Here is a 141,719-nt window from a genome sequence, read left to right on the forward strand (position 1 = left end):
CAATAGCTTTTTCCAAGGATCCCAAATATCATAGCAAAGGCAAGCATATAGAAATTAAGTATAATTTTGTAAGGGATATTGTTGACAAGAAAAAAAGTGATTCTTGAGTACATCCCTACATGAAATATGCTTGCTGATCCTTTTACTAAGTCATTGTCTAAAGAGTCATTTCATAGGCATGTGAAGTCTTTAGGACTTCGAAGAATGTAATAATTGTAAAGACATTTTGATAAATGAAAAATGTCATAATTTATTCAGTGTATATGTCTTGGTTACATTCGAATAAAAGTCTCGATAAGCATGTTGGCAGATTGAGATTGGTCCACTCACATGGACAATCATCTTTATTTGTAAAGTACAAATAGAGGTAAGATTGTTGTTTATGGGACAGCTTATGTAGCTGTGAATAGAGACATACTCATAAGTTAAGGTTGCCTTGATATTTATGTTAAAATGAGATCATTTGTGTAATGATTGGAGTAAATGCACCCACCATTTATTGAATCTGCTTGAGGCCATATTAGAATTCATATGTTGAATTCAGGATTAGACATTGGGAATGTCTAGATCGAAATCTATACGATGTTAAATTTTGAGAAAAATATGCGCTCTTTTTGGTAAAGAGAATAACATCATAGCATGTGATTCATACCACATGTGCTATGGCGACAAGAAGGGTAGTAGGAGAATGGATCTCTGCTTCTCTACTATGTGAGAGCCTTGAGATTATAAGTTAATCTCGATTTTACCCTAAGTGACTATTTAGCTGTCTACTTGAAATTTTGATCAGTGTCTGCTACTTTAGCATGTTTCCTATTGGCTATGGATGATTCGCTCTATGGAGCATAACTAGGAAAGCAACTGATTAAAATGAATAGATTATAGCTAAAAAGGAATATTAAGATTGATGTATATCTGTGACATTTATTCACTGGTACCGGTTACATTTTTAGTTCAATACATAAAATGTAATTGTGAATAATTTGTTTGAATGGAGATGTTGAACATGCTCTTGACATATGGTCAATATGAGGGATTAGAGATGTTCATAATGATGTAAATAATTTAATCTGGGGTAAAGGCAAGCCATTTATGTCTTTGATTCGTTCTATGGGCATTTATGTCTCTGATTTGTTCTATGGAGCAGCTAAATAAGGTGTAACAATCTTTTTAGCAATTGAATGCTCACTGTGCTTGCTGTCGCACAAACCATTTTCCCTAATGTATGGAATGGATGTTCTTATTTGGTCTTTGTGATTAAATTTTGTTCTGATCTTCGTGACTTGATCCTCATAAAGTCTTCGTGACTTATTTGGTCTTTGTGACTAAATTTTGCTCTGGTCTTCGTGACTTGATCCTCATAAAGTCTTCGTGACTTATTTGTCTTTTGTGACTAAATTTTGCTCTGGTCTTCGTGACTTGATCATCATAAAATCTACGTGACTTATTTAGTCTTTGTGACTAATTTCGCTCTGGTCTTCGTGACATGATCACCTTGTAGTCTATGTGACTGACATGGTCTATGTGACCATATGGATTGACTTAAACGAGTGGGAGATGTTAAATGTTGCATCAGTTGCAACATCGAGAAGATGAAGGGGTGCCCATTCACCTTCATCTTCCTCCATTGAAAGCTATCATCAAAGCATCGGTTGGTAATCGATGTCTTGCTTGCTATATATGATGGCGTCCAAGGCAATCTGATAAGAGTAGATCAGAGGAGCACAGCGGAGGTGATCAGAGAGCTTTGCGAGGTGATCAGCGAGCAGAGGAGAACACCCAGTGGTTGGGATTTGGCTCTTAAACTTTGGAGCACTTTCCAATTGCCCCGTGATTGTGCTTCCGACAGCGGCTACCCCCTTCGACCGCCGACGTCTTCAGTTGCGACTTCGGGAGATCACTGTGAGTGATTATAATTACCGCATTGTTTTATTTTTGTTTAGTTTCGATTTTCATGCTGTCAGAAATAACCCACACTCCCTCGGTGTCCTGATGTTCCATGTTGAGCGTCGGTTGTCTTGCGTATCTTCCTGATCCGGAATGGGAGTCGGCTCAAACCCATCTCTTACTGGTCAGGGCCTGATAGCCCGACCAAGCGTTGCAATGATCCTCCGTTTGGCCCTTTGACACTCGAATGTTAACCACCTTGATTTTGACATCCACCCTAGTAGTTGACCTCATGTCAAATAGACCTCACTCCATCGTCACATCAATAATATTAATTAAATTATATTACCTTACAAATTTAATTACATTATACATTTGATTACATTGTGTCCACCTAAACCTAGCCTTATGACATATTATAATAAGAGAGTTGAGTCCTTATCTACCTTAATATAATTTTATTTTGACACATTAGGACTTATCGTACCTGAGATTATTTTTCTTTATCTACTGTTAGTGTTAAGTTAACATTCACTCATTAATCATCCAAGCACTCGTTGTCATGATTTAATCCCTAATTACAACATATTTATAAAAAAAATTCTTTAAATAAATTATATAACTATAAAATATTAGACTTTTAGATTATTCATCACGAACACTTCTTAATTTATCCTGACAACTATTCAAAATTTTTATGAGGCCTGACCTGTCATCTAAGTTCATATTCTTTGATTCATCATTTTTTTCCTATTACTCGTCAAGCAATTTATTTTATTTTTTAAATTATTTTTGTTTTTTAAATTATAAATTAAGTAGTAGTTTTAATTAAAATTGTCATATTAGCTTGTATGCTTGATCAATTAAGCGATCAATTTGATTTTTTTTTTCTAAATGCCAGTTAAATTGCACCAATAATTTGACAATATTTATGGCAAGGAAATTAAAATAAACTTTCTCCAAATTTCCAAAAATTTATGATTTATTAGGATTGAGATAACTATTCGGTTAAAATTGAATCAATTAACCGAACGAAATAGAATTAATTTTTTTTAACTAATCGAACTGATAATTTTTTTAAAAAAAAATTAAACAGATGAAATTAATAAAATATCAATTAGTTCATAAAAATCTAATTAATAAAATTAACAAAAAATTTTATTTATGGTCTAAAATTTTAATTTGGTTTAATAAAATTTGATCTTGATCTTCAAATGAGGTTTAGTCTAAAATTTTAATTTATTTGGTGTATTCAATTTAATCAAATAAAAAAATTAAAAACGAAATCCCAACTAAATTATTTTTTAAAAAAATTAAAATTATGAATAAAGCGAACTTACTTTTAAAATTCTACAGATGGGTCCCATTTAATTTAAATTTTACTCAATCAGGCAGGCATGCACGTCCATGTGATGATGTATATCCTGTGTCAGATAAGTTTCGACAACTTTAAATGATTGTCTGCAACAATTTTATTTTGTAGTTAATTTTTCAATTTAATATTTTTCGAATCCTAATTGCACTAGGGATATATTTTTTTCTTCGATGTTATCCTTTTGCAACCTATCATATTCGACCTCATGTATCTCGCAAACCAATCAAAAATAATTTTTATTCGCAATCAAATCTAATAAAAATCGACCAAGGAACTACGGCCAATCATATACGAAGATTGCCCATGTGACCAAAAAAAAAAAAACAAACAAACAAACAAAAGAGAAATGATTTGTCCGAAAGTATGGAGTTAGAAAGTTGAAAGGCGGTGATTTCACTGATTGAATAAAGACTTCGCTCCATTTTATAAAATAAACGATGTCAATGTTGGATTAGAGAAAGAGTTTTTGGTGTTGTCTTTCGACGCTCAAGTCAGTCATCGGAATGTGAAGAAAAGCGGCGCAACAGTAGCAATAGTAGAACTCAAGAATAACACGTACATCCGTCGGTGATGGACCCTCCTTTATATAGAGCCCTGGTGAGCGACGTGCGCGACTCTCAAGACATGAGCACGCTCTTCCATGTATCCCATGAAAGGACCTTGTCAGGAAAGTACCTCTGACACCATACCTTAACAAGGCATGCATATCCTTGACGCGACAGTATAAGCTTCTGTCATACGATCTGCCTGCCAACCATGTCTCATGTTAGCTGCGCTATCTTCCAAAAGGATCTCAAGAGATACTACAGTGGTCCCGTTGTTTGGCGAAGCGGGGTAGCTACGACAGGGACTACACTCCATCCATGACCAGCTCTCGCTGCTTGGCTGAGCGGGGTAGCCACTCGGCTGAGACTCCTCCACTCTGTCGGCCTCCGTGGTTCTTCTATGCGATGACCGTGTAGTAACATACATTCCCCTGTTCAAACCAGCTATGTGGTCTCCCTCGGCGTCCTGTTGTTCAGTGTTGAGTGTCGATTATCTTGCGTATCTTCCCGATCCAAAATGGGGGTTGGCTCGGACCCATCTCCTGCCAGTCGGGGCCTGATAGCCCGACCGACCGTTGCAATGATCCTCTATTTGTCCCTTTAACACTTGGGCGTTGACCACCTTGATTTTGACCTCCACCCTGGCAGTTGGCCCTGTGCCAAGTAGGCTTCCTTCCATCACTGCATCATAAGCATCCCCCTCAAGTTTAGTCGAAGGATGCTGCAAGTCCAATTGACTAAACCAGTAGTCTTCGGTGGCTCCCATGCCTTGGTTGTTAGGCTTCGCATCTCCCGACTAGTCATGTAGATGTCATTCGCCACAAGCCTCTCAAAGCCAACTGTGTCGTGGCCATTCGGCCATATGATAACCGCATATCCATGTCGCCCAGATTATGGGCGGCAATACTTGGCGAAAGATCTTTTCCTTGTGTTCCTCGGCCGAACGTCCGGACGTCATTCAAATTTCTCGAAGACCGTGCAAATCTCTGCTCATTAGGCTGAGCACGTGGTCATACCTTTTAATTAAACCTCATTAATGTCGTCCAGTGAATGATCGTCACGTGTCCCACTTTCTGCCACCGCACGTTTGACATAACAGGTGGATATCCGCTGGTGATGTGACAGACGCATTTTCAAATTCAACTGTCGGATCTCCTCCTAGTTTTTCACAACCCTGGATTGGACGACCTAGGTTGATCAGCCACGAGGTTTATAAACACGTGTGTGTCTCCGTCTTCTTCACTTCGCGTGCCCTCATCTTCGAGCTTCCCGACGACGCTGCGCTACTGCTTCTTCTCCGACGATCCTTTCTGTAAGCCTCTTCACCTTTTCGCTCGAATATTTTCATTGTTCTTCGTCATTTCCCTCGTTTTCGATCGCAAGCTCCTCATAACACCCTGCCTCCGTCCCTAGACTCTAGTACACTTCCATAGAGTCCAAGTTCGACAGGGGTGACGCTGAGAGCTTGCAATCCGCTTACGAGCTTCCCCTTGATTACTAAATCGTTCTTCCTTCTGCTTCCAACCGGCCGCATGAACCACCTCTGGGTTCTCTATGTTTCTTTAAGGACCAATTCACCGTCGGTCTGCGGTTCCTAGTCCACCCCTTTTTTCCGTCGTTTGTAAATATTTCCGCATTTCTCTCTATCAATTAGTGTCGAACTCCTTTTGGCTACTGTACAGAGTCGTCGTCCTGTTCCGCATGCACGGCATTCCTCTGACCCGTCGGTTCTTCCATTATTTCTATTATCCCAAATTGTCTGAGCCGGGGACTTTTCTCTTTCAAGCCCGAGTGGGCTTAGTTTTCTTTGATAAAATATCGTCCTCCAATAAGCATTGAAGAGATTACTTCTGTTGGAACTCCAAAGTTATTTTTGGTGTGATCAACCATGTTAGGTTAGGTTCTGTTATTTTATGATCCCTATGTCTAAGTGTGCAGGAGTTTAGAGCACAGGAAGTCGAACGAAAGACGCGGCTAGCGAGAAGGACGGCACGAGAGAGAGTCAATAAGCTCGGTGCGTTCGAGGGACGAGACGCTGCGGAAGAGTACGCTGGTGGATAAGAAGAACGTGCACGACGTTCAAGGGACGAGAAGCCGGAACGGAAGCCTGCTAGAGGAGAAGGCCAGAAAATGGGTTCGGATGAGCCCTATTCCGATGGTCGAAATCACCCAGGAGATTGCAACAGCAAAGGAGCGAAGTGGAGCTGTAAGTGTTGATAGAGGCGCCTTCAAAGGCTATTGAAGGCGCCTCCGCGCCTTCTACAAAGGCGATTTCCAAGGCTTTGGAAGGCGCCTTCGGCCAATCAACATGACCGTTGCCAAGGGATAAAGCTTTATCCCTTGGCGCCTCATTGGAGGCGCCCTCCAAACCCTTGGGAGGCGCCTTCAAGCTTCGGATGAAATTTTTCGGGGGCTATAAAAAGACCCCTGGACCTAGAAAATTCGCAACAACTTCAATATTCAGTTTCCTAATCTTTTCTAAGCTATTAACGAGTATAAAAGGCTTCTCCGCCTTCAGTAAAGAAGATTCTTAGTGAGCGTTCATTTGCCTTGGATTAACAACCATCTAAATTGTAACCAAGTAAACTCAGGTGTCTTTTAGGGTGCGTTTGGTTGGATGTTATCCTTGATAACCTTGGTTATCTATCTAAGGTTATCAACAAAAATCCTATTTGGTTTAAGTAATCGATGATTCTCGAATAATGTTCCATGTCCAATACGTCAGTAAAAGGAACATGCAACCTGAAATCAGAAATCTCGGAAAACTGAGGTTTTTCTTGATTCCGGGGTTAACGAAATTTTTTTATCCAAAATACTCTTGAATAAGAGAAAAATGTGATAAAAAAAAAAAGAAAAATATAAAGGAAAAAATATATAATATAAAAAATAAAATTAAACATTTTTAAAAATAAAAAAATGTAAAAAACATTAAAAAAATAGAAAAAAAAAAGGTAAAAAATTAAAAAATAATTTAAAAAATGGGGAAAAAATAAAAACAGAAAATAGAAAAACGTAAAAAAATAATAAAAAATTTATATATATATATATATATAATAGAAAAAAATATAGAAAAAAATGTAAAAAATAAAAAAATAGAAAAACATTAAAAAAAATAAAAATAGAAAAAACATTAAAAAAAATTTAAAATGCAAAAAAATTAAAAAAAACTTTTAAAAAATGAAAAGAAATAAAAAAATAAATAAAAAATGAAAAAAAATAAAAAATAAAAAATAAAAACACACATAAAAATAAAGAAAAACATGAAAAAGAAATAAAATGTAGAGTTTAAAAGATATATATAGTTGGTTTTGTAACTAAAGATAATATAGTAAAATATTAAATTAGGTTATTCATTAAAATCATGAAACAAACAAGTTTTTATTGCATTACTTAGTTTGAACCAAACAACATTTGGTTATGTTTTATTCCCCATAACCTTAGTTATGTAATTACTTGGTATTCAGCTTCGTTATTGATGGTCCGATAATCCAGCCGAACGAAAATTTGCATCTGATCCTCCCATGGTGAAATTAATTATATGTTGATCCCGCTACCTTGCCGAGTAGACGAGTTGTCGACATATATTTTCCAAGTTGCATTTGGCTCGGTATTTTAGACCTCTGTGACGAAATCAGCCAAGGCTTGGCCTTTAATCGTCGTTTGAGGCTTGTACTAGATGTCGAACTCACTGAGCTCAATCGTCCACTTGATCAATCATCCGGATGCCTCCAGATTTAGGAGGACTCTTCCCAAAGCACTGTAGGTCATCACGACGATCGGGTGAGCCAGGAAGTACGGGCGAAGTCTCATAGTGGCTAGCACCAACGCATAAGCTAACTTTTCAAGACAGGTGTAGCGAGATTCTGCATCTTTCAATATATGGCTCAAAAAATACACAAGCTGCTATTCGTGGATGTTCTGCCTAACTAATGTCGAGCCAACCACATACTCAGTGGACAACAAATAGATCCAGAGTGGCTCACTAGTGCTCAGCTTAGCTAACACAGGCAAGGAGTTAAGATACTCCTTGAGCTCTTCCAACGCCCGGTCGCACTCCGCGTCTCATTGAAACCTTGTAGCTTAGGCGGCACCTTGAAGAACGGGTGACTTCAGTCGGATGACTTGGAGATGAACCTGGACAACGCGGTGATCAGTCCGGTCAGTCGTTGGGCCTCCTTCAAGTTGCGAGGCGGATGCATGTCCTGTAGCGCCTTCACCTTACTCAGATTCGCCTCAATACCCCGTTCGGCGACGATGTATTCGAGGAAGCGTCCACTCTTCGCGCTGAACGGATATTTACTTGGGTTCAGCTTTATCCGGTATGTCCTTAAGGTTCGGCATGTTTCTTCGATATCTGTACATAGATCAGCAGCTCGGAGTGACTTTATTAATATGTTGTCGACATATACCTCCATGTTGCGATCAATCTGTCGCCGAAACACCTTGTTCATGAACCTCTAGTAGGTGGTGTCAACGTTCTTTAGTCTGAACGGCATGACGTTGTAGCAGAATGTTCCATCGATCATGATGGAGCTGACCTTTTCTTGATCCTCTCGAGTGAGTGGCACTTGATGTAGCCCTGATATGCATCAAGCATGCAGATTAGTTCGCAGCCCGTCGTAGAGTCCACCATCTAGTCTATCCAGGGCAGTGGATATAAATCCTTTAGACACACCTTATTCAAGTCGCGGAAGTTGATGTAGACCCCCCCCTTTGTTGTCTGGCTTGGAGATCAACACGACGTTAGCAAGCAAGCTCCGGAATTGAACTTCCATATGTGGTCGGCCTCTAGCAGTTTCTCTATCTCTGCCTGGATGATCAAGTTTTGCTTCGTGCTGAAGTCCCTTTTCTTTTGCTTCACTGGCCGAGCGTCCGATCGGACGTGGAGCTCGTGCTGAGCCACATTCGGCGAGATGTCGGGAAGCGCATGTGTCGACCAAACAAACACATCATAATTTTGTCTAAGGCAGGCGGCCAACTCTACCTTCTTTGTGCTTTCCAGATCGGCAGCTATGAAGGTGGTCGCCTCCGACCGGCTAGGATGTATCTGAACCTCCTCCTTCTCTTCATAAACCAGCGTAGGAGGCTTCTCCATGATAGTGTTCACCTCCAAGCACAAATTTTTCTAAGTGACCCTTACTTCTGATTTGACCATCTTGACGTAGCATCGTCGAGCAGCCAACTGGTCTCCTTTGAACTCGCCCACCTTGTCGTCCATCGAAAATTTGATCTTCTGGCACTAGGTAGATGTCACTGCTCGGAACTCATTAAGGGTCGATCGGCCCAATATAACATTGTAGGTCGACGATACGTCGACCATAATGAAGGTGGCGGTCCTTGTCCTCTTCAGCGGCTCCTCCCCAAGCGAGACGGCCAGGCAAACTTTGCTGATCGGCAACACTTCATTGCTTGTGAATTCGTAGAGCGGAGTTGTCATGGACAACATCTCACTCCGATCGATTTGTAACTGATTGAACGTCTTCTTGAATATAATGTTCACCGAACTCCCTATATCAATAAAAGTTGGATGAATAATATAATTGGAGATTACCGCTAGGATGATTAATGCATCGTCACGAGGGATCTTCACTCCCTCTACATCTCTGGGGCCAAAACCGATCTAGGGTCCTTCGGCCCTCTCTCTGCTATAGCCTATGATGTAAATCTCAAGTCACCGAGCGTGCGACTTCCTCGCTCGATTGGAATCACCGTCGATGGGCCCACCGGCGATCATTCCTATCTCCCCCCCCCCCCCCCCCCCGGCGATATTGCTTCTGTTCTCCTCTTCTCGAGCTGAATGCTTGTTCCCTCGACAGAGGCTCGGGCAGGGCTTGGATTGTTCCTTTGCTGAGACTAATGATGGCGTGGTCAGTTATTGTCCTTTCTTCTTCCCTTCGGGCAGTTGATCGTCGCCCGTGTCACCGATCATGAGATGGTGATCGTTGACGATATCCTTGCGGGGTCAGCCTGTTAGCTATCAGGTCGTAATAGTCCCGGGTGTTGTACATCGCTGACTGGTGGAAGGAGCAGAACATTGGCATCCACATCTTGTCTTTTGCAGCCTTTGGGCGAGCGGCTGCCACATGCATCTTGGGTTAGTGGTGTGGTGGGTCTCCTCCCGACCTAGGCCTCTTAGGAGGTTGATGATTGCTCGGCTGACGTTATTCAGGGGCTTCTGCGGGCTCGGCGAGTGTCTCCTTCTTCCTTGCCGCATGGGCTTCTTCCACGTTGATGTATTCGTTGGTCTTCTTTTGTAGGTGGTTAAAGTCCCTTGGCGACTTTCGAATAAGCGATCAGAAGAACTCTCCTTCGGTGAGCCCTTGGGTGAAGGTGTTCACTAACATGTCTGAAGAGACTGCCGGGATGTCCATCGCCAATTGATTGAATCACTGAATGCAGGCCCTCAGTACCTCTCTAGGCCCTTGCTTGAGCGAGAACAAGTTCACGCTCGTCTTCGGGTGGTGGTGGCGGCTGCTGGCGAAGTGGTGAAGGAATACCACTTGGAAGTCCTTGAAGCTGTGGATTGATCCCTCCGGCAATCTCTTGAACCAGCGTTGTGTCGATCCGGAGAGAGTGGTGATGAAGACCCCATATTTAACTCCATCGGTGTACTGATGAAGTGTGGCCGCATTGTCGAATTTGACCAAGTGGTCGTCCGGGTTGGAGGTTCCGTTATACTCCCCAATCGCCAGTGGAGTGTAGTGTTTTGGCAAAGGGTTGTTCAGAGTCCCCTCCGAAAACTGCTGATTGACTCGCTCAGGCGAATCATCCTCTTTGGGTGTCTTCCCTTTGCTCACATCCCGGACGGGCGCGTCATCTGAGGAAAACCCCCGGTTCTTGTCCGCTCGGCTCCGTTCCTCCGATGGGGTCCTGAACAGCGCTCGGTGGAAGGGGATAGGTGCATTGGGTGCATCCCCATACGTACCGACCAGTTTCTTGCTATTACCCCGAGCGGATACTCGGTCCGCTCTGTCACCTTGCTTAGTCGGGTGACCTACGGCTAAGGCCGCAGGCTCCTGCGCTTAGCGTTCGGCCATTGCCTAATGGTGCTTGGCCAGCGCCTGTAGTTGTTGTTGCTCCACTATCTTCGCCGCTCGAGCTTGTATCAGAATGTCGAGCTCCTCTTTCGTCAGCGTCACCATTGTGAATCGTCCAGCGTCTTCCATCTTCTCGTTCGGATGCAGGTTGCGCTCCCATAGATAGCACCAAAATGATCAGATCCGAAGGCGTGAAGCTAGAAAGCTGGGAGGTGGCGGCTTCGCTGACTGAACGTGGACTTCACTCCGCTTTGTACAACAAACGGCGTCAGTGCCGGGCCAGAAAAAGGGCACCTGGTGTTGGCCCTCCGATGTTCATATCAGTCACCAGAATGTGGAGAAAAGCGGCGCAATAGTAGCAATAGTAGAACTCAAGAATAATGCATACCTCCGCCGGTGATGGACCCCCTTTTATATAGAACCCTAGTAGGCGGTATGTGCGCCTCTCGATGCATGGGCATGCTCTCCCATGTGTCTCACAAAAGGGCTTTATCGAGAAAGTAGCTCTAACACCATACCTTAATAGGGCATGCATATCCCTAACGTGACAGTAGAAGCTTCTACCATACGATTCGCCTGTCGACCATGCCTCATGTCAATGGCTCTATATCCCAAAAGGATGTCGAGAGATACTACAATGGTTCGTTGTTTGGCCGAGCAGGGTAGTCGCTCGACCTGGACTCCGCTCCGTCCATGACCAGGTCCCGCTGCTTGGCCGAGCGGGATAGTCGCTAGGTAGGGACTCTTCCGCTCTATCAGCTGCCGTGGTTCTTCTATGTGGTAACCTTGTAGTAACATATCTTCTCCCGTTCAGATCAGCTATGCGGTCTCCCTCGACGTCATGCTGCTCCATGTTAAGCGTCAGCTGTCTTACGTATCTTCCCGATCCAGCATAGGGTCGGCTCGGACTCATCTCCTGTCGGTTGGGGCTTGACAGTCCAACTAACTATTGTAATGATCCTCTATTTAAGCCTTTGACACCCAAATATTGATCATCTTACTTTTGACCTTCACCTTAATAATTGACCTTGTATCAAATAGATCTTTCTTCACCGTCGCATCGTGGTACTTAAGCTATAGTGAGCATGTTTTCAAGCATCTAATACGGCTATTTTATTTAATTTTTTAATAACTAATTAACGGTTCTGGTCGCGAAATTAAATTGAGTAGTATTTCCACAAATTTTATCCTCGAGTGAAATAGTGGCACATCCTCAAGGGCTTATCTGTAAATTTATCATTCGGTAGTTAACAAATCGGTAGACTTACCGCCGCATCCGCTCGCCGATCAAGGGCTTATATTAATTTCGAGCCTCCCTTCTCTCACTCTCCCTAAATTCATTAATTTTCGTAGATATCAAATGGGCTCCGAGAACGAAAAGGGCGGTAACGTCACCGCCGCCGGCGACGAGCCCTTCCGCATCTTCATCGGCTACGACCCCCGCGAGGACGTCGCGTACCAGGTCTGCCGCCGCTCCCTCCACCGACGTTCCTCCATCCCCCTCCACATCATCCCCATCAGCCAGACGGATCTCCGCGCCGCAGGCCTCTACTGGCGCGCCCGCAGCCCCACCGAGAGCACCGAGTTCTCCTTCACTCGCTTCCTCACCCCGTTCCTGGCCGGCTTCCGCGGCTGGGCGCTTTTCGTCGACTGCGACTTCCTCTTCCTCGCCGACGCCGCCGCCCTCTTCGCCCTCCGCGACCCCCGCTTCGCGGTCATGTGCGTCCACCACGAATACGCCCCTGCCGAACCAACCAAGATGGACGGCGCCATCCAGACGGCGTACCCGCGCAAGAACTGGTCCTCCCTCGTCCTCTACAACTGTGGCCACCCCAAGAATGTCGCCGCCCTCGCCCCGGAGGCCGTCAGCACCCAGACGGGCGCCTTCCTCCACCGCTTCGCGTGGCTCGACGACGCCGAGATCGGCGAGGTCCCCTTCGTCTGGAACTTCCTCGTCGGCCACAACAAGGTCGACCCCGCAGACCCCGCTCGCACCGCGCCCAAGGCCATCCACTACACCTCCGGCGGGCCGTGGTTCGAGGGCTGCGGAGACTGCGAGTTTGCCGACCTCTGGACCAACGAACTGGAGGAGCTCAACGCCGAAAAGAAGGCGGAGGAGGAAAAGAAAGACGGGAAGGTGCAAGGTACGGTTGCCAATGCTTAGATCTGCCGCATCCCTAGCGGTGATCATGGAAGATGGAAGCGATAGTGACGATCTTCATAGAATATCCTTCGTATTTTTAGATGCTTTAATTTAAATTATGTTTCTCGTATATTTGAATTCACTTCAATTCCTCTCTGCTGTCTGAATATCTAGATTAATAAAAAAAACTAGATAATTCATATTGTAACAGGATGGATGAGATGTTTCTATCTTTAGCAATTCAGATGTTTTGCAACATTTTTTTCTTAGTAAATTTATATTAAATGATATTTATTTCATTTGGAATTGATTGAGGAAGTAGCTGAGATAGTGATGGGATAAAAGCAAGCATGGTGTTGATTTTTGACGATGACAGAAAAATATAAAACAAATGACAAAGTTTGTTAAAGTTTATGTTAATGATTATAATATACCCCTAAAAAATTTATGAATATATTTATATGTTAACTTATTTAAACTTTAATTATAATTTTGTTTCTTAATTTTATATTTAAATATAATAAATAATAATAATATATAAATTTCATTTGACGATCCACCAAACAACATAACTAATTTTACATATTACTTGCTGGTGCAACGGCAGGATATCTAGATGGTTACTCAAGTATCCGTGGTTCGAATTCCAATTATGATGAATTTGTAGGAATTTTAATTTTCTTCCAAATGGAGTACGTAACTAGACGATGTTGGGCTCCTGGACTGTCCGCTGCGAGTGCTTCCTGATTTATTCTGGTGGTCGGGTCGGTCACAATCATTTAATTTTACATATTACTAAAAAGACGTACCCTATTTTAGAATTTACTAAATCATGTATCCCATTTTTTCCCATAATACATTTTTTCTCTTTTTTTTTTAACCTGAATATCTCCGCCCTTCTCTTTCATCTACATTTTATCCATCATTGGAGCACCGATAGCGGTTGTCCATCGTCGTCCCATCACCTCGGCCCAGCAACATAAAAAAACACGATAAGTCGACGACAATTTGAGATCAAGGTTAAGGTTTGGACCGATTCGTGGTGGCCAACTCCGTTAATTTTAAAAGGGGCATCGGGGGTGATATTTCCTCACATTCCATCTCAACTCCATTCACTCTCTTTTCATGATCCACACACCATCGCGTTGTATTTTTTTTATTTTTTTTCTCATTTAGTCACTTTTTTGAATTTCTTGTTATTGCTGGAGGTAAAGTTCGACGAGTCAAAGAAGCCAACAACGAGGGGAAAATGAGCGCTTTCGGAGGATGAGACTAACTTCATCGATTCTTCGCTCAGAGGTAACTCTCGTCGCAGGAGGGTCGTTGTGTAAGATATATCTTACTATTTTATTAAAAATCTCCCCCCTTTACTAACTAACTTTGGTGAAGCCTAAAATGCATTTACGTAAATGTTCTTTTTTCTATTTACACTAAAAATAATTCCAAGGTTTATTAGTAATTCCACAAGCGAAACAATTAGTAATCTAGAGTTCAAGACTCAGCTACAGCATATTATTATGAATTTTTCTCATCATTAATTTTCTATGATTGTTTTATATAAAAAAAATATAGTTCTCTTTAGTCCCATATTTTAGAATTGATAATATTATGATCAAAGAAGCTTCTATAAATATTTTAAACCGACGATGTTAAAAAATATACTTTTCTTAGTTTTTTTTACTAAGATAAGTATAATATTAAATTAAAATAATTTTTTACATATCAAAGACTCAAATAATTTATATATTATTATATTACACACGCAACACATGTGCACGCTTACACTAGTATATATAATATCTAGAAAAAAAGTATGGATTAAAACTATTAAGATTTGATCTAATTGAATTTATTTAGAAAAATAATAATGAATATACATGATTTTATAGGATTTTTTGAGAATTTATTATAATTTTTTGTAATTTAAAATTTTTAGAGATTTTAATGGGATAAATCGATTAGTATTTTAGAAAGTCTATTTGAATTATCTCCATTTAAATTAGGAGTTGATTGAGCATATAAGCATAAAGTTTATTTATCAAAACCTAAGTTTTGATTAAACCATCTCATCTTCCTCCCTCACGTGCATTGTGCTTGCTCGTACGTCGCAGCCACCACACCGCGTCAACGAAGGCCAAGGACAACCATCATCAACATCTGTCTGTGCCATTGTCCCTTCCTCACGAGTCACGGCTTATTCCACCTCTTCACCACCCATCGCAGTGTTGTGCTGTTGACCACAGCGGCCACTGCCCGATTGTACCTCCCCATTGTCGACAGTTGTTCCTCTCGTTTCCCCCGAAATAGATGACTATGGTCGCCGACATTGGCCTGGTGAAGCAGGACACAACCACGCACGCAACTCCTTGTGTTGCCGCGAGCAACTACGAATGTTGTCACCGATGGTGATGAACTATTGTTCATCATGAGAGACCCTGATGCTATGTTTGTTGTCATTGTGCCGCTAACTAAATGTTGGATCAAGTGGACAGGCTAGAGAAGATGAATAGCCTCCAAATAGAATTTCGAACTCTCTCACTTTCTACTTTGCAAGGACACACAATTAGTTAACAAAAATAAATAACATAAGAAAATAGAGTAAGGAGACAATATTTTTATTTGTTACAACTTAGGTGATTTTAATATAAGATAAAAGAAATGCACTAGTAGAAACTCCTTCAACAAAGTCGAAGGCGGAAAAACCCGATACAGCAATTAAACACTACAATGAATTATAGAAGATTAAGAACAGGCGTACTTTCACAACGGACTTCAAGGCTCTATTTATAACTTAATGGTCAAAGTGACCATTTTGCTGACATCGCAATTCGAGGTGTCTCAGGTGGTCTAGGACACCTTTAACTGGATAAGTTTTATCCACGCAACATTAGTTTTCTGATCTAGATGTTTAGAGGCATCTCGAATCAGTCGGAGGCGCCTTGGTTGTGCTGATGTGGATTCTTGCTTCTTATCTGTGTCACAATGTTCTGCTTCATTAGAGGCACCTCCAATTGAACTGTGACGCCTCAGCTATTGTTCAGCCAAGGCGCCTCCAGTCAACTAAGGTGCCTTAAGTCTTTTCCATGGAAGCTGCTTTACTGGGCATCCGAGGTACCTCAGGTCTTCATGTTAACTACCTAATTAACCATTTTCAGTCTCCACTCACTTGGGTGATGCTCTGGTCGTTCGAAGTTGAGCTCACCCGAACCCAACTCCGACCTTCTCCTCGAGTGGGCTTCCTCCTGGCTTCTCATCCCTCGGATGCTCCGCATGCGTCCTTCTCGCGCCACTAGTATACTCTTCCATAGTTCCTCATTGCTTAGATGCACTGAACTCATCGACTCCCTTACCATTGGCAAAAGGTAACTGCGCTCTCCCTCAGCGCCCCCGCCAACCTTCTCAGTGCCAACATGAAGGAGGTAAATCACAGGTGGTTACTAGTCATTGGAATAGTAACTAGTGTATGGGGGAGGCATTTTCCTCAGTTATGCCGAGATTTGAACATCATACCTCAAGTTGGCAGCACCTCATGTGCTAGACACTAGACCGTCTCGAGGGGACCGTCGACTCCCTTACCGTGTCATTCTCCTCGATTGCTACGTCTTCCGTTCTACTTCTTATGTTCCTAAGTCTCTACACACTCAGACACAATGCATCAAATACACATGGCCTAACTTAACTCGGTTGATTACATCAAAACTAACCCGGAGTACTTACAGTAAAAAGCATCGCCTGCCTTCCCTGTTTTCCTCCCCATTGTCACCACCACTGCCACCACCACTATCCTCTCTTTGTTCTTTTATGCGAAGCCTATTTTGTCGGCCGACTATTGTTCATAATGGATAAGTAACAGTAATTTAGATTATCAGGTTAAGCATCATCTGAATTGATTAGGATTACTAGTTTATTATTGATTTGATAACTAGGTTTGGCTTGATTGATAAGTTATTATGTAATCAAACTTGGAAGAAATAAGTTTAATTGATTAAGTCAATAATATGTAAAATTTACTACATGTTAAGAAATTAAGATGATTAGTAAATAAAAGGGGGAAATAATTTAAGCATAACCCACTTAGATCCTCTTGGTTACTAAGATTATTTTAGTACTTAGATTGGCATCATATCTTATGCTTGTAAATGCGAGCTAGAGGTGGACCCTTTTATTTGAAGATGGTTGGGATGATCTATAATAGAGGTGGGTAGTTCCTTCTTGACCTCTATAGTTTCATTGATCTTAGTGCATGATTATTTATTATTATATATTGATTAGACGGTAGTTATTTACTTATCTTGACTTTACTCTAGATTGGTTCTTGAGTTTGATATTTTTCTGCTTATCCTTATATTTAGTCTATTTGATATCTATACAGTCTTATTGTGCTTCAAGCTTGATTATTTATATACATAGGATATCATTAGACCATAGTGTAGCTAGCAGAGTTTACTTTTCGATGTAATTGTACTGTTTACTTGTCATTATTGGTTTGTATGTTTGTATATCTTGACTACCCATGAGATCGTTCGTCGTAGCGTATTTGCCCGCAGTTCGTAGCTAGATAGCCACGTATATACTCTGTCTGCCTATAAGACTATCCGTGGTAGAATATTCTCCCGTAGACAGTGATCACTTATATATCTTGACTGCCCACGGGACCATACATGGTAGCGTGTTCACCCGTTGTCCATAGCTATATAGCTACATATATACTCTATGTGTCCACAGGACCATCTGTGATAAAGTATTTTCTCACAGACAGTGACCACTTATATATCTTGACTGCCCATAGAACCATTGTGGTAGGATATTTGCCCGCAGTCTGTACGTAGCTAGATAACTATGTATATACTTTGTCTGCCTATGGGATCATCAGTGCTAGAGTGTTTTCCTATAAACAATGGTCACTTATACATCCTATCTGCTCACGGGACTATCCATGGTAGAATATTCTGTCGTAGATAGTGATAGCTAACATACCTTAACTGACGTTCTGGCGACAGTCAAAGTTTATCATATACTTATTATGTGTCTATTTTATGCAGATGATTTTTGGATGTATCGTATATATTCTCGATTTACTAGCTAGGTGGTTGAGTAGGTTATTGAAGGGTTATGTTGTTTATAGTTTGGTTTGTCGATGATTATATTAACTCTCTTACTTTTATAGTAAGTATTTACCTGAGACTATTTCCTTTGATTTCCTTATAGTAGTATTATGCACTATCTATCTTAAACTCATTTAGTATTTTGTACTCATTATCTTTTACTTTTTCTTTTATTTCTAGGTTAGTAGGTAGAGGATGTGTCATGTTGATCAGAGGTCTTGATTGTCAATCTCACTTGAGTTTGGATTTCTGTTCGAGTTGTTTGGGTTTTTTTTCCACTGCTTGTATTTACAATTTTCTTTCCGTATCAAATGTTTGAGTGTTGGTTTTAGCTTGTTTAGTTAGTATGCTCTCATGTTCATGTATACATATATGCATCAACATTTTTTTAAAAAAAACTTAGTGTTTTTTATATTGCATTGGTGTTTGTGTTGGCTTTAATTGGTTTTGTATCAACTATTTCTTATATTATCACTAGGGGATATAGTCCGATTTAGCCGACAAGTATACCCTCAGAGGGTGATAATTTATTGGTATCAAAGCATAGTTCGAGTTCGAGTACTGGGTTTTTATGTTTTGGGGATTTCCATCTCATTTGATTTATGATTTTCTGAGTTTGGGATGCTAGACAAGCCAAAGGAAATCTCTGAGATATAGGAAAGTGGCATGTCTTTAGTTGATTCTATACTTCTGTTAGCTATTCATTTATTTGGTTTTAGCAGTTTGACACTTAGTGAGTCTGCCCCTATTTATGATCATGGTTAAGGATAACCATGGAAATGACTAGTTGACACTTTGAGACCCAAACATGATATAGAGAATGCAGATTCTTCTATGACACCAACTGATACCAAGTTGGAAAGAAGGGGTTGGACTTGTCAACAATCTATTAGAGATTAAAGAGCATAGTCTTAGGAAACACGAACAATAATAACCACCCTCGCCACTACCATTGGATAATGGACAAGACACGTATGTCAATACTATTCAAACAATAAAGGATTAATGCATCCTATTCGATGGAGATTTTGATCATGGATCGTTTGTACCTGATTAGATAATTTCGAAAGTACATTCGAATATATGATCCACAGTGAGCCAGCTAGAAGGGGTATTTGAATAGACATTAACCCCAATCTATCGCTTCCTTTGTATTCGTTAGCACAGTGGAATACAAACAATACAAATACAAATACAAAAGCTAAACTACAAAGACAAGAAGAAGAAAGCAAACCAATACATGTCAATTTACATGGTTCAGAGATAACTTGCTTCTACTCTACGGCTATCTGTAAGGTGGACGATCCCTATCTATCGGTGGATTAGTCCCCAAAAAACTTCTAGCTAGCTCAAGTCTTCTTGTGGGTGAAAAAGCCTCGCCATAACACCAATCAAGAACACTTGGAACATAAAGAGCACTTGGAGACTTGGAGACTTCTAATTCATGTTAACCACCACTAATTTCGTCAACCAAGGTCAGCCACCACAAGCTCCATTATATAAAGCTTGGGAAAATTAGTAAGTTGATTTTACCGTTACTAGTTGACTGATGCTTGCACCAGTTGACTGGTGCTGGCCAACGGTCCTCTATAGAACCTGTGATTCTACCAATGACTCTTTAACAATCAACTTGTGTCATCACCAATTGATTGATTTCTTCAGCCGTCAGATATAGAAACATTTTGTGTCCTGCCCTAGTCAACTGATCTCATCACCAATCGACTAGTAAAACCCTAAAGTTAGAATTTCCCTTTCTGAGTACATTTCTCTCGCACTTGGACTCTCATGACTCAGTTGACTCTTCCTCGTAGCCTTGACCTCTTGCCTTAAAGCCTTCTTCCTTTGGATGGTTCTCATCCCTCAGATACATTCAAGCCCGCGGCTTATCCCAATACCATCCTTCGCGTATGCCTCGAAGTACGCTTCCCTTGGCTTGTCCTTGTTGCCTTATCCACAGTCCCTTAGATCCAAAGTCATCAAGCTAAGTCATATGTGTATCCTGCAAACTTGCACAACTCAAATGCACATATCAAATACAAAGGTAAATTTAACTTAAACTTTTTGCCCAAATATCAAAATTCATGGTCACACCGAACCATCTTGAGACAAGATTGCTTCCAACAATATAGAGAAGGTGGAGTTGGCTACTTAATGTTAGAGTGTATACTAAAAGTCTAGCTTTTGTATAAACATTTATTTAGAAATAAAGAATCATAATGGTCAAATATCTACATTTATTTATTAAATGTAATTTTGTTCAATTAATTTATATAGTATACAACATGGTGTGTGGTGTCACACACAGAAGATCATGTTGTCAGTTCTTTATAAATTATAAACAGTTGCTCGCGACTAAAATGGAAAGGAACAAACCGTTGAAGTAGTCATAGTGTAATTAAGTATTAGTTTATCTTAACTAATAAATTACACTGATACACTCCAAGTGTATTGAGTAGGACCATTTTGGGTAAGCTCTTTTTGTACTGACTTTATAAAAGAACTAGACCTTAGTTATTATGAAAGTGTGTGCTCTTAATCCTGATATAATAACAAACACATATATTTAGTATTTATTTCTTTGACTTATCAATGGGTGAGATTTAGCTCGATAAATCAATAAGCCGATAAATTGAGAAATGATATTACTTATAGTGTGTGTTGTTGATTATAGAAGAAACTGTGTCCTAGTAATCTAGGTTGAGAATGACCCCAAGAGGAGCTCATAAGGATTGTCATGTTAAACCCTGCAGGTAGACTTAGTCCGACATGACGATAAGGTTAAGTGGTACTACTCTTGGACTAAGATATTAATTGAGTTGTCAGTAACTCATTTAATTAGTGGGCATTCATTATCTTAAACACAGAGAGACTAACACACTCATAATAAGAAGGAGCCCAAAATGTAATTTGGGATTGGTGCGGTAGTTCAATAATAGTTCTTTAGTGGAATGAATTATTATTGATGAAATTAAGTTATGTGTTCGGGGCGAACACGGGATGCTTAATTTCATCAGGAGGTCAAAATCAATCCCTCCTCTCGGTCCCTATCGTAACCTCTTAATTATAGAGTAATATACCCACCTATACCCACCTTCTTACCCATCCTATAGGGGTCGGCCAAGCTAGCTTGGAGTCCAAGCTAGGGCCGGCCAAAGGCATGGTTCATGGGTTCATGAGGTGGTCGGCCCTAGCTTGAACCCAAGCTTAGGTGGTCGGCCCTATTAAAATAAAAAAGTAATTTTATTTTTAAAAAAATTTTCATATGTGGATTCCTTGGTTTTAAAAGAGAGTTTAAAATTTAAATCTTTCCTTTTATAGCTTTCTACAAAAGATTAAGAAAAGATTTGAAATCTTTCCTTATTTGTAGATTGAAAAGTAGATTTTAATTTTGAGAAAATTTTTCCTTTTAACCAATGTTCATGATTTAAAAGAGAGTTTAAAAATTAAATATTTTCTTTTATTAGTTTCTACAAAAGATTAAGAAAAGATTTGATATCTTTCCTTATTTGTAGATTAAAAGGAAATTTTAATTTTTAGAGATAACTTTCCTTTTTGGAAATCATCCACATGTTTAAAAGAAAGATTTTAATTTATAAAATTTCCTTTTTACAAACCACTATGAAGGGAAAAAATATTGGAGAAATTTTTTATAAATTTTCGGAAACAAATTAGGAAGTTTTAATTCTTGTGTGAATTAAATTTTCCTTGATTGGGATTAGAATAGTGGCTGGCCATATGGTTTGAGAAAAGGAAATTGATTTTAAATCAATTAAATTTTGTTTTTCATGGCAAAGGAATTAAGGAAATTTTTATTAAAATTTTCTTATTTTCCAATACCAAGGAATATAAAAGAGGGGGTAGAGGTGCCTTCATAAATAATAACCTCTATTCTATTTTTCTCCTCTCTTTTCCTCCTTGGGTGTAGTCGGCCCCTTCTTTTTATCTCCTCTCCTTATTGTGGCCGAAACATCTTCATTAGTGGAGTTCTCTTGGTGGCCGGATCAAGCAAGGAGAAGAAGGAGAGAAAGGAAGCCTAGTCTCTAGCATCCCTTGGAGCATTGGTGGTGGCCGAACCTCTCCATCAGGAAGGACTCTTGCTGGCCGAAACCTAGAAGGAAGAAGAAGGTGTTTGGTGTTTCTCATCTCGGAAGATCGTTGCCCACACAACGTCCGAGGTTAGAAGAGGAATACGATAGAAGATCAAGGGGTTATTAAAGTTCACAAAGAAAGGTATTACTAGTATTTATTTTCCGCATCATGCTAGTTTATTTCTTTGTAAGAATTCCAAATACAAGAGGCAATTAGATCTAGTTTTCGAATTTGTTTTCGAGTTTATTTTTTTTTACTTTGTCGAATTTGTGATTCGATTGTTCTTTTTTGTTAACCTAGAGTTATTTAAAGAAATTAAATATTAGCTTTCCTTAAAAGGCTTTGTCTAGGCGATGGTCGTTGCTCCCATATCCAAGAAGGCCATGTGCCTCGCTATGCAATCCTGGAAACCAATTTTGAAAATTAATATTTAATGGAATTAATAACATAGGTGGATTTGAATCAATAGTGTTAAGTTCCGCTTGCGATTCAAATCTAAACCATTAAGAACAGATAAGTTAAATTTGGAATCAACGATGTTAAGTTCCGTCTGCAATTCCTAATTTAACTTCTAAAGAGCACAATAGGTTGTTTAGGAAAGGTTCGACACTTGTACAAAATTTTTATAAAGTAGAACTGGTACGATCTTCCTAGGACCAACCAACAATTGGTATCAGAGCTAGGGTTTGCCTCTGCGTGTTTAGAATTCAAATAGGTTATGCACATGTCATACATAATTTAGGCAGGATAATAGTAGGATGTGCTAACTTTTTGGTTGCATGTTCCAACTATTATGGCTTATAGATATTGTGTGTGATTGGACCTTTGGACATGTCAAGGGCATTATTGTGTGTGTGCATGATTGTATGTAACTAATACAGCAGGAGCTGTATTAGCTCTAGGATTTTAGAATTTTATTTTCGATCAAGATTTCATGTACATTCCCTCGTGGAATATAGGATCGACACATGTAAAATTCTATTTTTGTCACGGATCAGATGCTTGCTAGGCGTGGTACTTTTGAAGCACTAGAGGCGCAGCAGAATAAGAAGCAAGATGGATGCGACGTCTCGACCCGATGGCGGTGGCTAAAGATGGCAGCAGCTAGGGTTAGAGCATACTGAAGACAGTAATGGAAAAGGTCATAATAGTTGAAAAATTAATTTCCAAATTTATTGCTTTTATTTACTGTGATGTGTGTGTGTGCATGTGATAAATGCTAGTTTAGGTTAAAATTCCTCACCTTAAATAACTAAGTGGGAGAGGGATTTTTTTAAATAAATCTCATGGTCTCCATTACTGGTTTGTAAGTAATGCAACAAACTTGCATGTTGGCTCTGAGTGCCTCCCTCCACAACGGATGGGTTTATTGCAGATCACTAGATCAAACTTCATTTATGGATGGTTATAGGAAATTATTTAGGAGCGTGTGATCTTCTCCAACTGAGGGGGCATAATCCTATTTAATGGACTAAGTATCATGTAATGGTATACACTTAGACGCATTCAATAGTATCCTCCCCAATGGAGTCACTGCTATTATTTTGCGGAACCAAAGCAATACCAACTATTAATTTGTCATAAAGTTAGGTAAAACCCCCCCTCTTACAAATGTTTGAATTTGTATACGTCCACACTAACGTGACATACAAAATTCACAGTGTTTGAGAAAATTTTATTTGTCATAAAGTTAGGTTGACAATATAAAAAGGGTAATACCTCCTCTTACAAACAATTGAATTTGTATACGTCCACACTAACGTGGCATACAAAATTCATGGTGTTTGAGGAAATTCAAGGTTGACAAGATAATTAATGGGTGAGACCCTCCTCTTACGAATGTTGAATTTGTATACGTCCACACTAACGTGGCATGCATAATTCCCGGTGTTTGAGGTGTTGGTGAATTTAAATAATATTGTTTGAGGAATCAATGTTATTTTAAATTCAAAGTTTTGACCAAATATTTGATCAAAGACAAACCAACTATTAATTTTATTCATCATAAAGTAAGGTTGACGAGATAATAAAATTAATGTATAAAATCTCCTCTTTGATTTTGTATACGTCCACACTATCGTGACATACAAAATTTACGGGGATTTTTAAGGAGTTGGTCTTGACCAAATATTTTTGTGATTCTTAGATTTTCAAATGTTAGTCAATCCCCTAGTTGTTATACTATAGAAAAGACTTAGTAGTCCCAATTATAATGATTGGAAATAGGACTTGGACATTAAGGTAGACTGTCTTCTTAGAACTAAGAACAATATAGGTGTATTTAATTTATTAGTTAAAACATATTTAGTGGTGTTATCTACCAGAACCTGGAGTGTAGATACAGATGTCATTAATCATGTCGGTAATTCATTGCAGGGTTCCAGGAAACCCTACAACTATATGAAAAGAAAAACACCGTCTACATGGGCACTACTACAAAAGTAGCAGCTGTTGCAGTGGGAGATGTTTATCCTCTGATAGGAATATAATATGGATTTTCAGAAATTATCTTTACGTACTAAGTTTAGAATAAACCTAATTATGGTTTCTAAACTATTAAAGAATAGATATTCTGTCCATTTTGATAACAAACTTATTATCAAGAAAAATATGGAAGCTATCTGTTCTGGTACATTGGTTGAGAATTTATAATCCAATAACTCCCACGATGCAATAAATGAAAATTAATAACACATTTTCTAAATAAGAAAAAGTAACCTTCGGAGATGAACCAATCATATTTTTGGCATCTAAGGCTAGGCTATATTAACTTGAGTAGGATTCAAAGGATAATAACCAATGAACTCTTGGGTTCATTGGTAGTGGAAATCTTTCCAACCTGCGAGTCTTACTTGGAAGGAAAAATAACCAAGAAGATTTTAAGTCTAAGGGGTATAGAACCAAAAATATGATGGAATTGGTTCATTCTGATTTGTGTAGACCTTTGACTATCCAGGCAAGAGGTTATTTTGAATATTTCGTCTCTTTTATAGACGACTATTCGAGATAAGGATACATTTGCTTGACGCACCACAAGTCTAAGTGCTTTGATTAGTTCAGAGAGTACTAGGCAGATGTGGAGTAACGTCAAAGTAAAAGTATCAAGACACTACAGTGAAATTGTAGTAACAAATACCTTTTAGGAGAGTTTAGGAGTCACTTATCAAAAGTCGGGATTCAATCCCAACTAACTCCACCTGGTACACCTCAACAGAATGGTGTAGTAGAAAGAAGGTATAAGGCTCTTATGGAATAACTAGATCGATGATGAGTTATTTAGAAAATTACCAAATTCATTTTAAGGATATACACTGGAAACGGAAATGAGCATAGTACCTTCTAAGTCAGAACTCTCTACTCCCACAGAATTGCAGAATAGGTGTAAGCCTAGTCTGAAGAATATTCATATTTGGGTGGTCTAGCACGTGAGAGACACTGATAAGTTGGTCATGAGTTCACTTGTTTGTGAGTTATCCTAGAAAAACAAAAAGAGGTTTATAGTCCTTAAAATCGGAAGGTCATTGTAGGTACCAATGCCCGATTTTAGAAAAGGACTATATTATGAACCACAAGTGTTGGGTTTTTCGGGCCGCGAAAACCGCTTTTCGCATCGCGGAAACCCCGAATCGCCCAAGCCACGGATCTCGTGCAAGGTAAAACCGAGCGAAAATACGAGTACGAGTTTGAAAACTTTAATCTACAGTAGATCTACATAAGGATAAACCATTTATACCTTTGATGCGATGCCCTTCGCGTTCCCGCTCGTCCAAATGATGCCGGATCTCAAGACCGTCAAGCGCCGGTCCTCTAGAAGTATCCACACGGACACACTAGATGGAGATGACCAAAAACCAAGGTGTGCTAGCACCTATGTGGTTCGGCCAAGGGAGGAGAGGGAGAGGGAGAGCTTGAGAGGGAGAAGGAGGAAGAGGCACACAAGTGAATGAAAAATGAATTTCTTCACCCAAAAACAAAGTGGCCGGCCACTTTTCAAAATTCACATTAATTGCATTAATTGCAATTAATATGAAACCATAAAATCACATTAATTGCATTAATTACAATTAATATGAAACCATTAAGAGAGTGGCTTTGTCACTTCCATGAGGTGGCACCCATGATGATGTGGAACATCATTATTGGTCCACCTAATGTCAACTCACCAATGAGGTGGCAAAAGGTCAAGTCAAAATTGACCTTTGGTCTTCCTTCTCAAGTCAAGTCAAACTTGACTCAATCTCTACCATGGTGGATCTAATCCAACCATTTGATTCGAGCCAACTTAATATAATGAATCTAATTCATTAAATTAAATTGATTCAATGAGTCAAAATCTAAATTAGACTCATTTAACACATGAATCAACTTGAGTCGAACTCAAGTTAGCCCAATTAGGATTACTCTTAATCCAATTTGATTCATCAAATGAATCTAATCCTCTTGGTTCATCATATGAACCTAATCTCCACCTAATTGTCCTAAGTGTGTGACCCTATAGGTTCTTGTAACGTTGGCAATGCCCTAAACCCATTTAGGAGCATAAGTAATGAGCGGTATCTAGCAACACATCATTACTACCCAAGTTACAAGAATGTCGAGATCCGACATCACCTTGTGGCTACCAATTGTGACTACTCACAAAATAATGACAAGTGTCCTTCTATCCTAGACATCTAGATTGATCAATGTGAGGCATAGACCGTGTCATCCTCTAATCAATCTAAATCTTGAACTCCAAGTAGACTCACTCGATCAAATGATCTCAACATCTAATGTTGACTCATTTGGGCATAGTCATGCACTTAGTGGTCTCACTCTATCAAGAATACCGATGTCGCTCCCGTCATATGGGAGGGATAGATCCCATCTACATCACTCACATCCCTCTACATAATTCGTTATATACCCAGTAATCGCCTTTATAGTCCACCCAGTTACGGGTGACGTTTGACGAAACTAAAGTACATAACTCCTTATGTAGGGATCCATGGTGACTTCAGGTCTAAGGACTAATAGTCATACTAATAGCCACATGAGAAAGTATATGACACTCATATAACGATCCATGATACTTTCTCATGGCGGGTCATTCAGTATACATTCTCTAATGCATACCCATGTGTCAGCTTGATATCTCTATATCCATGACTTGTGAGATCAAGTCATCGAGCTGACCTACATGCTAGTCTTATTGTATTAACATTGTCCCTGAATGCTAATACTCGACTATGAATGATTTAGAGTAGTGTTCCCTATATCATCTCACTATCGATTCAACTAATCGATTGATATAGGTATGAACCTTCTACTCAAGGACGCTATTATACTTAGTCTATTTGGCACTAATATAAATAAGTATAATAACCAAACAAATGCCTTTATTAATAAACAAGAATATGATATACATGAGTCCATACAATCATCAAATGATTGGCTCTAGGGCTCTAACTAACAATCTCCCACTAGCACTAGTGCCAATCAAGATAGGCTCTAAGGCCTAAAGACCTAGTGTGACCATCATGCTTCCTCGTGCCAAAGCCTTGGTCAAGGGATCTGCGATGTTAGCCTCAGTGCTCTGAAATCTTCACATCTCCTCTATCGATAATCTCGAATGAGATGGAAGCGCGAGATATGTTTGGTCCGCTGGTGAGCGAGGTTCCTTCGTCATATAGCTCCATTGTTGTCACAATAGAGCTCAACTGGTCGCGATGTTAGGAACCACCCCAAGTTCGGATGAACTTGCGGATCCAAATCGCCTCCTTTGCCTCCGATGCGAATATACTCGGCTTCGTTGTAGAATCACCATCGATCCCGCTGAACTCTTCCAACCGACAAGACCACCATTAATGCAAAATACGAACCGCTCGCGATCGGTAATCATCCCGATCGGTCTGAAAGCTGGCATCACCCTTTACAGCTAGCTCATCATTACCTTCATATATCAAGAAATATTCTTTAGTCCTTCGTAAGTACTTAAGAATATTCTTGACCGCTATCCAATGACTTTCACCTGGACTGGTATCTGCCGTCATGCTCAAAGCATACGAGACATCGGGTCGAGTACAAAGCATGGCGTACATGATCGATCCTATGGCCGAGGCATAAGAGATCTGATCCATGCGGTCTCTCTCTCTCTAGAAGAGGGACCTTGAGTCTTCGAAGACTCACGCCATGTGACATCGGTAAATCTCTTCTTGGAGTTCTGCATGCAAACCGAAGAAGTACCTTGTCAATATATGTACTCGACTTAGGCTAAGCAATCTCTTAGATCTATCTCTATAGATCTTTATCCCAAGAATGCGAGATGCCTCACCTAAGTCCTTCATTGAGAAGCAACTCCTAGCCATGTCTTGACAGATCAAGCATAGGGATGTCCTTCCCAATGAGTAGTATGTCATCCACATACAAGATGAGGAAGACAACTATGTCCCCTACAACCTTCTTGTAGACACAAGGCTCATCTTCGTTCTTGATGAAACCAAACTGTTTGATCGCATCATCGAATCAAGATTCAGCTCCGAGAAGCTTGGTTTAGTCCATAAATAGACCTATGCAACTTGCATAGTATCTTGTGGATCTACAAAACCCTCGTGTTGTGTCATGTACACATCTTCGAGTAGGTTTCATTCGAAACGCGGTTTTGACATCCATCCGCCATATCTCATAGTTATGGTAGGTCGCAATAGCAAGCATGATCCGAATGGACTTAAACATCGCCATCGAGAAAAGGTTTCATCATAGTCAATACCATGAATCTGCTTGAAACCTTTAGCTACCAAGCAACCCTTATAGATAAGTCCATCCATGTCAGTCTTTCTCTTAAAGACCCACTTGCACCCAATGGGTTTTACCCCTTCAGGTGGATCAACCAAAGTCCATACTTGGTTGGTGTACATGGATTCTATCTCGGATCTCATGGCTTCTAGCCATTTCTCAGAATCTGGTCTCATCACAGCTTCTTGATAGGTGGTAGGCTCATCCTCTATGAGCACAATGTCATCATGGTCAGACAAGAGAAATGAGTATCTCTCAGGCTGACGACGTACCCTATCAGACCTGCGAAGAGGTATGTCTACTTGAACTGGTTGTTGTTCCTCAACTCCTTGTGGAACAACATCATCCACAACACTTTGTGGTTCCAGTTCAATTTCCATCAAGGCATTAGTGTTATTGTTCACATCTTGAACTTCTTCAAGATCGAACGTGCTCCCACTAGTCTTTCTAGAAACAAAATCCCTTTCTAGAAAAACCCCAGTCTTTGCCACAACTACCTTGTGCTGACTGGGAATGTAGAAGTAATATCCCTTAGTTTCCTTGGGATATCCGATGAAATAGCACTTGTCGGATTTGGGTCCTAACTTGTCTGAGACTTGACGTCTAACGTAAGCCTCACAACCCCAAATCCTCATGAAAGACACCTGGGCATCTCTCCCAGTCCATATCCTATATGGTGTCTTTATCACGGCCTTTGATGGAACTCGGTTGAGTATGAAAGTCGTGTCAGAGCATATCCCCATAGATATGTCGGAAGATCTGTGACTCGTCATAGATCGTACCATATCTAATAAGGTACGATTCTCCTTTCGGATACACCATTCCACCGTGGTGTTCCGGAGGAGTGAGTTGAGATAAAATCCCACACTCGCTAAGTAGTCACGAAACTCATGGCTTAAGTATTCACCACCTCGATCATCAAGTACCTTAATACTCTTGCCAAGTCGGTTCTGGACTTCATTCTTGAATTCTTTGAACTTTCAAAGGATTCAGACTTATGTGTCATTAAGTACACATAACCGTATCTCCTGAAGTCATCAGAATGTGATGAAGTATCTATAACCGCCTAGCAATGACATTGAAAGGGCCACATACATCACTATGTATGAGTCCCAACAAATCAGTCCTCGTCGTGCCCACTAAAGGGAGTCTTAGTCATCTTGCCTCGTAGGCATGACTCGCATATCTCATATGATTCACAATCACATGAGTCCAGCAAACCATCCTTATGGAGCTGGGATAAGCGCTTGTCATATATATGACCTGAGCGACAGTGCCGAGGTAAGTTTGGTTCAAGTCATTCGACTTGATCCTCTTGGTATTTATATTATAGATGGGGCTCTCTAGGTCTAGAATGTAGAGTCCGTTTATCAGAGGTGCACTACAATAGAACATATCGTTTAAAAAGATGGAACAACATTTGTTCTTTATTATAAACGAGTATCCTCTCTTGTCCAAACAAGAAACTGATATTATGTTCTTTGTCAAGGCAGGCACATAACAACAATCGTCTAATTCTAGTACTAGCCCAGAGGGTAGAGATAGATGATAAGTTCCTACAGCAATAGCAGCAACTCGTGCTCCATTGCCTACTCGTAGGTCTATCTCACCCTTCGTCAATGCTCTGCTATTCCTCAGCGCTTGTACATTAGTACAAATGTGCGAAGCACATCCGGTATCTAATACCCACGATGAAGAAATAGAGAGGTTGACTTCTATAACATTTATACCTGAAGTAGAAATCTTATTTCTCTTCTTCTTAAGATCTTCCAGGTATTCTTTGGAGTTCCTCTTCCAGTGCCTTGCTTGTCTTTGATATAGGTGACAAAGATGTTCAACCATATCGTAAGCACTCATAAACTCATGTTGCTTCTGAAGCTCAAAGTCAATGGTTGCGAGCATAAGACAAGACACATCTAATGTGTCATCTTGATGCTTCTTGTAAGCATCTCGGTCTGCTCGCGTGGCAGTGGCCTCCAGAACGTACAGTTTACGTTCTTGGGTGAGAACTATTCTCAGATTCCTGTACCAGTCCAGGAAATTTGCTCCGTTGAGCTTGTCCTTCTTAAGGACAGATCGCAGAGAGAAAATGTTCGTATTTGACGTCATGGTTATCTACAACAAAAATTTGCAGAAATAAATATCATATTCTTTAAAATTCATTTAATTAGGCCTTTAATTAAATGATGCTCCCACTGAATTCTATAATTCTTGTGGGACAAGATCCACATCATACTAACCCTTGAGTTAACTTTGGCTAATACGCCCAAGGCTTAGTATGATCGGTAGGTAACGATTACCAATTACATCTCTATGCAACTCTTGTTTATAGAATCAATATCCGCATTTATATTAAAACTCGAGTTAGCTTTGGCTAATACGCCCGAGAGTTAATATAGATGTGATTTTGACCTATCTTTTCCAACCGTTGGAATAATGCCTATAGTTGACTCGATCCAACCGAGTAACTAGGAATACTCAATCTAATTGAGTTTGTATTCACCCATGCGTTGATAGGCGGGACCAAGATTGTCCCTCCGTACCCTACCAAGATAATATGTATTGCTCTGCTTTGGCAGATTCAACAATACATGTGATCGAGGTAGTGATAGGTATCACGGCACGGTTAGGCATTTAGAGTTGGTTTGATCTAGATCTAATCTAATCGAGAAGGATGCATCTTGTGCACGACTTAGATCTAATCTAATCGCAAGGGTGCATCATGTGCACGACTTAGATCTAATCTAATCGTTAAGGCACTAATTAATTAATTAACTATTAAACATGCATCAGATACATAATAATTAATTAATTAATCTATTTGTGATTTAGTCATGGCCCTACTACGATCTTCTCAAGCCAATGAGAAGATCGAATGGTCAACCTAGGGTCAACAGCTTCTCCAAGCTCCTCCCTTTGACCACCTTGTGTTGCTCGTGCCCGCCTCGGAACTCCGTCTCGTGTAGACCCTCCACCGCTCCAATTTGTACATTACAATTTGAAACTCGAGTTACATTCGAGTCTAAATCTAATTTACAACAAGAATAAAAGACGAGGCACGACGCGCAGGTCGCGAATAATAAAATAAATACAACACGCGAAAACACATCAAGGCACGCAGGCCGTATTATGAATTACAACACAACCAATCATATTGGGCTTTGGGCCATAACTATCACAAATTAATATATATAATTCAAAATTATATATTTTTCACAATTTTCTATAATTTTAAAATTAATTTTTACAATTTTACGAGTAAAATTTCCCGGCGGTCCCGTTTAGCGGTTTCGGGCGCAATCGCGGAACGGATCCCCTTGCGGGGCCCAGGGGCATCGCCCCTACCCGCGATCTAACCATCGCGAGGGTTCCTTTGCGATCCAACAACGCCTAAACCCGCTGTCCCAAAACGATTTGGGTCGAGACATTGCCGTTTCGGAAAAATCTTCCCGGCGGGTTCATTTTTAGCGATTTCGCGGAGCAAATCCCCTTGCGGGGTTAGGGGCAGTACCCCTACCCACGATCTAACCATCGTGAGTTGCTCCTTTGCGATCTAATGGCACCCAAGCCCGCTGTCCCAAATGGATTTGGGGCAAAACGAAGCCGGTTTTGAAAGATCTTTCCGGTAGCCGAAGCCTACAAGTGCCGAGACACTTGTGCTTCGCTTCTACGGAAAAATTACCCATAAAATCATAAAAAACTAATTTTTACAGAAAATCACAGAAGGTTTTATTTTTCATAAAAATAAAAACAAACTCGTACAAGCCTTGCACGTGGCTCTGATACCACTGTTGGGTTTTTCGGGCCGCGAAAACCGCTTTTCGCGTCGCGAAGCCACGGATCTCGTGCAAGGTAAAACCGAACGAAAATACGAGTACGAGTTTGAAAACTTTAATCTACAATATATCTACATAAGGATAAACCATTTATACCTTTGATGCGATGCTCTTCGCGTTCCCGCTCGTCCAAATGATGCCGGATCTCAAGACCGTCAAGCGTCGGTCCTCTAGAAGTATCCACACGGACACACTAGATGGAGATGACCAAAAACCAAGGTGTGCTAGCACCTATGTGGTTCGGCCAAGGGAGGAGAGGGAGAGGGAGAGCTTGAGAGGGAGAAGGAGGAAGAGGCACACAAGTGAATGAAAAATGAATTTCTTCACCCAAAAACAAAGTGGCCGGCCACTTTTCAAAATTCACATTAATTGCATTAATTGCAATTAATATGAAACCATAAAATCACATTAATTGCATTAATTACAATTAATATGAAACCATTAAGAGAGTGGCTTTGTCACTTCCATGAGGTGGCACCCATGATGATGTGGAACATCATTATTGGTCCACCTAATGCCAACTCACCAATGAGGTGGCAAAAGGTCAAGTCAAAATTGACCTTTGGTCTTCCTTCTCAAGTCAAGTCAAACTTGACTCAATCTCTACCATGGTGGATCTAATCCAACCATTTGATTCGAGCCAACTTAATATAATGAATCTAATTCATTAAATTAAATTGATTCAATGAGTCAAAATCTAAATTAGACTCATTTAACACATGAATCAACTTGAGTCGAACTCAAGTTAGCCCAATTAGGATTACTCTTAATCCAATTTGATTCATCAAATGAATCTAATCCTCTTGGTTCATCATATGAACCTAATCTCCACCTAATTGTCCTAAGTGTGTGACCCTATAGGTTCTTGTAAGGTTGGCAATGCCCTAAACCCATTTAGGAGCATAAGTAATGAGCGGTATCTAGCAACACATCATTACTACCCAAGTTACAAGAATGTCGAGATCCGACATCACCTTGTGACTACCAATTGTGACTACTCACAAAATAATGACAAGTGTCCTTCTATCCTAGACATCTAGATTGATCAATATGAGGCATAGACCGTGTCATCCTCTAATCAATCTAAATCTTGAACTCCAAGTAGACTCACTCGATCAAATGAGCTCAACATCTAATGTTGACTCATTTGGGCATGGCCATGCACTTAGTGGTCTCACTCTATCAAGAATACCGATGTCGCTCCCGCCATATGGGAGGGATAGATCCCATCTACATCACTCACATCCCTCTACATAATTCGTTATATACCCAGTAATCGCCTTTATAGTCCACCCAGTTACGGGTGACGTTTGACGAAACTAAAGTACATAACTCCTTATGTAGGGATCCATGGTGACTTCAGGTCTAAGGACTAATAGTCATACTAATAGCCACATGAGAAAGTATATGACACTCATATAACGATCCATGATACTTTCTCATGGCGGGTCATTCAGTATACATTCTCTAATGCATACCCATGTGTCAGCTTGATATCTCTATATCCATGACTTGTGAGATCAAGTCATCGAGCTGACCTACATTCTAGTCTTATTGTATTAACATTGTCCCTGAATGCTAATACTCGACTATGAATGATTTAGTGTAGTGTTCCCTATATCATCTCACTATCGATTCAACTAATTGATTGATATAGGTATGAACCTTCTACTCAAGGACGCTATTATACTTAGTCTATTTGGCACTAATATAAATAAGTATAATAACCAAACAAATACCTTTATTAATAAACAAGAATATGATATACATGAGTCCATACAATCATCAAATGATTGGCTCTAGGGCTCTAACTAACAACAAGCCCATGAGTAAAAAAATTATTCTTAAGGAAATTAAAGGGCACGTTTAACCTAGTACCAACTGTACTAGATGAAATATCACAAGAAACTGCAACACGTATCACAAATGATACACAATTGCAAAAAGTGTCTCATCGTAGTGGGAGGGGTGTTAGGCAACCTAAAAGATTCATGTTTTGGAATAGTCTTTGGACTTGATCCCTGGTAGACATGAACTTGATCCCCGAACATATGACGAAGCACTCCAAGATAAATATGCAACATCTTTGCAAAGAATACAGAATTAGAATATATGTACTCTAATAGAGTCTGGGAACTTATAAAATCACCAAATGGTGTAAAAACCATTGGGTGAAAATAAGTCTACAATAGGAAAAGAGGGTTTGACAGGAAGGTTGTCACGCCCCGGAGGGGTCTCTGTCCGAAGAAATTTCGGCAGCATCTCCCCTGTACGGCGGACAATCTGAAACTTTTCTACAAGCACTATATACCTCAGCCACATGCGGCTGGAATAATAACAATAAAAGAAAACAAACACCACGCAGTTAATATCAAATTCAGCCTCTGGCTGACACAACCACGCAGTTAAAAATAAAGCAGCCCACTCGGCTGTACCAAAACCAAAACACAACAGAAAACGATAGAAACCATATACAAACCAAACACAAAACTGCTAGCCGGCTAGGCTTACACAACCAACAACAAATACAAAATACCACATAACGACATCAATACTCCAAAAACAAAACCGGAGTACAGAGCTAAACAAACTGATACATAAACAAACAAAACATACGTGAAATCGATAAGTCCTCTGATGTGACGTGGGGACCAGCAGACAGGATACTCCAAGCGACACCAAAACCAAACTTGGTACCTGAAAAAGATAGTATCAACGGGGGTGAGTTCAACAACTCAGCGAATACCAATGGACATGAGTAGTAAGATATATCTAACAGCAACAATCATGGAATACAGCTTCCTAATCATATATAGGGAATACGCAAAACTGAAAGGTAACTGAGGAAGCTGTACTCACCAGGAACTCCTATCCAGACAAAAAGGTCGTCAAACCGAAAGTGTCAATAATCCTGTATGCAGGTCAAAAGTATGTATCCAACCAAAATGCAGCAACCAAATGCAGCAAACACAATCATAAGAATATAAATGCATCAATGCATATGATGCTAATGATGCGTCCTGGTCACCCCTGACGCCAGTCAGTCATCTCACACACAAATGGTGAGACCGAGTGGGTAGGGCTGTGACAACCGTGCACTCTGTCGTCACTACTCCTGATGAGTGACCGAGTGGACGGGATGCTGTCGGAGTACTCCTGTCCTGTGACCCCAAATCATAAATGGGGGAGCTCAATGCTCTCAACTCCCGGTACACGATGACGGGGAGGATATCTCTGCCGGCTACCACGCTGAGTCTCCTGACCAACGGAGCCAAACAGAGTCCACCGTCTGCCGGCTACTACGCTGCTACACTACATGCCAGCGGAGCCAAACAGAGCGGAACTGACTGCCGGCTACCACGCTGGGTCATATGACCAACGGAGCCAAACAGCAGAACCGCCACACACCTGCCTGATATGCCACTAAACCATGAGTGGGGGTGTGTGCAGTACATGTAACTGGCGATAGGCTCAACCATAGTGGAGCCGACAATCGCACAGCATACAATCATGATGCATGTCACTATGCATAGCAAAAACTGATCAACATAACCATATCCATACATACAAAATGGGTACTGTAAAAGCGATGGTCACATACCAAGATCTAGAGTACACAGGTCAGATAGAATATCAAAAACCCTATGTCCTGAACATAATAAGTATGGAATATCCTGATCAGCATAGAAAAATCCATATATACATAATATGGGTACCACAGTATCAGTAAGTCAAATCCACGGATCTAGGGTATACAAGTCCTCTAAGGTATAACAACCTAGACCCAAATCATATCCCTCTTCCATAGCATATGTACCAACAATATACACAGATTAAAGAATCAGGGTCTAAACACCCGAATCATATATGATATACAAATAGAGGTACACAAATCTGATATGGCACAAAAACCTAAGTATCAGATAATCTAGATACACAGGCTAGAAACAACAATCCAAATCCTAGTCCTAACCTCAGTAAGCATGGTATGTCACTCTAGAAACTAAGATACTCATGGTAACAAGATAATCATGGCAACAAATCACGAGATATAAGCACGGATACATCACAGGTGACAAACCTAACATGCTATGGATATCAAACAGTGACATACCAAAGACAAACATGTTCATTGCTTGTAGTTATAAAATACTATGCATATCCAAAGACAATATCATAAAAGATAAGTCAAGAGGTACCCGCCTCCGATAAGAGGATCGTATCCGGTCCAATCCGATGTCAAGATGCTCGTCTCAAAACAACATCCTGTAATAAATCGTACGGTTTAGCCAAGTTTATTTGTAAATAAAATAGCTAAATCCAAAATCCTTATTTACCAGAAACCCTAACTATTCCAAATTTCCATTTTATGTGTAACTACAGCAAGGATAAATTCATCCTATAAACAAACACAATTAATCATCAATTAAATCTGATTTATCCCTCTATTAAATTTATTTCTTAGTACTCTAGCACCTCAAATCAACACAACCATTTCCTCCAATCCACACTCATATTTAGAAATTATTTTCCATCACCAAACATAACACATTCATCAATTAACAAACCAACCCCAAGGTACAATTGAAATCACTTCTAAAACTTACCTAATTTGCCCTCTGTTGAATCATAGCCGGAGAAGTTGCTACCAAATGATGCCCGGAGCTAGGTGGATCTGTGGATTCCCAAAGCAATTACCCTAATAAAATCATTACATCCACTGCTAAGCATTAGACTAAATTACTAATGTATAATCTGCTAAACCAACTTCTTACCTCCCAAATCGATACTCTTCTTCTAGCCGGAATCAAGCTTGTTTGGCCGGTACAAGCTGTCTGGAAACTTCTGGCCGACACAAAGGAAGAGAAACCTAGGGCACTCGGCTGGAGTTGCCCAAACCAGGGGTCGGCAGCGGCGCAGAGGGAAGGGAGAGTGGTAGTGACGAAGAGGAGACCGGCTGGTGGCGCTGTTTCGTGTGGCAATGAGGGACAAATCTAGGGCACGGTCTTTCCCCCTTTGGCCATCACCTAAGGCAGAGGTGCGGCGGCGATGGAGAACTAGGGCACAGGGGAGGTAGCCGGCAACACGGCATAGGCGACGGTGGCGAAGCTGTGTAGAGGTGCGGCAACGGTGCTGTCGGCAGTGTTGCACAGAAGCCAATCTAGGACACGGTGAGGTGTGGCCGGCGATCAACGCCGTCGCTCGGCGAAGAGGAAGAGAAGATGAAGAGGAGGGCTCGGCCGCAGAGGGGATTAGGGCAAGGAGAGGCGCGGCGGTTTCGTGGAGAAGAAATGGAGGAAAACGGCGAAAAAAATAAAGAAAGATAATAAGAAAAAGAAAAGGGAAAAGGAAAAGAAAATAAATCTTTTCCTCATTAAAACAGGGTAACCTAAACAGGCTTTTCCAGACCCCGTTTTTATCCCCGTCAACTCGTCCGTACGAGCTCCGAAAAATTCCCGAAAAATCTCCAAAATTTCCAAAAAATTCTCTTATTAATATTCGCCTATTTCCCAGTATTTTACATTCTCCCCCACTAATAAAAATTTGGTCCCCAAATTTCGTTATCTACCATCAGCAAGTACTAACAACAGATATAAAGTACAAATGCTGAACGGTAAATTAAATCACATACCTCAAGTGAAAAGATGGGAATATCGAGCTCGGATAGTATCCTCGAGCTCCCAAGTAGCCTCCCCGTACGAATGATGCGGTCATCCGACTTTAACCAGCCGAATAGTCTTGTTCCGCAACTGACGCTCTTTCCGGTTTAAAATCTATACCGGAACCTCCTCGTAGGTAACACCAGGCTGAAAAGGAACTGAGATATCTGTCAGCACGTGTGTCGAGTCGGATATATACCTCATCAGCATAGACACCTGGAATACGTCGTGATTGCCCGCCAACGCTGGTGGTAGCACTAAACGATAAGCTACCGCTCCAACCCTTTCCAAGATCTGGAAAGGTCCAATGTATCGCAGGGCTAACTTACCTCTAAGGCCAATTTCTTCACCCCTTTCGTGGGTGAAATTCATAGAAATACCTGGTCGCAAATAGAGAACTTTAAAAGTCTCTAACTTCGGTCAGCATATCTCTTCTGGCAGTCTTATGCCTCTAACATCCTCCGTCCGATAGTATGGACCAACTCTGTCTCAAGCTAAGCTCTATGAGGTCCTAATAACTGGGCCTCCCCAACCTCATCCCAGAGGATGGGTGTCCGACAAGGCCTACCTTACAACGCTTCAACGGTGGCATTTGGATAACCGAATGCAAACCGTTGTTGTAGACAAACTCTACCAACGGCAAATGGTCCTCCCAACTGCCACCGAAATCCATAACACGTGACCTCAGGAAATCCTCTAGTGTCTGTATGGTCCGCTCTAACTGTCCATCTGTCTGCGGATGGAAAGCTGTACTAAAATAGAACTGAATGTCCAAGGTCTGCTGCAGACTCTGTCAAAAACGAGACGTGAGTCGGGGTCTCTATCCGAAATAATAGCCAAAAGGACACCATGTAATCTGATGATCTCCCGGCAATACAGATCTGCCAATCGATCTAGGAAAATCAGTCTTCCGGATCGCTAAGAAGTGTGCGGATTTGGTTAATCAATCAACGAGTACCCAAATCGCGTCATGGCCTCGTCGTGTCCTAGGCAAACCCACCACAAAGTCCATGGTAATATGTTCTCATTTACACTCGGGAATAGAAATCTGCTGAAGTAAGTCGGCAGAATCTCAAATGCTCGGCTTTCACTTGCTGATAGCCAAGACATCTAGCTACAAAATCCGCGATGTCATTCTTCATGTCATTCCACCAATAGGAGCGCCTCAAATCTCGGTACATATGGGTACCGCCTGGGTGGATAGCCAATCGGGAGTGATGGGCCTCCTCAAGTAACTCCTCCCTGACCGGTGAACTGGAGGCACTCATAATCGGCCTTGGTAATATATAATATCCACATCAACGCGGGCGAACTCTGTTTGCTGCCCAGAACCTAGCTGGTTGCCAATGAACTGGAAATACTGATCACCAGCCTGGGCCTCTCGGATCCTCGTCCTGATCGACAACTAAGCAGCCATGGTAACAAGAATACCCTGCTCTGTCTGTAGCCACAACTCGGTGGCAAGCCAAAGTCACTCTAGACTTCCGGCTAAGTGCGTCGACAACCACATTAGTTTTTCCTGGGTGATAGCTAATGGTACAATCAAAATCTTTTAGGAACACTATCTATCTTCCTTGTCGGAGATTAGATTCCTTCTAAGTAAACCGATATTTGAGACTCTTATGGTCAGTGAGAATCTCAAATGTAACGTCATATAAACATTGTCGCCAAATCTAGCTCCAGATCATATACAGGGTAGTTCTTCTCATGCTCCTTCAACCACCGAGAAACATAGAAGACTATCGTGTCGTGCTGCATCGGAACAGCGCCAAATCCTGTAGAGATGCGTCGGTATAAAGCACGAATCCGTCCTCTCCAAAAAGAAAAACCAAAAATCGGAGCCGACACTGGTCTCCGCTTCAGCTCCTAGAAGCTGGTCTTGCAATCCTCAGTCCAAGTGAACTTCACGCCTTTCCTGGTCAGGCGTGTAAGTAGCATAACTATACGAAAGAAACCCTCGATGAAAGGTCTGTAATATCCTGCCAGTCCCAAGGACTGCGGATCTCCTGCACTGATTTCGGCTGCTCCCAACGGTAACAACCTCTATCTCCTGTGGAACCACGGTACACTCCTACTGGTGACCGTGTGTCCCAAACATCATCACATAAGACAATCCAAATCAGCACTACTGATAATCGCATATAGATATCCTCGTCGAATCATCTCTAGATCTATGCAAAGGTGGTGCACGTGACTCACCTCGGATCCGAAATAGATCACCACATCATCAACAAAGACAATGGAAATCAATCTAAACATCCTAGGAATACTCATATCATCGAGTCCATGATAACATCTAGGGCACCACAAGCACTAATGGTAAAACCAAGACACATAATGTCTGTATCACAGACATTCCTAACCATAAGATCCTCAACAACAAATCAGGAATCTGATCACCAACGATATATAATCACCAAAGAATAGAACCTCCAGTGTGAGAGCAATGCTCTATCACACGAAATATCACATATGTGGGAGCAACGCTCTACCACAAGAAATCCTCCATATGTGGGAGCAACGCTCCACCACAAATAATCCAAAATATGTATCCACAATAAATATGGAAGCAATGCTCCGCTACAAACAATCCGCAATATGTAGGAGCAACGCTCCACTACAAAACAATCCCTAAATATGTGGGAATCCAGAATATGTGGAAACTACGCTCTACCACAAACGATCCATAACATGTGGGAGCTACGCTCTACCACAACAATGCATAAGAGCCCAAAGCACCTAACTATCTAGCTAGAGATTGCACGAGATCTCTCTACCACATATCACTGTGGGTAGCCTAGGGTATAACCACCTAGTAAGCAAATCAAATCCATAGTCAACTCTATCATCCTCCTAGTGGGTCGGTCACCCACTAATGGGAGAATTAGTTGACAGCGTAAAACAACCAATATCATAATGTAGACATTTAACATTCTACATTTAACATAGGTAGAATCATCATGATGCTACCAACCATACATCTGACACACGTGCACACACAACATATGTATGATCGACATAATCCTCAAATTAGTACACACCAAAAATACTCACATCATAGGTATAATTCACCATGATACCTCCAACAATGTATACCGAACCCGTGTGCACATATCATCGTAGGTAAAATCAACAATACCCTCAAACCACACTCACCTGACATATATAAACATATGCCAAGAGTATAATCAACATATTTTAAATCCAATTTACCACACAAACCCTACGCCACCTTCTAAGTTATCCTACAAGGTACATACAGTCTAAATTTAAGGTACCCACGGAATAGGATAAATCAATCCTCTAAAGACTGACCAAAATCGACAATGGTATACGATCAACTCCGTCTTTTCCACGTCAGTACAAAACTTGTGCTCAAATGTGCTCTAGATATCAATTAAGCACATACAACCCAAAGATTCAGACCTCTAGAAGTAAGGTAGGTTAATCTGCTACTGATCGGATCAACACAACTAATCGATCATCTACTAACTAATCAAGAATAAATAAAGCCTCTACATTAATCCCCTTCAAGCAACTATGATAAATCAAACTTCTACTGACCGATCTCACAAGAGTAGATCAATTATCTACTAATGAAATTAACTAAGATAACATGGTATACTACTGGCTAGGTCAACATAAAGATATAAATACTATCCACTACCCAGCTATTAAAAGCAGAGGCTGGTATGTGCCTCAATCTGCTAACCAACTAGTAATAACATAAGCTAAAAACTACTAGTGTATGATATGATAAATCACCAGAAACTGTAACCCTTAATCTCTATCAAGGTCGATCATCATCAGGGTTTTACCTAATACATAAAATATCTTCTATCTCAACTAGACAGGTACTAGTAAAGAGTGCTAATACATGTCACAAACTATAATAGTCAATGGTGCATATACTAACAAGAATGTAGGATAACAGTATACCAACATACCTCCTATAGCTTGGAGATGTCCTGCTGCTGCCAGGTCCCAAAACCCGAAAAGTCACATCGAGAAGACCAAAACACGAAATCCAAAACACGGGCTATAAAACACGTACCGTACTCTGATACCAAATAAATTGGTATCAGATAAATCTCGAAAATCCAAAACACATAGCAAGTATCGTAAACCTGGCTCTGATACCACTAAATTGTCACGCCCCGGAGGAGTCTCTGTCCGAAGAAATTTCGGCAGCATCTCCCCTGTACGGCGGACAATCTGAAACTTTTCTACAAGCACTATATACCTCAGCCACATGCGGCTGGAATAATAACAATAAAAGAAAACAAACACCACGCAGTTAATATCAAATTCAGCCTCTGGCTGACACAACCACGCAGTTAAAAATAAAGCAGCCCACTCGGCTGTACCAAAACCAAAACACAACGGAAAACGATAGAAACCATATACAAACCAAACACAAAACTGCTAGCCGGCTAGGCTTACACAACCAACAACAAATACAAAATACCACATAACGACATCAATACTCCAAAAACAAAACCGGAGTACAGAGCTAAACAAACTGATACATAAACAAACAAAACATACGTGAAATTGATAAGTCCTCTGATGTGACGTGGGGACCAGCAGACAAGATACTCCAAGCGACACCAAAACCAAACTTGGTACCTGAAAAAGATAGTATCAACGGGGGTGAGTTCAACAACTCAGCGAATACCAATGGGCATGAGTAGTAAGATATATCTAACAGCAACAATCATGGAATACAGCTTCCTAATCATATATAGGGAATACGCAAAACTGAAAGGTAACTGAGGAAGCTGTACTCACCAGGAACTCCTATCCAGACAAAAAGGTCGTCAAACCGAAAGTGTCAATAATCCTGTATGCAGGTCAAAAGTATGTATCCAACCAAAATGCAGCAACCAAATGCAGCAAACACAATCATAAGAATATAAATGCATCAATGCATATGATGCTAATGATGCGTCCTGGTCACCCCTGACGCCAGTCAGTCATCTCACACACAAATGGTGAGACCGAGTGGGTAGGGCTGTGACAACCGTGCACTCGTCACTACTCCCGATGAGTGACCGAGTGGACGGATGTTGTCGAGTACTCCTATCCCGTGACCCCAAATCATAAATGGGGAGCTCAATGCTCTCAACTCCGGTACACGATGACGGGAGGATATCTCTGCCGGCGCTGAGTCTCCCGACCAACGGAGCCAAACAGAGTCCACCGTCTGCCGGCTACTACACTACATGCCAGCGGAGCTAAACAAAGCGGAACCGATGCCGGCTACCACGCTGGGTCATATGACCAACGGAGCCAAACAGCAGAACCGCCACACACCGCCTGATATGCCACTAAACCATGAGTGGGGGTGTGTGCAGTACATAATCTGGCGATAGGCTCAACCATAGTGGAGCCGATAATCGACAAACATACAATCATGATGCATGTCACTATGATAGCAAAACCGATCAACATAACCATATCCATACATACAAAATGGGTAATCTGGAAAAGCGATGGTCACATACCAAGATCTAGAGTACACAGTCGATAGAATATCAAAACCCTATGTCCCGAACATAATAAGTATGGAATATCCCGATCAGCATAGAAAATCCATATATACATAATATGGGTACCACAAGATCGAGAAGTCAAATCCACGGATCTAGGGTATACAAGTCCTCTAAGGTATAACAACCTAGACCCAAATCATATCCCTCTTCCATAGCATATGTACCAACAATATACACAGATCAAAGAATCATGGTCTAAACACCCGAATCATATATGATATACAAATAGAGGTACACAAATCTGATATGGCACAAAAACCTAAGTATCAGATAATCTAGATACACAGGCTAGAAACAACAATCCAAATCCTAGTCCTAACCTCAGTAAGCATGGTATGTCACTCTAGAAACTAAGATACTCATGGTAACAAGATAATCATGGCAACAAATCACGAGATATAAGCACGGATACATCACAGGTGACAAACCTAACATGCTATGGATATCAAACAGTGACATACCAAAGACAAACATGTTCATTGCTTGTAGTTATAAAATACTATGCATATCCAAAGACAATATCATAAAAGATAAGTCAAGAGGTACCCGCCTCCGATAAGAGGATCGTATCCGGTCCAATCCGATGTCAAGATGCTCGTCTCAAAACAACATCCTGTAATAAATCGTACGGTTTAGCCAAGTTTATTTGTAAATAAAATAGCTAAATCCAAAATCCTTATTTACCAGAAACCCTAACTATTCCAAATTTCCATTTTATGTGTAACTACAGCAAGGATAAATTCATCCTATAAACAAACACAATTAATCATCAATTAAATCTGATTTATCCCTCTATTAAATTTATTTCTTAGTACTCTAGCACCTCAAATCAACACAACCATTTCCTCCAATCCACACTCATATTTAGAAATTATTTTCCATCACCAAACATAACACATTCATCAATTAACAAACCAACCCCAAGGTACAATTGAAATCACTTCTAAAACTTACCTAATTTGCCCTCTGTTGAATCATAGCCGGAGAAGTTGCTACCAAATGATGCCCGGAGCTAGGTGGATCTGTGGATTCCCAAAGCAATTACCCTAATAAAATCATTACATCCACTGCTAAGCATTAGACTAAATTACTAATGTATAATCTGCTAAACCAACTTCTTACCTCCCAAATCGATACTCTTCTTCTAGCCGGAATCAAGCTTGTTTGGCCAGTACAAGCTGTCTGGAAACTTCTGGCCGACACAAAGGAAGAGAAACCTAGGGCACTCGGCTGGAGTTGCCCAAACCAGGGGTCGGCAGCGGCGCAGAGGGAAGGGAGAGTGGTAGTGACGAAGAGGAGACCGGCTGGTGGCGCTGTTTCGTGTGGCAGTGAGGGACAAATCTAGGGCACGGTCTTTCCCCCTTTGGCCATCACCTAAGGCAGAGGTGCGGCGGCGATGGAGAACTAGGGCACAGGGGAGGTAGCCGGCAACACGGCATAGGCGACGGTGGCGAAGCTGTGTAGAGGTGCGGCAACGGTGATGTCGGCAGTGTTGCGCAGAAGCCAATCTAGGACACGGTGAGGTGTGGCCGGCGACCAACGCCGTCACTCGGCGAAGAGGAAGAGAAGATGAAGAGGAGGGCTCGGCCGCAGAGGGGATTAGGGCAAGGAGAGGCGCGGCGGTTTCGTGGAGAAGAAATGGAGGAAAACGGCGAAAAAAATAAAGAAAAATAATAAGAAAAAGAAAAGGGAAAAGGAAAAGAAAATAAATCTTTTCCTCATTAAAACAGGGTAATCTAAACAGGCTTTTCCAAACCCCTTTTTTATCCCCGTCAACTCGTCCGTACGAGCTCCGAAAAATTCCCGAAAAATCTCCAAAATTTCCAAAAAATTCTCTTATTAATATTCGCCTATTTCCCAGTATTTTACAAAGGTAGAAACTTTCAAAGCAAGGCTTGTTGAAAAAGAAAATTTTTTACCGGTAGTCATGCTTAAGTCTATTCGGATTCTTTTACTATGGACTATGAGATTTAGCAAGTCGATGTCAAGACAGTTTTCCTTAATGGAAGTCTTGAAGAAAACATCCATATATAGCAACCAGAAGGGTTCATTGCAAAGAACAAAGAGCATCTTGTGTGTAAGCTCAATTAGTCTATGAACTGAAGTAAAGTTTCAAGGTCTTGGAACATCTGGTTTAATAAAATAGTCCAGATCTATGGATTTATTTAATAACCGAATGAGTCTTGTGTATACAAAGAGTGTGATGGAAACGTGGTGGTATTTCTTGTACTATACATAGATAGCATTTTTGGTAGTTGGAAACAATATCAAAGTGTTGTCAGAAGTAAGGGTATGGTTGTCCAAATAATTTGATATAAAGAACTTAGGAAAATGTGCACACATTCTTGGGATCAAAGACATAAGGGATCACAAGAAAAGAATGTTGTGTTTATCCCGAGCTTCATACAATCCTTGCTTGTTTTAGTATGCAGAACTCCAAGAAAGGTTTCTTACCTTTTAGGCATGGAGTAGCTTTATCTAAAGAGATGTCTCCGAAGACATCGAAGGAGATAAAGGACATGAAGGCAGTTCCTTATGCTTCGGTTGTGGGAAGCCTAATGTATGCAATGCTGTGTACGAGACTGGATATCTGTTTTGTCGTGGGCATGATTAGCAGATATCAAAGTAACCTTGGACAAGGACATTGGTATGCAGTAAAGCATATATTGAAGTACCTTAGATGCACTAGAAATTATATGCTAGCTTGCAAGGCAGATAATTTATTCCCCTGTGAGTTGCATGGATTTTGACATCCAATCGGATAGGGACAATAGTAAGTCGACCTCGAGATTTTGTGTTTACTTTAGGAGATGAAGTCATAACTATGGAAGAGTGATAAGCAAAGGTGCTTTTTCGGACTCCACCATAGAAGCTGAGTAAGTGACAGCCTCTGAGGCAGTCATAGAAGCTGTATGACTCAGATACTTCATGATGGACTTAGACATGTTTTCTGGTTTACCCAAAAATTATTACAATTTATTGTAATAATAGTGGTGCAGTAGCAAACTCGAAGAAACCATAAGTCCATAAGGCAAGTAAACACAATAGAGCACAAGTACCACCCAATACGAGAAATCATATAAACGAGGAGAAGTTGTTGCCGCCTAGATTCATCAGGTGATGACCTATAGATCCTTTCACTAAGGTCCTTAAGGAAAGAGCTTTTGATGGGCATATTGAAGGGTTGGGAATCAGATGTATGGTAGCATTTATGGCAGCATAGTCTTTTAGTATAAGTGGGAGATTGTTATAGTGTATACTAAAAGCCTAGCTTTTGTATAAACATTTATTTAGAAATAAAGAATCACAATGGTCAAATATCTACATTTATTTGTTAAATATAATTTTGTTCAATTAATTTATATAGTAGATAACATGGTGTGTGGTGTCACACACAGAAGATCATGTTGTCGGTTCTTTATAAATTATAAACAGTTGCTCGCGACTAAAATGGAAAGGAACAAACCGTTGAAGTAGTCGTAGTGTAATTAAGTATTAGTTTATCTTAACTAATAAATTACACTGATACACTCCAAGTGTATTAAGTAGGACAATTTTAGGTAAGTTCTTTCTGTACTGACTTTATAAAAGAACTAGACCTTAGTTATTATGGAAGTGTGTGCTCTTAATCCTAATATAATAACAAACACATATATTTAGTATTTATTTCTTTGACTTATCAATGGGTGAGATTTAGCTCGATAAATCAATAAGTCCGATAAGTTGGGAAATGATATTACTTATAGTGTGTGTTATTGATTATAGAAGGAAACTGTGTCCTAGTAATCTAGGTTGAGAATGGCCCCAAGAGGAGCTTATAAGGATTGTCATGTTAAACTCTGCAGGTAGACTTAGTCCGACATGACGATTAGGTTAAGTGGTACTACTCTTAGACTAAGATATTAATTAAGTGAGTTGTCAGTAACTCATTTAATTAGTGGACATTCATTATATTAAACACAGGGAGACTAACACACTCATAATAAGAAGGTGCCTAAAATATAATTTGGGATTGGTGCGATAGTTCAATAATAGTTCTTTAATGGAATGAATTATTATTGATGAAATTAAGTTATGTGTTCAGGGCGAACACGGGATGCTTAATTTCATCGGGAGACCAAAATCAATCCCTCCTCTCGGTCCCTATCGTAACCTCTTAATTATAGAGTACTATACCCACCTATACCCACCTTCTTACCCATCCTATAGGGGTCGGCCAAGCTAGCTTGGAGTCCAAGCTAGGGCCGGCCAAAGGCATGATTCATGAGTTCATGAGGTGGCCGGCCCTAGCTTGAACCCAAGCTTAGGTGGCCGGCCCTATTTAAATAAAAAAGTAATTTTATTTTTTTAAAATTTTTCATATGTGGATTTAATGGTTTAAAAGAGAGTTTAAAATTTAAATCTTTCCTTTTATAGCTTTCTACAAAAGATTAAGAAAAGATTTGAAATCTTTCCTTATTTGTAGATTGAAAAGTAGATTTTAATTTTGAGAAAATTTTTCCTTTTAACCAATGTTCATGATTTAAAAGAGAGTTTAAAAATTAAATATTTTCTTTTATTAGTTTCTACAAAAGATTAAGAAAAGATTTGATATCTTTCCTTATTTGTAGATTAAAAGGAAATTTTAATTTTTAGAGATAACTTTCCTTTTTGGAAATCATCCACATGTTTAAAAGAAAGATTTTAATTTATAAAATTTCCTTTTTACAAACCACTATGAAGGGAAAAAATATTGGAGAAATTTTTTATAAATTTTCGGAAACAAATTAGGAAGTTTTAATTCTTGTGTGAATTAAATTTTCCTTGATTGGGATTAGAATAGTGGCTGGCCATATGGTTTGAGAAAAGGAAATTGATTTTAAATCAATTAAATTTTGTTTTTCATGGCAAAGGAATTAAGGAAATTTTTATTAAAATTTTCTTATTTTCCAATACCAAGGAATATAAAAGAGGGGGTAGAGGTGCCTTCATAAATAATAACCTCTATTCTATTTTTCTCCTCTCTTTTCCTCCTTGGGTGTAGTCGGCCCCTTCTTTTTATCTCCTCTCCTTATTGTGGCCGAAACATCTTCATTAGTGGAGTTCTCTTGGTGGCCGGATCAAGCAAGGAGAAGAAGGAGAGAAAGGAAGCCTAGTCTCTAGCATCCCTTGGAGCATTGGTGGTGGCCGAACCTCTCCATCAGGAAGGACTCTTGCTGGCCGAAACCTAGAAGGAAGAAGAAGGTGTTTGGTGTTTCTCATCTCGGAAGATCGTTGCCCACACAACGTCCGAGGTTAGAAGAGGAATACGATAGAAGATCAAGGGGTTATTAAAGTTCACAAAGAAAGGTATTACTAGTATTTATTTTCCGCATCATGCTAGTTTATTTCTTTGTAAGAATTCCAAATACAAGAGGCAATTAGATCTAGTTTTCGAATTTGTTTTCGAGTTTATTTTTTTTTACTTTGTCGAATTTGTGATTCGATTGTTCTTTTTTGTTAACCTAGAGTTATTTAAAGAAATTAAATATTAGCTTTCCTTAAAAGGCTTTGTCTAGGCGATGGTCGTTGCTCCCATATCCAAGAAGGCCATGTGCCTCGCTATGCAATCCTGGAAACCAATTTTGAAAATTAATATTTAATGGAATTAATAACATAGGTGGATTTGAATCAATAGTGTTAAGTTTCGCTTGCGATTCAAATCTAAACCATTAAGAACAGATAAGTTAAATTTGGAATCAACGATGTTAAGTTCTATCTGCGATTCCTAATTTAACTTCTAAAGAACACAATAGGTTGTTTAGGAAAGGTTCGACATTTGTACAAAATTTTTGTACAGTGGAACCGGTACGATCTACCTAGGACCAACCAACACTTAATACTACAAAATCCAACTGTCACATGGTAGAAATTACAAAAGACTATCTTCGAGGAGTAATACGTTAATTGATAGTTATTTTGGAAGGTTGTTTAAAGATAATGTTTCTCTACTTTTGTGTAGTTCTTCGTCAGGAGTTCTTGAACCTTAAGTGGAGCAACCTAGCATAATGGATTTCAAGGCGAAGTTTAGTCAACTCGCCAAATGTGGCCCTCACTTAGTAGCTCAAGACTATGACAGTATATGTTGGTTGCTACTCGGAAAACCTAATGGTTCCACTGTACAAAAATTTTGTACAAAGGTCTGAACCTTTTCCTAGCTATCATGTGTTCTTTTAAATTAAACTTGGATCGCCTGCGGAACTTAACACTTTTGATCCAAAGTTTAATCTATTTGTTCTTTTAGGTTTTGACTTGGATCTCCTGCGGAACTTAACACGTTCGATCCAAATCACCTAAGTCATTAATTCCATTAAATATTAATTTCCATAATTGGTTCCCAGTACTGACGTGGCGAGGCACATGGCCTTCTTGGATATGGGAGCAACCACCACTGACTAGACAAAACCTTTTAAGGAAAGCTAATATTTAATTTCCTAAAATAACTTTAGGTTAACCGAAAGGAACAATCAAATCACAAGGAAAATAAAAACAAAGAACACAACATTGAAAACAAATTCGAAATACTAGAATTGCATGCCTCTTGTATTTGGTATTTATTTCCAAAAATAACTAGTATGATGTGGAAAGGAAAAATACTAGTTATAACTCTTGATCTTCTACCGTATTCCTCTTCTAACCTCGGACGTTATGTGGGCAACGATCTTCCGAGATGAGAAATCACCAATGCACCTTCTTCTCCTCCTTGCAAGATTCGGCCAAGTCAATAGCTCCTCCAAGGATGAAGAGAAAACACCACCAATGCTCCAAGGGATAAAGCTTCCTCTCCTTCTTCTCCAAGCTTGAATCCGGCCACCACTTATTCTCCTAGAGGAAGAGAAGGTTCGTCCACAACAAGGGGAAGAGAGAACTTGAAGGGGTCGGCCACACCAAGGAAGAAGAGAGGGAGAAGAATAATAATAGTTGTGTGTCATGAAGGCACCCCAACCCCTTCTTTTATATTCCTTGGCTTTGGCAAATAAGGAAATTTAATTACAATAAAATTTCCTTAACTTTCCTTGATAACAATTAATTAATAAAAATTAAAAAAAAAATCCTAATCAATTGTATATGGCCGGCCACCTCATGGAGAGCAAATAAGATAATTTTCAATTAACAATTAAAAATTCCTTATTTGTCTTCGGAAATTTTAAAAAATAAAATTTCCCTTTAAAATCCCTTCATGGTTGATAAAAAGAAATTTTTATAATTTTAATTTTTCTACATGTGAATAATTTACAAAGAGAAAAAATAAAATATCTTTCCTATCTACAAATAAGGAAAGAGATCTAATCTCTTTTCTTAATCTTTTGTAAAAGAGATATTTTAATTTAAATTCTCTCTAATAAATTATATCTTCCATATAAGAAAATTTTAAAATTAAAATTCTTTTAAATTTAATGGGGGCCGGCCACCTAAGCTTGGGTTCAAGCTAGGGCCGGCCACCCATGAACCAAGGCTTGGTCGGCCCTAGCTTGAACCACAAGCTAGCTTGGCTGGCCCCTATATCATGGGTACGAAGATGGGTATAGGTGGGTATAGTACTCTATAAATAAGAGGCTACGATAGGGACCGAGAGGAGGAATTGGTTTTGGTCTCCCGATAAAATTAAGCATCCCGTGTTCGCTCCGAACACACAACTTAATTTTATCAATAATAATTCATTCCACTAGAGAACTATTATTGAACTACCGCACCAATCCCAAATTACATTTTTGGGCTCCTTCTTATTATGAGTGTGTTAGTCTCCCTGTGTTTAAGATGTCAAATGCCCACTAATTAAGTGAGTTGCTGACAACTCATTTAATTAATATCTTCATCCAAGAATAGTACCACTCAACCTTATCGTCATGTCGGACTAAGTCCACCTGCAGGGTTTAACATGACAATCTTTATGAGCTCATCTTGGGGGCATTATCAACCTAGATTACTAGGACACAGTTTCCTTCTATAATCAACAACACACACTATAAGTGATATCATTTCCCAACTTATCGGGCTTATTGATTCATCGAACTAAATCTCACCCATTGATAAATTAAAGAAATAAATATCAAATATATGTGCTTGTTATTATATTAGGATTAAGAGCACACACTTCCATAATAACTGAGGTATTTGTTTCTTTATAAAGTCAGTATAAAAGAAACGACTTCTAATGGTCCTACTCAATACACTCTAAGTGTACTAGTGTAATTATATAGTTAAGATAAACTAATTCCTAATTACACTACGACCTTCCAATGGTTTTTTCCTTTCCATTTTGGTCGTGAGCTACTGTTTATAATTTATAAGGTATTGATAACATCATCTTCTGTATGTGGCACCACATACTATGTTATCTACAATATAAATTAATTGAACAACTACAACTAAATGTAGACAATTTGACCAAATGTGATTTTTTATTCAAAATAAATGTTTACAAAAGCTTAGGCTTTCAGTATACACTCTAACAGTATACTCCCATTCACCCAAAGTCTTGAAGCCTACATTCATATTAGAATGTTCGATCCCTCTATTGGTACTTATTGAAGAGACAATAGATCGAATATTTATGGTTAAGATTAGGAGAGTTTTTATATCGTAATCAGGTGGATTAGTTGTAACAATACCATCAAAGAAAGTATTAGCTCCCAATCATGATGTTAAGGGTTATCCCTAGAGTTTGGTAGTCATACCCTAGCCATAAATCTACAAGCATGAGGAATGGTGGAGTTTGACATCAGTTTAGGAGTGGAATGGTTAGCTACTTATCAGTTGACCATCGATTGTCGAGCTTGAGTAAAGGATGCATACATGAAAAGGACAACATTCTATAAACAGTACGAACATTATGAGTTCTTGATAATGTCATTTTGACTTACCAATGCTCCAACCACTTTCATGGATTTGATGAATCTGACATTCTTAGAGTATTTGGATCAATTTATTATCATTCATAAATAACATCTTGATATATCTAAGATTGAAGGAGTATATTCAAGACATTATGGAAGGAGCGATGATATGCGATATTCAACAAATGCACATTTTGGTTATCCTCCGTCTCGAACAAGTGGTTTCTTGCAAAGGCATTTTCGTGTATCCTCAAAAAAAAAAAAGTAGAAGTTATTACCAGCTAGGAAGTTAGAGTACTTACGGATGTCTATGGTTGCTTAGTCACCTTTTGGTCGTAAGCATCAAGAGAGCATAAGTTGGTGATCAACACCTCAAATTTTGAAATAGTGAACGAAATTCAACACTAAAGACAGATTTTCAGAGATAAAGATGAGACTCTTCGATTTTAAGGAAGATGATGTTCTATTGAGACACATGCAAATAAAGAAGACCTACTGTCGAAAGTGCATCGATCATGATCTTGTAGGTCATCCGGGAAGTACTCGTATGTATCAAGATCTAAGATGTTCTTCTAGGTGGAATTAACTTAAAATTTGAGAAATCATAACTTTTGACTGAGATTAAACCACGAGACCCACAATATATCAAATTGAATCTCATTCAAAGATCTTCGATTTGATATATTGTGTATCCCATGGTTTAATCTGATTCAAAAGTTATTATTGGTGTAATTTTCCTAGGTCAAGATTGACCAAGTTGACTAAGCTTGAGTTGGCTCAAGCTTGAGTCTTATGTTTGAGTTTTGATGTTTGACAATGTATGGAGATTGAAGGTGTAATCGTCCGTTTGGGGAGATTGTTTGTGCAATTTTTTTTGGTCAAGGTTTGACCAGGTTGATGTGAAGAAAAGTTAAGCAAATCAAAGGTGATCAGATACTTGACTGGGAAGTCCTAACTGGAGGTTAGGTAAAGGGAAGTCTAACAAGAAGGTTGGCAAAATATGGAAAGTCCTAGTGAGTGAAGTTAGGCAGGAGAAAGTCCTAGTGAGTGAAGTTAGGCAGGAGAAAATCCTAGCGAGTGAAGTCAGGTGAAAGCCCTGGTGAGTGAAGCCAGATAATTGGAGGCCCCGATAAGTGAAGCCGGGCAATGGAAAAATCTTGGTGAGTGAAGCCAGGTGGAAACCCTAGTGAATGAAACTAGGCAGATGGAAAGTCCTGGTGAGTGAAGCCAGGCACGTGAAAATCCAGGTGGGTCAAGGATGACCGGACATCTGGTGTTGGAAAGTCCAAGTAGGTCAAAGGATTAACCGGATACTTGGTACAAGGAGAAAAGTCCAAGTGGGTCAAAGAATTGACCGAACATTTGGTGGAGAAGTCCTAGTAGGCCAAGGTTGATCAGATGCTAGGCAATGAGGAATCCCAACAAGTCACGGTTGATCGAATATTGGGTAAAGAAACCCTAGACTTCAGTTTGGAAGTTAGAGTTTGGTAATCGACTAGGTTAGTCGATTACCATAGCTTAATCGACTAAGGTAATCGATTAAGTTGTGTTCATGAAGTCCACGGAGAGTTTGGTAATCGACTAAGTTAGTCGATTACCGTAGCTTAATCGATTAAGGCAATCGATTAAGCTAGGATTTCGTGAATGCACAGTAGCTTTAGTAAGCAATTAAGCAAAGTTGCTTAATCGCTTACGGGCTACTCTCGCGTGAACAGAAGGCTTCGTAATTGATTGTCTTGATCGATTACCGAAGCTTAATCGATTAGGCTAGTCGATTAAGCTTGAGAAACTAGCTGTTGTGAGCATGATAAAAAAGGCGTTTGTGTGCACTATTTGATAGATTTTTTCTCCTCCTCTTCTCACTTCACTCTCAGGTGATCTTGCCAGTTCTTAAAGCTTCTTGGAGCAAAGTGTTGCTGCACTTCCAAGGTCAAGAGGCTTCCACACAAGAAGAAGAAGCTAGCTAGGGTTTCATTTGTATAAATCTTATAAAATTTTCTTTGTATTTGCTTCTTCTTTTCTTCTTGTTGTATTGAGAGTTTGTACGAGGCTTCTCCACCTTTGGTAGTTACCGAGAATGAGTATTTTCATAGTGGATAAGAGAGTGAGGATCAAATCCTTGGATTAGTCACCTCTCCTTGAGGTGGATACTAAGTAAATCCATATTGTTAGTATTGGGAAGCATTGCGTCAAGCCTATCTGCTGCAAAAGATCATCATCGACGAAGCGAGCAAGCTATTCACCCCCCCCTTCTAGCTCTCAAGAGGTCCCAATAGTTATGACATCTCAAAGTTTATCCAATATACACATTGTAGCAGCTAAGAAATCATAGTTGTTATAACTACAAGTTTAACTTTAAGATATCATAACTTTTGATTCATATTAACCCATGGGACGCACAATATATCAAATCGATGATCTTTGAACAAAGTTATGACCTCTCAAATTTATAAATTGTAGTTGTAGCAGCTATAATTTTATAGCTGCTACGACGTGTTACTGATCTTCCGAAGACCAGCAGTAATGTGTTACTGATCTTCTAATGATCAGCAACAGAGTCTTCTACAAACTAGCAACCATCAACTAATTTCGTCTCAATAGTGGTTGATAGACCTAGAAATGTCTTATTCACTCTAAATAAAGTCTTATGTACTTGGCTCATTCTCCTTATTGCAATCATGTCGTCAAACACCATCACGATATACTATACTGAGAGCAATGATTTTTTTTAACTCAATTCAAGTATGATAATTTTTTTTCAACATGAAGACCAACAATTGTTGCTAACATAAATTTTGGAATACCATAACTTTTGATTGATATTGAATCACGAGATGCACAATATATGAAACCGAAGCTTATTCAGAGATCTTCGATTTGATATATTGTGCATCTCATGGTTCAATATATGTTAAAAGTTATGATCTCTTAAAATTTATCCAGTATACATATTATAGCAGCTACAAAATCATAGTTGATACAACTATAAGTTCAACTTTAAGAGGTCATAACTTTTGATTTAGATTGAACCATGGGATGCACGATATATCAAATTGATGATCCTTCGGTGAGCTTCGATTTGATATATTGTGTGTTTCGTAGTTCAACTCGAATCAAAAGTTATGACCTCATAAATTTATAACTTGTAGTTGTAGTAGCTACGATTTTGTAGTTGCTACAACGTGTTGCTGATCTTCAAAAGACTAACAACAATGCGTTACTGATCTTCTGAAGACCAGTAACACAGTCTTCTATAGACTAGCAACAATCAGCCAATTTTATTCCAAAAGTGGTTGATGGACCTAGAAATGTATGGTTCACTCTAAATAAAGTGATATGTGCTTGGCTCATTCTCCTTATTACACTCATACCGTCAAACACCATCGCGATACACTATATTGAGAGTAATATTTTTTTTTAAAACTCGATTCAAGTATGATAAATTCTTTCAACACAAAGACTAGCAACAATTTGTTAACTTAAATTTTGAGAGATTATAACTTTTGACTGAGATTGAATCACGATACACACAATATATCAAATCGAAGCTTATTCAGAGATCTTCGATTTAAGATATTGTGTGTCAAGTGGTTCAATCTGTGTCAAAAGTTATGATTTTTTAAAATTTAAGATTGGTAATACATTGTTGCTGGTTTCTTAATATCCACAACAAGAATAGTTGCTAGTCTTATGAAGACCAACAACATACTGTTGCTGACTTAAATTTTGAAAGATCATAACTTTTGACTGGGATTTAACCACGGAATGCACAATATATCAAATCAAAGCTTATTCTAGTATCTTCGATTTAATATATTGTGTCCCCGTGTTTTAATCCAAGTCAAAGTTATGATCTTTAAAAGTTTAAGTCAACAACACATTATTGTTGGTTTTCTAAAGATTAGCAACACATTATTTCTAGTTTCTTAAGATCAGCAACATATTATTACTGGTTTCTTAAGTTTAGAACAATGTTGTTACTAACTAAAAATTTAAGATATCATAACTTTTGATTGGGATTGAACTATGAGATGCATAATATACTCAATCGAAGCTCATTTAGAATACTTTGATTTGATATATTATGCATCTCGTGATTTAATCTGAGTCAAAAATTAGTCTCTTAAAGTTTAAGTCAGCAATATATTGTTGCTGGCTTTTTAAGATCAGCAATACGTTGTTGCTAATTTCATAAGATCAACAACATGAAGACGAGCAACAACATTATTGCTGACTTAAATTTTAAGAGACCATAATTTTTTACTGGGATTGAGCTACGAGACGCACAATATATCAAATCGAAGCACGTTCAAAGACCTTCTGTTTGATATATTATGCGTTCTGTGGTTCAATCTGATTTAAAATTTATAGTTTCTCAAAATTTAAGTTAGCAACACGTTATTGCTCACTGGAATTGAAGTTGGAAGCTCACTATAAATGGTATGACAATGATACTCACTATTTGACAGTGAAAATAAATAGGACTCTCCTATGTTTGACAAAATTAAAATTTTTATTTTTAGAATGACTTAAGTTAATCAGTCACTTTTTGGAGCTAATGGACTTAGAGATGTTCAAATGACTCCAAACATACTTAATAAAAAATAATTGTCATACTATAAAAAACATCAATTTACAACTGTCATATCAAAAAATTACAATAAACAACAAATTTATTAAGTTTTAAAATAACAATACATTACAATAATACACAAGAAGAGTATAATAATTTAGATAAAATTACAATTAGCAGTATAAATCAATAACCATTATGTAAACTATAATAATAATAAAATATTATGAATATTTCCTTTCAAGATCCATAACAAACCAACATGCATGTGATTATGTTGGCTAGGAAGAGCAAAGTTCTCTATATATATCATTCAATGAAAAATTTGTTGGTGCAACATTCCTCAGGTCAAGGTTGACCTGGTTGACCAAGCTTGAGTCTTGGTTTGGATTTCGATGTTTGACAATGCAAGGTTGATTGAAGAAGAGTCAAGTAGGTCAAGGATGACCGGATACTTGACTGGGAAGTCCTAACTGGGATGTTAGGCAGGAGGAAAATCCTGGTGAGTGAAGCCAGGTGAAAGACCTAGTGAGTGAAGCTAGGCAATTGGGAAAGTCCTGGTGAGTGAAGCCAGACAAGAGAAATCCAGATGGGTCAAGGTTGACCAGACATCTGGTGAGAGTCCAAGTAGGTCAAAGGGATTGACCGGATACTTGGCACGAGGAAGAAAAGTCCAAGTAGGTCTTAGGGAGTGACCGGATACTTGGCAAGAAGAGAAAAGTCCAAGTGGGTCAAAGGGATTGACCAGACACTTGGTGAGAGAGTCCTAGCTGGTCAAGGGTGACCGGATGCTAGGTCTTATGTACCAACAAGTCATGGTTGACTAGATGTTGGTTTAGGGGGCTTTGGGCTTGATTTTGGGCAAAAACCAAGATCTGGATTGATCCGTGGATTGATCCAGCAGGTTTGGATTGATCCGTGGATCGATCCAGCAGATCTGGATCGATCCACCGATCGATCCGGTGAATCCCCGCGAACAGAACCCCTCTGGATCGATCCAGAGGTCCCAATCGATCAGTGGATCGATTGGGACGCTGCTGCTTCGCGCGATAAGCGCTGGATCGATCCGTGGATCGATCCAGAAGTTTTTCCAGAGCACAGAGGCGCTCTGGATCGATCCGTGGATCGATCCAAAGCCTCCTCGATCGATTGGGAGCATTCCAATCGATCGGGATTCGACCGTTAGCGTCGATTTAAGCCGCAGGCGTTCATTTCCTTCGGCATCTTTCACTGTTTTCATTTCAGATCTTCACCAGCTCCTCCACAGCTCTTCTCAAGCTCGAGATCGCCAGTTCTTGAAGGTTCTTGGAGTTTCTTCCAAGTCAAGAGGCGGATCAAAGCAAGAAGAAGAAACTAGGGTTAGGGTTTTTGCTCTCATTGTAAGCTTGTATTTCATTACCTTTCCCTTTCTTCTTGTATTGAGTCTTGTAGGGCTTCTCCACCCTTGGTAGTTACCATAAAGGAGGGTTTTATTAGTGGAGGGTGAGTGAGTAGGTGTGGATCCTTGGATTAGTCACCTCTTGTGAAGTGGATACCAAGTAAACCAACCGTGTTAGCGTTGTATGTTGTTTCTTTGTATTTCCGCTGCCATCTCTTGAAGAAACAAGCAACGAAGCGCAACCAAACGAGACGAGCAAACGCGACGAGCTATTCCCCCCCCCCCCCCCCCTCTAGCTACTTTTCGGTCCTAACAAAATTAAGTCTCTAATTTTTTTTCCAGTATCCTAGATGATTCCTTGTAGTATGATACCTCAAGTGCTCCTCTTGGTCTGCCTTTGCAGATTCAGTAGCCAAAGATTAGATCTAAAAACATAGAAAGACGATAAGAACATAAAGAAGTTAGAAATAGGTTACTAGAAAAAATCATAATTAATATAAATAAAACTCAAAAAAAAATAGAATGCTAATTCACATATAGAAAATTGATTATTTTCCTTGTTGTGAATATTATAATAAATAAACTTTTTAAAAAATTTATAAATGTAATATAACACAAGTAGAATTTATTACTTTACATGTTAAGTTACTGGTACTTCATTACTCATAAAGAACTAGTGACATGAGCTCATAGTGTAAATTTAGTATACATACGATTAAGTAAGCTTGATCAAATGTATACATAGTCTTATTTTTTCCCTATAAAATAATCTAATCTCCCGTGCATCCTCCATCTCCGTCTCAATGAGTTTCCTTCATTGACGCCTGCCTTGGCATTTCATTAAACAACTATCGGTGAAAAAAATCAAACCACTTTAAAACACACAAAGTTCATATCTTTAATTCAAAATCAAAGACTTACTTTGTCTCCGGGGGCACACCAACACTCCTGCGATCGGAATCACCCTCGGGTGAAGAATCGACAAAGTCAGTCTCATCCTCCAAAAGCGCTCATTTAGGGGTGTTAAAAATAAATCCGACCTGACGACCCAACCCGAGTCAACCCAAAAAAAATCAAGTTCAGGTTAGGCATTTTTGGGTTCAGGTCGGGTTCGGGTTGGAGGGTTTTCGGGTCGAAAATTTTCAGGTTGGGTCGGGTCGGGTTCGAATTGACCCGAGTAGACCCAAATATAGGGTTTGTTTAATTTTTTGGAGTTAAATCGAATTTTATTTTAAAAATTAAGAACTTTTATGTATATTAATATCAATGTTAGTATAATAATGATGGAATATTGGGAAAAAAGTAAAGAATTATAAGAAAAATAGCCAAAAAAAAAGTCATTTTGAATTGGATTTTCGAGTTATCTGAGTCAAGTTCGGGTTGGTCGGGTTCGAGTTTAGAGGTTTTGTTTTGAATTCGGGTTCAAGTTGGGTTAAAAAAAATTCAATCCGACCCAATCCAACCCGACCCGACTCACCCGAATTGACACCCTTACGCTCATTTTCCTCTTCTTGTGACCGACTTCTCCGTCTCATCGATCTTTACCTCTAGCAATAACAAGAAACTCAAAAAAGATATCATATATGAAAAAAAAAAAATTAAAAATCCAATGCAACAATATGGGCATCATGAAAAGAGAGTGAATAGAGTTGGGATGAAATGATGAGGAAAGATCACCTTCGGTGCCCCTTTTAAAATCGACAGAGTTGGCCACTATGAATCGGTCCAAAGTTCAACCTTGATCTCAAACTATCGCCAACTTATCATGTCTCTTTGTGTTGTTGGGAGGAGGTGAAGAGATAATAACGGACAGTTATCATCAATACCCTAACGATGGAGGAAGGGATATGTGATTTGATCAATTCAAAATTGGGTATGTTTTTTTGGATAATATGCAAAACCAAATGCATGATTTGTTAAATAGTCGAATTTCATTTATGAGATCTAAATAAAAAGATTAAACTTTAATAAGTTTTTTAATAAATAATGAAGTCGTCATCTTAGCGATCTCTCTAGGATGATCCTACATTTTTTTGGAATGAGGTAATCATAGAGGGCATTTTCCCTAATACAACGACCCTTTGTATAGAGAAGGTTAGGCACCCAACAAAGCATTTTGCACTTGCTGGAAATTGACCTCAAAACATATTAGAGCAATAATCCATACAGATATCGGCACACCATTGGAGGCCACATTGGCAAACTAGGATTTTCAATTAGGAGAGACTAATTCAATAAATTAAGGGGGTGTTTGGTTTAAGGAAATAAGAGTGGAGAATGGGAATAGTAATTATTGATTGTCATTGTTGATGTTTGGATTATAGGAATGGAAATACAAATAAGGGAATGAATTCTTATAATTGGATAATGACTCATTCCCATGTTTCCCTCCTTCAATAAGTCATTACTCTATTTTCAACAATCAAAATATTCTCTTATTCCAAAAATACCATTGACCCAAAATTAAAATTTCTCCCCTTAATATCAAATATCAAAATATATTTATTTAATTTTTCTTTCATATCACTTTCTCTCTCCTTGTTTTCTCTCATCATATTTTCTCTCTCCTCATTTTATCACCCATTTTATCTCTCCTTAATATGTCTCATCACACTTTCTTTCATCTTTTTTTCTCATTATATTTTCTCTCTCATCACACTTTCTCTCATCTTAATATTTTCCATCACACTCTCTTCCCTCTTTTTTTATCGCACTTTCTCTCTCATCATACTTTCTCTCTTCTCAATCTCTCACATCACACTCTCTTTTCTCTTTCTTCTCATCACACTTTCTCTCTCCTTAATCTCTCCCATCACACTCTCTCTCATTTTTTCTCAACACACTTTCTCTCATCACGCTTTCTCTCTCATCATGCTTTCTCTCTCATCATACTTTCTCTCTCCTCAATCTCTTCCATCACATTCGCTTTCTTATTTTTTCTCATCACCCTTTCTCTCTCATCATATTTTCTCTCTCCTCAATCTCTCCGATCATACTCGCTTTCCTATTTTCTCTCATCATACTTTCTCTCTCATTATACTTTCTCTCGCCTCAATCTCTTTCATCACACTCTCTCTCCTCATTTTTTTCATTACACTTTCTCTCTCTTCATCCTCTCTCATCATATTTTCTCTCTCATCTTCTATCATCATGCTGTCTCCCATCACACTCTCTTTCTCTCTCTTCATTCTTTCCCATCACACTTTCTCTCTCATTATACTTTCTCTCTCATCATATTTTTCTCTCACATCTAATTTTTTTTCTCTTATTTTCCTTTATGGGTAAAAAAGGAAATTTTAATTTATTCCGATAGAAAATATTCAACTAACCGAACATTAATTTTAAGAGTGATATCCATGCTCATACTCATTCCCATCCCACAATACTATGATTCCAATTTTAATTCATATTCCTAGGAAAGAACCAAACGCTCCCTAAAAAAATTAATACAATACAAAATCGAATTATCCAACTCTAAAAACTAGAAAATACTTTAAAAAAATTAAATTGAAATTTTTAAAAATTCTACCAGCTGATTTTTCACAATCTAAAAACCTAAATTTCAAATATAAGAACATAAAACAATTTTAAATTCAAAAATGTAGACCATAGCCTTTTATTTTAGTTGAAATAATGATTCGTCAATCCTTGAAGTTTATTTATGACTTAAAGTCGAAGGATTATTTGTAATCTCACTTTTCTATAACATTTAGACATACTAGATCTCCATTCCGATCTAAATAATCATCCTGACTAGCAATCTAATAAAATAAAATTTATACTTTGCAACTCTCCTTCAATTAATAAAATACGAAAGAAGAAAAGAACAACTTACTCATTTTGTATTGTTGTGGTTGGATAAAAGGGAAAAAGAGATACTTGTATAGGGTTACTTATTGGAAAAAAATAAAAGAATGACCATTGCTTTTGAGAAAAACAAAGAAGAGAAGATAGGGAGGAAGAAGTAAAAGAGGAGAACTTTACCTTCTTCGTTAACAACTTCGACTAGCTTCGGTGAGTTCTACAATAACACAAAAAGAACAAGGCAAGACAAAACATGTTTATTCTTGCAGAGTCAACAAAATCTTAGAAAACATGAGAAGAGAATGAAGATGAGAGGACTTCTCTTGTTGTTAGAAGACGACAGTAGTTGATGCTGTGTTTTTTGCTTGCTGTGGAAGAGAAAAAAGAACTCTTGTACTTGAGAAGAGGAAAAAATTATAGGTTTCTGTCGTTGAAGAAAAGGAGAAGAAAGAAATGAAGAAAAGAGGAAGAAAAATAAAATTGAGAGATGGATAAAGGCATAACAGTGATGTGACACGGCGGGGGCTATGCGTGAGTAGGGAGAAAAGGAGAAAAAAAAAAAGAAGGTTTCTTAAAAACACTTTAATTTATTTTAAATCGATTTGAACTCGTTTAAATATTAAACTTGGTTCAATCATAATTTAATCAAATCAACTTCAAATCAATCTCAGTGAACCAACGTAATTTTTATCTTTACGTCTATCCATTGTATTTAGTTCGAACCTAATCCGATTTTAATTGAATGTCAATCACTCCGTGTTCTACAATTGAATTCATGCATTTATTATTATATATTTTATTTTTAAAATTTATATTTAACCTTCCAAATCATGATATTTTATCATAAAAGTGAGCAACAAGTGAGAACAAACTAATATTTTGGATCTTTTCAGTTCTTTTGTGGGCTTCATGCAGGCTATCTATTCTCCCAATTCCCAGACTACAAAACCCCGCATAATTTCATGCTAGAAATTAAATCCTTGACCTTCAATTCTTCCACCAAATTAATCTGCTCAGCTGAGCCATCTCTTTCTCACCCCATTCCGTTCCATGCCATGTGATCGACGTATGATAGAATAACAGTGAAGTGGACGCGAAGTAACCAAGTTCATCCTTCCCTAACCAAATCTTCCACGACACCATTCCTCTCCGTCACCATTCCTGCTCTGCTCATATAAATCAAACCTCCATTGCTGCCAACTCCACACGTCAATTGCGCCCCCTTAATTTGCAGCGCCATGGGCAGCAACAGTCAGGCCAGTGCCGCCGCCAGAGCGGAGATCGATACCAGCGCCCCATTTAGGTCGGTGAAGGAAGCCATCCTGCTCTTCGGCGAAAAGGTTTTGGCCGGCGAGATCTACGCAAGCCGCCTTAATCAGGTACTTCGCGATTAATTTATTTTGCAGGCGACGCGCATCTGCAGTTGCAAATCAATAACGCGGCCATCCCCCAACAGTTTCGCGCCACGGCGAACAGAGGCGAGCACGAAGGCGCGCGTCTGAGCTGCGTAGTGACGGAATTAGAAGAGGCCAGGCGTAAGTTAGCGAAGGCCAATGAAGAGCGTTCCACGTTGAAGTGTTGCCTCGCCTCGCTTCAAGCGGAGCTGGAGATCACGAGGTTAGAGCTCGCGCAACTCAAGGCGGAAGATGGGCACGAGAGGAGGATCAAGGACATTGGGGAAGTCGAGGTCGAGGCGGAGAGCACCAACAGCCGCGCCGTGGAGTTTCAGAAGAGGAGGCGGGTCGCGTATCCTCCGGCGGTTCGGGAGGAGCAAGCGCTGTTGCAGAGGCAAAGCTCGGTGATGCAGGAGGAGGAGAAGAAGAGCAAGAAGTGGCAGCAGCTGTTTCCTCTCATTGCTGGACTCTTTGCGAAGAAGGAACACCAATGAGACTAAAGAGAGGGATTGTGTCCATGCTCTGCCGCTGCTGCTATTGCTGCTTCTGCTTCAAATATTGATTTATAAATAGGATGTAGATAAGGCAATACTGTTCTCTGTTTTCTGAACAACAAATTGGATTGATCAATCCATTCGTTTGAGTTGAGACTGATAAGTGCATTTCAATCGCAGTTGATCTTTTAAAAGTGAATCTTTATGACTATATATATGCTTTTAGAAGTGAATCAGTTAAAGGATGACAATGAACAAGCACTCAAAATGATACCTTATATCAGCACTGACTCCAAACAGTCTAAATTTTGATTCCTTAAAAAGCATTCCTTTCTCACCACACAGATTACACATCCTTTTTGGGATTGACTGCAACCGAAGTTCCACCCTCCATATCTCCAGAGAATCTTACCATGAATGCTCGGGCATCCTCAGACCTACGAACAATCATTCCTCATAAAAAAAAAAAAAAATCAACAAAACACAACTCCATTCTCCACGCAGCAGTCTAAAAAAGATGTTACGAAAGTTATTTACAGAGATTATGAGATGGTCTGGAAATTGTCCCAGTGTAATGAATTCCCATTATCAATGAGAAATCAACCAATATCTCTAGCGTGCCGAATGGCCAGCAGTAGCAACTCGCTTTCTCAGCTTGGCACGAGTCACACGGATGGCTTCCTCAATTGGCGTTTCTTCAGGAGGAGCATTAGCATCTTCATTTGGTGTTTCCTTGTCACTGGCATTCACCGTTACAACTTCTGATGTTTCCTTCTCACCTTCTGTTGGTTGAAGGGCTGTAGTTTTCACATTAGGCTGACTCAATGAAGTTGATGCTTGGGCAGTAGCCTCTGTTGGAGGAACAGCTACCTTTACTGATTCCTGACGCTGGTTCCTGCTGGGGCTGGAAGATACATCGTTGACTTGCTTAGCTTGGGCTGCTGGTTCATGAGCAGCTGTTGTTGATTTCACTTGACGGGTCTGCGACGATAGTGCCTGTCGTTGTGGTAATTTCTCTGACTGTGACAGCTGCAAAATGGATAGCTAACTTTGGTTATGACTAGATGATTAATCGTTCAGGTGCAATTCAATCATTGCTTAATCCAACAAAACAGGAGGATAGTAAATTAGTTTAAACTTGCATGTTAGTCAGATCCTTACATCATTCAAGCAACCACCTTTCACAAATTTTCAAAGCTCTGCCTTTTTCCCCTCTCTTTTTTTGTTACCAAAATTGAAGGTATTTAGAATGGCCAACAAAGTGCATTTTTAAAGTTTAGGATGTAACCAATTTAGTTAATCTTTAACAAGAACTTACTAATCCATTCAGAATCAAACATGTGAATCTTACATACCAATATTTTCCTGGGCGGAAGGAGACATACTAGAAACTGATAAAAATTAGATTGCATTCTTAAAGTGTCACAAGGCTCATCCTGGTCACCTAGTTGAGATGGAAAATTAATAGAGAATCCATTAACATTTTCACCTATGACTCTATGAAGTCGAAGAAAAGTAACCTTGGTTCAACATTAAAGTTGTTGTTGTGTGACCTTGTGGTATTCGAATCGCGAAAACAACCTCTTATAATATAGGGCAAGGCTGCGTACAATTGATTCGATGTGGTCCGACCCTTCTCGGAATCCCCTAGATTGGTGAGAGCTTTGTGTAGTGGACTGTCCTTTGACTCTATGCAGTCCAACATTATAGCAAACAGTTCCAAGTGATCTGGAGTCATAGGAATAGTCACCAGAGGCTCAAGACGGCGGAATATTCAAAAAGAAGAATGAGATATTGGTGCTCTCATCATAGTCTTTTATAGGTGTTCATATTATGTCCATGGAAAATTAAGACTCGTTGATCCTGGAGTCCAGAGGCGGTTAGGATTTATCAATCTGAATGTCTACCATTTTATTTGGACATTAGCATGTGTAGCTGATGTAACATAGTTTAGCTGTCAGTGTGTAATGCCCCTTAAGTGTTGAACTCTTGGTTGTTCTTAAATCCATCCAGATCCTCCCGCTGACCTGTTATTGGATGATATTATTTGTGCAAGTCAATAATTTCAACAGTTGAAGCTATGAGATGTGAAGCAGGCTTGTCCAATATTTTTGTGCTTATACCAAGGCTACCTTATCTATTAGTTACATGGTTGCCAAAGTGCCATGGAATCAATATCTTTATGGAAGATGTCTTGTAGCAGCATATTCTTATAATTAGAGTTATTTTCAAATTTGAATTTCAGATTTTATGGGGCAAAAGACAATCTCCTTAACTTTTTCCCATATTATTAAGTATGCCCTTATTTGAAAAAAAAAAAAAAGTGCCTAACACTTAGATCATAGCTATGGTCTTGTATCCTAGTTCAAGTAACATAGATTTATCCTTCTCACATGCATTTAATTAGATGTACCTAGCCTTAATTAGCAACACGGCAAGGTAGGAGGATACAAAGTTTGGATGAATGGATGGGTCCTTATTAAAAATAGAGGCCTACTACGTGTGATTTTTGTCCAACAATATTGTATATTTATATGAAGGAAGTCCCCATGCCATTCAAACAACTCTTTGGGTGGAACATGAATCTTACGGAGCAACCCTCCAAAGGATTTCGAATAGAGACCCTCTTTAGCCATATGATCCAATCAAATTTAATGCCAGCCATTGATGGTTAATTAACAAAGAGTAGCCATCAATATCAAGATTAGTCATTGCTCAGTCAACAATCACATTGAAGACCAACCATTTTATGGGCATCGTTGACACTACCAATAGAAGTTACCAACAATAAGTAAACTCTAGCAGAACGTTTCCAAAATAATTCGTCAATGAGAAGTGAACAAGTAGAAGAAGAAAAAGATATCTAGCTTAGTACCTCAACAGGCCGAACTCTTGATGGTTGTGAGGCTGATTGTGAAGCTACATACTGTAGGATCTCAAAAATCCTAGTCTGACCATAGCTAGCAACCTTCTGCAAATGGATAATGACAAAATCTCCAGCCCTCGTTCTCAGCTCAAGCAAGTTGCGATCTATTTCATTTTCATGCTTTGACACATATGGTCGAAAGAAGGTTTCATAGATATATGTTGTTCCCTGCCCAGAAATGAATATTTACCTCAAGCAAGTTGTCCACCAAATATACATGTAAAATTGAATGTGTTAGGTTCTACCTTTGTTTTTGGACACCATAAGTAGATGAAAAAGGCCAACTTTGCTTCTCCATACATAGGTATCCTAAAAGAAAGGAGGAAAGAATGATCATGCAAAACCACAATACTGAGAAGCAAGTGTAGCAAAAGGATCAAAAAGAACAAATACCATGAAACGAAATTATCCATCAATCTTTCAAAGACCGTAAGAACAGCAACCAAAATCCTAAAAAAAATATCACAAATTTCACATTTAACTCATAAAAGATCCAAAAAATGCGGAGTTTATTATATACCCATGACAAGAACCGTGAACGCACCAGTACTGACACCAAAAAAGCAGCTGCTCTATGTCCGGCTTGTTTAACTCCACGGTCTTGAAGCATTCATAAGCCGGGTATGCATACCCGAGAACCAATCTGTACACAACAATTAGTCAAAACTCACCATTTTCCTCCCTGAAAGTAGATCATCACGAGAAAGGGGAAATCACAAACACCAAAACCTAATTACTCACGCGAGGCTTCTCGTGATGAGACTGCCGATCATGTTGAACTGCCGAAGAAGGAAGTAACGGGCACTCCCTCAGTCCTCTCGAGCAAACCCCTGCTGCAAGATCGAAGGGCAAGAATCATCTTTATCAAGCACAATGCCCAAAACAAGTCAATTCGAAGATCAAACATAAAGATTGGTGCTGAAACTAGCGAGAAAAAAGAAGTAGGTTTTAGAAAGAAAAAGATCAGAAAAAAACTGCGACGAGCAGAGATCTACAAAGCGGAAAGGATTAAAGGGAGAAGAAAAAAAAAAGTGAAATCAAAGAAAAAAGAAGGCACCGACGGATAAACGGCCCAATCCAGTCGAAAGAAGAGTCTCCAACCGATGCAGATGAAAGCGAGAGGGAGGAAGGGAGGGATGGACAGCGGAAGATGGCCAGAGGGGAAGGTGGACGGAAGCGGCCCAAGCTGCAACGCTCTATTACTCGGTCGCCTTCTCCCGACCTTGCGACGCTCCCAGCTTCGAGATTTTAACCACTCGATGACGGTGGTAACGACAATGATGGCTAGGCTAGGAATGGTTTTCAAATTACGGCTCGGGTTAACTTCCCTTCCTAAAGCGTAAAAAATGAATATTTCGGTTTTTATTTTTTCACTCAGAAAACTACCAGCAGTGTAAAATAAGTTTGATTTGAAATATTTCTAAAATACAAGACGTCAGTAAAATTTAACTAAAATTTGTTAACGACTTTAAAATTATCAGAATTACTCCAAATTAAAATTTAACATAGATTTATCATATTTACTCATAAATACCTCCTAGAACTGCCCATATTAATAATAGGTCAAGATTTTAAAATTGTCAACAACATAAAATTATTAATGAATTTTAATGAAAACTCATTAATAATTTAGGAATCTTAAAATCATTTCAAACTAAAACTATAATGCATTTGAAAGTCTTGTGAGAGTATAATCCTCCTCTAGGGTATTTGAAAAAATTGACTACGTCATTCAGTAAATATTTTCTCATAATTGCAAGTTTATCTTAATAAATATATTTTATGATAAAATATTTTATTTTTTAAAATCCATTATGCTTTATATCAGCAAAAAAAAGTACGATGATGATAACAAAATATATAAAACATGACAGAAAGCGAAAGAAAATAGGTAGAAAATATTAGTAAAAAAATGATTATCATTAAAATAGGCAGATAGATTAAGTAGAGGATAAGCATTAAAGATAACGACTCTATATTGACATCTAGGTGTAAACTTAATAACATAGTAAATACCAAATAAATGTCATCTCATCTCATCTCTGAAAAATTATAAGGAAGTTTATATTTTAATGAGATGATATGCAACACTCACTATGATTGATCTTTAGGAAATGTGTAACAGTGAACTGAAAACATCACGACAAGAAAATACTTTTTTTAAAAAGAAAAAGGAAACAGTGAACTGAAAAGCTAATGAAATAGGGGTGATGGTTGGTGGAGAGAAGAAGAGTATAGGAAAAGAAAAGGGTCATTTCATTTGTTGAAGCTTTTGTAATAATATTTAGGGTTAATAATTTTAAATCTCCTTGTATTTTATAGCAGGTTGTATTTTACCCTCTTTTATTTAAAAAATTACACTTAACTCCCCTTTGACACAGGTAAAAAAGAGAGAAATAAAAAGTAAATGACCAAAATAACCCTAATCTAAATCAGATTTGGTAGAAGAAAATGAAAAATAAAAATAAAAATAATCTTGTAAAATCGTTGATAGCTTAACCTTAACCCAATCTGATTTATATATAGACACAAAATCTCACTTGTTCCTAGAAAAAATATCCTCACAAAATTCACACATGCACCAGCATAAATAACAGAAAAATAGTAATTCTGAAAGGGATAATCAATTAAAAATTCATTCCACCAAACAAAAAAGAGCCAGAATTCTAAATTTATGAATCAAAATTAAATAAAGATAGAATAAAGTTTATCATTAAAAATCAAAATAAAGACCCTTTGATGATTTATAAAAAAAATCATCCTTTTAATTTTTGTCCAAAAGTAAATTTTCATTTCAAAGCAGCACCTTTTTGAAATGAAAAATATTTTTAGCTGCTTTGAATGAAAATTTATTTTTGGACAAAAATTAAAAGGGTGATTTTTTTATAAATTATCAAAGGGTCTTTATTTTAATTTTTAATGATAAACTTTATTCTATCTTTATTTAATTTTGATTCATTAATTTAAAATTCTGGCTCTTTTTTGTTTGATGGAATGAGTTTTTGGTTGATTATCCCTTTCAGAATTGTTATTTTTCTATTATTTTATGTTGGTGCATGTGTGAATTTTGTGAGGATATTTTTTCTAAATCAGGTCGGGTTAAGGTTAAGCTTTCAACGATGTTACGGAATTATTTTTATTTTTCATTTTCTTATAAAGTATGATTTAAGTTAGAGTTATTTTGGTCATTTTTTTCTCTTTTTTATTTATATCAAAGGGGGATTAAGTGTAGTTTTTCAAATAGAGGAGGGCAAAATGTAACCTGCAATAAAATACAAGGGGGTTTAAAGTTATTAACCCTAATATTTATTGGCAGAGTGGGAGGAGATGATTAGAAGTAGAGGTGTAAAAAATGAAATTCATCCGTCAACCCAACTTCAATCTATGTCAAAAATATCATGATATAAATTAAATTTGGGTTAGAGAACTTTTGGATTGGAGATTTTTAGCTCGGATTTAGATGGATCTGGATTAACTAAAGTTTAGAATTTAATAAATTTTTTATGTTAAAAATGAAATCGATCCATCAATCCGACTTAAATCAATATGAAAAATATCAAGATTCGAAGTAAATTCTGGATAGAGAATTTTCGGATTGGATTCAGAATGATCCGGATTCAACAGAATTTAGGGTTTAATAGATTTTTTGATTTTAAATAAAATTTTATTTTAGAAATTAAAATACTTTTATATATAGCAATATCAATATCACTATAATAATAATAATAATAATAATAATAAGAATATTAATTAGAAATAAAGAATTATAGCAAAAATAGTTTTAAAAATTCATTTCTAATTAGATTATTTAAATCGGGTTCAAATTCAGATGTAAGGATTTTCGATTGTAGTCGAGTTCGGAACATGTTTGAATTGAGATTATTTATAATATTTTCTTTAATGCAATCCGAAGTTATACAATTGAAACATTTGAAGGATCAAATGACAGCAAGGACTAATGAGGAGACACTGTGAGAGATGATTGACGGGACAGGCTGTAGCCCTGAAGACGACAGGCAAAATTAGTAGGGTGGTGCATTGGAGGATTCCTGTCGTGAGATAACGAAAATAACATCCAAATGATCGGCCAGACTCTATAAAAAAAAAAATATCTATAAATTTTTTTTAAAAAAATACCGACCATGATAACGGCAATGCACGTTTGTCATACTTTTTAAAAATCAAGTATCTACCTCCCTAAATTAGTTAATGAGGAAGATGACCCAACTAAGAAAAACACTCTATAATTTACCAATAAATGAGTCTTAACCCTAACATGTTTAGAATCCACACTTAATAATCTAATCACTGTGCCAAAATCTCGGGGATGCTACGAGTATTTGTTACTTTTTTTTTTATAGTTGCCCTCAAATGTCTAATTCTTCGAATCGATTAATTCTTAAGACGACCGATTCAATTCTATAAAAAAATTTCATCAATTATCAAAATAAATTGAGAGACGCTAATAGTATACTATCCCGACGGTCCGCTTTCTCAAACCTGCTATCTATTGAAGAAAAAAATTCTTATAATTCACTGCAAGTGAACCTTGAGATTATTGGGATCCAAATTTAAAAGCCTAACCACTCCCTCATAACCCGGGACATAGTTGTTACCTCTTTGATCCAATTAGTGGTTATCGATTTAAGCAATTGAATTTCCTTTTTCTACCAAAATGCAATCATAAAATGCACCACAACTTTAACTTGTGCTTTCACAACAATACAGAGACTTACAATTAACATAAGACAACCGAACTTTTTACTGTCCCATTGCCATTGATAAACAATAACAAGAACCTTTAGCAGAATTATCTTTATTTCTTTGGCAACAAGAATTTAAAGCCCGATCCCAAATGCTCTCTAACATGTAAATCACCAGCTCTGTAAATATGTCGAACATGTTGTTAAACATCTTTGAATCCATCATGCTTCAAATTTGATGCCTCAAGCGTATAACTCTTGGATGTGCATGGAAGTCGAACAAACGACTTAAATCATGTGTCTTTCATTTTTCAATCGGCAAATGACACCTTCGCCTTAATAGATAGATAACAGAAGCTGACAACACTTTTGACTGTTCAACCAATACTACACTTTGTATTGTTCTACCTCTGAAATGACAATAACCAAGTTGAAAGCATTACTTTTGCATCAGCGATCATAATGCAGGCTGGAAGATTTTCTAATTCATCTCGCCAAACCCAAATTTAAGTGCAGACACCACGAAAGGTGGAGCATGGTTATTCGAGCGACAAATTTTGGCTGATCCTGATATCTCGCTGCTGTTTAGCAATCCCTTTTGCTAGGCGTGCAGTTGTTGAAATCATATCTGCAGGTTTTCCTGGAAAAGATGAAGAAGTAACCTTTGGTTGAAACCACCTTCTCAAAGCAAGACCATTGATTCTAAGTTTGCCATATGATTCATCTCCTTGATAGGGAAGGCCCAATCTTCTCAACAACGAACCAACTGCCTGTCCGACCCTGCTTAACATGTAACCTCAGTTTCAAACCATATCCAAGTGAAAACAAATTAATGCATTTCACAACTTGAAACTGAACTTATAGATGCGGGTACAGTGTTAAGTCTGACATGAGTTGTTTTTCTATTTTATGATGAAACAAAAAAGGAAAGTACAAGATGCAATAATGGGATACAAGACACAGAACCACATGAATGAAATCGGGGGTGATTAACTTTTAGGCCTGAAATGACATTGATCCCGTATATCTACTGCTCTGAGCGTATGGATTACTCATGCTTATAAAACTTCAAGATGATTGTTAAGAGTTTGAAAAGTTAAGAAAGCAACCATAATTAACTGAGGAAACTCATAATTTTGACACATTCTTCACCTTCCAGCAAGGCGAATGGATCTCTCCTCTTTCAGAATTTCTATTTGGGTTTTTTCTGTAGGTAACAAAATAGTTATATTTGGAAGCCTTGCACCTGCAAAAACAAAAAAACAAACCAATAAATAGAAGAGAAGACTACAACTAAAGATAGATTAGAGCAAGGTAGGAACACAAATCAAAGCTGAATGAAAAATTCAACCTATTTGTGGCAAGGAAACCAACATGAATAAGTTTCATGTTTTTCCAGAGCCGGTAGTGGGGAGGACACCAAATTCATACAATCTTTAAGAAAATTTCATAATTTAATTTATTTTATTCTCTTTCATATCTCCTTATAGAAATTTGGATCCAATCATGTTCCAACAATTCATTTGAATAAATTGGCTCAAATTTTACCAATCTTCTCAAAACTACTCCATATTTTTCAAAATATTATTTTATGGCCATATATGTATTTGATTTCTTTTTGTTTATAATAAGGATTTCATTTTGTTTATAATAAGGTTATGTTAGATTAGTATATTGTTATACTAATGAAATTTCAAACATAAAACTGAAACCTGAGAAGAAAATATTGCGACATGCAAGTACAACAAGAAATTTGAATCAATTCACTACAGTGGACAACTATACTACCTGAGTCCTCACATCACTGAATTGCGATAATTAATGAAAATATTCTCACAAATAACATTAGCACGGTGGTTCTTATGTAAATCCTTCTGAAGTACAGAATTATGAACTCCACAAATTCTTAGAATCAACAGCTTAAAATTTAGAATTTTAGATCATAACTAATGATATAATAAACCAACCATCAATATAAAGGAAAAATTACCAGCTGCAAGACGATGCTTCAAACCTTTCAAAATCATCAAGAGATAAACCTGAAACGTTCGAAAAGATAAATTAAACTATTTGATAGTACACATAAACCGATATCAGGTAAAAAAAGTTTGTCTTTTACCATAATCCATAGCTTGTCTGAATTAGACTACTCCATATAGAAATAACTATCACCGTTCAATAAAACTGAAATTATGTTGATGTTGTCTCATATAAGAGTGCATATGCCACTTAGGCTTTTTTACCCAAAGGACGGAAGCAAGAGGGAAAAGAGGAAAAGGATAGAAGGGAAAAGGGGAAGAGTAGCTGGGATGGATGGAGGGAAAAAAAATATGTTTACTGGGTAAGGGGAAGAGGTAGATAGGAAATGGGTGAGAGGGAAAGAAATCACCATTTCACCTTCGACTCGTTTGCTATAACCCAAACTACTATCAGCATCACCGATGCATATCCATGCTGCCTACACCTCTTTGTTGGAACACACCTGCATTGCTCTTGCCCTAACTAGCATTACCTGTGTCTTCATGAGAATATACCCACACCGTCGTCTGTACCCGTGCTGTTTGTCACATTTGTTGGTACCTGCCACACAGCCCGGATCCTCTGGACCACTTTTTGCGGTTTAGGGGATGGTCCCTTGATGTGGATTGGTGGGGATGAATGGTCCCCACCTATTTTATGAATGGGGACCATTCATTTCACCAATCCACATCAAGGGGCCATCCCCTGGACCGCAAAAAGCGGTCCAGAGGATCTGCCCTCCCTGCCACACCACCCTCACCCTGACACACACTTGTCAATGCTTCACTCACCTACATGCACATTTGCTTTCACTAGACCCCTTCAGCACTATTCCTGAAAGCAAACAAGTTTGTTTAAGTGAAATCTAGGATGCCAAAAAACATTCTGTAGCCTCATGCCTACATAGGTAATCAGAGAAGGCCCTCAATCACCTCAAACACCACATGCTTTGACAAGACTTATTTTTGTCTAACCCTTTGGTTATGTTTACTCTTGTGGAAGGGAGAGAGGAAAGCACAAATTTCAAGGCCCTCCTCTCTATTTGCTTTGTCAAAATCTCAAGTGGAAGGATATCAAAAGTGATACCATAGATACATTTTGAAGTTAAATCACATCACCTGGTTTTACACAATGCAGGCTCTCTAAGATGGTTAGAAGAGAAACGTTCTCTTTAGCCTTCATCTCTATGAGCTTAAATGAAGTTGATGAAGGAGCTAGCAACAGGAACATGTGGAGTTGTTCAACAAGAGCTTATGAGGTTGACAAAGGATCGATGCAGAGGAGATTGACGAGGGCAAGGTCAAGCGTGATCTAGGTTGATAAGATCATTGAAGGAACAAATGATTAGCATGCATGCTATGAGTGATGGACAATTAAAACCAGTGCATTGTTGGGCAATAAGGATAAACAAGGTCTACAAGGGCAGTGGAATTAGTTTTAAAAGTTATGGATTTTATAAATGTTTGTTTTGGTTAATCCTCTTATATAGGTGGATGAGTTATTTAAGCCATTTATTTAAATTGATAGTTGTCCTGTTCGAAGTGTAGTAAAGTTTTGGTAGAAGTCTAATTTAATTTAGATTGTTTTATATTTTACAATTATTTATTCGTTTGGTTGATCCTTTCAGGTACAGGGTATTTCTTTGCTTGATTGTTTTTAATTTACTTATAATTTTAGGTTGGAGTTTTTAAAAGGACCTTAATCATCTAAATTAATCCCCTAACAAATCAACAAAAATTCTCTTTAAGTAAATGGCAGGGCCCTACCTCGAGAAAATAGTGTCATGCATCATAGATGGATAACTCTTGTGATAATGCTCATTGCAGAAACTACCCTAAATCAGCAAACTAGAGTTGAGTTGGAATAGCATGAATGCCATTGGACAAAAAAAATTATTTGACTTCTATGTGCAAATAAAATTTGGACAGATTTTTCCCAAATTAGAACATGAGCCTAAAAGAATTGAAAGGGCTCTTCAGGACCAAGAAAATTGCATCATCATTTGAATGTCTAAAAAATAATAGATTAATGAGAGCGATTAGTTCAATTCCAATGAGTTCAATATATTTCCATTTTTTAGGTTAGAATGTGATAGCACATCTCAAGTTTCCTGAAAAATGGACGAAAGAACATTTTTTACAAAAATCTATTAAAGAAAAAAGAGAAAGAACAGAAATTGACACTGATTCTTTTTTCACCATTTCTTTCAGAACAATATGTATCTAAAGGTGCATGCATGGCTCCTTAAAGGTAGAATTTTGTCCTAATCAACTGACTTTATCAAGATAGATTACTACTTTTAGGACAAGAGGTTCAAGAGATCTCAAATACTACTGTCGTGCCACTACTATGTCAGCACAATATAATTGATCCAATACAAATAAAAAAAAAAGGAACGAGATTTCTATTAGTTGCTAAATGAGGAAACAAATCCAGTGAATATGACCATCTCGAATGCCAGCCAATGCTCAAATAAGACAAAATTAAACCGTCAGAAACAAGTTAGAAAGAAGAAATATGGAAAGTAAATGGCAAATGTGGCTCGTGATCTTAAAAGAAATTATTTCCCCCATGCAAAACAATCTCACCTCAACAGTATGTATCTGCAATTTCCTTGCATCGACAATAAGTGGATTGTCTTTCATTGATACACGTGGAATTAGACCCAATGAAGTAGCCTCCTGAATTCAAAGGAGACTCAAATTGAGTTTTGTGCTGAATTCAGCTTAAAAATAGGGACAAAAAAATCTCTTTTCTGATGCCATACCTCGAGTATGGAAAAAGAACGAATATCATATTCTCCAAAACCATCCAGCAATGTGCTCACATTTGCAAATTTGGATGCATCAAAATGTGATCCAAGGTTCTCAATAAATTTATTCCTTAGTGAACAATCACGTGGAAACTGCAGACATCCAAGCACTTGTGAAAACACTTCAATTGTAGGAATAACCCCAGCTTGAATAGTTTCACGGTAGACCATTATTGCTAGTGAAGTCCTGCCAATATATTGATACGAACAAGACATTTTAATGATCTTTAATTATACCAAGCTTTGCGCTTGAATTTGACAAAAGAAGAATCCTTTTCTACATAGAAAAGATACAATGAGACAATTGGATCTTCTGATTTACTAACAAAGATAATAGAATTATCAGGTCTAGAGAAACAATTTACTAGGCCTACTTGATCCGTATTCAGATCAGATAGATGCATCCCTATTTTGGCAAAATGGATTACTTAAAGATAAACCGTCATTGGGTAAGTTGTAATATAACACGAAAAATAAGTTGGGAACCATGACTTTAGTCAGCGATCTAGTGGATCTAAATGTGCAAAGTCCATAGGAGAGCACCTGACCGTTTATTGGAGGATATGGTAGCAAGGGGTCACTTGCAGCCGGTTTTTATTTGCGTGAGGATGTTATAATGAGATAAACATCTAACAATCAGAACTTTGGAATGTTTAAAAATTATTACTCCATTGAAATACAATAAAATGAATAGCTAAGAAATGAGAAGATTACCAAGAACTTGAGTTGAAGCCTTCAACCTTGATCCAAGCCCTTAAAAACTTTGAGAAGTGTTAGCATTTGATTTGAGGAGTATAAAGAATTTTTTTATACAACCTATTGAAGTTCAAAGCTCCCTAAGATCTTTTATAATGAGCTCTATAATGGTCACATTTTGTTAGGCTCTAGTCGACTAGAAACACCCTCTAAATGGCCGATTGGCAAATATTATCGTTGGAAGCCAACAACTATATCTTCAGTTGATTAGATGTCCACCTCCAGTCAAATGCTCACCCTTTAGTTGACTATAAGGAGGTCACATCCAACTCACTATTGCTCAAACAAAAACATTTTGTTCATAGAACTCTTGTATTCAATTGAGTCCTTTATTGATTGACATGCTCTATTTGACTAAAATCACTAGTGATTCTATCAAATGCACAAAACTACTAAGCTTACTCCATGTCATTCAACCTTCCACGACTACGAGCCCTCCTTGTTCCAAGCTGCCCTAGAGTCCACTTCATAGTAAGCCTTTGGTCCATTAAATGCACCAAGCTCCTTGAGCTTGCTCCATGACATCAAATCATCCATGCCTATGAGTCTACCTCATTTTGGGTCACAATGCCATCAGGCACAAGATCTCCATAATTGCATCTGCAACCACTCGACACTCTGGCGTAGAGTGTCGTACAAACTACTCCAAAGCTCTAACACTCATTCTGGGACTCTAATCCATTAGGTACAAATGAACTCCACTACATTGAGTCAACCAATTCTGTGAATTCTATGTGCACTATTTTAAGTCTCCGCACACTTAATGCATATAATAATAACAAAGGTCAATCTATTTGAACCTTTTGCTAAATGAATCAAAACAAATCAAACCCGACGACTTGGGAGCATCATTTTCCCAACAAAGATATCACTAACAAGCATAGGGGATCAGCTGAAGGATAATTGTGACTAATGAATATACTAAGGTATATAAAGGGAATTACTTTTTTACTTGTGGCTAAAATTATTTCAGCCCAACTATTTCTTACCTTGGTACCATTATTTAGTGGCCCTTCACGAGTTGAATATCAAGAATACTTTAATACTTTCTTCTGTAGTTACCTCATGAAAGAAGCATGTATAGAACAACATTCAAAGTGTCTTGCTAAGAAGATAGAGGTAGTATACAAATTGAAGTTATTGTATGCTATGAAGTAGTCCCCTAGAATATGCTTTAGTACAAAAGAAGAATATCTAACATGTGACTCTCTTTTTTTAAATTGAGACACAATAACTCATCAAAAAAAGCCAAATTCATGAAAAGTTTTTCCCCATTTTCTAATAATACAATCCCTTCTCACTGACCCTTCATGTCCTTAAGAGTCTCCTCGCGCAAGCTACCACTCAGCTACTCTATCACTAGCTCACTTCCACCTGATGCTCCTCCCTCGCAATAGTTTACAAGAGATGACTCATTGCCAGCCTACAAACCCACTTCAATCTCACAATAGCTTCTCCACCCTATACTAGGATAGATTCCATGTCATGTACTTTTTCCTCCCCACTTCTTCCTTCTTTGTTTCTCCTTCCTCTTATTTTTCCTTTGTCTCTTTTTCAATATAATTTCCTTAATTTTCTTTTGGGATGATGAGTCTGACAAGCCTGACTCATAAGGTTATTAGTTTTACTTAGCACTCTAGAGGTTGTATGGTAGAGTATATCTATATCAAGGTGAGTTTTCATCATATTTTTTAGCATGTTTGAAAGAGTGTTAGAGACCGCTATGTGAATATTGTAAATATAAGGCATTTATTATAAAATCATATAGACAAATAATAAATATAGTTAGAGCCTTCCTCGGCAATAACCCTAATTTTCCTAATAACAAGATTCTTCGAGAGGTAACAATGATTGAAGATATTGATTGTATTGACTTTCACAATAAGGAACAAAATCTCTCAAAACCATCAATTAGTAGCCTACTCCCATTAAGAGAATCATCTTGGCATTTTTTTCACTTTCACATTTTTTTTAAAAAAAAGTCTTTTTATCTTATCAATAAGTTTTTCCTTTATTCATTCACACTTAGAATATATGGACTGTCTAATGTTATTGAGTAGTAAGGAAATATTTAAAAAATACATCTTCCCTTAAATAGCATAACTAACCTTGTAAACTTCCCTAATGGATGAATGAGCCCACAGTAGGCTAACTTAAGCCAACTAAGTAAAATAAATAAATAAATAAAATGTATGCGAGAGATGAAGCTTTAGTGTAGTAGCTTTTCCCTCCCCCCAACATTCCACCCAAGTTCATTTCGATTGCAAAGAAGTTAAAGAAAATAACATTATAGATAATTCAAAAAATGCCCACACCACTAGACATTATAAAATAATAACTAAATATTAATACGTGATTCGTGGAAAGTTAAAAAGGTTACTTACCATTTGCTATCAATTTGTGGTCTACCAGAGTTGAAATTCACAATGGGTTCACCAAGTGAATAAGCCTTCTTGAAACTGTACAAGCATAATCCTATAAAGAGTTGCAAGAGTCAATTAATTTGAAAATGATAAAATAGGCACTGGATGAGATCAAAGAAACTAAGAAACTATATGCTTTTTAGTTCTACATCCATGGTTTATATTGAACCTAGGGATCTAAATGTGATGTCATATAATTATACTAGGGGCTTAGCAGAGGACTACCTAGGATAATTGACCCTAACAATTCTTCCCACTACATCATATTAGAGTGAAATTGTTCCCATGCTTCACATTGATCTCCTCTTGCCAGGGACATCGAGCCAAGTCATATCTCTAACTAGGATCACCTCTCGTCAGCAACTCAAGACATGACTTCCTCTTGACCTTCATCCTCTTACCAACAACGCCTAGCTACGATCTCCTCTTGATCCTCTCTCAGATCACCCACATGATCACTTGTCACATTCTAGATTCTCCTCTACGACCTCTAATGCCATTTCAAGTTGTTTTGTCTCAAGTTTTGACCATAGAGTCCTGCCGAGAAGATCATTAAAGTCTCTATCTCATTGTCTTGCACGTCCTCTATCATCAAATACTTGCAAAGTTCAAACTTTAACCCATCAGAGCACTCTACCTAGCGGCCACATAAGCTCTCTTTCTTAGCCAGATCCTCTAGATAAAACCAAAACCACTTTATCTTTGTTGTTCCATATCACAAAGCACTAGTCCTTCACATGAGGACGTATGATCACCGTTCCACTAATGTAGGTCTTTAAAGGGTTACTGTGGTAAACTAACATGGGCCCTCTAGTTTTTTAAAGTTTTGTTTAATATATAATATAGAGCATCACCTCACCTTGTTTGTTCAATTCTCACGAGCTTCTCCTAATCAAAAATGTAAAATTCCTCAACTACCTCCTTGCTACTTCTTACCCCTAATCTTTTTAGGTTTGTTGACTCTATGACGATTACCACAAAGAAATTGAATGGAAAGAGTTATATTTTATGGAGCCAAACAATTATAATTTGATCCAGAGGCCAAAGTCAACTAGAGCACCTTACCCCTCGAGCCAACAATTCCTAGGAGAACCATATGAGAGCAGAGTGTACGTCATTAATCCCAACCTGGTTAGCATCTTCTGATGTTTCTTCTCTAGCTACTAAGACTAGGTTATAGGCTAGAAACCGACATACTGATGAAACTATTTGAGCCTAAATGTGATTAATAATCTCTTTCAATGACATGGAGACAAGAAAAGATCAAATGTTCCCGTTGTGAGAAACTTAGAGATGTCAAGGATGTCAACTAGACACTCTATCGTTTTCCAACCAGTCATTCTTTATAAATGCATCTGATTCCACTATTGTAGTTTTAATTTAATATTTACACCCTCAAATACCAAGTTATAGTTAGTGCTTCGTGATAGTCAATTACTTCTTTAGCTCATGATGCTACATCTATCGTTTGCTTATCTCATACGCCAATATTATTCTCCAGGATTCTAGATTTGGAGGTCTGAGAGCACATTTTTGGTAACAGCGCTTTCTCAGCTCTTATGCACTAGCATAGGCTATCAATGCCAAATAACCAATGAGTCTCATTCACTTATTAGAAACAATGAGAATGTTTCTCTTTTGCCTTTCTTGTCTCTAGCCTCTCTATTTTATATACTTATTTCTATTAAGCTTATTATTAGTAGTAAATTAATTAAATCCTTATATTTTTCGTAGCATTTGATATGACTTCTATTTTCATTCGAGGTTTGAGGATCAGCAAGGTGTTTGACATATGACATGAGTCTCACAGACCATAGCAACTAGATGTGTCTTTATCGTTTGCTATTATGACGGCTCCATCACCTCTTAAGATGCAGAATTGTCTAGGTCACTCAACTCCTCAGATTTAAAAGCATGTGGCTACTAGTCTGTCTAGTGTTTATTTTGTTAAGTGTGAATCAAGCCAATTAGGGAAACATATTAGCTCTTTGTTCTCTAATTTGTTCGTAGCATGCATCAACACCTTATCTTTTAGTTCATTTTGATATCTCCAAGTTATGTCAATTCCACTCTTGACGTTAAGTGCTTTATAGCTTCAAAAAGGAGTATTCTCGATTGACATAGTGGCAATCAATGAAAGTCCATTCAATTTTTTTAATATTATTTTCTTTGTATAAAAAGATTAAAACCAAACTTGATGTGCCTATTAAAGTTCTTGCCATCATACCTCATAAACATTTTCTAGAAACACTTCCGATTCTTGTCCTCTTCCATCCTATTCTATCTCTGATTTGGACCTTCCTATTGTTCTTTGCAACAATACTAGAAAGCTTCAACTTCACACCCACGTTTTGCTATTTACATTATGCCTCACTACCATCCAAATATTTACATTTTTATCCTCTTTGTCCTCATAGCTAACTCATGTAGCAGTAAAATTATCGTATACAGCCTCTAGTCCAATGTATCATGAGAAAACATTGCCACCTTATTAGAAAGAAACAATTATCGAATGAAATTGTCTCCTTGTTTGTCAGTTCCAGTATTAACTAGCAGATTTACAAACCAAATCCTTTAAGAGACCCCAGAATTGAGTATGTTTGTAACAAGTCGGCTTTGTACGATATATTTGAATTATCTTGTATGGGAGTATTATGAACCTAGGGACCTACCTGTAATTTTTACTATGATGAAAAATATACCTGGGTAGAGTGGACTGAGTGTAGGGGAGTCTCGGTGCAACGGTAAAGTTGTTGCTTTGTGACCTAAAGGTCACGGGTTCGAATCCTGGAACCAGCCTCTTATAAAAAAGCAGGGTAAGACTACGTACAATGGATCCTTCTCCGGAACCCCATATGGTGGGAGCTTCGTGTACTGGGCTGCCCTTTTAGAGTGGACTAAGTACCGTAATTAACCCCAATAATTTTTTTCCCTTCAGTTTAAACCTTTCTATGATACCTGGAGTACTGACCAGCATATTGCAAAGACCAGAATATTCACAACAGCCCAACTAAAACTGTTCTGGTTCATAACAGCACTCTCCTAGCTCCTATACTTTTCAATTTTTCTAACTTCTCATATATGATCAAAGATTCTTTTTGTATCCTCACAAATTGCTGAACCTCTAAGCAGTACCAAAACATCATGCAAGAAATTTGATCATATCCAAGTAGCTAGAAAACCCATACTGAAACATATGTTGGAAATATATTTTGGAAGTAGTTAAGATTATATGAGTTTTTATGATAAAACTCATCTAGGCATTTGTTTTCTCTAGTCATTTCAATTACTCTAGATGCCTATCTATTTTCTCACATTCTCATATCAAAGAGGCAATTTGGGATGGCTGAGACCAAGTTTACAGTACTAATACCACATTGGTCCAACCAAGAACCATTACTGGGTATTAGACAGGTAACAATTTAGTCAAAACCAGAGCCAACTGAGGCAAGATTATCTCATATAATTGCATTGCAAAAACCAAAAAGTGAAGGTCATATAAAAGATGTTAATTGATCAACAAGTTCAAGACAGTACCAGTCAAACAACAGCACATGATAAGATTTGGTAGAATGTAATCCCTTTTAGCTTCTCCAAAGAGTGTAAATGCCAATTCTGCTTCACCATTTCTTCAAAGTGAAATAATCATTCTCAGAAAATTACCATCATATAGATAGAGCTAACTTCTGTTCATTACCTTTCACATGCAACTATTAACACAGAATATGTAATTTCATTTGGTTGTACCCCCATCTTTTTAATTTTGTCAAGAACTTCAACACATTTCAGTAATTGGTCAGCATCACCTGCACACATACTATGGTTCTAAGCAAACCAAACTGTTGCGTCATAGGTTATAAAATCAAGACTGGGAATGAGAATTGACAAAGTACACCCGGTAAAGGTTCTGACAATATGTTGGTTGATGCATAATTTTATAAGCAATGTGTGTGTTTTTCTTTCGATTGTTGAGTTTAGTTCATCTTTTAAAGAGATATAAAACTGATATCCATAAAATGTCAAAAAAAAAATATTGCTATAAATACAAACCAAAAAACTAGTTCATCAAAATTAATACTTGATTGGGTAGGAGTTTCAGTGATCACTACTCAAGCAGACAAAAAGAATTTAGTTCAACCATGACCGTTTGACCAGTCTTGAATCAAAGAGGGTTGCCCCCTTTCCCGTACTGGATGCTGATCACAGTGTAATTTGACCCATCACGGAGAACTTTAGTCATGCAAGTACATGAGTAAACTCATCTAACATGAGGACATGCCATACCAACGTTCAAGGCACACTTATGTCTAAGAGGATTCAATTTCAAGTAGTCTGATACTTAAAGATTTAGTAAAAGCTGGAGCAGTTTTCTCATGACCTTCAAAATATCCAAAATGCTCTTTCATCTAATGAATCCTATGATGAACAAACACGTCTTTACAAGATTAAAACTTAACTACACCCAAATAAAAAATATCCCTACATTCATCTATCCACGCCCCTCACAAAAGTTACCATCCTACCACCACTTCCTCAGCCCTCTTGTGCCCAACAACTGATCCTGCCTGTGTTCTCTGATTGACATTAACCTTTTTCTGAATGGAGAAGCAATGCACTAACGCTCTGCTTGTACCCAACAGCCTGTGGTTCTTGCCACCCCTTCCTGCACCAAGTGATCATCTACTTGCACTGATCTAGTTCAACCAGTCCCAGCAAGCCCTTTCTGGCTGAAGTAGCTCTCTGCCCACCAGCCCATCTCTGCTTTTAGAGTCAACACCGAGCCCTACCTCCATTTATTGAGTCAATACCAGTCCCTGCCTGTGTTTCTCCTCAACACCACCCTCAAAGCAGTGACATTTGACCTAGCTCCATACCACCTCTACCTTCACCTGACAACCACCCTCCCTTTCTTTCCCCAACCCACTGCTGCCCCTGCCTATGCTTGAGGGTCAACCAGAAAGCAAGAGGCCCTTCATCTCTTTTTCTTCTCCTTCACATTGTAGAAATTTATAGATCTTCTAGTTCATTGTTGATTACTTCATGTATGAATCCAACTCCATTTAGCATGAAACAGTAGAAGTGTAGCAAATAGTCTAACAGATGTGCACCATAATCTCCACTTAAAGATTAATTACAATTTAGGAGTAATAAATTTATCATTCTATTTACTTGCTTTTAGAACATTTTGCTTGCAGGAATCATCTTTGACTAGAATATAAGTATCTCTTGTTGACTTGTTAGTAGAGAAATCAGTTGCAGATTACCCACAATTGATCTCCCTAAAATTGTCTCAATTCTCAGAATAGGGTAAAATATGGATTTCTTTAGCCATAAAATGATAGAGTTCTGCATTGCTAGTCAACAATTAGCTTTCTTGTTTGTCCTAGTTGTTGTTAAATGGTTGAGACAAATATGCAATTGGACCAGTTAATCTTGTTCAGCCCAAGAATTAGCTTGGTTGTGTCAATGCTTGGGTGGATTTGCAATACTAGCAATTGAACAACTAGTCGCATCAATACCCAGTGACCCAGTGCTCATGTGATTTAATCTTTAATTCAGTTTTCACAATTATGCTTGTCTCAAACCATAGATTCACCCTCACCTTCTCTACACTAAATCTCCCTTGTTGGCGAACAGACATGTGACTCATATCATTTGTTATCACATAAATTGCTCTTGAGATATTTTGTTATGAAGCTAACTTAGGCATGTGAGTAGGATATCGTCCTTCCTTATGAGCTAGCTTAGGCATCAGAATTAGATCCCATTGGGCCAATTTCTAGTGTTTTTGTTCTTCTTTACAAGTGCGAAGTCCTAAGTGAAGGGTGTTCAACCTGAACCATCCACTCACCTGAACCCTTTTTTTTTCTGATCCAGTTTAGATCTTCTCTAGAGGACTTGGGTATCCAATCCTATGGACCTCATCTCCGACTATACTTGTACAATAAAGGAACGGCCCAAGCTTTTCAAGTCATGCACAAATAGAAAGAACTAGCACCAAACAAGTTCATGTCCAAGAAGTGACTTACATAAGGATGTGATCAAAGCATTTAGCAAAGAAACTGTTGGAAGTAATCTTAATGTCTTTATTTCCTCATATAATTCGAGAGCTTTATTCCAATTTTTAGCCTGGGAAAAGAGAGAATGATTTACATCAATAAAAATGATAAAATACGACTAAAATAACCAAACATGCTAATAGTTATTGTTAACTTTTACTACTGTTGTAAAAATAGTGTGCATTCCAATTCTTAACATAGTGAATACTGAACCTATTCAACGGGAACAAGGAGAAAGCTCAAAATGGTAATGGCACCAATAGTAAATCACTACAATGAAATACATTGTGGTTAAACCTAATGATTACAATTTGTGGTCTTACAGTTCATTTAATGTGCATTTCATTCACACTTTCAGATTGTAGTTAGAGAACAAAAAGGAAAGTATTCAAATGTTCAAAATTGACAACAAATAAATTTGCTAAGAAAATTATAAAATGAAACATTAATTGTTTAAAAAAAGGAAAAGGCTTGTTAGTGTACTTTAGTACATTGAGTTCATTAAAACGATATGTGTGTTAAATTCACAGGCATACATTGCAACAAGCTCCCATCAAAGAGCTATATGACATTGTCCCAACTTTTATTCCATCAGCCTTTGCATCTTGCAAGATTTTGAAGGCAGCATCTACCTTCCCCGCATGCCCAGCAACATCAATTAGAGTGCTAAGGAACATCTGCATGGCACACTATGGATAATAAGAAACAAATATTCCTCCCCACTGATTCAAGGTAATAAGTGATCGGCAAAATTGGTATAAGCAAGTTAAATATGCAAATCAACAATTCGTGATTAACAAATATATAATTGCATAATGAAACAAATTCATGTTTTAGAGGGAAAAAAAAGATGAATACACCTTCTTCTTTTTTCCTTAAGCCCATGTATGAACTATGAATTGTACCAAATGTCAATGCTCTAGCGATGCACCATTCTGGAATGATAAATATCAAGATAAACTATATTCCGTAAACAGATGGTGCTTCTAATAGTTCCATCACACAATTGAAATAACAAGGGAAAGTTGATGGTTTGAACTTTGAAGTTAATACTTAATACCCAACTAATTAGTAACATTATTTAGCACGTGCAAGATTTTCAACCCAAAAAAAAAGTCAATGCTCATTGAACCATCATTGTGTCAGATGCCACATGTCTGCATGGTTCCATATGCTAGGAATTTTCACTGCATGTTTTATTTTTCATTTCTAGTGTCAAATCGACACACTTGAATTTTTTCATTTATTATATCAAATTGGCATGTTTTCTTTCAATTAATATAGCAAGTAACCAAGTAATGTAGGATATATACCTTCCTTCCTGAACCAGTCTTTCGAAGAAAATATATCAAAGAACCAATAGCATATCGCTTGGATCATGCAGTATTTTTCACTTGACTACTGTATAACCTTAAATCTGTCCAAACTAGCCAATTTTAGAATTTGTCCAAAGTGGTTTAGATCAGCATGGGTGAAGTAAAGTTGTACATAATTTGGAAAAATAATTTTAAAATTACCGTATCTCTTCATTACTAAATATTCTCTAAGATAATGTAAAACTAGATGTGGACAATTAGAGATGTGCTAAATATGGGCATTTGGCAGAGGCTTGGTTCATATTATAGATAACTATTCTAAAGAACAAAGAGACATTCAGAGGGCTATTGTCCTGCATCATAGTCGGGAATATGTATAGAATTTGAACATTTCCATCTCAAAGCATCCTTCTTTGAAGATAAAGAGATATGGCCAAATAAAGAGAATATCAATTCACATTTGAAAATGGGAGCTACTTGCTTGGTGAATGAAAAGTACCTCATCAGGTCTCACACCATTTCTTTTCATATCATCATAAATTCCAAGACCAAATTCCAAATCACCTATCTGACTACAACTTCTGACAGCAATAGTATAAACTTCTGGAGTGCCTGTTATGTTATACTCTTGAAGCATTTTATATACTTCACGAGTTCGATCAACCTTACAAGGTCCATTAGTTAGAGACTCATAGGCAAAATAGACAGTAGTAGTTAGGACTTAGGAAAACCACATAAAAAAATGGCACATACCTGATCAGCTTTAGTGCATGCCTTGATCAGAGCACCAATAGTAACATGATCAGGATCTATTGGTTTGGGCTCAGCTCTCATCTCTGATAAAACATCAAAGGCACGATCAACTGCTCCTGACTCACCACATGCAGTTATCAGGGCATTAAATACAACTCGATCAGGCTGCACTTTCTACTGGCAAATAAAAACCCTGTTAAGTATATGAACAATAATCATAGGAAAAGATTAACAAGTATTGAAATTTTTTTGAAAGTATTCAAATTAAGAACAAAATTACCAATAGAGCAGAGCTAGAGATGAAATGTTTATCACCATACCTTAGATCTCATAATCCCATAGGCCCCAAAAGCTTTAGCCACTTGTCCTGCCCTTGCACAACCATCAATAAGTGCCCCATATGTGTTGACATTAGGCTCTATTCCAGAATTTACCATTTCATGGAAAACCTATGCCAAAAAATCTTTGAGATTTTGCATAAATCATTAAAAATTAAAGCAATCATACTGAGTATTTTTTTTATACTGCTTCGCATTAGAACTTTAATTGACTCTAATTGGAATGCTAAACAAATTCATGGATAGGGTGGTATAGATCATTGGCCTACTTGCATACAAGACCAGTTTTGATCATATCAATGTGGATAAAAATCAGATGAGACTGCAAAGAGATGCTCACAATAGCAAAGTGAGATAATACTTTCAATCCTATGATTTCTGTTTAAATATAGTGGTTTAATTATATCTTATAGAAATTACCTTTGTGTCAAGTTTAAAATCAATGCAAGCATACACCAGGTTGTTGAAGCAAAGGTGTTCCATGTCCATGGATTGTCTTAAAGAAGTGTTAAACACCTATAATCCCAAATGAAGAGTATCAAGATGTATTGAGCTCCACTCCGTTATATCATGGTACCGACGTGGGGTAATGCCTCTAGATGCTCCAAAGAGCTGTGCTGACACAAAGGTACTCCATGCCCATGGAATGTGTCAAAGCAACAGAGCTCCACATTCATAGTCACACATGGGAATGTGTAGAAATCCTTTGAGAGCTTATGCAATTGAGGTGCCTCCTATTTAGCAAGTATGGGATTAACTGAGTTCTCCCTCAAGGTTTCTCTAAGGAAAAGCATTGTTGTGACCTGTGGCCAATATAATATAACAAATCTAAATTTCCACATTCATTTCTTAATTTTATCACAAGCTAAGGTTCTTCTGAAATTAAGATAGTCACTTCACAAGAGACAAAGGAAGAAGTGAGAGAAAACAAGATAGTGACCATCCCAACTATTTGAGATTGGCTAACCCATTCATAACACAAGAGAGCATGTTAGATTAAAGTAATTATTAATAGACTAACTAATTATGTCTCTACTCTCTAAGTTGAAAATCTCAAGTCATGCTATCTGATAAACACAATACAGTTTTGATACTATATCATGTCGTGTTAATATGATTTAAATACTTATTTAATAGAATTATTAATAATAGAAAAATTAATTTTAGTTAGCATAAGTTATAATTTTTAATTATTTTATTTAGTTAATAATTAATTAGATTGCAATTACATGTTTGTTCTTATGTTTATATTTGTTGATTAATTTGATCACCTTAGTTCTTAAAATTAAAAATGTTTTCAATAACTTATGTTTTAATTTTTGGCTTTACTATCTTATAAATTGTATAGTTCTTTTATTTCATAATAATTTACGCTTATAATCTATTCAATTTTTGCAAGTAGAATGTTGGAATGAATAACGAAAAAAACATGAGCTTCTCAAGTCCAATAGCTTCTCTCACTCAATCTCTCTTCTCTCTCTTTACATTGCTCCCGATGTCAATGCCAAGCACTTTGCGTGCTGCTTGACGAGCAGAACAGTGAATTTCTTCCCATGCAGGCACTTTATACTTTGCTGCCTACTGCATCATTCTTTCCCGCTAGTAAAATTCACCTCTAGCAAGTAGAGTTGAAGATGTGTGATTAGATCTCCATTACAATTAACCAAATGAGTAAGGAGAAAACTCAAATAATATTTTACTTGCAGCCATTATGGTCATTGAATGCTACACAGGATGATTATGTATAGAAATTAAAAAAAGAAATGAATCTGCACACAAAACTATAAACCCTTATGGAAAGCAGCCACTAACAGTGAAAGCACTTTACATTTACATTAAAGCAAAAACTAATTACTAATTAAATCTATACTGCATCACACTACTTTAATAGGTGTGGCCTCCAAGTTAAATCAGAAGAATCGAAAAAGTAGATGAAGCATACTATCCATTCAAAAATAATTATAGATGTGTCTTCATTTTGCAATGATGCTAAGAATTTCTTAAGCTTAATTAATAATTGTCTCCAAAATATTCCATCCCTTTAGTATATCTAGGAGATTAAAAGTAACCATTGTTTTAATAACTACAGAAATAACATGTCAAACAATTACAAATAAACCATCTAAAACCAAAACCTTTTATAGAAAATCTAGAAAATTGTAATTTTATTGACGTGTTGATGAATATAGAAGAAATCCATACTTCAAACATAGCATCAACTTTTCCACTTTTCGCACAGGTTGATATCAGTGTAGTGTAAAGTTTACAATCCGGTTTAAGTGCAGCCTCCTTGATCAGAAGCATAACTTGGACAGCTCCTAAAAGAAAACAGAGCCTACTCATTATAACTTGCAAACGATAAGAAGTACCATTTGTACTTTTCTCTAAGTACCATTTTTTATGTCTTCTTTAGAACAGGCCAAATTCAGAGCTCGAACAAATTACCTTCATAGTCTTGTGAGTTAGCACAGACAGATAAAAGCGTATTAAAAGTGCTCATCGTCGGGTTTTGGATTAACTTGCAAAACTGAAAAGCTTCTTTAACAGCCTTCTGACTCTTACAAGCATTTAGAAAACTCATATGATGGACCTGAAAAGATAAGGATCAGCAATCAGTATTTTGAAACTTGAACCAATTAAACAAAAGAACTACATAATACTGCCAGTTTTCAATGACCTTGTTCATATCCAACAATCCCATTCTTTCTGTGTTCTCCAACAAGTCAATGCATTCTTTGAGCCTGATAAGACAAATGTCTTTTGATTAATTTGATTGGAGGATAAAATAGACTTGGAAGTTCCCATTGCTATAATGAGTTTTTTGCTCCATTATGCCAGAGAATAAGAAGAGGATCTACTTCGAAACATATATCCATAAAATCAGACGATAATGTAAAGTAGATGATACCTGCCAGCTCTCAAGAGATGATTGTAGGTTCTTAACCATTGAGAAAAACCATTTGTACTTTTCTCTAAGTTCCCATTCAACTGAGGGAACCTAGACAAGAGTGAATCATTCCTTTCACGCCTCAGTTTTTTTGTCATATCTTGAGTATGTCCATTCATTTTGTTCAGTACTTTTTCTTCTCTTTCTGAAGCATCCTTAAAGCGTGCACGAGGTGATTGTATTTTTGTATTGTCTGAATAAAATGCATTATTCACTTGCAAATTGTAAGAAGACATTTCGCATGATGCAGGAACATAGATATTAGCAAAGACTACTTGAGTAAATAGAACTATGGATCCGTCTTAAAGTTTACCTGTAAAATAATAGCTTTTTGCAAGGACATTCTGAACCTTCAGGTCATGTGAAGACTGACCATGTAAACTATTGTTAGGGAGAAGAATAAATTGAAGTGGCTCTGCAATCAAGCTTCTAAAGCGTGATATTGATCTTAAGTCAAGCTCTTCCTCTTTGCCACAAACAGAAGTTTCTTGGCAATTAACACCAGAAGGGAAGGAATTATTACAGCTGGTGGATACAGTGTGACAAGGACCAATACCTTTTTTGACAGCATTATGCTGCTTCCTGTCTGAAATAGTGGAGTGCATACCTTTCTCTAGATGAAATTCCTGAGGCATCTCAAAAGTTTTATTTTTTCCCTCATATACAAATTGATTATGTCGACTGATTATAAACTCTCTTGAAGCATCTGCTTTTCTCCTAATAGCAGCATCATCCTTGCAGGGTTTGAAGAAGAAAGTATCACAAACTTTTAGACCTGAAAACTGACAATTTAGCACAAAAGCTAAAAGTTAGCTTATCAACAATTTTCAGCATCTTCGCACGATGATACTTTCTTGAAAAAAACTAATCAAATATTAAAATCAGCAAAACCTAATGTCATTCTGACACTAACAAGTATTTAAATGGCTAGCATGCAAAATACTACATGGAATATGTAATCCCCTCTTCAATAATCACCCAAGTTGATTCTAGGATAATTTGATTAGTGAGAAATGAATCCAACCAATAGCATGACTGGATGGGCAGGACAAACCATTTCTCCATTACTACTAATAATGGCTGTGTGCATTCCAGTGAATTTCCAGAGGTATGCTTAAAGGTGGGAGATTGTGGTGACTCTGCCTACATTGCCATAAGTTTGGAGTTCAATTAGCAATTTAGAGTTAGGAAAGTGTATTTGAGTTACAATGAACAACTTCATCGGGAAAAAAAATCCTTTGATAGTGACTACTCCGTGGCATAATTCATACAATTTTTTATGCAATTTTAGGCTTGGGTAGTGACCGAATCCAATCATGTGGATGCATATAAAATGAAAATTTATATCCTACATAGAAAAGGTTAAGTGACACCGGGTAGGATAGCGATTATCCTGCGGGCTGACGAAAAGGGGAGTTTGAAGAAATGGCAAGAAGAGATATCCGATGTCCGCCAGATCTTTCCAAAAAAAAAGGAAATTTTTATTTAATATTCGAGGATTATCCTCAAACAGCTAAACATATGTTCTTATAGACTCTAGACCTTAAGACACAAATAAAGGAAAGAGATCCCAATATATCGACTATAATTCCTAACTTGTAAAAAAAGGAAAGAAATTCTAAAAGAAAGGAAAAAATTATTAATAACTCACAATCCTAAAATTCTTAAACGGACTCAAATCCAAAAAAAATACAAAATATAGAAATTGTCAAAAATACCTAAAATACCTTAAATATAAAAAGGTGAAAATTATCAAAAATAATAAAAAAAAAAAAAACCTCGGTTCCTTCTGCATCAGTCGCCCTAGGTTAAAAAAACTCGTCCCAGAGTTTAGAATAGTTTCAGGTGGTAACCCGAGGAAGATTATCACACCAAATCGGCAATTGTTTGTTGCGGATAGATGTGAGCTTCCTTTTGGGTGATAAGAGTGTATGCAATTTCATCTTTATCAACTTCATAAAAAACCATCACATTTGGATGATGAAACTAGGAAATGATCTTAGCTTCTCCATCTATTGCCTTCTTCATGTATCTACTCAATTTGAACTCTTGCACAATCGTATCTTCAACAACATTAGGTTTCCCATATTCAGACTTTCAAAATGCATGTTGAGATTAGGATTTTTGCATCTTTGTCACTTGTTTAGAACCCTTTAGATACTGATGGCTACCAGAACTGTACTTGCTACAGCTTCATTTTGGGCATGCCAATTGTTAGTAATAAAATTCATAGGTTGTAATGAATAATTTATTGTTTCCGACTCCCTTTGAATCAGAACTGGTTCAAATACACTGTCTTGATTGATTGTAACTTTCCCTTTCTCATGCTTGTTCTTCCATAAATCCATAAAGGACGAGCCGACTTCCTTTAAACATGAAGCACCGAAATTTTCAGAAAAAGATTTCAAATGTTGGAAAGGGTCCATGTCAAAACCAGCAGCTGCAGCAACTTGGTATCCATCATCACCAATGATGCCTTCATTCAGATCAAAGTCAATTTACTAGCAGAGTCTGATGCAGACATAACAACAGATGAGGTTTGTGTAGGTGATGAGACATAATCTTTTGGCACCTTCTATAGCCTCAGATAACAAAGAATCTGCAGAGTTTAATACATATGCAGTTTCTTGGGACATACAACTCGATGGCTCTACCTGTTTGGCTAATCCCATTGAAGTCTCATGAGATTCTTCCGTCTTATTATCATTGATGGCTCCAACAGTGCAGTTGGAGATGGTTGGTTCTCTTACTGATTCATCAGTGTTAGACAGAATAGGGTTGTTATTCGCATCGTTACCATTCAACTCCATGTCACGACATTCATGTTATCGGCCACACAATTTCTGGACTTATAGTGATTTTCAGGAAACAGAACATAAGGAGTGTCAGATGAAATAACCACTTTACTCCCTTGCAAAGGTTGTTTCAGGTCATATGAAATACCAATCTCAACAATCTCTTTAGCTGAAGTATGTGATTGACATTCACCAACAACTAGCTTTTCTGATTCTTCACAACCTGAAGCAGCATTCTCAAGTTGACATCCATCATTGGGAGGAACTTCAGAGGAACATGTATTGTTATTAATGATTTGACGAGTGTAATCATCAGGCTTGCTTTTGTATAAGCTTCTTTCTATAAGCTTGGAATCTATGTGATGCTCTAGCACTTCTCTTTCTATCAATTTTTCCTCAAGCTGAGGGGTTTCACTGATATCATGTTTCAACACATCAGATAACATGAGAAAGTTCCATCTTTTTCATCCTGGTCCTCTTCGTCAAACTCTTCTTCATCTTAATACTCTTCTGGGTCAAATTCTTCCTCCAAATTATCTTTGAATCCGTGCAGGTCATTTTGGGCATTGAAATTATCATCTTCTATGGCGAATCATAATCGTCCTTGGAAGGAAGTTTGAGTGTAACCAAAAGGAAGAAAGTGACATTTCATCTTCTTTCTCATCTTTTCCCAATCCGTGATATTGGCCTTACCTTGTCGGTCTCGTGAGTGTCGCAAGTACTCCCACCATGACGATGCTAGACCTCTGAGTTTGAAGGCAACCAATTTCACCTTCATCCAATCTGGAACTTGCTTATAGTCAAAGAACCACTCCACTTTGTTGATCCAATCAACAAAATTCTCTGTGCGTATCAGAAAATCCGGGTAGATCAACTCAAAATCCGAGGTGTTATGTTGATCCTCTCGACCATGTACCTCGCGATCTTCAAGATTTTACATTGTCACAACTATACGCTGGGTTAAATCTGCAACTTGCCTTGTAAATCCTCAATCCTCAACCATTTTTCACGGTGCTCAGCTTTCTCAATCGGAAGTTGTTTGTTATTGCGACCACAACCACTTAACATTGAATAAGATAGCGACTATTCTACGGTTTGACGAGAAGAGGGGTTTAAGGAGAAGGCAAGAAGAGATATCCGCTATCCTCCAAATCTTTCCAAAAACAAAATATTTAATATTCGAGGATTATCCTCAAATAGATAAACACACATGTTTATATAGACTCTGATACTTAAGACATAAATAAAGAAAAGAAATTCTATTATATAGACTACAATTTCTAGCTTGTAAAAAAAGGAAAGAAATTCTAAAAGAAAGGAAAACATTATTAATAGACTCGCAATCCTAAAATTCGTAAACAAACTTAAATCCAAACAAAAATAGAAAACAGAAATTGTCAACAATACCTAAAATAACAAAAATACCTTAAATATCAAAAATTACCAAAAATAATAAAAAAATCCTTGGTTCCTCCTGCATCATTAAGGTTGACTAAATTGGTGGTACCGCTATAGTGGTTAATGCAGTGAGTATTAGAAGCCCCCACATGTACTAGGAAGGTCAATAGTCATACTGAGATGGGGTTTGGTCAACGGGAAACCACTTCTACTCGAAGGTTGAAGACGAGAAGCCCCACCATTTGGCTCAGCTGACCCAAGACCAGAAGCTCCCCCATTTGGCTCAGCTAGGCCAATCCCTCCAACTCAACCACTTCTACTCGAACGGCGATGGCCCCGAGACGAGAAGCTCCACCATTCAACTCAGTCGAGCCAATCTCTCCAGCTCAACCACTTCTACTCAAACGACAATGGCCCCCAGATGAGAAGCTCCACCCTTCAGCTTGGCTGACCTGAGACAAGAAGCTCCACCATTCGGCTCGATCACCTCGACTCATCTTGCTGAACTTAGCCTTGTTGTAACATGCATTTAGTACCAAGAGCATAGTCCGCATAGGAGGTGGGGTGTACAGAACATGGGATGACACGACTTGCAAAACATGGGATGACGTGACTAGCAGGATATGGTGTGACACGACTCATAGACCATGGTCATGTGACACCTTCTTTACTTGTACAGAGTGTCCCATTGATCAAGGTACAAAAAGCAAGCGCCAATAGGGGAATAAATATAAAAGGTGATTCATCTCACAAAGGAGGTATGCATACCAAAAATCGCCCCTGCATTTTAATTTCTAATTGGCTATTCTTTCACCTTCATTCTCTTCTTCAACCCCGTCGGCGACTTGACTTGAGCGTCGGAGTGGTTGCCTTGGCCTCCATTCTAACTCTCTCTCTCTCTCTCTCTCTCTCTCTCTCTCTCTCTCTTTCTCTCTCTCTCAAGCTTTGTATGAGTCCCTAACAGTCCAACCTTCCCTTGGTGTTCGGCGACTTCGACTTCGTCAACATAGAGTTGTCCGGTGGCTCATTTGTCGACGGTCTCAGACAAGAATAGCCGTCATCAGAGAAAATGAGATGGGATTCATGATTATGCATTGAGGGAAGCATATGAAGACAATCCCTAGAAATGGGATTTAGAAAAATGAAATTTCCGTCTACAACTAAAAGTTCTGCAAAACTTTTACTTAATTACAAGCTGAGAAAAACAAGCCAAGGTCATGTGGTTAAAAGAAACTCCAGACAGCCAGGGCAATACTACTAAACTGATCTTTCCTATTTCAGTGAACAGAAAGCCTGATCTTTTCCATCTCTAACCCACATGTTATTTAACAATTTCTGAAGTTAACTATTTTAAGTTAATGACGAGCTGACCAAGAATGGTTGAGTTCATTGGCAAAAGGAAACAGTTGGAACCAGGAAAAGCATTAAGTTCATTTTTTTCGAATATCAGTCACAGGATTGATCTTTTCCCTCCTCAAACCCGCATGTCAATTATATATCATGCGTGCAGTACTTCCGAAGTGCAAGCATTCATGTCTACCATGCATAAAAAATGCTAGTCATCAAAAACGAATGCACAGGAGTTTTCCGAGTGAAAAAAAAAAAACGAACGACTATACATCAAACCAAATCATCAAAAACTGAAAGGGACATCTTGAATATGAAAAAAGGAACCAAAAAGGAACATAAAAGGAAAGAAATCACCCACGTGAAGGGATTCGCTCCTCTTCTTCGTGTGCATTAACTGGAAAGCAGTGAAAGCCGCGGCCACTGCGGCAACTGCAATAACGGATTCTTCGTATGAAAAATCATCGTAGAGGCATCTGGAGGGATGGATCTTTAACTCTGATTTCTTGCTCCTCTTGAGGGGTCGGAGGCCGGAGGAAGGCCGAGAATGGCTGCCACGTCTAAGAAACTCCAGCCGGTTGGAGATCGAGTGGGGGAAGGGGAGGGGAACGTAGAAGATGGGGGTGTGGGGCTTGGCGGAGAACGCAACCTCCATACCGAGAGGAGAAGGAGAACGAATGGGAAGAGCGGGGGCGCGCGTGAGATAGAGAGAGAGAGAGAGAGATGAGGAGGGTCGAGGCGGGTGGAGTGGGAATGAGGACGGAGCGGATATATCAAGAATCGAATCCGCCAAGAGAAAGAGATGCGATGAATCGTGTGGACCACAAAGATATTTTCGTTACCCATGCCCTCGTATGCTTCCCGAACTATCGATAATTCATACTCGCCCTAGTATTAGTTGATTTTTTTTTCAATTCTTCTTTAATTTTATCCCCTGTGGCACAATGATATAAGAGACAGAACGGATAAATCTAATAGCGTTCTTCGATTTTCGCATTGGACATCGTCAAACGTATGCGGAGTTAGAACTTCTACGGTAACTAAGAGCATCCACATTAATATCACTGTATGAACCATTTACGTCTATGCACTATTAATTTTTGAAGAAGATATTCTTCTATTTTTGAATAATTTACTTATCATAATGTAAACTAAAATAAATGAGTGATAAGTCCCCACTCCCCCCTATTGATCATTTAACCACTTACGAAATAATAACCACGTACACAATGACATTATGAAAAATTAATTAATTATAATGGTCTAAAGAGGATCAAATTGTAAAGAAAAATCATTGTAAAATGTAATTGAACATTATAAAATGAAATTATTATTGTATTTGCAATTTTGTTAAATTTGTGTGACTATTATAACAAAATACTCTAACAACATCATTATTTTGATAATAAATTAAGATAAATATGGGGATGATATTAGAGGGCGTAACAATGCCATTGAAAGTTCCTACTGGTACTATCTTCCCCTTTCCCAGGTCCCGCGTGATTCTGTCGGTCGCCTCTTACTCGACCACTCCACTAGTCCATGGCTTCCTAAGCAGATCATCGCCTTATTTTAAACTTTCCTTTTCCGTTGTTCGCTTCCCGATTTGTCCGTAGATCGGAGTAGGGGTGTTACAAGTCCGCCATGAGTAGGGGCGGCGACGGCGGCGGCGGAGGGGACTATGGAGGAACTACTACCAGCATCCACGTGACGGCCCTCGATGGCCTGGTGAACGTGAACTCTCTCTTCACCGTCGCCGTCTTCGTGGGGCTCTCCATCGCCTCCCCTGGCCAGCGCAGCCTGGAGGGGCGATCGGAGTGCGATCCCGGCCTCGACGTCGCCCGCAACCTCCTCATCTTCGAGGTCGTATCCTTCAGCTTCTTCCTCTTCTCTAGCCTCGTCGCGCAGGGGCTCAAGCTCGCCATCAACCTCCTCAACAGCAACGACATCGACGAGGCCTTCCGCGCCCACATCAGCGCCCGCGTCCTCCGCTTCGGCATGCTCGCCTCCGCCGTCGGATCCGTCTTGGGCTGCATCTTTCTCGTCCTCTCCATGGTCCAGGTCATCCAGATTCGCCTCGGCTTGCTTTCCTGCGGGAGCCAGTCCGCCGTCCGCTCCGTCGCCGTCCTCGTCACCCTCGTCTCCACCGCCCTCGCCGTCTACATCGCCACCATCTTCTATGCCTTCACCCACTGAAACCCCCAAAATCACCCTCTCCAATGGGAAATCCGTAAGGTACGCTACCTCCCTTTGATCTGAAAATTTCCAATTCAATCGTTCGTTTTCTCGCCCTAATTACGAACAAATTAGGATGAAGACATGAACTTTAGGGCTTGAACTAGGAAGAACTGTAGGGTTCCCTTTCCCAATTACATTAGAGCATGTATCAATCTCGAAGCTGTGCTGCTTGAATCATTCAACAGCATGGTGTTAAGGGCCTAAGGTCAACCAAATTCTGAAAGCACTAGTATGAGGCAAGTAACCTGACTAGTCAATTCCTTATGATAGAAGAGGAACAAAATAAAAGGATTAGGATTGGCCTAATAATGACGAATATTTTAGAGGCAAGTGTTTGAGTGTGTACACATTGTATTCTAGATTTATGAAAAGATTATTTATTTCTCCTTGCTCGCCTTCTTTTATCATTATTAAAAGATTATTTATTTCTCCTTGCTCGCCTTCTTTTACCATTATTAAAAGATTATTTATTTTTAAAATTTATTATGAGATTTTAAAAAAAACAGTTTACTATAAATGATAAAGCATTTTGTGCTTGCTCAATGATTGTGAATTAATGCCATAAAGCATGTCAGGGAAAATTAGATAAGCATGTTATGTCCCCGCCAAAAGAAAAAAAAAAGATTTTTTTAAAAGATAAAATAATGAATTTAATGCCTTTAGTAGACAACATAATTTGAGCAAAAGTTAAAATTATTTTTTAAAACCATCTAATACGCGTCTCATTTTAATTATTTTTATATAAAAAGACGATCCACCCCTTCACTAATTCACATACAATTTTACCTAAAACCCGTTAGTATTACAATGTAAATTCAATCTTGTTCGTCTACTATTTATGTTATAGTAGTTATAATTTTATAATTATTATAATACAAATGTAATCTTATTTGCCTATTATTTACATTATAGCCGTTATAATTTTATAACAGTTATATAATATTCATATTATAACCGTTATAAAATAGTGACTATTATAACATGTATAATAGTTATGTTTTATAATTATTACTTATATCTCTATTCTTAAATTATACTTTAAGAGAGGAATATAGATAGAAGATAATAATAAAATAGTGTTATACAGACACACTTTAAATAAAAAAAATGAGCTTTTCATTTTTTGCCGATATAATTTCCATGTACTAATATTAAATTCATTTTAATAAATATAACACTATTTTATTTTTAGTTTTTAAAAGAAAGCACTTAATTTGAATCTTTAGCAGACAGTATTTATCTCTCGTGCAGGTTGGTCCGACCTTTTTAAGAAGCGAAAGAACCCGAACTTCTTTCCAAGTAATTACTCATTGTGACAAAAGATGAATATGTTCGTTCCTATTGCTCATGCCACTCCACGTAATCACTCACGATCCATCTTTTGATGAACTTCTTGTATGGGTGTGCTGTAATTTTTTGAAAATCGGATCGATCGTTGATCTGGTGAGATGATCGGGTTGAAATTTTTAAAGTTTAATCAATCGAACCGATGATTCAACTGTTATATATATATCATGTTTTGAATTTGATTGATTTTTTTTATTTTTTAGCTTTAATGGTTCATCGAACCAAATTAAGAACCAGTTCGTGGTTCAACCAATCGGACCAGCCGATCCGGTCCGGTTTTCTCAACACTGGTGTGCTGAGTTGTAAATTATTTTAAATATTTTTTTCTATAATTTAAGGTCCTTTCTTGTCTCAAATTACTTGATCCGGTGGTAAGAACAGGGACCCAACCCTGTGGAGTCAACGCCACGTGGAAGTCAAAGCGGCAGTTGTCCATCCGGAAAGGGCCGGGCCCGACCGGACGGCCGACCGACCGTCCAGTGGAATCGAACGTCAGGAGGGATGGGTCCGATCGGCTGGCCGACCGGAAGATGTTCGGCTGATGGTTAAAGGCGCCCTATCGAAATTAGGGTTCCGGCGCTCATTGGAAAAGGTCGCAGGGCCGAGCGGATTGTACGCTCGGCCAAAGTCGTAAGGTAACACTGCTAATAGTCTCCACAAAGCACATGGTGGGGGACCTCCCCAAGTAAACCACCGCATATGTCCGGCCGGATGTTGAGGGAGCTGTCCGCCCGGACCCCAGAGCTGGAGCAAAGGGGAAAAGGACAAAGGAGGTCTTTTTCTGACAGCAGGTATGTTTCACGTGTAGGTCATGCTCCAAATCTTGTGACAGGGGATTCCGCTGTCCCATCGAGGACATGCTGAGACTGTAACAGTATGGGTTAGGGAAGCTCACTGACAAGCCCTTACTGGGGTATGGGCCATGGACACGTGTACACCTCGGTAGGTGTACACTCACTTCTTCGCTGCCCTATATAAAGGCCCTCATTCTTCGCCGGAGGTACGCTTTCTATGAGTTCTGGAGTCACTTTTTCTCTCTCGAGCTTCGCCTGACTTGAAAGTCGGAGGGTCGCCGTCGGAAACCCCTTCCCGGCCCGACTTATGTGCAGGTTCGCCGTAGCTGTGTGTTACCAGTCGAAGATCCACGTCGACAGCCGGAGAGCGCCCCGTGCCCAGCGTCCGTTGGTTCAACATTCGGACAGGATCAATTTGGCGCCGTCTGTGGGAACGCTCCTGCATCCGAACGGGAACAATGGACGAGGCTGGACGACAACACACGGTGACGCTCTCGACGGAGGAACTAGACGCTCTGATCGAGATAAGGGCCGCCAAGCTTGTGGAGCAAAAACAGAAAGCCACAGCCGAGCGGCCGGAGCAGCAAGCAACGTCTGCTGCATTTCATCGAGCCCTGTTCCGCACTCCAGAAGCCGCAGCAGCTCATAGAGATCGGGGATCTTCTTCGGACGAAATGCCTAGACGAGATGCCAGAAAGGGGAAAGCCCCCCGAGCGGACGCATCGCCCGAGATGATCAATCGCCAATTTTCGGAGGCTATTCTACGAGATCCTCTGCCGAAGCACTACGTGGCTCCGACGATCGGCGAGTATAATGGGACAACTGACCCAGATGATCATCTGGGTAAGTTTGATAACACAACTACGCTCCATCAATACACAGATGGAGTAAAATGCCGAGTTTTTCTTACCACTCTCTCGGGATCGGCTCAACGGTGGTTTCGGAGGTTGCCGGACGGATCCATCACGAGCTTCAAGGAGTTCCGAACGACCTTCCTCCACCATTTTGCGAGCAGTCGACGCTACCAGAAAACAAGCGTGAGCCTGTTCGCCATCAAGCAAGAAGCCCGTGAATCGCTCCGAGCTTACATCCAGCGGTTCAACAAAGTGGCGATGGACATTCCAACGGCCACCTCGGAAACCATGATGAATGCCTTCACACAAGGCCTAGTGGATGAGGATTTCTTCCAATCACTCATCCGAAAGCCGCCCCGAGACTATGATCACATGCTACACCGGGCGAACGAATACATCAACGTGGAAGAAGCGCAAGCGGCCAGGAAAAAAGAAACTCCAATCGAGCGGGCTCTCCCTGCCGAGCGGAAACAGCACGCCGCTCATCAGCCGCCTAGAGGACCAAGGGCTGAAGCAATCCGATCCCCCCACGCCAGGTCCCATGTGCAAGAGGTAGCTGCCGCCCGGCCCAAGCCAAAGAAGAGATGGACCCCGATGTTCTGCTCCTTCCACCGGATGGATACGCACAACACAAGGGATTGTCGAAGTCTTCCCTTCGTGACTCATCCTGTGCCCCGGAATGCCGGACGACGGTCTCTCTCAGTCGATAGGCGACAGAGAACTCATGAAGCCAATCGGTCGCGAGCTGATAGGCCACAGCAGCAACAGACTCCCGATCGGCATCGTTCTTCAAGGCAGGAGAATCGCCGAGCGTCCAGAGAACGGTCCCGACCATCCGCTCGGGAAGAGGAAAATAGAAGCAATACTTCCCGAGGCGAGATTAACGTTATTGCTGGCGGGCCGACCGGAGGAGACTCCAACCGAGTTAGAAAGGCGAGCGTCCGGCAGCTCCAGATTCATGCAGTCGGCTGTAGCCGAGAACGAGCGGAAGGACCCGAAATTAGTTTCGGGCCCGGGGACTTGGAAGGAGTTGAAGTACCCCACGACGATGCTCTGCTCATCAAAGCGGTAATAGCCAATTACACTATTCACCGCGTATTTGTTGACACAGGGAGCTCAGTCAACATCATATTCAAGAAGGCGTTCGATCAGCTGCAAATTGATCGAGCCGAACTGTTACCCATGAGAACCCCGCTCTACGGGTTTACGGGTAACGAAGTTAAGCCGGTCGGACAGAGCCGGCTGGCTACCTCGCTGGGAGAAGAGCCGCTCAGGAGGACAAGGACAATAAACTTCGTGGTGGTCGACTCTCTCTCATCCTACAACGTCATTTTGGGACGGTCGTCTCAACCTTCCATCAGAAAATCAAGTTCCCCGTGGAGGACAAAGTGGGAGAAGTACGGGGAGATCAGCTAGCAGCTCGGCGATGCTACATCGAGATGGTCCGAGCCGAAGCCAATTCCGCTCGGAAGGCGCCCCGGATCGAGGTAAACGCCATCACTGAAAAGCCACCCTCTTTAATTTATGAAGAAAAAGAGGAAGTGCAGATTCACCCAACCCGATCGGAGGCCACGACTTTTATTGCGTCCGATCTAGAGGAGAAGTAGAAAGAGGAGCTGAACCAATGCCTCCGAAGGAATCATGTTGTCTTCGTCTGGTCGACACATAAGCTGCCCGGAATTTCGCCGAGCATAGCGTAGCACGAGTTGCATGTCCGACCGGACGCTCGGCCGGTAAAGCAGAGAAAAAGAGATTTCAGCGCCGAACAGAATGCCATCATCCGGGCGGAGGTGGAGAAGCTTCTGGAAGTCGGCCATATACGCGAAGTGCAATTCCCGAGCTGGCTGGCGAACGTAGTATTAGTCTCCAAGCCGGACAACAAATGGAGAGTATGCATAGATTTCAGGGATCTCAACAAAGCTTACCCGAAAGACTTTTATCCCCTGCCCCGGATAGATCAGCTGGTGGACTCTACGGCCGGCTGCGAAGTAATATGTATGCTCGACGCTTAACAAGGCTATCATCAAGTGCCGCTCGCCCGTGAAGATCAAGAAAAAGTCAGCTTCGTCACGGCCGATGACACCTTTTGCTATAATGTGATGCCGTTCGGATTGAAGAATGCGGGAGCCACATATCAGCGCTTGATGAATAAAGTATTCAGAGAGCAGATTGGGCGAAATCTGGAAGTGTATGTGGACGACATTCTCATCAAATCCGTCCGAGCAGCCGATCTCTTCAAAGACATGGAGGAAACCTTTTGAGCGCTGCGCAAATATGGAGTCAAGCTAAATCTCCAGAAGTGTCTGTTTGGAGCCAAAGGAGGGCGTTTTCTAGGATACATAGTGACCGAGCGGGGAATCGAAGCAAATCCCAGCAAGGTGAAAGCTCTACAAGACATGCCGCCTCCAAGAAATACAAGGGAGGTGCAGTGTTTAACCGGTCGGATAACTGCTCTGTCCCGATTCATCTCCAAAACTGTCGATCGGAGCCTTTCTTTTTTCAAAATCTTGCGCAAAGCGACCAAGTTTCACTGGGACGAAGAATGCGATCGGGCGTTTGAAGACTTGAAGACGTATTTGAACTCCCTCCCGGTACTAGCCAAGCCCGTTGCGGGTGAGCCGCTCTGCATTTACTTATCTTCTGCTGAACAAGTCGTAGGCTCAGCATTAGTAAGGCTGAGCGGAGAAGAGCCAGTGTATTTTCTGAGCCATATTTTAAAAGATGCAGAATCTCGCTACACCGGGCTCGAGAAACTTGCTTTTGCTTTGGTCCTAGCCGCTCGACGCCTCCGTCCATATTTCTTGGCTCATACCATCATCGTCCGGACGAATAGCCCATTGGGAAGAGTGCTGCTGAATCCCGAAGCGTCTGGACGGCTCATAAAATGGACAACGGAGTTGAGTGAGTTCGACATTCAATACCAGCCCCGGTCGGCGATAAAGGCGCAGTCCTTGGCGGATTTCGTCACCAAGGTACAAAGGCCAGAGCCCGAAGCCGTGTGGAAGGTATTTGTAGACGGATCGTCCACTCGGCTCGGGAGCGGTATTGGTGTATTATTAATGTCTCCCGAAGAAGAGAAGATGCACTTATCAGTCCGGCTGGATTATAAAACAACAAACAATGAAGCAGAGTATGAAGCCCTTATAGCTGGGTTACAGACCGCCCGGCATGTAGGGGCCGGACGGATAATGCTCCATTCAGACTCCCAATTGGCCGCTCAGCAGCTGACAGGTGCCTTTGAAATCAACAACCCTCGGCTCAAGCTTTACGCTCAAGCCTTCGAGAAGCTCAAGGCCGACTTCAGAGAAGTTATTATTCAGAAGATACCCCGAGTGGAGAACCAAGCGGCTGATGAGTTAGCCAAACTCGCAAGCTCGATAACGCCGATCACCATCCATCAGCCGATTGAACAAGTATCTTTGGTGGCACACGTCGATCGGATGGAGGGCCTCACATCTCCGAGCGACTGGCGGACGCCAATCATGGAGTTTCTCCGCTCGGGTGTTATATCGTCCGATCGGGATGAGTCCCAGCTATTGAGGAGGAGAGCCGGTCGGTTCACAATCATCGGCGATCAGCTCTACAAGAAGGCTTTCTCCCGCCCGTTACTGAAATGCGTGAGCCCGGAAGACGCGGCGTATATACTTCAAGAAGTGCATCAAGGATCCTGCGGTGGGCATCCGGGCGGGCGATCGCTGGCTAAGAAGATCCTGTTGGCCGGGTACTTCTGGCCGACCTTACAAGCAGATGCTGCGAGGACCGTGTCGACGTGTCTTTCGTGCCAGAAATACCACAACTCCTATCACCGACCGGCAGAGGAAATGAAGGCATCGACAGTCTCATGTCCGTTCGACCAGTGGGGAATGGACATCGTGGGTCCATTTCCTATGGCGACCGGACAGCGGAAATTTCTACTAGTGGCGGTCGATTATTTTTCCAAGTGGGTGGAAGCCGAGCCGCTAGCCAGGATCACCGAACAAATGGTCAAAAAGTTCATATGGCAACACATCATCTGTCGGTTCGGCATCCCTCGCCGACTGATTTCCGACAACGGACGACAGTTGACAGGAAAGTTGCTTGAAGACTGGTGCAAAAGTTACGGCATCGAGCAGCACTTCACCTCTGTAGCCTATCCCCAAAGCAACGGTCAAGCCGAAGTAGCCAATCAGGAAATTCTTCGCATTCTCCGCGCTCGGCTCGACCATTTGGGAGGAAGCTGGGTGGATGAAGTGTCGGGTGTCCTATGGGCTATCCGAACGACTCCAAAGGAAGGAACGGACGTCACGCCTTTCCATCTGGTGTACGACGGCGAAGCAGTGATTCCCGTTGAAGTCGGCGTCGAATCCGCCCGGATCCAGAGTTATGATGAAGGCAACGCCGAGCGGAGGAACATGGAGCTGGATTTAGTTGATGAAGACCGAGCCAAGTCGTCCGTCCGGCTAATGGCGTACCGGCAACGGATGAAGCAAAACTACAACCGGCGCGTAATCCCCAGATCATTCCAGGTCGGCGACCTTGTCTGGAAGAAAGTTAAGCCGGTCGGCGACGTCGGTAAGCTTGAAGCTCCGTGGGCGGGCCCCTTCAAGGTTATCGAAAAGCTCCGCTCGGGCGCTTACTATTTGGAAGATGAGGACGGACGGCAGCTGGATCGGCCATGGAGTGCGAATCATCTCCAGCCTTATCGTGCTGGGTGAAAGGTGCACTAATGTAACTTATTTTGGCATATATTTCGGCTGCCCGTACCCTTGTAATGCAGGAAGCAGAAATAATTAAAGGATGGCAAATAGCTTCGCCGAACGGCAGTATAAACGACCGTCGAGCTCCGACGTTAAATATCAAGAGATGAGCCGACGTCTATAAACCCTCCGAGCGGAAGACCGTCGAGCTCCGACGTTAAATATCGAGAGACGAGCTGGCGTCTATAAACCCTCCGAGCGGAAGACCGTCGAGCTCCGACGTTAAATATCGAGAGACGAGCCGGCGTCTATAAACCCTCCGAGCGGAAGACCGTCGAGCTCCGACGTTAAATATCGAGAGACGAGCCGGCGTCTATAAACCCTTCGAGCGGAAGACCGTCGAGCTCCGACGTTAAATATCGAGAGACGAGTCGGCATCTATAAACCCTCCGAGCGGAAGACCGTCGAGCTCTGACGTTAAATATCGAGAGACGAGCCGGCGTCTATAAACCCTCCGAGCGGGGAATGCCAATAAAGAGAATACAGTTGCCCCAGAAACTCGCACTCAATATCATTGTCTCTACGTTCCGCTCGGCTCAGCGCCAAAAGGTACTTGCTCGGTACATAGCGAAGGACCTCTGCTATCATAGCGGAAAATTAAGTAGGTGAAGTATTACATGTTTAGCCGAACGGTAGGGCAATGCCAGGCACTTGGTAAAAATCTCTTTCGAATACTAGAAGGGTGATAATGGGAGAGCGGATGAACACATATTTTGGTTATGTAAAAAGACAACAAATATAAAGAAAACATTGCATTAAAGGTAAAGCTTTGGGCCGAGCGACCCAATTACAAAAAAAAGGATGATATCCTGGCAAGTGGCCGAATTACAGAGAACTACTCAATATAATCATAGAGGTCCCTGGGAATGTCATTCAGAAGCGCCATTTGATCTGCGGCCGAGATAACCGCGGACTCGGGAAGATGCCCCTTCGACTTTAGATACTTGGTGGTGGCGGTCATAGCCAGGTCGAAGGCCGTGTACATCCGCTCGCAGACCTTCTCTGAGAATTCAGGCGAGCGGATGTAGCTTTGTCTTAAGGCAGCGATCCGGCTCGGCTCGGCATCTTGGTATTCTTTGAAAGCCACCTGGGAACCAGCAAGGGCCTCATTCAGATGCTGAATCTTGTCCGCGTCGGTCGAGCGGTCCGCCTTCTCCTTGTCGAGCTGCTCTGTCAACCCTTTTATTTTCAGCTCCATACCCCGAGCCTCCACGTTCTTCTTCTCCAGATCGGAGATAGCTGTATTTTTCCGAGTGGTGGCCAAAGTTACTTTAGTGTCGAGCGACTTGACTTGTCGCTCGGACTCAGCTAAGGCGTGGGCCTGGTCGGCTGTCTTCTTCTGCTCGGCAGCCAGCATATCTTGGGCCTTCTTCAGCTCCTTCTGCAGATCGGAATATGAAGGGCCCTTAAGGCTGGACGGACCAACTACGACCTTCAGTTGTCGTAGCTCTTCATCCACCAAGGCTAAGCGGTTGGAAACCGCAATTTCCTCCACCCATCTCTGGCAACAAAAAATTATAGTTGTTAGCGGCCGATCGGGAGGAAGGAAGACAAAACTTGGTAGATTATAAACTTACCCCCGTGGCCTGCTGCATATGGCTGTTAGCCAAATTCCCGATGGGGATCAGGGCGATGCGTGCCCGAGCGTCGGCCCACATCTCTGCGAGAGACCCCTTCAGGGTGATAGTGTGCTCGGGCGCAGTCGGTTGATCGGCCTCTGGCAACAGCTCTTCAGTCGGGAGATGAAGAGTGACCCGAATGGTACGACCATGACCGGGGGTTGTCCGACCGGCTGTCGGGAGGGGATCAGAAGCCGGCGCAGAAAACTGCGAATGAATGGTCGAGCGTTGGACTGGTTGGCGAACGGGCGGAAGGGTGCTGACCGGAACAGCTTCGATTGGCGCGGCCGGCTCGTCCCATTCAGAAGGCGTCCGGTCGGACGAAATGGCTTCGACCTCTGGCGCCTTGCCTCGAGCGATGGCAGTGACCCGCTCGGGGGGCTGGACAGCTGAGGTAGCCAAGCGTAGGGGAGTCTCCACTCGACGCATCTTTTGTAAGGGCTGCTCCTCCTCCCGAGCGGAACCTTCCTCGGGGGCAGTTCGTTCTCTTGAGAGGGTGGCGTCGCTAGCCACATTTTGTTGGGAAGCTTGAGCGGCCGACTCAGCCTGAGTCCCGCTCTCTCCTTCATGGGATCCGACCGGCAGGATACCCAGTGCTTCCATTTCTTTGGCGGTCGCGGCTTCTAACGCTGCCGCCCTTCTCTTCAAAACGCCGGCCATCACCGAATCCATGACGATGTCCGATGCAAAAGAAAGAAAAGAAATCAGTTAGCGATCAAAGCAAATGCCCAAGTAAAGTTCTTACCGAAGCCGGTCGGAAGAGGAGTCCGTATAGGACTCAAGCCGAAGATGTACATCACTCCTTCGTGAAGGAGCTTGTTGATGTCAAGTCGCAGACCGGATAGCATATTTGCGGCGTGGAGATAGTCCGGTCGGGTCTTGAATTTCTTCAGCTCGGGAGTGGGGGGTAGACTGACCTGCCACTATGTCGGGAAGTTTGCCTGATTGGGCATACGGATGTAGAAAAAATAATCCTTCCAATGTTTATTGGAAGTAGGCAACTCGTTGAAGAAGACTACGCTGGGTCGAGCTTGGAACATGAAGGTGCCCGGCTCGGCTTGCTTGGGGTAATAGAAATAAAAGAAGACCTCCGGTCGGAGGGGGATGTTGTGAATCTTAAACAAGACGACAACCCCGCAGAGAAGACGGAAGGTATTGGGTACTAAACTACCGAGCGGCACACCGAAAAAATTACAGACGTCTATGATGAAAGGATGTACTGGAAAACGAAGACCGGCGGTAAACTGGTCTCGGAAGACACAGAAAGCTCCGCGCGGCGGCCTGTGAGGCCGTGCGGAAGGACCAGCTAAACGAATTTCAAAATTGTCTGTCAAAATATCGAAGTCCCGCTGTTCGAAGCGGGACTGCATGGTGGTGTACCATGGGCCGAGCGACTGATCTTCGGGATTGGAAGAACTAGCCATGGGCCGATCGGGAGGAATCAAAAGGCAAAAAGGTAGGAGAAAAACAACAGCAAGCGAAAGGAGGTTTCAAGGATCGAAACTGAGAAAGAAATGCGGAGGAAACACCGGAAATGAGGAAGGAAAGATATAAAACCTTACTGCGGGGAAAGGGATCAAGAAAAAGGCGCCGGAGAGCGTCGGAGAGCAGAAATAGGATCGCCGGAGCTCCAAAGCGCAGGGGGCAATGGTTGGAATCGCGGAGGCAAGTGAGGAAGAGAGAAGGAAAAACGAAGAATTTATAGGGTGAAGGCCGGGCGGCCTACACCGTTGGATCCAGGTCACGGGAATCAAAGCATGCATCGAGTCGTTCATTTCGAATCGCTTCGATCACATCAAAACACCATGCCACCGCCGCCGTGCGCCGATGGCATTGCTCCACGTGGCATTCAATCATTCGGAGCATTTAATGAAAGCATGATCAACCTTAATGTCGAAGATTGGCGCAGAACACGAGGAGATCCGGTGAATGCCATCGTTGACTCGCTTAAGGCTGTCTCTATGGTTGGTCAAGCGGAGGTGCTAGCACGGAGGAGCCGTTCGGGCAGATTCGTAGCCCAGTCAGTCGGACTATTTGTTGGTGCAATCTTAGGTCAAGGTTGACCTGGTTGACCTGACTCGAGTTGACCTTACTCGAGTTGTGTTTTGATGTTTGACGATGTTTGACGAGAAGAGAGTTGTATTCTTGATGTTTGACAAGAATAGGTGTTTGGGAGATTGTAGGTGCAACCTTAGGTCAAGGTTGACCTGGTTGACCGTGATTCGGCAAAAGTCCAAGCAGGGAGCTTGGCACGCGAAAAGTCCAAGTATGGAGACTTGGCACTGGAAAAGTCCAAGTACGGAGACTTGGCACGGGGAAAAGTCCAAGCAGGTAGCTTGGCACGCGGAAAGTCCAAGCAGGGAGCTTGGCACAAGGGAAAGTCCTGGTGAGTGAAGCCAGGCAGTGGGAAAGTCCTAACTGGGATGTTAGGCAGTTGGAAAGTCCTGGTGAGTGAAGCCAGGCAGTGAGAAAGTCCTAACTGGGATGTTAGGCAGTGTGAAAACCCTAGTAAGTAAAGCTAGGTGAAAGTCCTGGTGAGTGAAGCCGGGTAAGGGAAAATCCAGATGGATCAAGGGTAATCGGACATCTGGTGATGGGAAGTCCAAGTAGGTCATAGGAGTGACCGGATACTTGGCACGAAGAGGAAAGTCCAAGTGGGTCAAAGGGATTGACCGGACACTTGGTGGGGAGTCTTAGCAGGTCAAGGGAGTGACCGGATGCTAAGCATGATGTACCAACAGGTCAAGGTTGACCGAATGTTGGTGTGGAAGCCTTAGGTTTAGGGCTGAGAAGTTTGGATCGGGCTGCAGACCGATCCAATGATACATAGCTCATCTGATCGGTCTGGTGACCGATCAGTGACCGATCAGTATGCTACTGAGGGTTATCTGATCGATCTGGTGAGACTCAGTGGCAAACTGAGAGAAAGCCGATCGGTCTACGGACCGATCGGGGTTTCTGATCGCCCGTGGACCGATCAGATATGTTCTGATCGGTCCATGGACCGATCGACGATCAGGGACGGAACAGACGCGAAGGCCGATCGTTGCCTGATCGATCCATAGACCGATCGAGTTCTAGCCGTTGTGGTGCAACGGCTAGTTTCTTCACCGTCTTCTTAAAGGGATCAAGGGCTTCTGCAGCAATACTTCTTCTTCTTCCTTTCCTCATGAGCTTTGTTGTGCTTGAGCTTTGTTGAGCTCCTCCTTGTCGAAGCTTCGCGTGAGCTTCATTCCACGACTGGATCAGCTGCTGCTGAGTTGCTTGTTGCATATGTCCGTGAAGTTGCTACTTCATCCGGGACCCCAGTCGACGAGAAGGCAAGCTACTGTGTTTACATTCCTGTTGTATTTTGTTCTTGCTATTCTCTTGTACTCTTAGCTTGCTGTTGCAAGTGATTGTGGCGAGGTTTCTCCACCCACAAGGAGTTTGATTTAGCCGGTTTTTCGGGGACTCATCCACCGACGGATTGATAGGCTTCGTCCACCTTACGGACACGCCGAGGAGTAGGAGTTTCATCTCCGAACCTCGTTACATCCTTGCGTAGAGGTTTGATTTCTTCTCCTGTTTTCTTTCTGCATTTAGTTTCCGCTGCACTAACCCTAGTTTGTAGAAAGAAACACGAGCAATTGGGGTCGGCTATTCACACCCCCCTCTCTAGCCATACGAAGAGATCCCAACAAGTGGTATCAGAGCGAGGTCGCTCTTCATCGGATCAACACCCGTGGGAGCAAAGCTAGAGGATGGATCTACTCGGAGAAGATGTCACCATTCCACCCTTCTACGAATGCGGTGACTTCGCGTATTGGAAGGTAAGGATGAAGTACTTTCTTATGACTAACATAATGAATTGGTTTTGTGTACAAGAAGGTTTTACTCCTCCAGTGGATAAGGAAGGAAAACCTCTTGAGAAGAAGGAGTGGACCAGAGAACAAATTCACAAATCCGAAATCAACGAAGAGGTAACGAGAATAATTGAATTTTCATTGCCTACTAACATCTTGTGTAAGATAGGTTACAACAATGCCAAGGAATTATGGGATAACTTGGCCAAGTACCATGAGGAGAGCTCCACTTCAAATCATGAAGAGGAGACAAGTGAGTCATCAAGTAGCTCACATCATGGAGGAGAGGAATTAGAAGTTGAGGGTTACTCAACATCTAAGGACGAAGAGGAGGAGAGTTCTTCTTCAAGTTCGGAGCAAGAAGAAGAAGCTTCTACTTCCGAAAGGGATGAAGAAGAGAGCTCGCATCCACCCTCAACCCTAGGTAACTCAAGCAATTTAAGTTCAATCAAATTACACATTATGTGCTTTGAGTGTAGGGAACATGGACATTACAAGAGTAAGTGTCCGAAGAGGGTAAGAAAGACTCCACCGGCGCCAAAGGCCAAAACGCAAGGGCAAGGAGCACATCGTGTGCTTCCAATGCAAGCAAAGGGGACACTATAGGAGCCATTGTCCGAGGGGGAGGCAACCTCACAAGGGCAAGAGACCGGGCACATCGATAGGGGGAGCTAAGGCAAACCCTAAGGTAACCTCTAAGGTTCATTTTTGCAATTCTAATAAAATGCATGCTAGGAATTTTATTGCACTTGTCGATAATAACAAGCATGATAACCTTAGGAATCAATACATGTGCTTAGGAGCTAAACATGTGAGTCTAGATAAGGATAATTCTAGAAAGGCTAACCCTAGGATCAACCCATCTAAGGCTAAGGAAAACCTAGGTAGAAATCTCAAGAAGACTAGACACATGCCTAGGAATATCTCAAGAGAAAATGACAAATTAACACTTGAGGTATTAGAGAGGGAAAATCAAGTCTTGAGGTCAAGACTTGATAATTTAGAAAAGGCTCTTAAAAACATGGAGAAGTCATCTCTAGGGTTTAAGAGTCAAAAACCCAAGTCCAAGGACAAGAAAGGTTTGGGTCACAAACCTAAGTCCCAAGTGGTCAAGCCCACTTATCATAGTGTTCCATTCGATTATGGAACAAAACCTAGGGCTAGGAAGACCACCACCAAGGTCACAAGGGGAGTCACCCCTAGAGTTGATCTTGATGAGTCCCAAATGACCAAGGCTTCAAAGCCTAAGAGGGTCATTAGGAGGGTTGCTAGGGAAGTCATCCCTAGTGAATATTTAGTGAACCCAATGAGCTCACATAGATATTGGGTTCCTAGGAGCATCTTCTCTATCCCATAGATGGGTTAGAGAGTGTCAACTCCAATTAGAAGGGTAGTTAACCCAACTTTGAGGAAATTGACACTCAAGGAGCATTTTCAAGGTTTTGATAACCTTTGAAAATGAAAAAGAATTATTATTTACTCCTTGAAAAGTAAATTGTGTCATATTTGAAAAATATCGATTTTAATCTTATTTGGCACAATTTAAGAAAACCTAGAGAAATACCATAATTGGGATTTTGTTTTTCTCTTAGGGATATATGGGCAATCTAGGGTTAGATTTTAAGTTAGCTAAGGCTAAGGATACTTAGATAGGGAATTTAGGTATTTTATTTGTGCTAACTTGCCATGATTGGTTGTCATATGTCATGCCATGACATCATATTTATTTTATTATCATTTGAAATGTCATGATAATGCTTAGGCTAGTTTATATGTCATGCTTTATTTAAGTTTTCAAACTTTATGCCATGACATCATGACATTGGCACATGTTTTTACTTATGATATCATTATATGTCATGTCATCATCTCTTGCATTATAATCAATGAAATTGATTTGAGGACAAACATATAATTTGATATTGAGATCAAATTGGTGTTTAGAAAATGCATGAGAATTTAGCCTAAGTTGACCTTAACCCATATCTCACATCAAATTGACTTGAATGTGCTTTGATACACCTTAGATGTGTGTGAGATATTAGGATCATGAGTTAGGATCAAGGTGCATTGTCCTTGTACCTAGATGACCCTAATTCAAGAAATTAAGGATCATAGGGAAAGCTTGTGTACAAGTCATGTACATCTAGCCCTAAGATTATGGTCCTAAATTCAAATGGTTTTAAAAGCATTTTAAAATTGATTTGAAAAACCTTGATGAAGCTTTCCTAGTGATAGCATTCATCATTGAACATTGTGATACAAAGTTGAGTTAAACTTGAACTATTTCAAAGTTTTTGAACTTTGTATCAAGATTGAAAAATGGAAGTTATTTTCATAGAAAATTATTTTTCCATGATAGTATATGTTATGAAGAATGTATCCTCAAAAGTTTCGTAATTTTTGGAATTTTCTTGAATTTATTAGGAGTTTCTGATTTTCCGGAAGGGGAAATCAGAAGTTCTGATTTCAGTGGCTGGATCGGTCCGGGGACCGATCCAGGGAAGATCTGATCGGTCTGCGGACCGATCCAGAGTATTGTGGATCGGTCTGCAGACCGATCCAGTGAGTTCCAGTAGCACGAGTGCGATCTGGTGAAGGGCTGATCGGTCTGGGGACCGATCAGGGCGTGCCGAATTTCTGATTTTTCAGCTGTTGTCTGAAATTTCAGTTATGGAAATGGTGTTTGTGGATTTCTAAAAGTTTGGAACTCACAAAGACATTGTTGGTGCAATGGTCAAGGGGAAGTTGACATTTAGGGGGAGTTTTACCTAATTGTCAAGGGAGAGTTGACTTTTAGGGGGAGTTTTTACTCCTTAAGATTTTTGAGGATTAGTGATATGGGATTATCACTAAATTGAGTGTTGAGTTTAGTTTCAAGGGGGAAATTAAGGGTTTCAATGAAAGGTATGGGACTTTCATTAGGAAGAAACTCTTGACCTTGATTCCCTCTTTTTGATGTGTGTCAAAAAGGGGGAGAGATGTCCCAAGGGGGAGAGTGTAGGTTTTGGAAGAATGTTCAAGGAAGAACATTGGAAAACCTAAGTTAGGTTATCGGGTTAACCTAACTTGATTTTGGATTTTGTCAAACATCAAAAAGGGGGAGATTGTTGGTGCAATCTTAGGTCAAGGTTGACCTGACTCGAGTTGACCTGACTCGAGTTGTGTTTTGATGTTTGACGAGAAGAGAGTTGTATTCTTGATGTTTGACAAGAATAGGTATTTGGGAGATTGTAGGTGCAACCTTAGGTCAAGGTTGACCTGGTTGACCGTGATTCGGGAAAAGTCCAAGCAGGGAGCTTGGCACGCGAAAAGTCCAAGTATGGAGACTTGGCACTGGAAAAGTCCAAGTACGGAGACTTGGCATGGGGAAAAGTCCAAGCAGGTAGCTTGGCACGCGGAAAATCCAAGCAGGGAGCTTGGCACGAGGGAAAGTCCTGGTGAGTGAAGCCAGGCAGTGGGAAAGTCCTAACTGGGATGTTAGGCAGTTGGAAAATCCTGGTGAGTGAAGCCAGGCAGTGAGAAAGTCCTAACTGGGATGTTAGGCAGTGTGAAAACCCTAGTAAGTGAAGCTAGGTGAAAGTCCTGGTGAGTGAAGCCGGGTAAGGGAAAATCCAGATGGATCAAGGGTAATCGGACATCTGGTGATGGGAAGTCCAAGTAGGTCATAGGAGTGACCGGATACTTGGCACGAAGAGGAAAGTCCAAGTGGGTCAAAGGGATTGACCGGACACTTGGTGGGGAGTCTTAGCAGGTCAAGGGAGTGACCGGATGCTAAGCATGATGTACCAACAGGTCAAGGTTGACCGAATGTTGGTGTGGAAGCCTTAGGTTTAGGGCTGAGAAGTTTGGATCGGGCTGCAGACCGATCCAATGATACATAGCTCATCTGATCGGTCTGGTGACCGATCAGTGACCGATCAGTATGCTACTGATGGTTATCTGATCGGTCTGGAGACCGATCAGAAGGAGATCAGTGGCAAACTAGCAGAGAAGAGAAGCCTGATCGGTCTACGGACCGATCAGAAGGTTTCCTGATCGGTCTGTGGACCGATCGGTCAACAGCCTGATCGGTCTGAGGCTGGTCTGATCGGTCGTGACGACCGATCAGATGGATGTCGATCGGTCCATAGACCGATCGAGCTCCCTTTTGCCTTCCGCGATATTATCACCTTCGGTATAAAGAGCGGTCAGATTGCACTCAATACTTCTTCTTCTTCCTTCCTGTTGCGAAGTGCTGTTGTGCTTGAGCTTTGTTGAGCTCCTCCTTGTTGAAGCTTCGCGTGAGCTTCATTCCACGACTGGATCAGCTGCTGCTGAGTTGCTTGTTGCATCTGTCCGTGAAGTTGCTACTTCATCCGGGACCCCAGTCGACGAGAAGGCAAGCTACTGTGTTTACATTCCTGTTGTATTTTGTTCTTGCTATTCTCTTGTACTCTTAGCTTGCTGTTGCAAGTGATTGTGGCGAGGTTTCTCCACCCACAAGGAGTTTGATTTAGCCGGTTTTTCGGGGACTCATCCACCGACGGATTGATAGGCTTCGTCCACCTTACGGACACGCCGAGGAGTAGGAGTTTCATCTCCGAACCTCGTTACATCCTTGCGTAGAGGTTTGATTTCTTCTCCTGTTTTCTTTCTGCATTTAGTTTCCGCTGCACTAACCCTAGTTTGTAGAAAGAAACGCGAGCAATTGGGGTCGGCTATTCACACCCCCCTCTCTAGCCGTACGAAGAGATCCCAGCACTATTCGCCTCCTTCGACTAGACTTGAAGGGGAGGCAAGTGATCCGGTGGTGAGAACAGGGGACCCAACCCTGTGGAGTCAACGCCACGTGGAAGTCAAAGCGGCAGTTGTCCATCCGGAAAGGGCCGGGCCCGACCGGACGGCCGACCGGCCGTCCGGTGGAATCGAACGTCAGGAGGGATGGGTCCGATCGGCTGGCCGACCGGAAGATGTTCGGCTGATGGTTAAAGGCGCCCTATCGAAATTAGGGTTCCGGCGCTCATTGGAAAAGGTCGCAGGCCCGAGCGGATTGTACGCTCGGCCAAAGCCGTAAGGTAACACTGCTAATAGTCTCCACAAAGCACATGGTGGGGGACCTCCCCAAGTAAACCACCGCATATGTCCGGCCGGATGTTGAGGGAGCTGTCCGCCCGGACCCTAGAGCTGGAGCAAAGGGGAAAAGGACAAAGGAGGTCTTTTTCTGACAGCAGGTATGTTTCACGTGTAGGTCATGCTCCAAATCTTGTGACAGGGGATTCCGCTGTCCCATCGAGGACATGCTGAGACTGTAGCAGTATGGGTTAGGGAAGCTCACTAACAAGCCCTTACTGGGGTATGGGCCATGGACACGTGTACACCTCGGTAGGTATACACTCACTTCTTCGCTGCCCTATATAAAGGCCCTTATTCTTCGCCGGAGGTACGCTTTCTATGAGTTCTGGAGCCACTTTTTCTCTCTTGAGTTTCGCCTGACTTGAGCGTCGGAGGGTCGCCGTCGGAAACTCCTTCCCGACCCGACTTCTGTGCAGGTTCGCTGGAGCTGTGTGTTACCAGTCGAAGATCCACGTCGACAACTGGAGAGCGCCCCATACCCAACATATGTTGGTTCAACATTCGAACAGGATCATTACTTATTATTTTTCAATTCCAAAATTTAGCATTCTCATTTTGTTACATAAATTTTCTCCCGACGTTGATCGGATCCAGAGAAACATATAAAATACTACTATTAGTCATTCAAATCTACCTTACCACTATTAGCATTTTCATTCAGACACAGAGCCCGAAGTCATTCAAATCTACTTGCTACAATTAGTCGTTTGTTAATTCACCAGTACTTAAAGCTAATTAATTGCGTCTAAATATTTAATCGGACAGTACTCCTACAGTCCTAGTGTTCTTTTATGCGCAAACACTATTCGATTTGACTTGCAGTTGCCGCCTAAATAAAATTTCATGTATATTTTAATGTGTATATCTATATATAGCAGGTATGCGGGTGAATAATCCATTTGAGTACGTGAAGAATGAGGAAAAAAGATGAATGCCCTCGCAGTTGCCTACGCCAGCGTGGGGTCCGTTTTGTCGTCCTATCCATAACGATTTAACGAATCGCGCGATTCCAGAGCTGTCACCACACCACCGCCATCGCCAGCCCCATCCACCCGTACGTACGCCCGTCCCAGTTCCCATCCGACCCGGTCCACTTTGAAATTTCAAATCGCCCATTACTTACTTACTACTATCCAACAAGAACCCAGCATTAACTAATCCGCATTATTGGCTGCGATCCGACACATGGCCTGCCTCCGCCCTTTTCAAACATTTATTTATTTTAGTATTAACCGCGTGACACAGTAAATAAATTATTCTGTGCGGGTTAATGGTAATTAATGTGGCTCCAGACCGCCCGGCCCAGTCGCATCGCCACCCACCCACGGGATCGATTCCGGTTCAGTCCTCGCGTTTGAAAAGGACCGCCGACCGCCCCTGTTTACTCGATCATCCGTCGCCTCCTCTGTCTGTCAGTTGCGTGTTGATTATTAATCGGTGAACCAGTAAGAGATCGGCTGAGCTTTGGGGGTCGAGTCGAGATGGGAAGAAAGGCTTCGTCTAAAGCTGCTCCGGGTTGCATGGGCGGGGTGCTTCACTATTTGCACTTTCACCACTTGCTCTTCGCCGGCGACGCCTCCTGCTGCACGGCGCCCTTCGCATCTCCTCCTCCTTCCTCTCTTCCGCTGCGTCAACCCAAAGGTGAATGTATTTATTTGATTCTTGTCGGAGTGAGTAAGGTTGCTGATTCGTCGTGGTTTGTGCGTGTGTGTCAGGATTGGAGGCTCCTAGGAACAGCTTGGAGCTGGATGAGAAGAAAGCGGACGAGTTTAAAGAGATTCCGGTGAGTTCATTTAAAGAGAATGTCTGCATTTCGATCTGTCGATCTAATTTAGTATTGCTTGCTTTGATCAGGTTGGAATTGAGATTGTTGCGTCGAAGGATGAGGAGAAGAAGAGCACATCGTCGCGAGGTGAGGCTGCGCCGAGGACTCCCGGCCTGGTGGCCCGGCTAATGGGGCTGGAGACTTCTCCGCCGGAGAAGCCGCTGGCGCGCAAGTGCCCGTGGGAGAGTGAGAACAAGGGTATTAAAGCTGCCGTCGTTGGCGGTCATAACAGGGGAAGACCTCGGCGGCCGCCTCTCCAGACCTTGAGCTGCAACGTCGACCTCGGCACCCGCTCCCTGCCGGAGTCGCCGCGCGCATCGACGTCGGCGAGAGCCGTCGACGCCGACCGAAGACTTTCTTTGCAGATCAACAGGCTCTGCCAAGCCACATACTTTGACCACTCGAAGTCGCCCAAAAACAAAGATCACGACTTGGGGAAGCTATATCGAGACGAGAACAAGAGCCCGAGAAACCACCACCATTCTCGCGAAATGGTGAAGCGAGTAGTGAAGGAGATCAAGCTCAACGAAACAAAAGCCAGAGCGTCGCTTACCGAGAAAAAACCAACTCCGGCCGCCGGGGAACACCACCCCAAGATTGAGCCAAGCAAGCCAAAAGTTGCAGTGAATGTGGTCCTGAACAAGTGCAACAAAGCCGATTCCGAGCGATTCACGGGGCGGATCAAGAAGCAGCATTCCAAATCTGGATCGCTTTCCACTCTGGCGTCCCTGTTCCAGTCTTCTGATCTCCCTGATACCAACGATTCCAAGAGCCACCCATTACCTTCCTCTGCTGTTCCGACATCAAATAACAGAGTAATTTTCGTGTTTTCTAATTGGGATTCAGTTAACATGTTGTTCTTTTCCTAATTAGTTTTTGTCGTGTTGGTAGTCACGTCCCCCAGCCGGCGAAAAGTGTTGCCGGAGCTGCGAGTTGAAGGATAAGAATCCGAGTTTCAGATACGAAAAGTCTATTTTTGATCACGCAATGAATTCAGCAGGCGAGAAATGGAGATGCTACTCCGGCTCCAGCCCGGTGGATCCGCTCATCTTCCACCGGCTCGAACTCGAGTTCCCCTGCCTCCTCCGCCACGGGCGCCCGTTCGCCGCCGAAGAGGACGACCAGAGCCGGCGCCTCCTCGGGCCGTTACGCCATCGCTGGAACAGGAAACCCCTCTTCCACCTCGTGCAGGAGATACTCGCCGGCGACGCGTCGGCCAGCGAGGGCGAAGTGCTGGATGGGACCGAAGCGCGGGAGGTGGCGCGGGAGGTGGGACTGGAGATCCTCGACGGGCTCCTCGCCGAGACGGCCGGCGAGATCGGCGAGGCAAGTCACGGAATCTGCATCGGCGAGCAGACCCACGTCACCGCACGTGCTCCGGTACCAGCGGCGCAGCGAGGAGGGGGCCGTGGGGGGCCCACGGTGTTGTAGGAGAAGTAGACACGAACTGGAGTCGTCATCATCTTTAAAGTCTCCGTCTCTGGGCGCATCCCCCGGAGCAGAGCAGGAGGCTTGGCGTTTGTAGTTTCTTGCTTTCCGCGCGGGATTCTTCTATCGAGAAGATCGTGAACGGAGCAAGCTTTTGTCGGTAATTCTTTTTGCAATCGACGAGGCCTGAGCCTGAGCAGGGAGGGAGGGGGCGGAGAACAGGAGGAATGTATACGTACAGTGGAAATTGTTGTACTGGCTCCCGTAAATTTGAAGAAGTTTGTGGTGTCTTTATTTCCCGCCCCGTGTGCCAACTTATATGGATAGAACTAGGAAGACTCCTTCACCATCTGTCCGTCCGTCTAAGGTGACGTTCGCCAAGAGTACACTGCCCATCTGTGCAGTTGCCTTGTGCACCGGCCTCTAGGATTTTAAAGTCCGTCACAAATTAAATAAAATTTAGGATAAAAATCACAAGAGCATTTTTTGGTTTTTTGTTTAAATATGAAGAACACCCCACGAGTCCTATAAAGTAGTATAGCAATCAAGTATATACTGATGCGGGGATATCAGAAGTTTTCACGTAGGCGAAAGGTCAATTGTGAGATGGAGGTTAGAGGTCAGAGTTTTAACTGGGCTGACAAAAAGATATGACGTTGTGACTATTTGATACGGTGGAGATATAATAATGTGATTTTTTTTTTAATTATGATATAACATCTAATTAATAAAAAAAATATCACTTTAAAAGGAGTCTGTTCCGCAAGCATAGCAAATACACGCACATACTTGCGTTTCTTCTACTACGATTTATCTTCTCCCTCTTCTCTCACGAACACTGACTTTAGTATTGTAGTAACTGAACCAAAAACCCTTTGCCTTCCTTATAATGCTCTATTTTCTCATTCTTTCTCCGCCTTACAAGTATTGCTAATTGAAGATCTTCCATCTCCGACTTCTTTTCTTGATTCCTCCTTGAATTCAGTGACGTAATCAATACCGGAGATAGCTCACTGGTGGCCCATCTTTTGGCACTCCTAGGCAAGATATGTACTGTTTGATACTATTATCACATATTATACGTATTAAATCCTAAATTGTGTTGGATCGTGGGGTGGGAGGATGGTTGAACATTGCGCTTCTTTTTCTAAAGCCAAAGTCATGGAGGAAATAATAGAGAAAAACACACACAAAGATCGAGTATTTTTTTAAATTTGTTCGTAATTCAGTGATTACTATCCAAGACCAACGATCCTTGATCGTTTTTTAATGCATAATCTACTAAAGTTCTCATCTCCCTTAAATGTAAATGCAAGTGATAAAAAAAATATATCGACAATGCAGATATAGAAATTAGACGTAGGTTATCGGAGAGTCTCTTAGCATCATAGTAGCGGAACTTGTACAATCTAAGTAGCAAGAGAGTAATGGATCGAAAAGGAATTGATATTCAATTTTAGGTCTCGAGACTTCTTTTATAGTTTTCATCCAATCAACTAATCTCCTCTTCTTTCCTTGTTTGCTTCAATATGATCTAATATATCTTGCTAATTTCACTTTTTCGGTCGACTGCAACTTGTTCAGGTGATTAATTCCTAAGGATTTTCTTTACTAGGTGATTTGATCATGATCCTGTCCGAGAGTCGAGTCGACGGACGCTGGAAGCGTGGCGCTCTATGCTGTCCTCGGATGACCTCCAAGGTGACGTGGACCTCCGGCGAACCTGCAACAAAGTCGAGCCGGGAAGGGGTTCCCGGCGACGACCCTCCGATGCTCAAGTCAGGCAACGGTGAGATGAAGTAGAAACAGAGTAACGAGACTGTGGCTACAGTAAAGAATATCGCATACCTCAGTCAAAGTTTGGAGGGCCTTATATAGGCTCCCGGGGAGGCGCGTGCACGCTTCTTGAGACGTGCACGCTTCCCAAATGATACCTCAGAATGGTCGTGTCAGAAAAGTGTGTCTAACGACATACCGCAACCGTCCGGGCATATCTCTGACATGACAGTGGAAACTTCCCCCATACGATTCTCTGTTCGATCCAGCCGCCGACCATGCTGTCCGTTAACGACACCTGGCTCGAGAAGGATATTGCCAGTTGTCTGCCGCCTCTGCCCTCTTTTGTGCCTTTTGTCTGTTTCTGAGCCGAGAGGGAGGGCCGCTCGGCCACGCCGGCGGTCGGGCGTAAAGGCGTGCCGGACCGAGCGGGAAGGCCCCTTGGGCACATACTCGTACGGGAATGTGTCCTTAGTTAATCTGCAGCTCAGCCGAGTGGACGGGCCGCTCGGCGCAGCAACTCCTCTATACGGGCAAATCATGAGCGTCGGAAGCCCGACCCGTGATCGAGGTATCTTCGCGCCGGCCCTGGCGCTATCCTGGCCGAGAGGCCCTGGGACCTCTCCGATCGGCAAGACCCTTAGGTTGACCCTCTTGACTTTGACCCCCACGTGTCCTTGACCACTGCCCCTGGGGGTCCCTCTATGCTTACCACCGGATCACGTGACTCCCCTTCAAGTCTAATCGAAGGAGGTCGCAAGTGCGATTGACTGGACTATTAGCCTGGTGGTGTGACAGCCGCTCTACTACTGACGAAAATGTCTCTCCGCTCGGGCACCATGGAGGTGAACACTGCCGCTCGGCAGCCTATCCTCTGGAACTTCAAAAGTTTTTATTTGCCGCTGATTGCCTCGCCGATCCAATGGCGGTCAATGCTGACGTCTTTAGGATCCCCTCTGAATTCGTGCAAATCCACGTCATTAAGGCTGAGCACGCGGCCACGGCTGCATAATGGGGCTCATTAAATGCGATCCTGTGAGCGGGCGACGCGTGGCGAAGTTGCCGTCATCGCATGATCAGATGATGTGACTTCTGACTTTTTGAAATTTGACGGTGAGATCTGATCCTCAAGTCTTGTGACCTAAATCCAACGGCTCGAGGGAATTGAGCCCCGTCTGTATAAAGCCTTTATCACCTTCCTCCGCCACTTATCTTCGTGCTCGTGCATCCGAAGGCCTTCGTCTGCGTTCGGTACTCCGGTGAACCCGTTCCTCAACATTCCGGCAATTCCTCTTCTTCTTCGATCACCCCTTTCCCTGTAAGGCTTCTCCGCCCCTTGGCTCTTTGTTCTTTCGTGTTTTTCTTTACACTCTAGCGGTGTTTGTGCCCCTCAAGCACTGTTTCGATTATCTCCTCCATCGACCCCTCTGTTTCTCTTTGGCTTTTGCCTTTCCTACTGTTCCAGCGATGGCGAGTCCTTCTCAGCCTTCGGAACTTGCTCCTAGCCCATGGTACACTACCATGGAGTCACGGTTCGACGCGAGCGACGCGGAGAGCCTGACCCATGCCCTCGACCTTCCTTCTGATTTCGAATTGGTTTTGGCTTCGCCTTCCGACCGGCCACACATGCCCCCGAGCGGCACAATCTGCTTCTTTCGAGAGCAGTTTGTGGCCAGGCTGTAGTTTCCTATCCACCCCTTCATCATCGAAATCTGTAACTTCTTTCGTATTTCGCTCGCACAACTCGTCCCTAATTCATTTCGCCTCTTGTGTGGGATCGTGATGTTATTCAAAATCCACGACATACCTCTCCGTCCTGAGGTTTTTTATTACTTTTATTTTCCCAAGCAGTCCGAGCTGGGCACTTATTTGTTCCAGTCTCGGATCGACTTAGTCTTTTTCGATAAGATGTCTTCCTCTAATAAACACTAGAAAGATTACTTGTTCTTCCTGTGACTCCCCGAACTGCCTCCCTTCCGGACAAAGTGACAGGTCAGGCTTCCTACTCCTCCCGTGCTGAAGAGATATAAGACCCGACCGGACTATCTCCAAGCATCAAATATGTTGGCCAGCCTGAAACTCGATATCAACAAGCTGCTACCAGAGGGGGTGATGTACATGTTTGGCTTGAATCCGATCCGAACGAAGCTCCCGAACAGCTTTGGTAAGGAATTTACTTGTGTCTTTACTTTGAGTTAACTGATTTTCTTCCTTTTCTTTCGCAGCGAACATCGTGATGGAGTCCATGCTGTTCGGCATCCTGAAGAAGAAAGCCACCACGGTCGAGGCGGCTGCGGCCAAAGAAATGGAGCGACTTAACATTGCTCCAGTCGACTCTCATGAGGGTGAGAGCGAGGCTAATGTTGGGGAGTCCGCCGCTCAGACCTCTCCTGTGGAGGTGGTGGGCGAAGTAACTTCAAGCCGACAGCTTACCGCTCGGGGCGACGACTCTGAGCCGGAGGATGATCTTCCCCTTTCCGGACGAAAGCGACGCAGGATGGGGACGCCTATGTTTTCAGCCACTTCAGCAGTGCAAGCGTCTGAACAGACAAGCACGCTCTCCCCCAGAGAAAATGCTCCATCTGTCGAGGCCCTCTCCTCCGATCGGACTCCCTCCCAGCTGGATCTGCCAGCTGACCCCATCGCGGCGCAGCTGGTCAGTTCTTTGCCTCCAGCGCGTCAAAGGATTCGCCGCTCGGGCATACTTTCTGCTCCTTCCGACCAGCCATCTGGTCCCTCAGCGTCCGCTCATAAAACGTCAGGCGGGCGCCGCACAATAAAGGTCGTTCTGCACCTTCCAACGGAGGCCTACATGGCAGAATTTGAGCGGCCTACGACCCCTGAACACGTTATCATCATCAGAGGGCTGCTCGCCAAAGTATGGGAGGATGCCCGTGCCCGTGACGCCGCAATGCCCCCCGGTCTGCTGGCCAATAGCTACATGCAGCACGCCACCGGTGTAAGTTTTATGTCCATACTCATTCGCGTGTCTTTTACGATCGACACTGAACAACTCTTTATTTGTCAGAACTGGGTGGAAAGCGTGGTCGTCGCCGGTCGTATGACGATGTTAGAGGAAGAGCTGAAGAAGCTCAAAATTTCTGGCGGGTCGTCCTCCTCTCAAGCACCATCATACGCTGAGCTACAGAAGCAGCTGGCCAAGACTAAGGAGATGCTGGAGGCCGAGCGGAAGAAAACGGTCGATCAAGCGTGCCTGCTAGGCCAGTTCGAGAAGCAGGTCAAAACCTTTGACCAAGTGATAGAACTGGCGACCACTCAGAAGAATCGTGCCATCGTCGATCTGGATGCGAAGAATGTTGAGGCTCGAGCCTTGGAGTAGCGGGTGAAGGAATTGGCCGACCTGTTGGATGGCGAGCAAAAAGGCCGCTTAGCGGAGGTGGCGGCTCTCAAGGATGAAATGAAGGCCCTTCAGGAGGCCCTCGAGGCCTCGCACGCTGCCCTCAAAGAGTACCAAGAGGCCGAGCCGAGCCGCTTTGCTATAATGAGGCAGAGCTACATCTGCTCGGATGAATTCGTTCAGAAGGTCTGCAATCGGCTTGTCATTGCCTTCGAGGTGGCTATTACTACCACGGCGGATCATCTGAAGGTCAAGGGTCACCTCCCGGAGTCCTTTATCATCCCCGTCCAGGAGCACGCTGCACTTCTTGCCACCATACCCAAACATGTTTTTAACTATCTCAAGTGAAGTGTCTTTGTAATTCTGCCGCTCGGTCGGAAAACCTTATTTTGAATGGAACTTTACTTTTTACTCTGTTAGCTTGTTTTCCCTGGTCGGCGCAAATAACCGTGTGGCCCGAGCGGGTGTCGTGCTAAAGGGTCACTGTTTCCTCCCTTTGGGATTTATGGTCGCTGCTCGACGGTCTTCAGGCCGGGGGGTTTATAGTCGCCTGTTCGACTCTAGAGTTTAACGTCGTCGCTCGACGGTCTTCAGGCCGGGGGTTTATAGTCGCCGGTTCGACTCTAGAGTTTAATGTCATCGCTCGACGGTTTGATGGAGTCTGGCCGTTCGGCGCATACTTTGTTTTTTGATTTCATTCCTGCATTTAAAGAGAGCCGAAGAACGGAAAGTACATATAATGAACTACATTGGCGCACCGTTCACCCAGCTTGGTAAGGTTGGAGATGGTTAGCGTTCTATGGTCGTTCTAGCTGTCGTCCGTCTTCATGTTCAAGGTAATAGGCGCCTAATCGGAGCTTCTTGATGATCTTGAAGGGCCCTGCCCAGGGAGCCTCCACCTTGCTTACGTCGCCGACCGGCCTCACCTTCTTCCATACTAGGTCGCCGACCTGGAATGCTCTGGGAACTACTCGTCTGTCGTAATTCAGCCTCATTCTTTGCCGGTACGTCAATAATCGGACGGCTGCTTTGGCTCGCGCCTCGTCTATCAAGCCCAGCTCCAGTTGCCTCCGCTCGGCGTTATCCGCGTCGTACTGTTGCACCCGATCGGATTCGATTTCGACCTCCACAGGAACAACAGCCTCCCCTCCGTACACCAAGTGGAAAGGAGTGACCCTCGTTCCCTCCTTAGGGGTCGTGGGGATCGTCCATAATACGCTTGGGAGCTAGTCCACCCAACTGCCTCCGACGTGGTCGAGTCGAACTCGAATAATCTGAAGGATTTTCCGATTAGCGACTTCGACTTGTCCGTTGCTTTGCGGGTAAGCCACGGAGGTGAAGTGCTGCTAAATGTCGTACTCCTCACACTATTCTCGGAGATACTGCCCGACAAACTGCCGCCCATTGTCAGACACGAGCCGACGTGGGATGCCGAACCGACATATTATGTGTTGCCAGATGAACTTCTTGACCATCTGCTCGATTATTTTTGTCAGTGGCTCGGTCTCAACCCATTTGGAGAAATAGTCCACCGCCACGAGTAAAAACTTCCGCTACCCGGTTGCCATAGGGAACGGTTCCACAATGCCCATCCCCCACTGGTCGAACGGGCAGGATACTATAGACGCCTTCATTTCCTCCGTTGGCCGATGGGAAAAATTGTGATATTTTTGACAGGAAAGGCAGGTGGCGACGGTCCGAGTGACATCTTCCTGGAGGGTCGGCCAAAAGTAGTCGGCTAGCAGAATCTTCCTCGCCAACAAGCGACCGCCCGGATGCCCTCCACAGGATCATTGATGCACTTCCTGTAAAATGTACTCCGCATCTTCCGAGCTGACACATTTTAGCAGCGGTCTGGAAAAAGCATTTTTGTAAAGCTGATCCCCGATGAGGGTGAACCGACCAGCTCTCTTCCTCAGCAACTGAGCTTCTTCCTGATCGGACGGCGTAGCTCCCAATCATAAAAATTCCACTATGGTCGTCCTCCAGTCGCTTGGAAACGCGAGGTCCTCCATCCTGTTAATGTGAGCCACTAAGGATACCTGCTCGATCGGTTGTTGGATGACGATCGGTAATATCAAACTCACAAGTTTAGCCAATTCATCCGCCGCCTGGTTATCCGCTCGAGGAAGTTTCTGCAGACTGACTTCGTCGAAGTTGACCTTGAGCTTTTCGAAGGCCTCCGCGTACAGCTTCAGCCTTGCGTTGTTTATCTCGAAGGCTCCTAAGAGTTGTTGAGCGGCCAACTATGAGTCTGAATAAATTAGAACCTTACTGGCTCCTTCGTGCCGAGCGGCCTGCAAACCAGCTATGAGGGCCTCATACCCCGCCTCATTGTTAGTTGCGCGGTAATCCAGTCGAACGGATAGATGCATACGCTCTTCTTGTGGTGAAATTAACAGAATGTCGATGCCGCGTGGATGGCCCATCCACATACACCTTCCAAGTAGCTCCGGGCTCAGGGTTTTGCACCTCGGTGACGAAGTCTGCCAATGATTGAGCTTTAATGGCCATCCGGGGTTGGTACTGTATGTCGAACTCACTGAGATCTGTTGTCCATTTGATCAATCGTCCGGACGCCTCGGGATTAAGAAGTACTCTTCCCAAAGGGCTGTTCGTCATGACGACAATTGTGTGTGCGAGAAAGTAGGACCGGAGTCTTCGGGCGGCGAGGACCAACGCGAAGGCAAGCTTCTCGAGGCCAGTGTAGCGGGATTCAGCATCCTTCAAAATGTGACTCAGAAAATACACTGGCTGTTCTTCATCGTCCGACCGCACTAACGCCGAGCCAACAGCATGTTTGGTCGAGGATAAGTAGATGCGGAGCTGCTCGTCGATAGTCGGCTTAGCTAATACAGGTAAAGAGTTTAGATAAACCTTCAATTCTTCGAACGTCCGGTCACATTCTTCATCCCAACGGAACTTGGTGACTCGGCGCAGAATTTTGAAGAAAGGCAAGCTCCGATCGGCCGTTTTGGAGATGAACCGCGATAAGATCGTTATCCGACCGGTAAGGCATTGCACTTCCCTTACGTTTCTGGGAGGCGGCATGTCTTGCAGTGCTTTCACTTTGCTGAGATTCGCCTCTATGCCCCGCTCGGTAACGATGTACCCCAGAAAGCGACCGCTCTTTGCTCCGAATAGATACTTCTGGGGATTTAGCTTGACTCTGTATGTCCTCAGCATCTGGAAGATTTCCTCTATATCTGCACAAAGGTTGGCCGCTCTGCTTGATTTAATAAGTATGTCATCAACATATACCTCCAGGTTTCGCCCGATATACTTCCGGAACACCTTATTCATGAGCCGCTGGTATGTGGTACCGACGTTCTTCAGTCCGAACGATATCACATTGTAGCAGTAGGTGTCGTCCGCCGTAATGAAGCTCACTTTCTCCTGGTCTTCCCGGGCGAGCGGCACTTGGTGGTAACCCTGATAGGCATCTAGCATGTATATCAGGTCGCATCCAGCGGTCGAGTCTTCCATCTGGTCAATTCGGGGCAAAGGGTAAAAGTCTTTTGGGCACGCCTTATTCAGATCCCGGAAGTCGATGCAGACCCTCCACTTATTACCCGGCTTGGAGACCAACACCACATTCGCGAGCCAGCTTGGGAACTGCACCTCCCGTACGTGGCCGGCCTCCAGGAGTTTCTCGACTTCCGCTCGGATGATGACATTTTGCTCCGCATTGAAGTCCCGCTTCCTCTGCTTGATGGGCCGAGCGTCTGGTCAGACATGGAGCTCATGCTGCGCGGCGTTCAGCGAGATGCCTGGTAGCTCATGCGTTGACCACGCGAAGACGTCGTGGTTGCGCTGTAGGCACCTGATCAGCTCTTCCTTCGAGTCCGCTTCCAGGTCTAATGCAATGAATGTGGTGGCCTCGGGTCAGCCATCCCAGATCTGCACCTCCTCCTTCTCTTCATAAACTAAGGTGGGAGGCTTTTCAGATATGGTGTTTACCTCAAGGCGCGACGCTTTCCGAGCGGACTTCGATTCAGCTCTAATCATCTCCACATAACATCGTCGCGCGACCAGCTCATCTCCGTGGACTTCTCTCACCTTGTCCTCCACGGGGAATTTGATTTTCTGATAGAAATTCGAGACGACCGCCCGGAACTCGTTGAGAGCCGGTCGTCCCAATATCACGTTGTAAGTGGAGGGGGCATCAACCACGATGAAGTTAGTGGTTCGTGTCCTTCGAAGCGGCTCCTCTCCTAGCGAGATGGCCAAACTGGTTTGCCCGACCGGCAGAACCTCATTGCTAATAAATCCATATAGCGGGGTTGTTATGGTCAGCAGTTCGGCCCGGTCGATTTGCAGTTGATCGAACGCCTTCTTGAAAATAATGTTGATCGAGCTACCTGTATCAATGAATATGCGGTGAATAGTATAATTTGCTATTACCGCTCTGATGATGAGTGCGTCGTCGTGCGACACTTCAACTCCTTCCAGGTCTCTGGGCCCGAAGCTGATCTCGTGGCCCTATGCCCGCTCCCGACTGCAGCCTACTACATGGATCCTTAGCTGTCGAGCGTCCGACTTTCTGGCCCGGTTTGAGTCACCGCCTGTTGGTCCACCAACATTGATGCTGATCTCGCCCCGCGCAGTGTTACTCTTGTTTTCTTCCTCCCGAGCGGACGGTCACATTCGCTCCTACGAGACTTGGGGATTGGCCCTCAGCTGATGATGATGTTGTCGTTCGGGGGACTCCCTAGCCACCCGTCGCCTAGTACTCTGGTGTCGATGGAGTCGATCGGGCGATGGTGATCGGCGTCGATAGCTTCTCGGCGCCGGGTGAGCAGTCGGGCCAAGACTCCGACAATTACGGGTGTTGTGGGTTGCTGACTGTGAAGCGAACAAAACATGGGAGTCCATACCTTTCCTTTTTGCTTGGGTCGATCGAGCGCCACATGTTGGACAGCGTGCGACCTTGTTTCCTGATGAGGGTGGATTCCCTCAATGCGGGATCCTCTTGGTGGCTGATGGCCGGCGGCGGCCTCCACTCGGCCGTAGCTGAAGGCTCGGGCGGGGCTTCTTTCCTCCTGGCCGCCTGAGCTTCTTCCACGTTGATATATTCGTTTGTCTTCTTCAGCATGTGGTCGTAGTTGCGGGGCGGCTTTCCGATGAGCGAGCGGAAGAAATCCCCATCGACTAAGCCCTGAGTGAAGGCATGCATCATGGTCTCGGATGAGAACGTAGGGATATCCATGACTGCCTGGTTGAAACGCTAGATATAGGCTCGGAGGCTCTCTCTCGACCCTTGCTTCATGAAAAATAAGCTGACGCTGGTCTTCTGGTAGCGTCGGCTGCTGGCAAAATGGTGGAGGAATGCCGCTCGGAATTCCTTGAAACTCCGAATTGATCCGTCTGTCAACCTCCGGAACCAATGTTGTGCGGAGCCAGACACGGTGGTGAGAAAGACCCTGCATTTGAATCCGTCGGTGTATTGATGGAGAGTAGCGGCATTGTCAAACTTACCGAGGTGGTCGTCCGGATCGGTTGTACCGTTGTACTCTCCGATCGCTAGAGGGGTGTAATGCTTTGGGAGCGGGTCGACTACAAGAAAAAAGCTAAACAACAACGCTTTTTTGGCGTTGTCGTATGTACTTAAAAAGTGATGTTGTAGATGGTGTTGTAGAAAGTCATATCAAAGACAACGCTTTAAAAGCGTTGTGGTTGGTCACAAAGACAACGCTTTTTAAGCGTTGTCTTTTCGTTCTTAAAAAGCGTTGTTATAGATGCTGTTGTAAAAATGCACATATCAAAGACAACACTTTAAAAGCGTTGTGGTTGGTCACAAAGACAACGCTTTTTAAGCGTTGTCTATTCGTTCTTAAAAAGCGTTGTTAAAGATGCTGTTGTAAAAATGCACATATCAAAGACAACGCTTTAAAAGCGTTGTGGTTGGTCTCAAAGACATTGTTTTTTAAGCGTTGTCTTTTATTACTTAAAAACGTTGTCTTTTAAATTGTTTTCTTAATTAAATAGCAAAATTATAAAAATACTCAAAATTTACATATAATTGAATATCCACAACCACAATCATTTTTATAATAAGACTATTTAACAAATAAATAAAACTTTATATTATACAAACAAAATGTATACATATTGATCCACAAATTAAATTTGTATCATACAGGTTATCCTTAACTTCATGACAATAATTTTTCAAACACACAAGTTTTACAAAACCTCATCATTGACTAACCGCTGTTGTTGGTGTCCATCGCATGGAATTGCTTCTTTAAGTCCAGCAATCTCTTCTTCTGAAAGGCTTTCAACTATCACTCTTAGAGCCATCTTCTTCAACTTGTCATCAGCACACCGGGTTGTAGGCAATCAAGAAATTTTGTATGAAAACTTTCATACATGTAAATCTCGTACTAAATAATATGTCAATGTTATATATACATGTAATTCATACCGTAAGTGTGTTTATATAGTATCGACAAGTTTTCTTTAGGGCCAACTTCTACTCAAGCTCTTTAAACACTGCATCAAAATAAAAAATTGGCATTAGTTATGTGCTAAATGAAAATCATATTTAGAGGAAAAAGCGGAGTGTTGTAGATGGATATATTAACCAAGCATATTAATGTTTGACCTGTCTTTACAAGTTCTAAGCATATATATTAACCAAGCATATAACCTAAGAGGAATAAGTTACAAAATGCTACTTGATGTTTGACTGTCTTTATTGGATTTTGCGGCCCGGTCTTCTTGTAGCCAGGCACAATGTAATACTTGATGTTGACTCTACCTTTGCAGTTGTTTCGGCTTGAGGAGTGGCAAAGAATGGTGGAGTAGAGGATGGATTTTAGGTATTCATCCGTGCCATCGAGGAAATGACTTATTCCTCTTAGGTTGCCACAGGAACAGGATCTTCCACATCGAAGAAAAATATTACCCCATTTCCTTTTGCATCAGCATCACCTGCTGAACTGAGAAGAGCTAAGACGGCGAATTGAGATTCATCATGGGAACAGCTTACGGCTGTAAAAAAATGGGAACCATCAACAAGACAAAAGATTACAATCTTCTAACTACTCAAAGAGAAAATAGTATAAAGTTAAAGAAATATAAAAAATTCTATAAATATTTCACAAAATGTGAGCTTTGTTTGTAATCATACACCATTCGCAAAGCCACGGTAAGTTTATACTGGTCCAACAATGGACTGGTTCTTGCTGCCTATTTTGGACATTTGCAATTTATTAATATTAGTGCATGTATGCTAGAGACACTTGCAAAATAGAAGCTTTAGGACTCAAGATTGTTGTTGTATAGAACTGTTGACATGAACATCTAAAGTGCCAAAAATGGACTGGTTCTTTTTATTTCATTTTAATTTTCTGGTTCTTTTAGTCTTGGATTTATACTACGATCATTTAAGAGCCAAAAAATGCACACCTTCTGTAACAATCCCGTGAGACCAGTACAATGCCAAATTTGAAGTACTCCAAACTGAAAGTTGTGGCTTTAAACCGTGTGTATAGGACACCAGATATAAAATTGATCAACATTTAACTAATTCAAGATTGTCAACTTGAAGAATTTCTCTAAAATGAGTAATGGTAACAATCAAACTTATCACTCTTTTCCAACAATCAAAAGGTTCAATATGCTGGAATAAGATATGATCTGATCATTCAAGGATGCTTTTCATATTGCAAAAGAAATGCGTGAATGTGCGGATATAATAACCAAATCATAAGCACCAAAACTATATAGAAATTAAAAACCAATGAAACTTCTGTTACATAAAACTAAAGTATCTAGAAAATTGAAAAGGAAATATGTTTGTCTCACTGATATGAAAGACCACATTGGTGTGCCAAATTAAATACTTCTCCAATTGACATCATAGAAAATTAAAAGATTGATGGTCCCTATTCGCAAAGTTATGAAAGATTTATAAAATAAATAAACAAAAAAATAAAGAACAATAGATGAAGCTCTGTTTGTAGTCTTCTTACCTGTGAGGCTCATATATGACAGTGGATAATAAGTACTCTGCCACTAGGGAACCACGAGTCCAGTATTTTAGACAAACCAAACCCCCTAATTTTTCTTCAGGAATTGTCACATCAATGGTAGCCATTAAGGAGCCATCAAGAGAAATGGCTACAAGAGCCACATATAGCTGCAACCATCGAAGTACAAGTACATCCACGAAGAGTTAGCCAAAAATTCAAAGATCTAATTCATCATCTACAAGAATTATGATAGCTATCTATGTTGTAATGCAAAAGTAATTACATGCTTAAAACAAATTATGACAGCAACCAAGCAGATTTTAAGATTGACTCTCTCAAAATGCATCCCCAAGACATTATTTAAATAGGTGCAAATTTGTGATCTCGCTCTATTGAAACACAAACTACACACCAATCCTAGCATGGTAGTTTAGCATGAATCTCAGAAATTATTGAGCTTTAAACTAAATTAAATCTCTATCTTGTCCCAGACAATCCATGACTGATTACTCCAGCAATAGAAACATGTAATTGAATACCCCACAACTGCCACAAAGAGAGCCTGTGGGAGTTATGACACGTGCATTTCCAGTTTCCAGCAAATAGGAACCAATTGTGGTACTTTCTAGCTTATATCCCTGCCTTCTATGTGGCTGGCTAATCAGAATCAAAATGGATATTTTTGTACCCCATAACTGAGTTGTATCAAATATACTTGTTTCTAGTTAATGGAACCCAACAGTAACAGTGATATTTACAGAGCTAATTCCTGGAAGCAATAATGTCTTAGCAAAAAATGACCCAAAGAATCCATAAAAATGCAACTCCAATCAAGCTGTCTACAGAAATTTGGCAGTTGGTACAAATAATGCATTCTTTCCAAATGTCAAACTACAAATTAGAATTGCTTCTAAACTAACAGCCTACTAATGCATGGACGATTGACTCAAAGAGCTACGGATACAACAGAACAAAAGTTAAGGTAATAGTCATAACAGATACAGCACCGCAAATATATCTTGATTAGTTAATGGCGTACCATAACGTCATCTGCAGGCTGAAAATTTCTTTTGCACACTTGGACCTAAGCAATAAAATAAATATCATGAGAACTTGCTTTTTCTTAAAAGGAAAAAAGAGATGTCAAGCTCTAGATGATAATATCAGAATGCAAAAATAGAGCCATCACCTCTGAAACCTCATGGTTGTCAAACAAGCTATAGAATTGTACACAATAATCTTCAGTGGAAACAGCAACTAATCCAGTTGTCTGCTCAAATGCAACTTGTGTGCAGGATCCTTCATGTTTGAGAGGAAACGAAAAAGGAGGCTGAAGATATACTAGAATATATCAACATACGAAAGTTTATCCAGGAAAGGTTTTCAGTAAAACTAAGCCAACAAAGCATTGATGTCTAAACCATATGGTATGACAAACCTTGATTCCCGATATGGATTTTGAGATATCCATTGTAGGCATTTTTAGCAGATGAATGTGATTATCTGAACAAGATACCTGGAAAAAAATATGAATTAACATTGGCTTCCAAATTTCAATTAAATCAAAACATCAAAAGCAGTACAAAGCAATAAAAAGTAGTGTGACAAGTAGAACTATAGAGGTTTATCAATTCTGTATAGGATCATCAGTTGCCAATAATATGCAAAATGCCTGTAGATTTACTAAACAGGACCTCCTTATTAAACATATAATAAAAAATGGAAAAAAACCTCATTTTCAATGAAAAAAATAATGTAATGATATATAAGAAGTCTCCTTAGTTAAGTTGGACATCCTCTTTTGAGTAGGACTTCCTCTTTGATTCCCACGTGATTGAGAACCAGGAATCCTAATTAAAGTGTTTTGGTATTTTAGTCAGATTGAGCCTCACTTTGACTTCAACAACTCTAAATATATAGTGCCTAGCACAAACTTCATCAGATTATGTACTCATCTATGCAAACCATATTTTTAATCAGTCTTCATCAGATTATGTACTCATCGATCCGTGCCATCGAGGAATGACTAAATCATGAGAAAATACAATCAGGGGAGGGGGAAAATTGATGCAGTATGAATCCGGCAAAATGGCTAGTTCGGAAAATAATCAAAAATAAACAAAATCTTATTCTAGAGGGATGGAAGAAATTTTACCTTTCTTTCTTCCGTTCCTCCTACTCTCGAATCTGCTCTGCGAGGAAGGAACTAAGATCGAAGGGTTCAGAGGAGTTGAGGAGCCGTGAGAAGATTAGGAAGGGTAAGCTGACTTTGATTTTTTTTTTTTTTTTTTTTTTGAGCAGACGACATTTCAAGAAATAATAATAGCATCGAATGCACATTTCATCTCATCCATGTGCCATAACACCACAGGAAGAAGCCAGAAACTGCACTCGTTTATATAATTAGACCACATGTAACACACTGCCATAAGATCATTAAGTAGGATTTTTTAACATGCTTATACAAACTTCAAACTGTTCATTTGGCATGGAAACAGCTGCTGACTCTGATTCTATTCTTCTTTTTTATCAGATTGTGTAGCAGAATTTTTATGAGGTTCCACAAGAGACTCTGTACCTGCATTTAAACCATCAACATTTTTTGAAGCAGGCTTGTATGGACAAGCAGCTGGCACCCTTGCAGGCTTTCTGTATTCCCAGCCGAAAAGCCTGTAGATCTTACCGACGATGAGATCGAAGAGCAGAGGCAAGGCGTTAACGACGGGGATCAAGAACAAAGGCAACAGGCACGCAATACAGACCATCCTGGCGATTGTTCCGCTCGGCGTCTACACTCCGCTGGATCTGCGTCGAGGGCTCGAGAGATTTGAGAAAGGATAAGCTGACTTTGATTGAGGAGATGGGGAAATGCGAGATTAGGGATCTCGACTTGGAGGAGTTGGGCCGGCGTGAGGAGTTTTGCGTGAGGAGTTTGGGTCGAGATTAGGGTTCAGAGGAGATCACGCGGCAAGGAAAGGAGAAGGCGCTCGTGGAGAGGAGAAGGCGCTCGTGGAGAGGAGTGGAGAGGAGAAGGCACTCGTGGAGAGGAGAAGGAGAGGAGAAGGCACTCGTGGAGAGGAGTGGAGAGGAGAACTCGTGGAGAGGAGTGGTGAGGAGAAGGCGCGCGCGCGTTGAGGGTTTAGAGTTTAGCAAAGCGAGGGCTGCGAATTTATTTTAAGTGAGTTTAGGGGAAACATACACAACACTTTAAAAAACGTTTTTTAAAAAAATGTTGTCTTTGACCATAAACAACAACACTAAAGACAACACTTCATTAAAAATCGTTGTCTTTAGTAAAAAGTAAATACCATAGACAACGCTTTTCACTAAAAGCGTTGTAAAACAAAGAACGACAACGTTTTTATTAAAAAGCGTTGTCTATTGGGTGTTGTTGAATGCAAAAATTCTTGTAGTGGTCTTATAGAATCGCCTCAGAGAACTGACGATTGATCCGCTCGGGGGATGACTCGGTTCGAGGTGCCTTGCCCTTTTTAACATCCCGGGCGAGGGTTTCATCAGATGACCCTTGGTTAGCTTGAGCTAGCTCGGACGAAGTCTAAAACAGGGCCCGATGGAACGGAATAGGGACGGGTGGCGCGTCTCCTAGTGTGCCGGTCTGACCTTTATTTTGTGCCCAAGTGGAGTATTGCTCCGGTCGATCTTCTTGAGCCGCTTGGCCGCACGATGCCAAGGTTGTCTGCTGCGCCATCCGCTCGGCTAACGTTTTTTGCTGTTGCTGCTCCACTATCTTTGCTGCTCTCGCCTCAATAAGAGCGTCGAGCTCCTCTTGAGAGAGCGTCACGACGTGAGTTCGTCCAGCTCCTTCCATCTTCTTGTTAGGATGTATACTAAAAGTCTAGCTTTTGGTATAAACATTTATCTAGAAATAAGAATCACATTGGTCAAATGTCTACATTTATGATAAATGTAGTTGTTCAATTAATTTATATTGTAGATAACATGGTGTGTGGTGTCACACACAGAAGATCATGTTATCGGTTCCTTATAAATTATAAACAGTAGCTCACGACCAAGATGGAAAGGAACAAACCATTGGAAGGTCGTAGTATAATTAGATAGTAGTTTATCTTAACTATATAATTACACTTGTACACTTAGAGTGTATTGAGTAGGACCATTAGAGGTCGTTTCTTTTATACTGACTTTATAAAGGAACAAAGACTTCAGTTATTATGGAAGTGTGTGCTCTTAATCCTAATATAATAACAAGCACATATATTTGATATTTATTTCTTTAATTTATCAATGGGTGAGATTTAGTTTGATAAATCAATAAGCTCGATAAGTTGGGAAATGATATCACTTATAGTGTGTGTTGTTGATTATAGAAGGAAACTGTGTCCTAGTAATCTAGGTTGAGAATGTCCCCAAGAGGAGTTCATAAGGATTGTCATGCTAAACCCTGCAGGTGGACTTAGTCCGACATGACGATGAAGTTGAGTGATACTACTCTTGGAGCTAGATATTAATTAAGTGAGTTGTCAGTAACTTACTTAATTAGTGGACATTTGTTATCTTAAACACAGGGAGACTAACACACTCATAATAAGAAGGAGCCCAAAATGTAATTTGGGATTGGTGCGGTAGTTCAATAATAGTTCTCTAGTGGAATGAATTATTATTGATAAAATTAAGTTGTGTGTTCGGGGCGAACACGGGATGCTTAATTTTATCGGGAGACCAAAACCAATTCCTCCTCTCGATCCCTATCGTAGCCTCTTAATTATAGAGTACTATACCCACCTATACCCACCTTCTTACCCATCCCATAGGGGTCGGCCAAGCTAGCTTGGAGACCAAGCTAGGGCCGACCAAAGTTTGGTTCATAGGTGCTTCAAGGTGGCCGGCCCTAGCTTGGGTTCAAGCTTGGTGTGGTCGGCCCAAATTAAAATAAAAGGATTTTTATTTTTTAAAATTTTTCTTAAAAAAGAGTTTAAAAATTTAAATCTTTCCTTTTATAAGATTCTACAAAAGATTAAGAGAAGAGCTAAATCTCTTTCCTTATTTGTAGATTAAAAGGTTGATTTTAATTTTGGTAAAAACTTTCCTTTTAACTATGTTCATGATTTAAAAGAAAGTTTAAAAAATTAATAATTCTCTTTTATTAGTTTCTACAAAAGATTAAGAAAAGATTTGATATCTTTCCTTATTTGTAGATTGAAAGGAGATTTTAATTTTTAGAGATAACTTTCCGAAATTATCCACATGTTTATAGAAAGATTTAATTTATAAAATTTCCTTTTAACCAATCATGAAGGGATAAAATTATTGGAGAAATTTTTTATAAAATTTCCGGAAGCAAATAAGGAAGTTTTAATTTGTGTTTAAAATTTTTATTTGCTTGGAGATTTGGTGTGGCCGGCCATTATAGTAATGAGAAGAAAAATTATTTTTAATTAAATAAATTTTTCCTTTTTATTGCAAAAGAATTAAGGAAGTTTTTATTAAAATTTCCTTATTTGCCAAGGCCAAGGATTATAAAGGAGGAGGTAGAGGAGCCTTCATGGGTGAACAACCTCTATTCTTTTCCTCCCTCTCTTCCTTAGTTTTGGTGGCCGGCCCTATTTCTCTCCTCTTCTCTTGTTGGCCGAAACCTATCTTCTTGGTGGAGCTCTTGTTTGTGGCCGGATCAAGGAAGGAGAAGAAGAAGAGAAAGCAAGTATCGTCTCTAGCATCCCTTGGAGCATTGGTGGTGGCCGAAATTCTTCATCCTTGAAGAAATTTACTGTGGCCGAAATCTAGAAGAAAGAAGGAAGGTGGAAAGGTGGTTCTCATCTCGGAATATCGTTGCCCACACAACGTCCGAGGTTAGAAGAGGAATACGGTAGAAGATCAAGAAGTCTTTGTCTTCAAAAGAAAGGTATAACTAGTAATGTTTTTCCGCATCATGCTAGTTTTATTTCTTTGTAAAAATACCAAATACAAGAGGCATGCGATTCTAGTATTTCAAATTTATTTTCGATGATGTGTTATTTTGTTTTTCTTTTTCCTTGTGATTTGATTGTTTTTTTGGTTGACCTAAAGTTATTTAAGGAAATTAAATATTAGCTTTCCTTAAAAGGCTTTGTCTAGTCGGTGGTGGTTACTCCCATATCCAAAAAGGTCATGTGCCTCGCCACGTCAGTACTGGAAGCCAATTTTGGAAATTAATATTTAATAGAATTAATAACCTAGGTGATTTGGATCGAAAGTGTTAAGTTCCGCAGGAGATCCAAGTCTAAACCTAAAAGAACAAATAAATTAAACTTTGGATCAAACGTGTTAAGTTCCGCAGGCGATCCAAGTTTAATTTAAAAGAACACATGGTAGCTAGGAAAAGGTTCAGATCTTTGTACAAAATTTTTGTACAGTGGAACCATTAGGTTTTCCGACTAGCAACCAACACTTCTCTGCTCGGATTCAGGTGTTTTCCCACAGACGGCGCCAATTTGATCATGTCCGAGAGTCGAGTCGACGGACGCTAGGGACGTGACACTCTATGTTGCCTTCGGATGACCTCCAAGGTGACGTGGAACTCCGGCGAACCTGCAACAAAGTCGAGCCGGGAAGGGGTTATCGGCGAAACCCTCCGACGCTCAAGTCAGGCAACGGCGAGATGAAGTGGAAGCAGAGTAACGAGACTGTGGCTACAGTGAAGAATATCGCATACCTCCGTCGAAGTTTGGGGGGCTTTATATAGGCTCCCGGGGAGGCGCGTGCACGCTTCTCGAGATGTGCACGCTTCCCAAAGCATACCTCAGAATGCCCGTGTCAGAAAAGTGTGTCTGACGCTATACCGCAACCGTCCGGGCATATCTTTAATATGACAGTGGAAACTTCCCTCGTACGATTCTTTGTCCGGTCCAGCCGTCAACCATGTTGTCCGTCGGCGACACCTGGCTCGAGAAGGATATCGCCAGCTGTCTACCGCCTCTGCCCTCTTTTGTGCCTTTTGTTAGTTTCCGAGGGGAGCGGGAGGGCCGCTCGGCCACCCCGGCAGTTGGGCGTAAAGGCGTGTCGGACCGAGCGGGAAGGCCCCTCAGGCACATACTCGTACGGGAATGCGTCCTTAGTTAATCTGCAGCTTAGCCGAGCGGACAGGTCGCTCGGTGCAACAACTCCTCTAAATGGGCAAATCATGAGCGTCGGAAGCCCGACCCGTGGTCGAGCTATCTTCGCGCCGGCCCTGGCGCTATCCTGGCCGAGCGGCCCTGGGACCTCTCCGATCGACAAGACCCTTAGGTTGACCCTCTTGACTTTGACCCTCACGTGTCGTTGACCACTGCCCCTGGGGGTCCCCCTATGCTTACCACCGGATCAGATCATATATATCTTTTGCATTTTCATATTAGTTTAGTCAATTAATCCTTCTGCTCAGTCAACTGAATCTCTTTTTCCTTATTTAATGGATCTCGATCTTATCTGTGCTTGTCTGCCTGGATCGATGGATCGAACCATCCTGTTCGATCGACCAAACCCTAGTCAATCCAAGCCTTTGTTTTCTGCAAAACGAAGTTAACGTAGCAATATAATAATAATGATTTTGTAAAACAGAGTTAGATATAAAATGCATAAATAAGTCTGACAATTAGAACGATCAAAATCGATTGATTTCTTCGGTCATATCAATATTTAAAGTTATCCTCATAATGAGGACTCGTACTTATCGTTCTTCTTTTCAGGAACTTACCTCAACTTAACAGTCAAAT

At 40.9% G+C, this 141,719-nt stretch overlaps 6 protein-coding genes and 1 pseudogene across 9 annotated transcripts; 4 read left to right on the forward strand and 3 right to left on the reverse strand.

Annotated features, from left to right (window-relative positions):
• The first annotated feature begins 12,134 nt into the window (after nucleotides 1–12,134).
• LOC122016097 (protein CDI-like) lies at nucleotides 12,135–13,231 on the forward strand. Its single transcript, XM_042573285.1, has one exon. It carries the CDS (start codon nucleotides 12,205–12,207, stop codon nucleotides 13,006–13,008), a length of 804 nt encoding a protein of 267 aa, XP_042429219.1. The 5' UTR covers nucleotides 12,135–12,204; the 3' UTR covers nucleotides 13,009–13,231.
• Nucleotides 13,232–63,777: 50,546 nt separating this feature from the next.
• LOC122016046 (WEB family protein At1g75720-like) lies at nucleotides 63,778–65,046 on the forward strand. The gene is made up of 2 exons (XM_042573194.1): nucleotides 63,778–63,995; nucleotides 64,073–65,046. Exons 1-2 carry the CDS (start codon nucleotides 63,855–63,857, stop codon nucleotides 64,502–64,504), a joined length of 573 nt encoding a protein of 190 aa, XP_042429128.1. The 5' UTR covers nucleotides 63,778–63,854; the 3' UTR covers nucleotides 64,505–65,046.
• LOC122016045 lies at nucleotides 64,978–68,714 on the reverse strand (annotated as a pseudogene).
• A 3,405-nt stretch (nucleotides 68,715–72,119) lies between these two features.
• Nucleotides 72,120–97,855, reverse strand: LOC122015803 (pentatricopeptide repeat-containing protein MRL1, chloroplastic-like). 3 transcript variants are annotated; one of them, XM_042572841.1, is made up of 20 exons: nucleotides 97,458–97,854; nucleotides 91,870–92,338; nucleotides 91,518–91,749; nucleotides 91,287–91,350; nucleotides 91,055–91,199; nucleotides 90,812–90,927; nucleotides 88,592–88,720; nucleotides 88,272–88,445; nucleotides 88,018–88,182; nucleotides 86,739–86,879; nucleotides 86,173–86,272; nucleotides 83,841–83,949; nucleotides 83,681–83,772; nucleotides 80,105–80,195; nucleotides 77,679–77,717; nucleotides 76,920–77,151; nucleotides 76,741–76,833; nucleotides 74,124–74,172; nucleotides 73,286–73,379; nucleotides 72,120–72,913 (listed from the first exon to the last, which is right to left on the reverse strand). In XM_042572841.1, the coding sequence occupies exons 1-20, from the start codon at nucleotides 97,749–97,751 to the stop codon at nucleotides 72,673–72,675; spliced, it is 3,069 nt and encodes a 1,022-aa protein (XP_042428775.1). In that variant the 5' UTR covers nucleotides 97,752–97,854; the 3' UTR covers nucleotides 72,120–72,672. The 3 variants fall into 3 exon arrangements, with proteins under 3 accessions (XP_042428775.1, XP_042428776.1, XP_042428778.1); XM_042572844.1 differs by having other exon boundaries at nucleotides 72,771–72,913; nucleotides 73,243–73,379; nucleotides 97,458–97,855; XM_042572842.1 differs by lacking the exon at nucleotides 77,679–77,717.
• Nucleotides 97,856–98,524: 669 nt separating this feature from the next.
• On the forward strand, nucleotides 98,525–100,840 carry LOC122014991. 2 transcript variants are annotated; one of them, XM_042571575.1, is made up of 2 exons: nucleotides 98,525–99,331; nucleotides 100,586–100,840. In XM_042571575.1, the coding sequence occupies exon 1, from the start codon at nucleotides 98,741–98,743 to the stop codon at nucleotides 99,290–99,292; it is 552 nt and encodes a 183-aa protein (XP_042427509.1). In that variant the 5' UTR covers nucleotides 98,525–98,740; the 3' UTR covers nucleotides 99,293–99,331; nucleotides 100,586–100,840. The 2 variants fall into 2 exon arrangements, with proteins under 2 accessions (XP_042427509.1, XP_042427510.1); XM_042571576.1 differs by lacking the exon at nucleotides 100,586–100,840 and adding an exon at nucleotides 99,414–99,723.
• A 17,136-nt stretch (nucleotides 100,841–117,976) lies between these two features.
• On the forward strand, nucleotides 117,977–121,201 carry LOC122014990. Its single transcript, XM_042571574.1, has 4 exons — nucleotides 117,977–119,285; nucleotides 119,360–119,427; nucleotides 119,499–120,284; nucleotides 120,361–121,201. Exons 1-4 carry the CDS (start codon nucleotides 119,126–119,128, stop codon nucleotides 120,898–120,900), a joined length of 1,554 nt encoding a protein of 517 aa, XP_042427508.1. The 5' UTR covers nucleotides 117,977–119,125; the 3' UTR covers nucleotides 120,901–121,201.
• A 5,627-nt stretch (nucleotides 121,202–126,828) lies between these two features.
• LOC122013569 lies at nucleotides 126,829–128,460 on the reverse strand. Its single transcript, XM_042569829.1, has 3 exons — nucleotides 128,337–128,460; nucleotides 128,119–128,255; nucleotides 126,829–127,218 (listed from the first exon to the last, which is right to left on the reverse strand). The coding sequence occupies exons 1-3, from the start codon at nucleotides 128,458–128,460 to the stop codon at nucleotides 126,829–126,831; spliced, it is 651 nt and encodes a 216-aa protein (XP_042425763.1).
• Nucleotides 128,461–141,719: the final 13,259 nt, after the last annotated feature.

The sequence above is a fragment of the Zingiber officinale genome, chromosome 8B (genome assembly GCF_018446385.1).
Source record: "Zingiber officinale cultivar Zhangliang chromosome 8B, Zo_v1.1, whole genome shotgun sequence".
Taxonomy (NCBI): domain Eukaryota; kingdom Viridiplantae; phylum Streptophyta; class Magnoliopsida; order Zingiberales; family Zingiberaceae; genus Zingiber; species Zingiber officinale.

Excerpts from the sequence above, each read along its gene's own strand:
- LOC122015803 (XM_042572841.1), bottom strand. The coding sequence starts at position 97,751 with ATGGAGGTTGCGTTCTCCGCCAAGCCCCACACCCCCATCTTCTACGTT. Across the intron at positions 88,446-88,591 it reads ATGGGATTATGAGATCTAAG|AAAGTGCAGCCTGATCGAGT; the intron begins GTATGGTGATAA and ends ATTTGCCAGTAG. Across the intron at positions 72,914-73,285 it reads TCCATTCGCCTTGCTGGAAG|GGTCGGACAGGCAGTTGGTT; the intron begins GTGAAGAATGTG and ends CATGTTAAGCAG.
- LOC122016046 (XM_042573194.1), top strand. The coding sequence starts at position 63,855 with ATGGGCAGCAACAGTCAGGCCAGTGCCGCCGCCAGAGCGGAGATCGAT. Across the intron at positions 63,996-64,072 it reads ACGCAAGCCGCCTTAATCAG|TTTCGCGCCACGGCGAACAG; the intron begins GTACTTCGCGAT and ends ATCCCCCAACAG.
- LOC122014991 (XM_042571575.1), top strand. The coding sequence starts at position 98,741 with ATGAGTAGGGGCGGCGACGGCGGCGGCGGAGGGGACTATGGAGGAACT.
- LOC122013569 (XM_042569829.1), bottom strand. The coding sequence starts at position 128,460 with ATGGGCCATCCACGCGGCATCGACATTCTGTTAATTTCACCACAAGAA. Across the intron at positions 128,256-128,336 it reads GTATGAGGCCCTCATAGCTG|GAGCCTTCGAGATAAACAAC; the intron begins GTTTGCAGGCCG and ends AACAACTCTTAG. Across the intron at positions 127,219-128,118 it reads CGGATGAATTGGCTAAACTT|GAGGGAACGAGGGTCACTCC; the intron begins GTGAGTTTGATA and ends ACGACCCCTAAG.
- LOC122014990 (XM_042571574.1), top strand. The coding sequence starts at position 119,126 with ATGGGAAGAAAGGCTTCGTCTAAAGCTGCTCCGGGTTGCATGGGCGGG. Across the intron at positions 119,286-119,359 it reads TCCGCTGCGTCAACCCAAAG|GATTGGAGGCTCCTAGGAAC; the intron begins GTGAATGTATTT and ends CGTGTGTGTCAG. Across the intron at positions 119,428-119,498 it reads ACGAGTTTAAAGAGATTCCG|GTTGGAATTGAGATTGTTGC; the intron begins GTGAGTTCATTT and ends TGCTTTGATCAG.
- LOC122016097 (XM_042573285.1), top strand. The coding sequence starts at position 12,205 with ATGGGCTCCGAGAACGAAAAGGGCGGTAACGTCACCGCCGCCGGCGAC.